This window comes from Polypterus senegalus, chromosome 1 (genome assembly GCF_016835505.1).
Source record: "Polypterus senegalus isolate Bchr_013 chromosome 1, ASM1683550v1, whole genome shotgun sequence".
In the NCBI taxonomy this organism is placed as follows: domain Eukaryota; kingdom Metazoa; phylum Chordata; class Cladistia; order Polypteriformes; family Polypteridae; genus Polypterus; species Polypterus senegalus.
In genome coordinates, this window is record NC_053154.1 from 327,348,541 (window position 1) to 327,492,719 (window position 144,179).

The window sequence follows — 144,179 nt, forward strand, 5'->3', positions numbered from 1 at the left end:
TGTTCAGCTGCCCGTTACGGGGCGTGGCTTCGGAGGTTGTGACCCTGTCAGTCATTACTCATCAGGGTTAAAAGGGCCATTCTGTGTTCACTTCCTTATCCGATTACTCAGACCAAAGAACCTTAATGCTTCAATTTTGACAATCCATTTTGTTTTTGTTGCTTCGTTTCTACTCTTTTCTTTTTTTCTCTGCGTCTTTAGTTGTCCTCATTTTGTCACAAGTTTTTCAGTTCTGAAAGTTTTTTTTTCCCTTCTGTGACGCCTTCTTGGTCCCATGGATCCCTTTATTGATGATGTGTTTTTTCCTGCTCGCCCGTTGCCCAGTCTCGGGGGCAGACGCTTTAAAATGTGAATGTGTGCTTCAAGAATCAGGGGTCATCTCGAATGAAGGTGCATCCGAGTCTCCTAATGACTAACATCGAGCTAACTCACTAAATTCTATATTTTCATTCTAACCTGTCCACTAATTAGAATCCCTCTGCAGTTTTTTGTTGACATTCATCTTCACTCCTGGTGACAGGTCTCCCTTTGAAGAAGAGCGATTAGCCACTTGGCAGCTCATTAGAACAACGACTGTGAGACAAACTAGGGAGCAACGCCTGATTGGATGACGGGTAACTGGTTGGGGGAAGAAATTACTTTGTGACACCACACTGGACCATAAGCATACAGCTCTGGGAGGACATTTGTGAGCAGCACCTCATTGGACGATGAGCATATGGTTGGGAGAAGAAATTACTCAGGGACATCTCATTGAACCATGTGTATAAAGATGTACGAAAAGATGAGTGTGTGACACTGCACTGGACGAAGAGCACATGGCTAGTGAGTAGCTCTGTCATGAGGAAAATGTAATAATATTACGATAAAAAATAATAATAAAAAAAAAAATTGTTACACTTACTACAGGTTAGAACTAAAATAGATAAAATCTCAGAAACTGATTGGTCCGCTAGCCTGGGGGAATACAGGTGTCATGATCAGGGCTGAAATTTGGCATCTTTTAGCCTTTTCCTATAATGGATGCTAGTTTGTGTACTGTTGTTAGGGTCACGCCCAGTGTTTCTAGGCGTGTGGTCTCTGGGGCCGTCACCTCGAGTTCATCAGCAGATGGAATTAATGGTCAGGGGGTGCACTGAGCTTGATCCGATCTGCAGATAAATCCTCCAAAACCTTCATGGTATTCTCTTTGTGATTCATTTTTTTGTGCCTTTCCTTGTTTTTGACATCTTGCCTGAATTTTGACTGTAATTTTTGCCTCTCGTCTGGGTTCCGGTCACTTTGTTTTAATTTATTTTTGTTGGTTTTGTATTTTGCACGCAAACTCAAGAAATTAGTTTCCCGCTGAATCAGGAAAACAGTTAGGCTGCGAAGATACAATATTAACAAGCCGGCATAACTTGAAATGGAAGGGACGAACGATAGACTTTATGACTCCTTCTTCCAGGAAGAAATCCCGGACTGGAACTCAGGTTTGAGAAGGCAGTTTACGACTTAATTACTTGTGTGTTATTCTTTCCTGTTTGTCTAAAATTACCTTGGTGTATCCTTTGAAATGGGGGGGAAATGCTGAGAGGAATAAGCATGGGGTGGACTGGGGATGGGGTTGAGTCTTCTTGAGCTGTTTCATTGGGAGCGACCCACCCACACAACAATAGTGTTGGATTGGCACTCAAACTTTGAATTTGGTCTCGATACCAGTGTTCAGAACTCAGTACCGATGCCAAAATGGCTCCAAATACTTCCATAAACCCCTGTTTTACTCCCTTGTTCCTGGTGTGCTGCCAACTTGCTCGCCTCCATGATGCGCCACACAATCCAACCACACTACGCACCACTTCCCTCTTGATTCTTGATAGCCGTGAAGCCCTGATCACATAGGTGCAATAAGAGAGGAGTTGTCCCCTGTGAAGTTCTGATCTCAATGAAGTAATAAAGGGGGAGACCTCTGAGCAGTCCCGATTGCATCAAAGCTATAAGAGGGGTCGAGTTTGTCCCCCGTGTAGTCCTGATCACATCAAAGTCATAATGAGGGGCTTGTGTCCCATGAAACTCTGAACATGCCGAATCGTGTAGTTTCATTTTGTGAAGTCTACAAAATGGACATCTTTATGCAACTGCGATAGCAAGTATCGAAGGAATTGGACTGACGAGCATTGAAAGCGAATATTTCATTCATGAAATGCTAGTACTCTACTATATGACACTTTGTGTTTTTCGGTATATTCCCAGTACCGCTGCACCGCACAACTCTGGTCAAGAAGCCACAGGCTTATACCGAGGCTTATTCTCTCTTTCGCAACGCCATTTTCCATCCTGAGAAGATGAGGACAGACCATGCTGCCTGTTTCTGCCACTCCATTCAAACGACATGCTGGAACAAAGACCACACTGGACCAGCTTGGTAGAAAACATATGGAGGCAAAACAACTTTGTCACACTCACATTTTTGATTTGTATTTTATTTTGGTCATTATTAGAATTCTTAAGTTACTTTATTTATGAATAAACATGTAACTTTCTCTCCTCTGTCTAATTGCCTGGGATAACTGACATAAAAGAAAAGAGAGATGCTGAAATACAACAGCAGTCACCCTGGCAGTGTGGTAAGAGCATGGGATCGGGGAATTCTGTTATGGTCTACATAATAAACGGTATAAATCTTAGGACCCAACAACAATGACGATTATGAGCCGTAGGGATAATACGGAAATTGAACGATCAGCATTTACAGTAGTTGTATGAAGAAATTAGTGAGCAATGAGTGTGAGAATAAACTTGTAAGTAGATGAGAAACGTGTAGCTTAATGAGACACCTGCTGTACGCCGCCTCATTGGACGTGAAGCGTACAGCTTGGTGAAAACATCACTGAGCAGCATCTGATTGGGCTATGAGCGTCATCACATGTGACCTTTTGTGCTGTCACACATGAAGACCCACATTAAATAGTCGACGAGGAGGCACTCACTAGGATGGTAAGTTTGAAACTTAAAGGGATGCTCGGGGAGGGGCTGATGCTTATGACGGTGGACTTGGAGCTGCACAAGTTTCTTATCTTTGGATTACGAGCTTCTTGTGAAGTTGTTGCTAAAAGCAATGGGTTGTGTTAACCTCATATCTGTTCACTAAGTAAAAATAGGGGAAGTGTAGTTCAAAAAAATTTAAATGATATGTTTTAGAATTTCTGAAATGTATTATTTGCTTCTTCTGCTATAATTTTGCACAATATAAGAATGTTCTCTCAGGTGATTGATACCCATCTACAGTATATTATAGTAACAACTGAGTATTTTTAATGGAGGAATATTTTCGACAAAATTAATTGATAAATAATTGTGAAACGTGACAATAAATAAATAACACATAAGCATAAATAATTTAAATGTGCAATTTGTTGCTTACGCCTTTATACGTTCATTGAATTATTTCCTCCTTGCATTTATTTAAGAAACACCACACACACAAGGACTTGAAATGAAAACTGTCACTTTCACCTGTCAAAGCTGGGAAGGCGGGCTCTCGAGTGTGCTGCGTTTTCATTGGTGGATCCTCGGGAGCACAGATGTAAACCTTCAGCCATCAAGTGCCGCGTTTCCAAGAGGCACTTCCCGATGATGAACTGAGAGCTTCTTGAATTAAAGTGGTCACTTTGCGCAACTTCTGGGCCTCGTTTTCTTGCAGTCGTGTCCACAAAGGACAGTTACAAGTTTAAGTATGTGCTTTGCTTGACTTGGTGGGAAAAAAATGTTGGGCCAGGATTACAGCCTGAAGCGGACACTTTAATTCAAGAATCTCCTAATTCATCACCGGGAACTTGCTTCTGAAGTGTTGGCTATAGAATGTTTGGTGTAGTTCGCAGTCGCAGACTTCCACAGCTCCACTCCGTCAGGTGGTTGCACATGTCCAATAACGCTTAGCCTCCTGTGCATTACACATCAGTCGTGTTGCATAATGTGCCCGGTTATTTGTGTCTTTCTCAGCACGCCCAATTCAAGGTGTAAGTGCCATCGTGGATGGACTGATAGCCTGACTGGGATGAAGGGTGGAGCCTTGCCCGGCTCGGAGGTCATAACAGAAGGACAACATGGAAGGAGACATAACTCGGCAGAGATGAGATTTGATTATTGTCCCGGTTAGGGTGAAGGATTAATGGAGGGACTCGGGGAGGTTGTGTCTCAAGAGCAGTAACTCCCCCCGGTGCAGTGGATGGCAGTGCTTCTCTGGTGTGGATGCTGGCAGGGGTCCATGGGGGTTGTAGTCCTGAAGGACAGCCCTGTTGAGGTCATTGGGTTTGTCCTTGTTGATGTGTTGTAGAAAGCGACCAGAAGGAGATGCATTGCCCCATTTGCCTGAACGATGCCAAAAAAAGGTTAAAAAGCCCCCTCACCATTACTTTGTGAGCACAGATGTTTTCACGTTTTTGGCTAAAGAATTTTGAGAGAATTGAACCCTTGAAGAGTCAGCGTGTCTCCTAGTTCTAGGGAGTGCTTTAATATCCATGCGGTGCCCATTTTCTTCGCTGTTGCTTAGCCCCTTGATTTAGTCTTTGGATTTTCTTTTTTCCTCTTTGGCAGCACAGGACCACTTGCTTTGGTATTGTCCTTGCCAGTAACCGTTGTCACACACACACATCTGGGGGACCACCTCAGGGCTCATTTAATTAAGTGTTACACTCCGAGCCAGGGGGTGGCGCTATTGTCTAATGCTTTTTCTCTTTTCCCCACTCTGCTGAAAGGATGATCGACAGCTCTTCCATCTCTGATGTCACTTCCAGTTTCCACCCTCTGAGCCCGCCCCTTCCAGCTTACAGACGTCATAATTGGCTCTAACGCCATCTTGTGGCTGTCTGATGAAAACAACTTTGATTTCCGCAAACTTTTTCTTTTTCTGTTTCAGCCATTACAATGTAGGGGGATCACTGTGGCGCACCCAACTGTTTTTGCCGTTTCTTGTGTCTCCTTATGCTGTAAATAATAAATGTATTTTTGCCCCTTTGTTTCTGGTGTTTTAAGTTTGTTTTTGCCTGTTTGGATTAATTTTGTCATTCAATAACACGTCACTCTAGTGCACCCGTTTTGCCTTTTTCGTCAACACGAACAGGACTCTGACAGCCCCTCTGTCTTTGTTCTACTACTGCACATCTTTGCACGTTGAGTGTCATCCTGTTACAAACCACTAGTGGGCACCGACTCTCACAAGTGTCCTGTGACATTAGCATGCCAAATAAACAAGCATGAATGGCACACAAATTGTACTTCTTTATCGACTAAATGAAAGTGAAAATGCAGCAACCAAGTGAACAAAACTGTGTTATAGCTCAGCCAGGGGCTCAAAGTCTTGTTTTATGTCCTTTCATTCTTTGTTGAGCCTCATATTTACAGAATGTTAATGTTCCTTTTCTGAATTATCTACTGTCTTTCCATTGCCTTTGTTATGTCCCATGTGGGCGGTCCCATGAGAGGCGGAGTCACTTGCCAATCATGACCAGGCACCGCCCTCTGCCCTATAAATCTAGAGGGCCTCCCACAGCTTGCTGGCTCTTTGTGAATGCACTCTGGAGTTGGGGAGTTCTTGTGCCTTTCTCTGTGCTTTTTGTAAGTTTTTGGATTTGTTTGCTTGTTTATTTTTGACATGGCCTTGGATTTCTGTATTTGGATTTTCATTTGAATTTAAGTGCCTTTGCTTCAGGCAGTTCCTTTTGCTTGCTTCCACTGTGTTAAGAGTACATCTTTATTCTTATAAAGATCCTGCCTTTGCCCTCTCTATCTACCTATTTATGTATTTATCTATTTAAAGAGCTTCTGTAAAATGACAGATTTCTGACCAGGAACAAATAAAGTTCTGTCTGTCTGTAGCACTGCCACATCAATGTTAATGGATTTGCCATTTGTCTCTGTGCTGTCCTCAATGTAAACCCTGTTGCTGCACAAACACATATAATATAGAGGTGGGGGGGTCAGGCACATTGGGCAGATGGTCATAAGGAAGACCTTTGGGGGGATTTCTGTTGCTGAGAAAGGATGCCAAGATACCATTAAAAAAGGCAAGAGGAGAGAAAATAGCAGAGAAAAGACCGTCTCCCCCAGATCGGGGTCCATTTCCACTTATGGAGGTGGCCACCTTAAAGGCTTTGCTGCCGGACCCACTCTGGAATAGAAATAGACGGGAAAATCAGGAGAAATGAATGCGGGTGAGCTAAAAGTGATCCTGGCTTGTCTGGGATGGTGGCTTTGGAGACCCTTGGACAAAGAGAACCAGAAGAGGACTAATAAATAACACCATAAGTGTCAGAACTGCTTGGACTCTGTGGGTCATCTGTGTCAAAGGGTTTTCTTTCTCTCCAGTTATTCAAGATGTGAATTTGTTGGAGTATGGGGTGTGGGGAGGTGCGTTCACGGATTTGGTTTTGGAGGGGGAGTCGAGCTAAAGTTAGAAAATGGGATATAAGCGAAAATGGAATGAAACTTAACAAAACTGCTCATGTCATTTCTCAATGTGGTCTTCACCCTTCTCAATGCACTTGTGCCACCCACCCGGAAGTGCCAGCAGAATAAAAGATTTTGTCTCGTCCTCATTCGTGCACCCGAGTTATTGTCAAACACTCCGTGCCAAGGGGTACTGCAGTCGCTAGTCCAAGTTACTGTAACTTGCTGGAGACCAATGTGAAGCTTGCTATTTCGATCCAAGCGTCACGGACTGCTTTCTTAAGGAGTCCTTTTTGCAGCAAGACAATGCCACACACGCTTCTAAGAACACCAAGGCTTGTCTGGAGAAACTGAAGTTTGAGGTATTACCACATCCTCCTTATTTACCAGATTTCCACCTTTTTTGGAGAGATAAAAAAACATCTAGGTGGTCATCCATTCAAGAAAAATGACCATGTGAAGAAAGTGGTGCACGAGTGGTTGAGAGGACGAGACAAAACCTTTTATTCTGCTGGCACTTCAAGGCGGGTGGCACAAGTGCATTGAGAAGTGTGGAGACCACATTGAGAAATGACATGATCAGTTTTGTTAAGGTTCATTCCATTTTCGCATAAATCCCATTTTCTAACTTTAGCTTGACTGTCCCTTCGTATATTTGCATGGTTTTATAAGATTAATTTAATTTTATTTTCACCCTGTCTGTTTTCCACTGTCACTCTGTTGATATGGTGTAAACCAGTCGTCTCAATAATAACAATATAGTCCTGGAGGGCCGCAGTGGCTGCAGGTTTTCATTCTAACCCTTTTCTTAATCAGTGACCAGTTTTTGCTGCTAATTAACTCCTTTTCCTTTCATTTTATTGACTTGTTTTTTAGGATATGTTGCTCTGAATTGCTTCATTTCTTTACTTAAATGGCACCCAAACTGAAATGAAATATGAAGTGAGTGAGCCAACAGAAGACCAGCTATGTCACGGCCTCAAACTCCAACCAGTTGCTTAATGAGGCGCTGTCTTGTCGTTAATTAAACTCGTTCTTTAATTCCGTGGCTTGTTGCTGCTCTCATTGTGCAATGGCACAATACTGAATTTGTTGATATTCTCTTTTCTAATACCAGTGGTAAAATGTTTTGTGGACCTGAGCAGATCAGCATTCCTAAGGCCTCCACCTTTCTTTATTTTCAGATATTGTATGATGGACGCAGGTTGCTGGTCATGTGTTGGCTCATTTTGTACCTCGTTATTGTTTGGCTGCTAATTAAGGAAAAATGAACAATTGAGGGGTCTGAGTCTTCAAGAGCAAATCAAATAAAATGAATTCAAAAGAAGTTAATTAGCAGCAAAAACAAACAGGTCACTAATTAAGAAAAGGGTTGGAATGAAAACCTGCAGCCACTGTGGCCCTCCAGGACCGGAGTTTGAAACCAGCGGTGTAATCTTTATTATTTAATCTATTAGTATCGCACAAAGGAGTCTGTGAGTGATTTTGGGTTGACCTGCTGTCCGTCTCACATACACCACCGAAAGTGGTGACGTAAAGCAAAATCGTCTGGGAAGGGTGAAGTGTTATATGTCTGTCCGGCTATCTATCAAACAAGTAATCTCAGTCGTTCAAAATGGTCGTTCAAAATGGCCGGCCTACTCGTCTTAAGGGCTATCATGTAACTGGGAAGTTAGGATCATATTGATGATGCACAGCTTGTATCTGTGGCGGGGTCAGCAATGCCATAATGATGAATATGCTTGAGGGAGTGTGGCCACCCAGTTTGGTTGGGGATTTTCTGGGGGTCCCTGGCTCTTGTGTAAAGAATAAATCCTGATGCTAAGACATGGGGGGGTGGCGGAAGTGGGGGAGACCTGAATGTGAGTGTGGGGCTCACGCTGGCTGAGCTTGCCCAGCTGCCACTGGGATGTTATCCTAAATCATACCCTGGGTTGGCGCACAAGCAGCATGAGGCTGGAGGCAACTGTCTTGTAAAAAAATGTCCAGCAATTTGCACTCTCCTTCCTCTGCTTACTTGCGGCCACTGTGGTTAGAGTCCACCTCGGCTTCAGAAAATAAAATACAAAAGAAAAAATAACACAAAGTACAAGAGGCTAAGCCCGTCTTACACCCCAGCACTACAGAAGAAGATACAAATTCACCTCAGAGGAGGCAAAGGTGTGCACCATTTATGAGAAAGACGTCCATCTGCGGCCCCTGAGCCACACCAGGCCTGACTGGGTGTCTCCATCCACTCAACGGCAAGCAAACCCTCACATGACTTTAATAAGTTTGGCCGTGGTTTCTTTATCTTCTTGGTCAATCGAGTTCTGGTGGACTACAGTGGTGGTGGTCTCAGTCCGGTAGCTGCGGGTCATCCGGAAAGTCCTGGAGTGCTGCAGCTGTACCTCATCGTCCTCAGTCACCATCACGAAAGGCAGCCAACGGAAAGCCCGTCGGAATCCGGCACGGAATCTGCACACACACAAAAAAAAAATATCAAACACTCAGCGGTGGGCTGCTTCAGTCTTCTTTTCGTGTGCTTCTGTTTGTTTCAGGATGCTGGCCACGGGCCCCTGACACCCACCCTTATGGGCTGTCATGGCCGTTATATTTGACTCAGCACTCACATTAAACCTGCTGGATTGGGTCATTTCACAACCCATTAGGCTTCTTGTGAACCAAGGTTATTATAGTTTACGAAAACTAAAATCAAAACTTAATCTAATATTAAAAAACATTTTCGTAAGCTGAAATAAAATAATTTAAAAAACCAAAAAGAAAAACTAAGATTAAACAAAACTGTTAAGGTAGCTGGAAAGAAAACTGAAATAAAAGAGTAATTTACTAAAAATATTTGTAGTTTTCATTTTTGAAAGAATATTCTTGCTGTTAGTCTTTAACCCTTGTAACTTTTAACTCTAAAACAGAAAGTCATCGACCACGAGCTGCACGCATATATACTGTACATCCAGTGGATGGCGGCTGGTGAAGGAGGGTGGGTGTTCACACAGCAATTGCGGTGACAGAGAGAGCTGAATACGTGCATAAAGCGTGTTCAACAGAAAGCGATTTACTGTGCTGCCTTTCTTTGCGCTTATTGCATATTAAGATGTAATTCAAACACCAGGAGCCTCATGTATAAACAGTGTCTACGCACAAAAATGTTGCGTAAGAACTTTTCCACGTTCAAATCGCGATGTATAAAACCTACACTTGGCGTAAAGCCACACACTTTTCCACGGTACCTCATGTCTTGTCGTACGCAAGTTCTCCGCTCGGTTTTGCAGACTGGCGGCACCCAGCGTCAAAGCAGTGCTACTGTTCTTGTGTGATTACTCCTTATTTTCATGACGCGGCTTTATAAATACACAGAAACTAACCGCATATTGTTTATTAGTGTAATGCATCTGATTGTAATTAACTCGTAACAATATAATGGTCCAGAGAACAGCCATAGTATTCCAAATACCATAACTGCTTTAGCGTTGTTACTCTCACTTCTCCTTCTTCTTCTTCTTTTTCTTCTTCTTCTTCTTCTTCTTCTTCTTCTTTCAGCTCCTCGCGTTAGGAGTTGCCACAGCGGATCATCTTTTTCCATATTACTCTCACTGCATGACTCGGAGTATTAATATCACTGTATCTGAGTGTGAATCACAGCAGCAACTGATCGGAAAGAGAATTATCGGTATACAGCTTTAAGGACACGCTGTCTCAGCCACTGCAAAACGTTTTAAAGCCTTTCCTGTACGGACCTCGCGGTTCAGAAACAGTTTCATCCCAAGAACTTTAAACGCACTCAATCAATTGCTCCTTGTAGAACTGTTTGGACTTATAAGTACAATCACCTCACTGTAAACTTGCACTACAGTTATAATATCTCACAACCTGAGCCACTTTATAAAGCGCGTATTTACATATGATGACGATATCTTTTTAAGGTGAAATGCAGCAAAATATGTTTGTTAAATTATACAGATAAAACTTTAACTTCATTTAAATAATCTATATTCTTCACTGGGAGTGTCTTTAAGGATAGAGTAATTAAATATGTACTACGAAGATATTTCAATGTTCTTTAAACGTTTTGAAGAATCGGCGCTAAGCTTACAGATGGCTTAACGTCTATTACAGAGCTGATTGTGTGGCGATCGGTTACTTGGGGAAAGAAAAGCAAGGACTGCAGTGACGGCTACGCCAATATACAGTATATTGAATGTAAAACAGAAAGAGAAAATAACAACACAGCTAAAAACGCAGCGACAAATTTCGGCAAAAGTTAAATGCTTGTGTCATGAGCACGAGGCGGCTAGTGTCTGCAACATACGTGGCCATCCACCGTGCATAAGCTGCCTTACTGACATTGGCGGGCGAAGGAGCAACCGATTCTTCCTCTGCCCAGTGTCACCACAAGCTTAGAGCCGCCCCTGAGTACTGCTGCAATAAATTATTTCATCGAAGTGAAACACGTGTTTAATAATGTGCTTTAACTCCTATCATCATGAAAATGATATCACGTATACATCTCAGTATTTTAGTTATTCAGAGAGCTGTAATATCACAAATGTAATGGACGCTGTGTCCAGTTGGAGGAAGAGAGCCGGTTTAAGAAGCAAGTAGTGATTCACACACATAGATCACGTAGAAGATCAAATACAAAACAAAGCATTTAATGTGCTACTTTAATTATGATGTGATTTTAGAAACTAGTTAATTCATAAATTTTAAGATGAATTTTATGATGTTCTACTTTAATGACAAAATAAACTACGTGATTAAAGTGGAAATGTCGAGATTGAAGTGGACATTTCGTGCTTTTTCCCCACCGTGTGGCTTTTTTCTCTGTACCCTAATAAGCTTTCATGTGACACTCAGACAGTGGGCTACAACTCGCCTCTTCACGGTGACTTTGATATGTGACTTCTTTTTTATTTCCGGCACTGTGCGATTTTGTGGATGTGAGCTTTCAAGTTTCTCCAACACGCTATGTCACTCGATCAACTTCATTTTGTTGATTATACCACGGCTTATTTGAACAAATAGTATGTTTTTCCTTTGCCTCCACTTGGTATTCGCTGAAATTCTTATATTTTCCCCCCGTGCTTTTTCCATTGTCTTTTCACAGAAGGCTGCACTTAAGGGCGATTTATATTGATTTGCATATTCAAATAGGCGTAATTCTGGGAGGATTTGGGGCGTTACATAATGCGCGTGCACAAGCGTTAGTTTTCACGCTGATCGGGATTTATGTAGCGGAAGAACATGGAAGTTGGAGTACGCACAGATTCCTGCATCTGGATTTTTCTGTGCGTCAGCACATTTCGGCTTTTGTGCTTACGCCATGTTATAGGAGCCTCATGTATAAATGGTGTCTGCGCTCAAAAATGTTGCGTACTCCCATTTCCACACTCAAATCGCGATGTATAAAACCTAAACATGGCGTAAAGCCATTCACATTTCCACGGTAGCTCAAACCCTGGCGTACACAAGTTCTGCACTTGGTTTTGCAAACTGGCAGCACCCAGCGTCAAAGCAGTGCTACTGTTCCAGTGTGGTTTCCCTTTCTTATTTTACATTCACTTCCCTGACGCGGCTTTATAAATACACTGAAATTAACCGTTTATTAGTTTAACGCATCTGATTATAATTAACCTGTAACAATATAATGCTCCACAGAATGGTGAAACTATTCTAAATACCATAGCTGCTTTAGTGTTGTTACTTTCACTGCACCTTCTTCTTCTTTCAGCTGCTCCTGTTAGGGGTTGCCACAGCGGATCATCTTTTTCCATATTACTCTCACTGCACCACTCAGAGTATTTATATCACTGTATCTGAGTGTGAATCACAGTGATACAGCAGCTGATCGGAAAGTGAATTATCGGTATACAGCATCAAGCACACACTGCCTCAGCCATGCTGTCCATTGAACTGCTCCTCACACAGCAAACACTTCAGAGCCTTTCCTGTACAGACCTCACAGTTCAGAAACACTTTCATCACAAGAACTCTAAACGCACTCAATCAGTCCATCAACTGCTCCTTGTAGAACTGTCTGTACTGATTAGAACAATCACCTCACTGTGAACTTGTGATACAGTTATAATATTACACAACCTGAGCCACTTTACAAAGCGCGTATTTACATATGATGACGATATCATTTTTAAGATGAAATGCAGTAAAATATGTTTATTACATTACAGATAAAATGTTAACATTGCTGAAATAATCTATATTGTTAATAATTAAACATGCGAGGACACGGTTAAGAGATTGTTCCTGCCTCGCGCTGTATTTTTGCTGGATTTTTTGCGACGCTGGATGGATAGATGGGTAGAATAATTAAACATGTACTATGAAGATATTTCAATGTCCCTTAAACGTTTTGAATAATTGGTGTTTTAAGCTTACAGATGGCTTAATGTCTATTAAAGAGCTGATTGTGTGGCGATTAATTACTCAGAAAAAGAAAAGTAAGGACAGGAATTGGAGGTTAGTAAGTTTGAAAGAGACAGTACTGCTACAATAAAGTATTTCATCGAAGGTCACGCACGGCGCAGCAAGCATCTTGCAAGGCAGGAACAATCTCTGGATGGGGCGCCAGCTAGTCACAATCACTGCGCCACCATGTTCCCATGTTTAATAACCTGCTTTAACTCCTATCATCATGAAAATTATATCAAGTTACATCTCAGTATTTAAATTATTCAGAGAGCTGTAATATCACGAATGTAATGGATTCTGTGTTCTGTCGGAGGAAGAGAAAGCCCGGAAGCATGTAGTGATTCACACACATAAAGCACATAGCAGAACATATACAAAACAAAGCATTTAATGTGCTACTTTAATTACGATGGGATAAGAGAAACTAGTAAATTAAACGATTTAAAGATGACGTTTATGATGTTCTACTTTAATTTCAAAATAAACTACGTGATTAAAGTGGAAATTTCAAGATTAAAGTTGGCATTTTGTGCTTTTTCCCCCCTGTGTGCCTATTTGTTTTTCTCTGTACCCTAATAAGCTTTCATATGACACTCAGACAGTGGGCTACAATTTGCCTTTTCACGGCGACTTTGATATCTGACAACTTCTTTTTTATTTCGGGCACTGTGTGACTTTGTCAACTTGAGCTTTCGAGTTTCTCCGACACGCTATGTCACTCGAGCAGTTTCCTTTTGTTGTTTATACCACTGTTTAAACCAAAAAATAGTATGTTTTTCTTTGCCTCCACTTGGTATTCGCTGAAATTCTTCTATTTTCCTCCGTGCTTTTGCCATTGCCTTTTCACAGAATGCTGAGCTTAAGGGCTATTTATATTGATTTACATATTCAAAGAGGTGTAATTCTTGGAGGTTTGGGGAGTGTCAGAAGGAGCGTGCACATGCGTTACTTTTCATGCTGACTGGGATTTATGGAGTGGAAGAACATGGAAGTTGGTGAATGCACAGATTTATGCATCTGGGTTTTTTTGTGCGTACGCACATTTCTGCTTTGTCCTTACGCCATGCTATAGTGTGAATATGTGCGTTATGCATGAGGCCCCTGAAGTTGTAATGTGCTGGTCAACAAAAACCTTTACTGTATGGACAGAAAAATTACGAATGACTAACATTTCAGTTTATTTCTCTGGTGCCAGCTTTTTGTTGACAATAATTCATCTGCCACTTTGCACAGGACAAATCATTTTTGAAAATAAAATGACATGGCTCGAGAGACTGACGATCATCATACAAGATCAACATATTGTTGCTGACCAATCACTTTTACTTTAAAAATGTTGTTTAACAACGAAGCGATACAAACTTTGCAAAATTCCCGACCTGGCAATGTCTCTGCTGATCTACAGGTAGGTAGGCGAAGAGACTGTGCCATCTGGTGAAAAACTAAACATACTAATGTGTTTTTGTATTTATTATACTGTATATTTATTCATTTATCTTTTTTTAAATTTATGTTTACAGTTCAAAATATCTCATATTGTGAAAATAATGCAGTAGCAGAATTATGTTTTAATGCAGAGGCAGGCAGATCAGTCAGGCGTCTCAGTGATGTTACTGAGGGCGTAGTTTATAAAAAGAGGACCTGCATGGGCAGAGGGGGGGATCGGATAGAAGAAGACAGAAAGAGCAGGAGAGAACAAGGAGACCAAAGAAAGAGCAGAGATGGCGTGAGAACAGCAGTGGGATGAAGGGCAGGACGAGCTACCCAGCCGGTGTGTGAGGGGCAGCATGGCCAACAGCCCCACGAAGAAGCGAAGGACTGACACTGTAGGGGCAGATTGACCCCACTGACTGTTTCTTGAGGAGTAGGTGCAATTGAGGTGGCATCCTATCCCAGGGATCCGTGGTACAACTGGGGAACAAGAAGGAAGACGGGAGGACAACTGACAGGTTCATCCCAAGTGGGATGTCAGTTCATTCTTCACACCACACACACTGACAGGCCCAACAAAAGCAGGGTAGACAATACTGCAAGGCTCCCATGTCGTAAACTTCTGAACTCACCTCTGGTTGAGGCAGCAGTAGATGATGGGGTTGTACATGGTGGAGCTCATGGCCAGCCAGAAGACAGCCAGGTAGACTTGCTGGATGTATGTCTGCTTGTAGATCTCTTCAGTGAAGCTTCCCAGGATGAAGTAGAGGTTGTAGGGCAGCCAGCACATGGCAAACGTCACAACGACAATGATCATCATCTTAACAACCTGAACAAGAAGAAAATCAGGAGAGGATGTCACTTGAGGAGCATGCACACACACCCCTGCTGGGATGAATCAACACATCTCAAGAGCAGAGCAGATCAGGAGGCTTGAGTGGTCGGGAGCAGCGAGCACCAGGTGAAGGCCAACAGGGCTTCATTCTCGGTCTGCTGCTTTCACAAAGGAGTGACGACACAAAGAGGGGGTCTCCACCTAGACCTGCAGATAGAGGACATTCCCTGTGATCCTCCCTTTAGCAGATCTGAAATCTGCTTTGTCTGCTGATTTTTTTCCAAGACTACTTGATTTGTAGTTAGGCATAGGGTTAGGGTTAGGAGTGATGGAACCTTGAAAATAATGACAACTTGCGAGACTGTGAGCCTCATGGAGACACGGGTAATGAGCCCCCCCGGTGCCATGGATATGGTGGTAATAGAAGCCAGCGTATGCTTTGGGGACGTGCATTCATCTGTTTTGCTAGAAGAGGGTTATAAGAAAAGGAAGGAAAAAAAAGAAAAGAAAAAGGGAATGAAGAGTTTTATTAAACGTACCATCATGGAGGGCTTTGTCCACATTGTGCTTGTTCTGTTTTTTTTGTTCCGTTGTGTTTGCTGGGATTTTACTCTGAGATTTGGACAGGCGCGTGCAGAGCCATCGTCAGTTTTAAATGTGGCGCACTGTCCGTACTGTAACGTGAGACCATGTGGGTAGGTAGAAGATCGAGTATTAGGGGGATGCCGTGAGTGTCAGGTTTGTTTTAATGGGAAAGTTTGGGTTTATAGTTGATGTCTTGTGATTTGAGGGTTGTTAAAGTAATAAACGTACCTGTTAAGGGTGCTAACGTCAGTTTTGATTTCGTTTTCGTCACTGTTGGGATTTGGATAAAGTGATTGTATCCCCAAAGGATAAGAATGGAGATACTTTGATGAAGTGTATCATTAGATGGGCTGGTTTTAGGTTATTTAAGGCTGAATAGACAGGAGGAAGGGGGTGGAAGCCAAACTGCAGAGAAGTGGTAGACGAGAGTGTTGAAAAACTGAGAGCACAGTTCAGAGAGATTGTGTGGCTCAGCGGTTAGCAAGTTCTGGGTATATTTTTTTTTTGAGGGAGTCTTATTGGTTTGTTTAGCAGTTGGGCTGCAACAGAGCCTAAATGTATTTTTTGGCCTTTATATTTTATTTATTTATTTCTTTCTTCTTTTTTCACTGTATATACGATTGAACCCTGGTCCAGGTCAGCAGCACACCTGCAATAAATCTTTGGAATGACAGACATATTGACACCCGTAGGCATCCAATTTCAGAACTCATTTGTTCCCATTACCTGATGGAACGAATCTGGAGCCGATCCTGGCAACACTTGTCACAACTGAACGTGGCCAGGACACTTAGGCTGGGTTTATACTTCACATGACGCATGCTCCAGAGGACACTCCTTCTACGCAAGTGTTTTACTGTTCATACTTGCGTGCCTACTTTACGTAAATCTGGAAGAATCCACCAGGTGGCAGTGCGAGATATTCTGACGGTGAGAACAGGTTTGGCTTCGCTGTGTTGTGAATTGCCTGGGACACCCATCAAATTCTGATGGCACCTTACCGCAACATCTCTGAAAAGGATGTTTAATGATTAAATCCATCAATCCAGGGATGCGCCCATTCCAGCAAGCATTGGGCACGAGGCAGAAACAATCCCTAGACAGGGCATCAACTCATCGCAAGGTGAATACACACATACATATACACATTAGCATCATTTTAGTGTCACCAAATCTACATATCTTTGGAAGGAAACCAGAGCATACTGTGGAAACCTAGCAGGAAAACAAGTAAACTCCAGGCAGGGAGGACCCAGGAAGCGAACCCAGTTCTCCTTACTGCGAGGCAGCAGCGCTACAACTGCGCCAGTGTGCTGCCCCATCATAAATACACACAGATGTAAATGGTAACAAGCTAAATGGAGAAATACTGGTTTCTTTTATCATTTGCATCTTATTGGTAATAAGGAGCAATTAAAAAAAGCTGTTTAAGACTAAAATAAGCAACACCAGCAACGTGACTCCCTGCGAGACAGCAGTGCTACCAATCCACCACCGTGTCACCCCCATGTTTGGAATTATTAACAGTATTTATTATTTAAATAAAAAAAATTAACGATTTTTTTGTAAAATGTAACTTACATATTTTAATGCATTTCATCATGAAAGTGTTATCAAGTATAAATCTAAGGATTCTAAATGTGCAGAGAGTTGGAATATCATACATTGAATGTGTTCTGTGTGGTGATCTATTGCTGTTTGCCATTGCTGTCAGGTCAGGAAGAAGCCCCAGAAAAAAAGACGGGACAGAAGATGGCATGTGAGACTTTTAAAATGTATCATGTCATCACGATTGGGAATATGTGACTCTTGAATCATAAAAGCACCACAAACGCATCTGTATGTAAGCATTTTGCTTCACCACATCGAACCATTCATTAAACATCGAAGTGTGCACATCAATCCTACTAGGATCTGCATAGCGGCTTTCTGTCACATGTAGATAGTAACCAGAGACTCTGATGTCACATTCCAACATTAAGCACACTGCGCCCCCCCCAACTTTTTGTTGGTACTGCAGCTTGCGCATGCGTCACGTTCATTTCTGAGGACCTGCTCAGAGGATGCGTCAAATGAACGCTAGGAATGCATGGCAACCATGATGCATGCACGTACGTGTTCTGAGCGTGAAGTATAAATGAGCCCTTAGACTTATACACCCATACTGGGTCACCTTAAAGATGCCAGCTATCCTAACAGGAACTTTTTTGGCATTTGGGAGGAAAATGGGACACCTGGAGGAAACCTACATGGACAAGGTAAGATCATGCAAACTCTGCAGGGACAGCAACGGGGAAAATAATTGAACGTGGGACAACGCTGTGCGACCGTGTGGTGCCAGTAGTGTATAATTTTTAATAAATAACTAAAATGATATTTGAGAATAATGCAGGAACAACCCTCCATGTGTCATTGTGTATGAACCTTCACACCAGGTTGGACTAGGAATACTTGCTGAGGATGGGCCTCCATTGGATGATCAAAGATCAGGGCTCACCATTTGAGAACTAAGGTGGGACGTTATTCTAAAAACTAAGGGGCATTTCTATGAGCCCAGGTGATGGTGGTGGACACCTGAACATCAGGGAAGACATGGAAAACTAGTAGGTTTCCCAAGAATTTCAAGAGATGTGCAGTTTAAAGGAGGGGATGCACACACAGGACACTTCTAGACCGCTTTCCCCTCATGCTATACCACCTCAAAATTCCTTCCCTTCCCAGGCTGACAAAGTGGTGTAAGTAACAAAAATGTAGGAAGCCACTGTGGACTCAAGGAGCCATATCGATGACTTGGACCCCTAAGTGTTGAAGTGACACTCCAAAGCTGCAACAGCATCTTCACTCTCTGAGGGGCTGAAGGAAACACATGGTGAGCAGGGGGATACTCATGTAACGCTTTTTACTGCATTACTGTGGTGAAACCAAGAATTCCCTAAAATCAGAACCTGAACCCATCTTGATTTCATCTCATTCTCTGAATCTATCACTTTAAGGCTCCTCTGTTTTAGTAAGCCATTGTCATGTGATTCACAACTAGCAGCTTAAATCTTCTAGGGTGGATATCGACTTTTGTCGACACAAGGGGCTGAGGGTGATAATCAGCTGTAAACGTCGATAAAACTCACTGTTATGTCATAGGTAGGCAGTTGACCCTCTCTACTAGGTGGACTGTTAGATTTGTTGACTTGACGTGCGAGTACACAACATCTAAGATGACAGCGACATGGGATGAGAGAGCGAAGCGAATGTGCCAAACAAAATACTCCGTGCGTATTATTTATTTAATTATTTTTTGGGTATTATTGCTGACTTATCGAACTCTGATTTTGATGCAAGTCATCTGGAAATTGAAAATGATAGTCAGGTACCTGCACCAGCTGATCGGTGTGCTGAATTTGCTTGTGTAGCTGATGCGCTTACCGCAACGTTCACCTGGGAGGACTACACAGACACTTATCCAACTCTGATTTTGTTGCGAATTATCAGGAAATTGAAAACAATCAGCTGATCAGTCCCTAGTTGATTGTCCAGCTGACGCACCTACAGCAACAGTCACTCTCGGAGGTCTACACTGACATTTATCAAATTCTGATTTTAATGGAAACGATCTGAAAATCAAAAACGAAAGTTCTTAGTGCTGAACTCGATTGTGTTGCTAACACACCTACGGCAACATTCACCCTGGCAGGTCTACACAGACATACCCCCGTGGGAGGCAAGCTGGCAAATGGACCTCATTAAATGACACGGCGTGCTGCTGGACTCTACGGATTATCAGACACTCGACTACGTCAAGCTGTGCTTTTCCAGAAAGTGCCTTTCAGCTTATGAGTGATGAGACAAACAGGTACGTAATAAGGATGTGTCCGCACTAACCCCTACTCTCTCTTCTGTTTCCTTTTCTGGTATCCTTTTGGTGGTGGCCTGCGCCACCACCATCTACTCAACAATGATGGATGGATTAAAAGCCAGAAGTCTGTATGACCATCAACATCAAGTGACTCTGTGAGAGCCTTAACTACAAAGAGGAATGTTTCATTTATGTTAGGTAGAATGCCCAGAGGGGACTGGGCGGTCCTGTGGCCTGGAACCCCTGCAGCCGTCTGGAGTTTTTTTTTTTCTGTTTTTTCTGTCCACCCTGGCCATCGGACCTTACTCCTATTCTATGTTAACTATCCATCCATTTTCCAACCCGCTGAATCCGAACACAGGGTCACAGGGGTCTGCTGGAGCCAATCCCAGCTAACACAGGAACCAATCCTGGGCAGGGTGCCACCGCAGGACACACACAAACACACCAAGCACACACTAGGGCCAAGTTAGAATTGCCAATCCACCTATCCTGCATGTCTTTGGACTGTGGGAGGAACCCGAAGCGCCCGGAGGAAACCCACGCAGACACGGGGAGAACATGCAAACTCCACGCAGGGAGGACCCAGGAAGCGAACCGCGGTCTCCTAACTGTGAGGCAGCAGTGCTACCCACTGCGCCACCATGCCGCGTCTATGTTAACTAATGTTGTCTTATTTTAATTTCTTATTGTGTCTTTTATTTTTCTTTTCTTCATTATGTAAAGCACTTTGAGCTACCTTTTGTATGAAAATGTGCTATAGAAATAAATGTTGTTGTTGTTGTTGAATTTCTATACTGTTGAGGCTCATGTGTGACATTTGTCATAAATAAGTATTTTATGTTGATTTATATGTGAACCCATTGCTTTGTGGGCTTTTCAGAAAAATATTCAGCCCTGGGACAAAAGGAAAACAAAAAAATGATAATTAGCCCTAAAAGAGTTCATTTGGCCTGACATTAGGTTGTACCCTTCAATATAATCTGTCATAAGATGGACATTTAATAATGCAAAGCGTTGATTTTTAGGGCACAAATCTTTTGCAGTTTTGCCTGGCTCGGGGATGACAGGTTGCAGATTCTCCTCTGATAATGGCTGGCACCTCTGCCCCCTTGAGACACAGTTACAGCACCAGGTGCCTGCCTGTCTATCTTTACCAGCAGAGCTCCAATAATTCAATCCTGTAATTCCCTGCCGCCAACTAACAGCTTATAAGCCTCAGTCAGGCACGGCAGGGTGGTCAGCCGGCTAAGGTGATGGACTTTGTAAAGCACAACCTTCCTGATGCAGTCAATGTGGCGTTTATATGCACACAGGTAGTCGAGTTAAGGTGGATATCCCAGTTAAGCACAGGCAGGTGAAGTGACCTTGCCAATGGCCACTGTGTTAGTAACTGGATTTGGCTTAGTGGTTAAGAGATGGGTGTGTAGGGCACCCTGCCAATTCAATATCCCACCACTGTGTAACCCCACCGCCTATTCAGATGTACAGTAGACCTTAGGTACAGTACAGTATGTGCTCACTACAGAAAGGCGCTATACAGAATAAAGACTGCACGCATCTTCACTCACCTTCCGCTTGGCTTGCATCTGGTTTTGGTAGTGTTCAGACGAGTCCCCAGGGATTTCGCTGCCCCATAGCGTCACTCCCACAATGCTGTATGTCACCAGCATGACCATCAGGGGCAGCAGGTAATTTAAGACAATCAGAGTGATGTGATATCTGCAATGACACAGAAAAAGAGCTCACTTGATGAAAACGATGAAAACCTCAGCCAGCGTGCGTAGAAACTCATGTTTTAAAAAAGCAGTTATACAATGTAAGCATGGCTATCCTGGACTGGTAAATCCTCAATTCTTTAAATTACAGGCTTCTTATATTAAGTTTTACTTTTTGCTCAAATGAAACAGGATGAACTGTAGTTACAAGACTCATAGAGGCAATTTGGCTATAAAGGCAATTCACGTTGGACGTGTTTTTCTCCGTAACGCAATACTAGTTTATAACTTTAAGGCAGCCGTTTCAATTAGTTTATAACCTGAGAACAGAAAATAAGGATGGATCAAAAGCTGTTTCAATTAGTTTATAGCTGGGGAAAGGAAAGCTTCATAAGGACAGGCGGCCAATCAGATCAGTGCAAAGTCACATGTCACAGACCCCCAAATGTGCACTTTAGCATAAATATGGCTTATCTGAGGGACCAGAGAGACAACGATAGTATGTGAGAGAATAATTTAAGAATAATTTTGGTGTAACAAAATATAATTCAAATGTAACAGCATTTTTGTTTGCAGTGTGTATATTAAAATACAGTATAAGAATGGGTTTAGGAAAAATACTGAGATGGTCAAGTAAAGAATTTACCAGAAGAAAAGCTGATATAATATACAAAATGTACTGAAGGATGACTAAGAAGTCAGCAGATGTCCTACACAATCAAAATGGACAGTTGTTATATGCGCAGAAATTTCAAGGGTGGTAGCTCAACTTGAAGATACAAGAAGAACCAGAAAAATAGGATTGACTTTTATTTTATATGTCATTTGGGTATAAGCTGATAAACCAACCAGAGTAAATGTATGTATTGATTGACACTGTTATGTAAATTAATTTGCTTATAAAGCAGACCTCTACCCTTTAATATTTTGACCATTCTGACCATGCAGCTGGATGATAAATTGGACTGGACTGCCAATGCTGATGCTCTGTGTAAGAGAGAACAGAGCCGACTATACTTCCTTAGAAGGCTGGCGTCCTTCAACATCTGCAATATAATACTGCAGATGTTCTACCAGACGGTTGTGGTGAGTGTCCTCTTCTACATGGTGGAGTGCTGGGGAGGCAGCATAAAGAAGAGGGACGCCTCACGCCTGGACAAACTGGTAAGGAAGGCAGACTCTATTGTAGGCACGGAGCTGGAGAGTTTGACATCCTTGGCAGAGCGACGGGCACTGAGCAGGCTCCTGTCAATCATGGAGAATCCACTGCATCCACTGAACAGGATCATCTCCAGACATCTCCTCCCCCACACTATGAGACTCTTCAATTCCACCCAGGGGTGGGTAAACATTAATATTATACAAAATTATTGCCTGTTTGTTATACCTTCATTGTTATCACTATTTAATTTAATATTGTTCTTTATCAGTATGCTGCTGCTGGAGTATGTGAATTTCCCGTTGGGATTAATAAAGTATCTATCTATCTATCTAGGGATTAATAAAGTATCTATCTATCTATCTATCTATCTTATAGTGCCTTCTCTATCTATCTATCTATTATATAGTGCCTTTCATATCTATCTATCTGTCTATCCATCTATCTGTCTATCTATCTAATCTAATCTCATGCTGTAATAGACTGCTTGTAGGAATGGTCCCTCTTCCTGAAGTGACATTAAAAGACATATAGAACAGTTCTTCTCCTGCCTGGTTTCTAATAGTAAGAGGTTCTAAATTTAAGATAAGATTCTATTAATTTATCTTATTAACAAGCAGCAGAGGTCATAAGAAGTGATGTCAGAGATCAAGACCCATGTGACCATTTCGTAAGTACTTGTCACACATGCATGCCTGGGGACCACCTTAAAGGTTCTGAAAGGAGGCGCTGACGCTAACCACTGTTTCTCTCTCCACCACACTTCCAGGAGGATGTTGGTTAGCTCCGCCCACAGTACTCAGCGAAGGCTCCACCCTTTCAACCCGGGACAGGCGATTCCTGGGAAGGGAGGCATTCATTTATAACCAGGATACCAATGGAGACAGAACTCCTGCAGGATTACCTTTATATAGGCTGGGAAAAGCCTCCCTCGCTACGTTTGATTTTTGTCTACCACACTACATGGCAGCTTATTTCATGTGCCTGAGGTAGAAAATGTTCCTATTGCATGTTCACCAATTACCCTTAACAAGTTTCCAATTGATGTCCCCGTGTTCTTGATGAACTCATTTTAAAGTCACAGTCTTGATCCACTGGCCTGAGTAACATATCTGTTATGCTACGCTACTGTTGCCTAACTCTGTTCATCTCTCTAAATTTTGCAGTCTGCTGCTATTAAGGCATATTCTCAAAAGGCCGCTACACCCCTCTGCCATCTAGTGATATGCTAAATGATCCTTTTTAAGTTATTCGATTCATTTCGTTCAGTTCACCAAAATAATAGGAATCTATGAGTTACTGATCCATTTACTTCAAAAACAACAACGAGCTACTGTATATTCTAATTTAAAAGCTAGAATAGCATTATAACAGTTTAACAACTTCAATCACCAAATAATGTAGACAAAAAAAAGTAAGCAACAAATTTACACATAATAATAATAATAATAATAATAATAATAATAATAATAATAATAATAATAATAACCCTCTTTATTGAATTCTGACAATAAATAAAATTTCAACATTTCAAAAAAAAAATCAGACAATTAGAACCTTCGAATAGTGCGCACATCACAATAATACTTTCTAATGCAATCTCCCATACATAAATTATCAATGAACTGAACTGAGATTCAATGCACTGTGAGTCTCCAGTCTGCAGTCGTGTTCTTGATGAACTCATTTTAAAGTCACCTTCTCAATCCACTGTATTAATTCCCTTCAGAATTTTAAACACGTCAATCATGTCTCCTCTTAATCTCCTTATTCTTAAACTGTAAAGGCTCAGCTTTTTTCATCTTTCCTCCTAACTCATCCCATGTAGCCCTGGAATCAGCCTAGTCGCTCTTCTCTGGACCTTTTCTTGTGCTGCTGTGTCCTTTTTGTAGCCTGGAGACCAAAACTGCACCCAGTACTCCAAATGAGGCCTCACCAGTGAGTTATAAAGATTGAGCAGAACCTCCTTGGACTTATACTCCACACATCAAGGCGCTATATAACCTGACATTCTGTGATGATTTCTTAATGGCTTCTAAACACTGACTAGCAGTTGTTAGTGATGACTCCACTATGACTCCTAAGTCCTTCTCATAGGGGGTACTTTTAATTTTCAGACGTCCCACTGTGTATTCAAACAATTTATACACTCTCTCTATACCCAAAACTATCCCAATGTGCTTCATCTTATTTCTATATTTTCACAGCTGAGCTGTAGCAAATTATGTTTTCATTCACGTGGATTATCCGTAATAAAAGATGACACACCAGCCTTGGGTTTATAGCACCTTTTTGTACTGCACACATACACATATATTTACAGCAGAAGCACCAATAGGTTGAAAGATTCATTTTAAACTGGTTTTGGAAACCAAACTGCCAACTGTGTGTTTTATATATCACCTTTAAAGGAGTGCTGGCTCTGAGGGTGAGGGATCTGCACCTGCAATCGGAATGGTTGCCGGTTCGAATCCTGTAAATGGCAGAAATGACTCTACTCCGTTGGGCCCTTGAGCAAGGCCCTTATCCTACAATTACTTCATCCTGGGTATGACATTAATCTTCAAGCAGCTCCTCCAACTTGCAGGGAAAACTTGGGGGTTTATGGCATGATTGGTACTCTAGCTACTGTAAATAAAGTGAGGTGTTACGCGGCTGCATTCAGGCCCCAATCCGAGTGGTTTATCATGTGATGGGTACAGCAACACACTATAGTCAGCGTATGCCCCCAACCACTCTTTCTCTTTAAAAGTTGACCCCAATCCAAGGAGCCTAAAATGACTTGATGTAACTCTTTGAGGGTGATATAAATAGCCAGTTGTGAGAAGTGAGCTCTCTATTTTATATAGTGCCGCTATAAAAGATTTGCAGGTTGCGTGCCAAACTTTTCAAAGGTGCACTGCTGGTGTGCGGGCAATTTGAGTGAGCTGTTAATGGACACATAGTGGTGTGGGAATTGCTCCTCCATGGGGTGAAGGAGATCGCTGTGCTTTTTCCAATATAGTGTAATTGCAGACCACAGTAGCTACAAAGTGAGTCACGTAACACCCCAACATCATGAAATGCCCACCGTGACAGTCATGAAACGCCCATCGCGTGCCCCGTTACTCTGTGAATAAGATTAGAGATCGTGTGAGGGTTATTGGACTCTTAAGGGCGTTTCATGACAAACATTGTGGACATTACCTGGCCCACGTTATAGGCATTGCAGGCTACTGTTACACCTATCTCACTTTTTCCCTTTTCTTCCAAAGCCCCCAATATTTCATCATCGCAAACAAAACTTTTCTGAGGAGCTGCCAGTGATGTCTGTGCAGAAGCAGATGTGGGGGGTTGTAGTAGGAAAACGGAAGTATTTGTTGTTGGTGTGGATGTTAATATAAAGTAGTTAAGCATTATATATGTGTGAACCGCTATTTCTGATACAACAGTTTGGCGGTGAGGATGGGATAGTTTGGCTTACCTCCTCCAGCTTCTTTCTTGTCAGTACCTGGTCAACCGCTACCTTCCTGGAGCCGCTGGTATAGTTTGTTTGAGACATACCTGTTGGCGGCCGGGTTGGATAACATTGAGATAGCAAGGAAAAGGGCACTTCTTTTACACTGTTTGGGACGCATTTTTTCTACCTTGCAACCGACTGATGAGTCTTTTGTAGCTGCGGTGGCAGAACTTGGTGGCCATATCGGCCCAACCCAGAACGTCCTCCTCAGCCGTATCCAGTTTCATCAGCGTGCTCAGCAGTCGGGTGAGTCAATTACAGTTTGTTTCAGCGTTGCATGAGCTTGAGCAACACTGTAAGTTCGGGACACTACAAGACAAGTTAATAAAGGAACAAGACTGGGTGTGCGTGTGGCTTGCTTTGCCGTATCAACAAGATGAGGCCTCATTCGTCAAATCCATTGCAAATTACTCGGCAGTTTGGACCAGCTACTTTTCTTCTGCAAGATGGTTCTAGGTGTCACACAAATAGCCTGAAAAAAGTCACACCACTTAGTCAGCTTCATCAAACATGCATAGCCTGATGGCACTGGAGCCCCTAACAATGGCTGGAAATGGAATGGCTGCTCCTTAAATGGCTGCTCAGCAGGTTTCCGCTGAAGTTTCACATTCATTTAGGCACAGAACACCTCCCTCCTGGCTTAAGGACTATGTTACCAAATAGGCCTTCATTTAAAAAAAATGGGGATGGGAAATGTGATGTCTGTGCAAAAGCAAATGTGGGGGGCTTGTAGGAGGAAAACGGAAGTATTTGTTGTTGGTGTGGATGTTAATAAAAAGTAGTTAAGCATTATACATGTGTGAACTGTTATTTCTGATACAACACTCCCTAAACCCAATAGACTCCAGCTGCGCACCTCCAGAGCTCGACTCAATTGAGGAGGTTGTCGCTTTATATTATATGTCAGTGAGAACAGCTGGCTACACTATGGTTAAGATTAGGGTTGGGGGAGGGTTATCTGACTCAAGTCGAGTCAACCAGGTGACAAAAACCTGCAGTCTGATTGGCTGTCCAGCAGACCTACTGAATCACAGAGGTCTGCAGCTGGACCCGTCTCATCTAAACCAGTGCTTAAACTCACTATTGTTTATAATGGTAGTGAGTTACGCAGTATTTCACAGGGGATAACCTCTCCAATGAAACACCTAGAAACACTGGCCTAAACGCGATGAGCAAATGTACTGCGGACTACCTCTTAAATGCGAAAGGACAATCAAGCACTTAGGTGGGCACCCTTACACTCTTAATCATACTGCTTCTTTAATGGCACTTACGTTACTGGGTTGTGAGGTTCCTTGCAGACTCATTGTTCGACAACAACAAAAAAAAATCATTTTGGGAAGGGTTCTTCACACATGAAGTCAGTTCTTTGAGCTTTGAAAAGCTCCCTAATATATGGACAAAATAGAAATTCTAATAATTCGTAGACTATCTAGCAGGATAAAACATATCCAGAAAACCTGATCTTAATCCATGTTATTGTATGCCACAAGAATCCTTTTAAAGCCCACTGCTATTTCACAAATCTGTTAATCATCCGTAATGATCTCACTTCTAACTTGTTAAAACTTTCTTTTATCTATTCTTAAAATGCAAGAACAGGGAGCAACATACAAGGAATGTTCAATAATTTATCTACCTGAGTATGAAAGAAAGTAGCGAGCATGTTGAAAAAAATGTCTCATTGTGGCTCAGTGCGAGTCTACCATTCCAAGAGACAGGAGTTCAGGAGAGTCCTCGTGCAAATCAAGTAAGAAAAGATGTGGATGCAGCGATAAAATTTCTCACAAAATAAGGGAAAAAGCCAAAGGAGATCCACAAACATATGACTGCAGTTTATGGTGAGTCATTCCCATTATTCTACAAAGTAAAAGCAGCTTTAAGTGGGTGCAGAGTCTGTTAAAGATGACCCTCACACTGGATGGCTGAAGTGTGCCAGGAAGTTGAGTATTTAATTTTGTCAGACAGATGAATTAAGGTTTCCCAAATAGCTGAATAAACAGGCATCTCGGCAGGTACAGTTTGGAAAATAATTGATGAAACGCTGGGCATGTCAAAGGTCAGTGCAAGATGGACACCTAGAATGCTGACACCATAGTCAGAAAGTCATGAGGCTCCAGTGCTGTCAGGAGACCTTTGGAGATGCACCATGAAGACTAAGTGAAGATTTTTTTCATCGTTTGGTGACTGGAGATAAGACTAATGTCTGTCACAAAGATTTCCAAGACCAAAATGGAGTCAATGCAGTGGAAGCTCAAGTCATCCTCTACCTCAAAAAAGTTCAAAACAGAAAAATCTGCAGGTAAAGTCATGGCAACTGTTTTCTGGGATATCAAAGGACTTTTGCATGAGGAGTCCATGCCACTCAAGGAAACCATCACCGGGGAGAGTTATGCTAACACAATCAAGTCAATCAAGGTGAAAAGATGAGGAAAAGTCACAGTAGGTGTGCTGCTTCTTCACAACAATGCGCCGGTGCACATGTCACATCAATCACAGGCTAACATTGAAGAATGGGGGTCCCAGCAGCTGAACCAACCACTCTGCTGTCCTAACCAGGTTCCCCCAGGTGATTCCCTGTTCTGAATTTTGTAGAAATCTCTCCGTGGACGGCGGGTTTCAAGCAGTGACGACATCAAGGCAGCTGTGACGTCCTGGTATGAAGGTCAAAGAGAAGATTTTTTTTTTAAATGGGATAAAGTGATTGCAGGAAAAGTGGATGAAGTGTATGGAGCTATCAGGGGACTACATTGAAAAATAAAACACACTTTTTTTGTAAACTTTTTTCTTTCCTACTTAAGTAGATAAATTATTGAACACCCCTCATATTTGGTACTCGCTCCTTGTGCACCTCAGACTCCCCTCAATATCTCCTTATACAGCCCGACTTACTTATATCGTATTCAGTCCCACCTGCTTACAAAACTCCTAACCCGTCCCTCATTCTAGCACCTTCCATGACATCAACTGTTCTTATTTTTGGAACCCATTACAGACTGAGCTGAGCAAACGGCTTGGTGTGCCCCCCTAGATTCATATTGAATAAAAAACACCCATATGGACCTTCAACGAAAATAACTAAAATGAATTTGGAAAGTGTACTTTAGGTCTTCATATAAAACAGGCGTTCTCAACCTCGGTCCTGGGGGACCCCCTGTGGCTGCAGGTTTTTGTTCCAACCAGACTCCAAATCAGTGACAACACCTGATAGCACTGATCTCATTTCATTAGCTCCTATTATTTATCTTTTATTCTGCATTCAGAAAAGCACAGCAGCATCATTTTTACATTTATAAGAAACTTAGAAATATTTCTGTTTTTGCTATAGATTTAAATGCTTAACTCTCTTATATTTCGCCCTTTCTCTGTGCAGTTTGCTCCCTTCATTGAATCTTAATAATGACAATTTAAAATGAGCAGAGCAGAAACCCAAGCAAACAACACTCAATTGTGAAAGGCTGCAAAGTACTTTAGCGTCAGCCCCACAAAGTAGTAAATAACGGATTTATTAAACATTTAGAACACCTAGAAAAGTAGAATGACAATCAAGATGAAAATACTGTTAAAAAGAAAAAAATACATATAACTGCTTAGTGCATTTTAATACTTTTTTTTTTTTTTTTTACCAAACTCAGTTTTCTAATTTGTATATTGTTCCCAAAACAAGAAATCTGGGAAACAACAGTTCACTTAATTAGCCCAGGAGTCAAATTAAAAACAGAGGCTGGTTGGAACAAAAACCTGCAGCCACAGGAGTCCCCCAGGACCGAGTCTGAGAACCCCTGATTTAAAACAACTTGGACAAAAAAAAGTGCCCAGCAGAGGGCGCCAACAGTTCATTTCACAGCAGTCGTTCTCAAATCAACCCTGAGGGTCCCATTTTGGCTTCAGATTTTTGTTCCAGCTGGTGTGTCTCAGTCAGCGAGTCATTTTTATCCCGAATTAACCAGCCGATCTGTTTGTTTAATTAGATTTTCTTTTTTTTTTTCTTCTCGTTTTCTACATTTTAAAACACAGTAGTGTGAAATTTGCAATAAGAAATGTAGAAATGTTGTAGCTTTTAATGCTTAACTCTCTTTTGTCATCCACCTTACTGAATCAAGTTTGCTCCTTTAAGTGTGTCCTAATAATAAGGAAGACGAACCGGGTAAACACCAGGGCAAACAATCCAGAGTACTGAAAGTGTGCCCATCAGTGATATATGTGACTTTTAAGAGTTTTTATTTAGTCATGTTTACACAAGAAAACATGAAATTTGCCTTCTCAGTTGCATCTAATAACAAGACAGAATGAAATAAAACAGACAAATAGAAACAAGAAGGGTTAAGGTAAGGCAGTTAAGATAATAAATATTTACACACAAAAAAAAGGTTACAGGATATATATCAAAACCTTAATCATTATCTCAGATATTTCTTATTGAAAAGTCGTATGGCACTAGGAAGAAAGGAGTTCCTGGAGTAATTTGTGTGGGTTTTCAAAGAGACTATCCTTCCTGATTTACTGAACTTTAGTTCTACGTGTAATGGATGACTGTCATCAGTTGAGATGTTTTCCAGTTTGTTTAACATTGCCCTCTGACACACACTAGTCAAATCATCTACTTTACATCAGGCCCAATAACTTTAGCTGCATACTTCGCAATCTGAAAAAAAACAAACTTTAGCAGAAGTGCCCGTCGTGACCCGGGTATAGTCATAGAATGGGTTAATATAAGAAGGCAAAGTTTTGTGTGTTTTTTAAAGGGTGACCCTCTTGTTATTGCTGGCTGTCCTATCTGTCACTGCCTCTCTATCAATGCCACTGCTCTACCCAGTCGAGATTTTGCTCTTTTTAAGTCCAATTGGATTCCAGAATTGTGGCAAGTCCTGGTTGGGTTGTATCCATGAATGCTGTCACGTCTGACATGTCCTCTTAGCTCACTATTGATCAAACCTCACCCAACACCCCCCTGCGAAAGTGCACGATACTCCATTTTATGTTACAGTTGATAGAAGCAGCAATTGGCATTGCCCGAGTAAGAAATGTTAAGTTCTGCTCCTTTTGTCTGCTAGTCAGGCTTCAGTCTGTTCAGATGTTTCATTTGCTCGGGTGTTCAAGCACAGAGGAGAAAAAAAACCCCACTGAGACCCCCAGGGTCAAAATTTTGGGTTCCAAAGTAGTCTATCTTGTCCATGTGGTCATAGTGAGCAATTATGCAAAATTTGGTCCAGATCAGTTAAAGGGTGTAGGACTGTATAGGAGAGAGACAGACATTCTATTATATATATATATATATATATATACAGTATATAATTCACTAAGGCAAGACAAACATGGAAAGCACGCCGGAAGGGGCGTGGATTCACTAAGCCGCCGACAAGTTAGACACCTATGGCGCACGCAGGAAGGAGCCACACCCACCAACTCCAAGACCATTGGATACGACGACAACTCACAGAGCCACACCCACCAACTCGGACCCGACGACACAGAAAAACCGGCGTCATTTATATTCGTCTGTCGTAGAGGTCACATGCAGCTCCGACCCACGTTGACTGTTAATAGAGGCATGTTTCTCGAGAGGTGAATCGCCATATGCGGCGTGTAAAACTGTTTGAGGGTATCCCATGGGATCCTTAAAACGTTCCTTTACAACTGAGGTTAAAACACAATGAAGTGAGCAGTCTTTAAAAAAACGAGTTTTTGGTTACGAGGCACGACCGCGTGACCATAGCAAACTGTTTTACACGCTACATACAGCAATTCGCATCCGCGACAAACATGCGTCTTCTTAGATACTCCTGCACTTTGTACACACCCTCCTCTCACTGCGGTCGGGTGTCTTGGTGGATTATATATAGAAAGGCAGCCAAAACCGCGCAGAGCAATGAAAAGTCTACGTGAGTCACAGGTGCATCTGGACTGTACAAAGACGACAACGACTCGAGTGACGAGGTGGGCACATGAGCAGGCAGTGTATACTGAATGAGAAACCAGCAGACTAGCATGACGGAGGGAGCGGAGTGGATGTCCTTCTCCTCTCCTCCCGTTCCACCCTGAGCGCCGCACGGATGATTGTGTGTTGGTTCGTTCCGTGCATTGGTTAAAACCCAATGAAGGAAGCAGTCTTTAAAAACCAATAAGCCCTGTGCCTCTGTTTCATTACCGTCTCACCTGCTTCACCAATGCAGGCCCCGCAACAGGCGATCCGGCGGCGTCATTCCCATGACCTGCCGGGCAGCCAACCGGGTAACCAAAGTCTTTGGGTTCAGGGGGGAGTATGGTTACAAAGCTGAAACTTAAAGGAACTGATGGAAGGGCACCACCAGGTGTGGAGCCTTTCGCTTCATTTGACTCAACACAGGAAACCTCACCCGGCCTGGACACGGAGAGGATTGACAGTTTGATAGCTCTTTCTCGATTCTGTGGGTGGTGGTGCAAGGCAGTTCTTAGTTGGTGGAGCGATTTGTCTGGTTAATTCTGAAAACGAACGAGACTCCCGCCTGCTAAATAAACTCAGCAAAAAAGAAACGTCCTCTGACTTTCAACTGTTTTTACTTTCAGTAAACTTAATGTGTAAATATTTGTATGAACACTAAAAGAGTCAACACCATAAGACATAAACTAAAATGTTTCACAATGTGTCCCTGAATGAAGGGAGGCTCAAAATCAAAAGTACCAGTCAGTGTCTGGTGTGGCCACCAGCTGCTTGAAGTACTGCAGTGCATCTCCTCCTCATGGACTGGACCAGATTTGTCAGTTCTTGCTGTGAGATGTTACCCCACTCTTCCACCAAGGCACCTGCAAGTTCCTGGACATTTCTGGGGGGAATGGCCCTAGCCATCGATCCAAATCGATCCCGCTCCAGGGTACAGGCCTTGGTGTAACGCTCATTCCTTTGACGATAAACACGAATCCGTCCATCACCCCTGGTGAGACAAAACCGTGACTCATCAGTGAAGAGCACTTTTCGCCACTCCTGTCTGGTCCAGCGAAGGTGGGTTTGTGCCCATAGGCGGCGTTGTTGCTGGTGATGTCTGGTAAGGACCTGCCTTACAACAGGCCATCAAGCCCTCAGTCCAGCCTCTCTCAGCCTATTGTGGACAGTCTGAGCACTGATGGAGGGATTGTGTGTTCCTGGTGTGACTCGGGCAGTTGTTGTGGCCATCCTGTACCTGTCACGCAGGTGTGATATTCGAATGTACCGATCCTGTGCAGGTGTTGTTCACGTGGTCTTCCACTGCGAGGATGATCAGCTGTCCTTCCTGTCTCCCTGTAGCGCTGTCTTAGGCGTCTCACAGTGCGGACATGGCAATTTATTGCCCTAGCCACATCAGCAGTCCTCATGCCTCCCTGCAGCATGCCTAATGCACGTTCACGCAGATGAGCAGGGACCCTGGGCATCTTTCTTTGGGTGTTTTTCACAGTCGGTAGACAAGTCTCTTTAGTGTCCTGCGTTTTTAGAACTGTGACCTTAAATGCCTACTTTCTGTAAGCTGTTAAGGTCTTAATGACCATTCCACAGGTGCATGTTAATTAATTGATTATGGTTAATTGAACATGCATGGAAAACATTGTTTAAACCCTTTACAATGAAGATCTGGAAAGTTATTTGGATTTTTAAAACATTATTGTTGAAATACACAGTCCTGAAAAAGGGACGTTTCTTTTTTTGCGGAGTATAGTTACACGACCCAACAGCGGTCGGTGTCCAAATTCTTAGAGGGACAAGTGGCTTTCAGCCACGTGAGATCGAGCATTAACAGGTCTGTGATGCACTTGTATGTCCGGTACTGCACGCGCGCTACACTGAATGGATCAACGTGTGTCTACCCGGCGTGGGGAGGCGTGGGTAAGCCGTTGAACCCCATTCGTGATGGAGACCGTGGCTTCCAATTGTTTCCCCACGAACGAGAAATTCCCAGTACGTGCGGGTCATATGCTCGCACTGATTACGTCCCTGCCCTTTGTAAAGCCCCCCATGGTCGGGTGACTTGGTGGATTATATATAAAAAAAAGCAGCCGGAACCGCAAAGAACAATGAAAAATCAACGAGGAAACCGACTGAGGCGGTGTTTGCAAAATTAACAGTCAACGTGACTCACAGGTGCGTGTGGACTGTACACAGACGAAAGCGACTCAGGTAGGGAGTTGGGGGCGGGCACATAAGCGGGCAGTGCGTACCGTACCCCGTCGCGCTTTCTCCTTCCAAAGCGAAGTACAGGGTTGAACGGTGCTCCTCCGGTTTTCAGTCACGGACAATTGTATGTTGGTTCCTAGCGTGCATTGTTGCAATGTTACTTTACTTGGTGGTTTATTAAATTACGGATTTTTCAAATGTTTATTTTTTCCTCTGTGCTTAAAAATCATTTAAAAAGCGGCCTGATTATGCGGCGTATGCTACGCCGCGGGTTGGCTAGTATATATATATATATATATATATATATATATATATATTGTCATAGATAGATAGAGTGATTGATTAAAGGCACTATATGATAGATAGATTTAGGACAGCCCTAAGGACCCACAACTCCCATGCTACCCTATTAGGTATCCAAACAAAGACTTATAAGAGGGGATGCGGCCCCCAAGTGTATGGGGAAGTGACATCACCACCGGAGACGGCCTCCTAGTGGACGTCACTCTTCCTAACCTCACAACTGATGCAGGGAATGTTAACCATTCTGACTGCGATGCCTCCCAGAGCATTCATTTGCTACACGCCTACTGGCCAGGGTTGGGACGTCCGGCCATTATTGTTGGCATGCCAGTCCTACTAGGTCTTCTGTCTCACAGACTAAGATCATTCATTATATGCACAACAGAGCAAAGAATACACAGGGAGAAAGGATGTGGGCAGAGCCTTTGCAGCGGCAGATTTCTCCACTGTTCACTACAGACTTTTTAACAAGCTGCTCACAGTTTGCCATCTCAATCCCTACCATCTCTCTAGGCAAATCCAAATGTGTCTATTCCGTGGCACACTAAGGTCCACAATGTGCACATATTCACAAAATCTAATATCTTATGTGTAAGTAGTGTGGCCACCTAGTGGCTGAAATGTGAAGCGGCAGAGCACTGGGTCTCCAGCTTAATCCTCACCATCTCCTAAACTGGCCACATTATGTAACGAGCGTTCTTTCAAATGTCTTACTTGTCTGCTGCAGGTACTGTGGGCCTCTTCTAGCTGAAATGTGAAATATAAAGCACTGAGTCACCAGTTCAATTCCCACCCACTTCTTCTGTGACCCTAAACTTGCCACTTGTCACTTCCCACAGGAGGCCCAATCAGAGCACACACTCTGTTCATCTAGCGCCTTGTCTACAGGCAGTGTGGCCCCATAGTAGTGAAGCTGTGCCTGATTCTCCAGTGCTGATTCCTGGTGTGCTGGTGTGGGGGTCCCATCCAGCCCTGGAGCTGATGCTGCCAGGATATGCTCACGGCCTCTGTGTCTCCCTGAGATCATACAGACAGCTCAATGTGTGAAGGGGACATCCATGAGAGCTTAGCAAGTACCTTATCAGCAGCATACTTAGACTGCAAGTCACACACATAAACATGGACAAGACAGGGACAGGCAGCCAATATGGACACTGAGGGGACACTGGAGTGACCACATCCACTCTCCTGTCCAGTACTCACATCAATCTGTGTTTGCCACCATCGGCCTCCGGCCAGTCCACCATACAGATTGTCCTCGGGTGGAAATAAACAGTTTTGGAGTAGAAGAACTGAGGGAAGGCCAGACTGAAAGCCACAAGCCAGATTGTCCCGATGACGACTTTTGTGGAAAATGAAGACAGTCTTGGTTTTAACGGATGAATAATTGCCATGTATCTGGTGAAAGAAAGAAGGAAAGAAAAACAGAAAAGAGAAGTCATAAGAAAAACACAAAAGACTGGGGAGAGCTTTGACTCATTCCAACAATTGAGCATCTCACAGTTAATATGACAAACCTAATATTGTGCTCTCCTAATCTCTTACCTTTATCTCATTCTGGATACATAATTTCACATTCTTTTCATATAATACGTTGTTGTTTTGTCTTTATGACTCACTAATCTCATTTCGTATTTCCACAACTTGCTGTCCTGTTCACAAAATGCTCTCTGGTTTCTCATAACTACCTAAGTCCTCCGATCTTTACCACTGTGTTCCCACTACCTGCTGTTTCTGTTACTTACCTTCATATTTACATACAGAGGCTTACTATTTCATTTTTCTATTGGCTTCCTATTTTGGGTGGCACCGTGGCACAGCGACTAGCACTGAGACCTCACAACTCATGGGTTCTGATGCCAGTCCTGTTTGCTTCTTCTCCCTGGGTCAGTCTTTGGCTTTTCTTAAGATCCTTCCCAGATAGCAAGTTGGGTAGACTGATGATTTTAAAATCAGTGTGGTGGACTGCCACCCCAAAGAGAGTTGATTCAGGCTTTACTTTACTCAAATGAAATTGAGTGGACCTGACGAGCGGTAGACTTACAATTGTGCTCTCACTTCCTGTCACTGTGACTCTCATTATTCAACATTGTTAATCTTTGAGCTCAGCATGCCGGTTTTCGAGCCAGCACATAGCGGTATAAACCCAAAAGACTGGTTTAACGACCCGCCCATCTATCATCATTACCTCGGGTCTCATGCATAACGTTGTGCGTAGAATTCACACTAAAACATGGCGTACGGCCAAAAGAGGCAATGTGTATATGCACGAAGAAATTCAGATGCAGAAAACCATGCATAATACATTATCCACGCACTTCCGCTCTATAAATCCCGGTCAGCATGAAATGTAACACATGTGCACGCGTCTGCCGCCCCACCTTGACTCCTCCCAGAATTTTGCATGTTTGAATAAGTAAATAAATATAAATAGCCCTTTCAGTTGAGTAGAAGAAAATGGTAAAAATGCATATTAATAAAACCGGGAGTGGTCTCCCCTTGACTTTCTCCTACACTCAGATATAAAGGAGTAAACCACAAGACAATGATTATATTTTTATATTACTAGGGGGCTTTGCCCCCTGCTCGCTTCATTTGCCCACCCCCTACATCAAAGGGTGCGCAACACGCCAGCCACTTTGTGTCTGTGCTGCTCGCGTTATGAAGCGGGGGGCTGAACACACGCTAAGAAGATGCGGTCCCCTTCTTAAACGGAGATACAATGGGAAACAAATACGTTTTTTTTTTTACCTCCTCTTTGCTCGATCAGCTGTAGGCTTGCTGCTGCTGCGATGCTGCGAACATTTAAAAGCCTGCACAGCAACTGTCCTTTTGTCTCACTGCCTTGTCTCGCGGGGCGTTAAAGTGTCTCTGAGAAAATCACGTCTCGTCTCATTCCAAGCCTTCCAAGATTTTTTTTTATAATAGAGAGATGTACATTAAAGAAGCCTGAACAACAAATCACATCAAATTAACAATATATTGAACAATTATTATAAAAGTAAAGTTGAATAAATGAGACTCTGCAGCTACATGAATAAAAAAGTACCACTTCTGGTTACCGGAAATAGCTGAAAAGTTGATAGAAATCTATGTTTTTTACCTAATACTTGTATGCAAAATTTTGTTGACTAAAGTAAAAGCGTACTCAAGTTATCATGTCTACATACACACAAACAGATCTAATTCCAAAAATGGTATTTTCTGACTCAGGGAGGTCTAAAACGTCGAGAGTCATCAAAATCTCGAAATTGAATTTTTGGAGGATTCCAATACTTTCCCTAAACTTTATATACGAGAAAGTCAGGGAGGTCTAAAACATCGAGATTCATCAAAATCTCAAAATCAGATTTTTGGACGACTACAATACTTTCCCTATACTTTGTATATGAGGAAGTAAAAAGAAGAATTTCACCAAATGCTAAGCGTAGGTCCTACTCATTGAGGTGGAGGCAAGGAAAAATGTACTTTTTGGTGGCTCAGGCAGTGGTAAGACTAACAGAAGGAACTCAAAAGTTCAAGTTCAGAAAGTCGTACAGTGGTCAGATGTTAAAGCCAACATGAAAAGGCATGTCATAGCCCACTGTCTGAGTGTAATATGGAAGTGTACTAAAGTAGAATGTCATACAAATCACCTTAAAATCAGCGTTTAATTTACTAGAGTTTCTCAGATGCCATCATAACTAAAATAGCATGTTAAATGTTTTGTATTGTATGTGTTCCCCGATCCAGTCGTTAATCGCAATGTACTTCTTAAATGGGCTTTCTCTTACGGCGACAGGAGCATGCAGGCACTGATCACCACACAGAATATATTCATGATATTGCAGCTCTAAGATGTATACTTGATATCATTTTCATGATGAAATGCATTAATGCACGTATTAAACATGGGAGTAAGGTGGCGCAGCAGTAGCAGTGAGCTGCTGCCCATACCAGGGGTTGTTCCTGCCTCCCGCCAGATGCTTGCTGAGACGCTCTGCTCTCAAAATCTTGCAATTCATTGCCGCAGTGGCATATTCTCTAAAGGCTGCTAAACCTCTCTGCTGTTTTAACCAACGTGAAGGCTGGTCCGGACACAGACAGGCAGACACATTCATTACACCCAACACACGTTTATTTACACTATTATATACAAGTCCAATAAGTGCCACACAAACCCCACAAGTCCCCAAAGTCCTGGCCACACAATGCCTTCACTCTCCTCTTCAGGCCGCCTCCTTTCCTCCTTCTGCAAGCTCAGTCCACTTCCACCCGACTCTCGCATCAAATGAAGGAGGCGGCCCCTTTTATCCACACCCGGATGTGCTCCAGGTGCTTCCCGGCAATCTCCCGCCGACACGCCCCAGTGTGGCGGAAGTGCCGGCTGTATCCCCGGAAGTACTCCGGGTGTCCCTGTTCCTCTTTCCCCAGCACTTCCTGGTGTGGCGGAAGTGCTGAGGTCCAGGGCTCTGAAGGTATAGGGGCGCCCTCTGGCGGTGACCACGGGCCCCTACAGGGTCGTCCCCAGATGGTCTGGGGAAGGCGTAAGCCCTCCTCCGGTCCTCCTGGGCGTCCCGGCCGGGTCGCCACCCCAGCCACCTGCGACACCAGGAATACCAGCGTTTGCTCTGTTCAACCACATGCATAACGTACAGTTGTCTAGTTACGCTGATACACTACTTACTCAAGTCATGCTATTTTTTATTTTATGCGTTAGGTCAATTTTTTTTTTTTTTTCTCTTGTAGGTTTCGTGAATAAAACAGAAAGGATTAAAGTTGTACTTTATCATGGGGTCAACTTAAAACAGAAGTATAGTGTGCGCAGTAAAGTACATACAACGAGGCAAAGAGAGCTTTTGCCCTTCAGCTTCACAGGAGGTTTCTTTCCTCCCTGAGCTCACCTTAGGACATCTGCGTTCTGGTGTGACAGGCCTACCACCCAAGTCAAACTCCGCACCTGTCACTGTCCCCAGAGCGGGTTGTGTTCCACCCGAGGGAATTTGGGCGCTTGACATCACAAGTGAGAGCCAAGCTGGGAAAAGAAGGTGTGGGGCAATTCATCAGAAGACGGCAAAAATCATGTGAAGTGTTCTTGTGCGTTGCTGCTGGGACTGAAAACTGTCATAGAGCATGAAGGTGCAGTTTGGGCGTTAAGTCCTTATAATGGACGGTAGAAAACAATGAAAACTACAAAACTGTAAGTGATACACCTTGTTCTATATTATCAATCTGTTGTTATAACATTGTGTTTTATTATAATATTATTATCATACATTAATATTTTACTTTTAGAAATCAAACTTTTTGGTTTAAAATATTAGTCGAAAATTGCTGGAGAAGCTAGAGTTATAGTGCCGAAACGCTGCGGAGTGCAGAGTTCAAAGTTTTAATGTCTTATTTTCTTTCCTTTCTGACTTAACTATTTCACTTTGATCACTTCATATACCATTTCTGCCTCAAAAGAAGCTAAATTAATTTATTAAATTGCTGAGAATTGTTAAGGGACACAAGCTGCAACCGAATTACCTATGGAGTGCGTGCATACATGCGCATGCGTGTGTGCCGGTTCATGTGGCGATCGTACTTTAATGTTGTTGATGTTGATTCTCTGCCTTGTGCCAAGTGGGCGGTACAATATTCATCTTGGAATCAACGTCAAAACTTAGAAATAATCTTGTAGTTTGTCACACTCTGCGGCTGACACAAGCATGCAGATCAAATCCCGTTATAGCGAATACCTAAGTTTTGTAAGTAACGAAAATGTCAGAATAACTCATTTTTTTTGTTGGCTTGACAAACAGTCATACAACATCATGTTTAATGAATTTCGTTTTAACGAGATGTAAATTTAATTATAATGAACGTTTTCTCGACCAAAAATAGCCACCGAGGATAATCACGCAATTCAAAAAATACTTTATGTTGCACCTACACATTTCACCCAACCCTGCAACAGGCTGCCTCGATCATAGACATAAAATTACTTGACGCCGCATGACCAGCAGCATCGTACGTCAACATCGCCCACCTTATTGCGAGTGGCACTGCTGTGGAGTGAAGTAATGGATAAAGATGCCTCACGCATGTGCTGATAGGGATTGTACAAACCGCTGTACGCTCCAAACCAGATCCCAAGGATTACATTCCACAGGTAAGGCTGAACAATTATTTTGGTTATACAGGGTGGCCCACGAAAAAGTAGCCCGCCTAACTGGCGAAAAAAGGCGCCCTTCCATAAAGAACTTGAAATGCAAAAATCTTTACTCACTCTTTACAGAAAGTGCTGAAAATGATCTCCTTGTGCGTCGATACATGTCGCTCAGCTCGTACTCACACGTTTGCACTACGTCTACACAGCTTTCGTGATGAGGGTAGTCAATCGGCGCGCCACTCTGGCAGGAAGGCGGGCTACTTTTTCGTGGGCCACCCTGTATTTGGCTGTTAGAAAATCCCGTTTTATAATCTTAACTTTAGCTACGCCAGGCTATGCTAGCAAAGCTATGCATGTATGTGCTCAAGTGAGCCTCCAAACAACGTTTTGGTTAAACATATTTAGTCACTAACTATGTGGATTGTTGTTAGCTGTTAACATTTCTCAAACTTTGAAGGTTTCCCAAAGAAATCCACCTCAGGAAGCAGTCATTTCAATCATTTCACTGTTAAAAGAAAGACCAGACTGCCAGTTGCAGTCCTATTTTGACTTTCAGACATTGGTCAAGTTTTTGTCTCAATAATTAATAATAATAATAATAATAATAATACATTTTATTTAATAGGTGCCTTTCTTAGCACTCAAGGTCACCTCACAAAAAATTAAACAACATTACTAAAATTAAAACAAAAGAATGATAAATCAAAAAGCAATAATTAGCAAACAAACAAAGATAACTGGCAGTAACAGTGCAAAATTCCCAATTGGTATGCCAGATTGAAAAGATAAGTTTTGAGGGCAGTTTTAAAATGTGTTATTGAATCGAGCAGACGAATATGAGAGGGAAGAGAATTCCTGAGTTGAGGAGCACTAGGAGAGACGCTCGAGCTCCCATAGCACAGAGTTTGATGTGTGGTACAGAAAGTCGAGCTGCAGATGAGGATCTGAGTGAGCGAGAGGAGTGCAAGTCTGGAGGAGATCAGTGAGGTGTGGAGAGCTTTAAATGTTAAGAGCGGTATTTAGTATTGTATTCAGTAGTTAACAGGGAGCCAGTAAGGTTAGGAGAGAATCGGTGTAATATGTTCAGTGGATTTAGAACAGCAGGTTATTATCCTGGCAGCAGAATTTTGAATAAATTGTAAGCGATGGATACGTTTTTGTGGCATGCCAGAAAGAATAGCATTACAGTAATACGTGAGGTGACTCGGGCATTAACCAATACTTTAGTACTGTGTTGTGTAAGGAAAGGACAAAGTCTAGAAATGTTTCGGAGATGGATGAAGGCAGTCCGAGAAATGTTACTTATATGGGAGGAATTATTTATGAAGAAGAAGAAGAAGAAGAAGAATTATTTTTATTATTATTATTATTTAATAATTGCCATTATTAGTGTATAAATGGATATAAATAATTGCATTTAAACAATTCGCCAAAAAATGTTGTATGTAAACAATACTGTTTTAAACGTTATTGTTTTTTCATCAGAACCCCGGTTTCTACGCCTACCTGTATTAGTTTAAATGGCACTTTTGCCACTCGCAATATGGCAGACACACTGACGTATCGTGTCGACTGGGCAACACAGTGAATGCGGCGTCTACCTATATATGTCAATGGTCTCGATCTACTGTAGTTAGCAGTGTTACCACCCTTATGTTTTTTCACCTAGATTGATGTTTTTCTGTTCCTGTCTATTATGTTTCTATGTTTTTTTCTCCCTAGTCTATGTTTTTTCATCATAATCACGTATTTCTTTCAGCACCGTTCTTGAGCCACAGTTTGTGTACATAAATGTATTGCTTTGTAAACTTAACAAAAACGCATCAACTCTGTGATTCTCTAAAATGTAATTACTAGACTGTGCATAGCCAAATTAACTTGGTGATTGTGATTGGTGACATGTGCATTGACGTCACATCCTGCATAGTACACACGCCTTAATGTCAGTCAGTCAGTCGTGCTGATAGCAAATGAAGTTATAAATATTGTAGCGACCTGGGGTCGAGTCTTGAAGTTTTTAAAGCCGCTTTCTGCCGTGCACCTCTCCCAAGCTGTCGGCTAGCGGATTGCCAGCGTTATGCACGCAGCTTTACCCAGCTCTTCAAGTAGCGAGCACTCATGTCCCATACACCGCACGACTACGAGTGTCTCGGCAGCACGCAGCTGTACCCAGCTTCTCAAGTAACGAACACTCGTGTCCCATACACCGCACGACTCCGAGTGTCTCGGCATTAATTGCTTAGATAAAATCTTAGCAATGAATAACAGCTCTGTCCTGTTGTATCTCTTTATTCACAGATAGCCAGTAAACAAAGCTCGACATTATTGCACTGCCATGGTCAAGGTCATGCACGAAGACACAACATTTCATATAACCGGTACTTTTTACAAAATAAATAACCCCGGACGGCGATGACCCAAACCTACCCAACTAATTGAACACAACACAACAATTATTTACAAGTTAAGACATTAATAAATACAACAGGAAAAACATTATAAAAAGCAGTGAACGTACAACCTTCCCACAATGCATCACTCCGGCAGTGCTGACTGCCGGGTCGCTACAATATCAACTGCTACACTTGGAAACCAGGAAAATCTGCCATTGAGGACGTTAAAGAAGGACGTTGCCGTAAACAATGTGGGAAACTGAAAATGTACAAATATTAACGTTTACAGTTAAAGTTGTTGATTTGAGTGAGGATGAGTCCTGTTCAGTGTTCTGCTCCCAAGAATTTGACATTTGCTGCTTATCAGGAATATGATGCAGTTTTTTGACACTTAGATTTCTTTGGCAGACATGTGCCACTGTTGTGTTTAATTAGAAAATCCTGTAGGCGCAACATCATACCGTATAGCCGAATGTGGAGTCAGTCTTGTCCTGTGAGGATACTGTGCTGTTCGAGTTTCACGCCTGTATTTCTGATTTTAAAAAAGTTACATCTAACGCCTCCTTTTCAAGTAAAATATTTTTGCAGCTTAAGAAGCGCAGTTTTTGTATACAGTAATTGTCAAGTTTGGGTCACAGCACGAGAGACAGGAAGATGAGTCCAGGATTCCAAGGAAAATACGAGTACTTTATTAGTGTTGTGATGTGGGGGTTACGATCTTGCATAAGAGACAAGGAGACGAGTCCAGGTTTCCAAAACAAATCAGCTTTATTATCTCTAAGACGAGAACATTCGCAAAGTATTCATTCAAATGGGCACTGTCATTTAAACACGCGCAGCATGCAAGTAGTGGCAATGACGTTGTCATGCATGGGCTCCCTTCTCAGATCAAAAGAACAAACACGAGAGAGGAGACCGAAAGTGAGCACAAGGCCAAGTCGGTGGTTGGTTTTAAATGTTCTCCGCATCAACCAACGGGAGACAGGTGCGTTACGCGGTAAGCCTGCGAACTTGCAGTTTGCACCGGAGGCTGACAAGCAAACCCGGCCTGCGTTAACAGAGCGTCGGCACATAGCACAGTTGAAGGGTAGTCGGGGGTCTCAAAAATCTCACACTGTATAGAGAAGGCAGGTGCAGTATCATTCATTCAAAATGTGATATGTTACTTCAGCACTAAAGGTAGGAACCGCGACACGGGGCCAATCTTCCTGTTTTACCTGCCACCTTCAGATACAAAGGTGGCTCGAAATCACCGCTAAGATAGGCCAGGGGCCTCACGTATAAACGGTTATATTTCCATGTTCAAATCGCAATGTATAAAGCCTAAACTTGGCGTAAAGCCACGCACATTTCCACGGTACCTCATACACTGTTGTACGCAAGTTCTACGCTCGGTTTTGCAGACTGGCGGCACCCAGCGTCAAAGCAGTGCTACTGTTCTTGTGTGGTTTATCTTTCTTTTTCAGATCCACATTCCTGACGTGGCTTTATAAATAAACTGAAATTAACCGCATATTGTTTATGAGTTTAATGCATCTGATTGTAATTAACCTGTAACAATATAATGGTCCACGCAATGGTCAAACTCTTCTAAATACCATAACTGCTTTAGCGTTGTTACTCTCACTGCACCTTCTTTTTCTTCTTTCAGCTGCTCCCGTTACGAGTTGCCACAGTGGATCATCTTTTTCCATATTACTCTCACTGCACTACTCGGAGTATTTATATCACTGTATCTGAGTGGGAAATCACAGCAGCAGCTGATCGGAAAGAGAACTATCGGTATACAACATCAAGCACACGCTGCCTCAGCCACGGCAAAACGCTTCAGTCTTTCCTGTACGGACCTCGCGGTTCAGAAACAGTTTCATCCTAAGAACTCTAAACGCACTCAATCAGTCATCAAGTGCTCCTTGTAGAACTGCTTGTATTTATAAGTACAATCATCTCACTGTGAACTTGTGATACAGTTATAATATTGCACAACCTGAGCCACTTTATAAAGTGCATATTTACATATGATGACGACATCATTTTTAGGATGAAATGCAGCAAAATATGATGATTATATTATACAGATAATTCTTGAACTTCATTTAAATAATCTGTATAGTTAATAATTAAACATGTGAGGACACGGTGCCGCAGGGATAGCTAGTTCACGCATTGTTCCTGCCTCGTGTTGTATTCTTGCTGGGCTGGCACGACACTGGAATTATAGATGGATAGAATAATTAAACACATACTACGAAGATATTTCAATGTTCCTTAAAACTTTTGAAGAATCGTCACTGTAAGCTTACAGATGGCTTAACGTCTATTACAGAGCTGATTGTGTGGCGATTGGGTATTTGAAGAAATAAAAGTAAGGAAAGGAATTGGAGGTTAGTACGTGTGAAAGAGGCAGTACTGCTGCAATAAATTCATCATAGGTCACACACAATCACTGCGCCACCGTGTTCCCAAGTTTAATAACATGCTTTAACTCCTGTCATCATGAAAAAGATATCACGTATACATCTCAGTATTTCAACTATTCAGAGAGCTTTAATATTACGAATGAAATGGATTCTGTGTCCTGTCAGAGGAAGAGAAAGCCCGGAAGCACGTAGTGATTCACACACATTGAGCACATAGAAGATCAAATACAAAACAAAGCATTTAATGTGCTACTTTAGTTAAAATGGGATTTGAGAAACCAGTAAATTAAACGATTTTAAGATGAAGTTTATGATGTTCTACTTTAATGACAAAATAAACTACGTGATTAAAGTGGAAATGTCGAGATTGAAGTTGACATTTCGTGCTTTTTCCCCACTGTGTGCCTTTTTTCTCTGTACCCTAATAAGCTTTCATATGACACTCAGACAGTATACAACTCTTCACGGCTGACTTTGATATGTGACTTCTTTTTTATTTCTGGCACTGTGCGATTTTGTGAACGTTAGCTTTCAAGTTTCTCTGACACTCTATGTCACTCGATCAACTTCCTTTTCTTGTTTATACCACTGTTTAAACCAACAAATAGTACGTTTTTCTTTGCCTCCACTTGGTATTCACTGAAATTCTTCTATTTTCCCCCGTGCTTTTGCCATTGCCTTTTCACAGAATGCTGAGCTTAGGGGCTATTTATATTGATTTGCATATTCAAAGAGGTGTAATTCTGGGAGGAGTTGGGGCGTTACATAAGGCGTGTGCATGTGCGTTACTTTTCACGCTGATTGGGATTTATGTAGCGGAAGTACGTGGAAGTTTGCGTACGCACGGATTCCTGCATCTGGATTTTTCTGTGCGTACGCACATTCCCGCTTTTGTGCTTACGCCATGTTATAGTGCGAGTTCTATGCACGGCGTTATACATGAGGCCCCAGGAGAGGGCGAGAAAGAGCAGGTCAAAGACCGGTGGTAAATATTCGAAACATCGCGAGACAAGCACGTTACACGGTAAACTTGATCCTGCAGAGGACAACCAATTACTTTGCCCACGAATTACGGATTGCCAGACACAGAAGAGCAGCTGTGGAGCCGTCCTTGTGCCGCTGCCGTTAGAGATGACGATTCGCCGGCGAACGTGGTTACAATAGTGTACATATATTTCCCCCTATTCGTTGTAATGAAATATTTTTTATCGTTACAACAATAAAAATGTCACCTGTATAAGGTTATAGCGTGAGTGGCTGATTATGGAGGAATATTTCGGACAAAATGAAATAAATAAATAAATGCGTAAATAAATAAAAGTACTGTGAAATGTGAGCATAAATAAATAAATGTGTCATGAAATGAGAGCCTTAATAAATAAATATGTCATGAAATGAGAGCATAAATAAATAAATTTGTCACGAAATATGTTTTTCGTTGCTTATTTATTTATTTCATTTTGTCCGTAACATTCCTGCAAACCGTCATGAAATACGGCTTGAAATAAAACTGTCACTTTCACTCGTCAAAGTTGAGAGGGTGGGCTCTAACACGCCCTCTAGTTACTGATTGGTGAATCGATAGCACAAGAATTAATTAGAAAAATGCTTACTACTGCCGATGAAATGGATTCTGCCGAAGATATTACGTATTTCAGAGAGAGAATTGAAGATTTATCGGAAGAAATTACAATGTTGGCGGCCCTTTTAGATTCCGATATAGATGAAACTGTTTTTGAAATTATCGAAGAACAGGTGGAACGGACTCGACTGCGCTCCAGTTCAGGTGACGCAGTACGCTGCTCTGGACGTCCAACCTTTGACATTCCAGCTGAGTCAATAGAACTCCTTCTGTTATGCGGTTTAAAAGTACGACAGATTGCAGATCTACAGTATATGGTGTATCGGAGAAGACGATCACAAGGCGAATGAGCCAGTTTGATATACGGTAAGCTGCAGCGGCTGTATTAGTTTAGGTACTTTGACATGGAATGCCCAAAGCAGCTCCGACTAATATTTTGAACTGAACAACTTTACCACTGATCAGAGCTGTACAGTTGTTTGAAAAAGTAGCTGCGAATATGCAACTGACTTTATACTCGTAAAACAAGGGTCAAATACTCAGTTCTAAAAGGGCCGCCAACATTGTAATTTCTTCCGATAAATCTTCAATTCTCTCTCTGAAATAATGTAATATCTTCGGCAGAATCCATTTAATCGGCAGTAGTAAGCATTTTTCTAATTAATTCTTGTGCTATCGATTCACCAATCAGTAACTAGAGGGCGTGTTAGAGCCCACCCTCTCAACTTTGACGAGTGAAACTGACAGTTTTATTTCAAGCCGTATTTCATGACGGTTTGCAGGAATGTTACGGACAAAATGAAATAAATAAATAAGCAACGAAAAACCTATTTTGTGACACATTTATTTATTTATGCTCTCATTTCATGACATATTTATTTATTAAGGCTCTCATTTCATGACACATTTATTTATTTATGCTCACATTTCACAGTACTTTTATTTATTTACGCATTTATTTATTTATTTCATTTTGTCCGAAATATTCCTCCATAGCCGATATTAGCAACTGCTATTCTTAAATGTGACACACCTTCCATTTAAAACTCATTGCAAACTGTTTGGAAGTGTAAATCTAACATTGCAGACAAAGCAAATGTATTCCTGCAGTTCTCACCCCCTTTAAAATGGCAGAACTTATTCTTATTTTTGCTTTTGGGCAACGAATTATTCAGCAGACGTGTTTCAATAAACGCTATGGCAGCTCCTTTATACAACCAGCAATAGGCCAGTATAGCACCTCACTTGGACTGGGACTGCCAGGTCAGACGTTTCTTTTTACTCACTCCGGTGTGAGTTTGAGTGGGGCTGTCATTTTTTTTTGGATATATTTCTTGTACTTTTGCAAAAAAGCAAAATTACCACCTTGATACAAATAAAGTACAATCGATTATAACTATCTGTAAGAGCCTGTCATGCCATCTGTGCGAAAAAGACTGAAAAGGATGAGAAAATGGAGAAACAGTTTGTAAGATTACTTGTGTCTATGTGTACATGTAATCTGCATGCTTATGCACGTCCGAGGATCTCCTCACGGACTCAATTCAGGTATTTAATGACACAATTTACTTTCTCTACTCCTTTTCTCCCCGCTGCACAGAGAACCCGCCCAGTGAGGGCACGTAGCCCCGTCCAATTAGGTCACATAGCCCTGCCCCTTGTGGTTCCTCAGCTATAAGAACCCCGGCTACCTGGAAGGAGGCGTCACTTTGTTCAGAGCGACCTGCTGGACAAAGTGGCTGAACAAACACACCCTGAATCTGCACCTAAAGCCGAACCTTTTGTTTATTTGAGAGCCTGAGGGATAGAAGCCTAGGCACCAAGACGTGTTGATTAAATTATTGTTCTGCTTTTCAGTTAAATTAATTGGGACGACCTAGACAAAACTTTCCTTTTCGAGAGATGTCATTCTTATATCCAGTATATCATTTCATTCATTCAGCCGACGCTTTTATCCAAAGCAGATAATAACATTTGAGAGGCATTTGGTTCCATTTCTTTTGTTTCTCCAGTTGGAGAACAGGCAGGTCAAGTGACTTGCTCAGGGTCACACAGTGTCAGTGGTGGGATTTGAAGTCCAAAGCCTTAACCAGTGCACCACACTGCCTGTATGTAGATCTAGATAGATAAATACATAGTCCCAGAGATGCTAGAGCGAAATGAGTTCCATTATGAACAATGCTGCACTTCCTCTCTGTGACACACTAACACTGAGGACTTTCAGCCAACGAATCATTCAGTAGAAGTGTGTCAGGAAACTCTACTGGGACTCCTTTATACCAACAGTAATAGGCCTGTATAGTACCTCACTGGGACTGGGATTGCTTTTTTTTTATCTTTAACCAAGTCAGAAGTTTTCTTTCTTTTTAGTCATTAGGAACAAGAGTAGGGATTTGTTGCTTGTCATTATGTGATGATATTTATTTATTTATTTATTTATTGAGACAAATTGCCACCAGAGATGAAGAAGTGCCATCTATCTAAGCCAGCATCCAGCATCCAGCAGTTACACTCCTCTGGGTATATTAAGTGTTAATGTTTGCAATGATGCATCTGTTAGAATGTAATTTATAATGATGATCATCAGAGGCGACTGTGCAGAGGGTACAGACCTATAAATACCTGGGAGTGCAGCTGGATGATAAATTGGACTGGACTGCCAACACTGATGATCTGTGTAAGAAAGGTCAGAGCCGACTATACTTCCTTAGAAGGCTGGCGTCCTTCAACATCTGCAATAAGATGCTGCAGATGTTCTACCAGATAGTTGTGGCGAGTGTCCTCTTCTACGCAGTGGTGTGCTGGGGAGGCAGCATAAAGAAGAAGGACACCTCACACCTGGACAAACTTATTAGGAAGGCAGGCTCTATTGTAGGAATGAAGCTGGACAGTTTGACATCCATGGCAGAGCGACGGGCGCTGAGCAGGCTACTGTCAATAATGGAGAATCCACTGCATCCACTGAACAGGATCATCTCCAGACACAGGAGCAGCTTCAGAGACAGACTGAGGAGATCGTTCCTCCCTCACACTATGCGACTCTTCAGTTCCACCCGAGGGGGTAAACGTTAACATTATACAAAGTTATTGTCTGCTTTTTACATGCATTTTAATTACTCTTTAATTTAATATTGTTTTTTGTATGAGTATGCTGCTGCTGGATTATGTGAATTTCCCCTTGGGATTAACAAAGTATCTATCTATCTATCTATCTATCTATCTATCTATCTATCTATCTATCTATCTATCTAATGCACTTGTTAATCCAATGCATTTTTTGTTCCAATAGATGGCGCATCACAAACATTAGCACTACTGTTAAGGTTTTTGATGCAATGGACATATAGTGTGTTTTGTCATACATGTTGTATAAAATGCAACTCTTTTTTCTTTGCAATAAACGACACATTGCAAACATTAGCACTGTGGCTAAGAATCCTGTCACAAACGCTATATAATTGCAGCAACAGACAAAGTGAAACTATAACTTAATAAAAGATAAATGAAATAGAAACAAATCAATATATTTATCTACCTTAATAAAACAATAAGTGTCTGTGTATATGTCTGGAATGCTATGTCTCTGTCCTTTCGACAGATGGTGCATCACAAACATTTGTGGTAATAAAATGCATTGTATTTATCTTTCCCACAGATGATGCATCACAAGCATTAACACTGCTTTTACAAATCCCATTAAAAATAGCATATAGCAGAGACATATGCATCACATTTGTCATTCCAACAGATGGTGCACCACAAACATTAACCCTGCAAATCCCTGAAGTAATGCATTTTATTACTACAAATACTTGTGATTCACCATCTGCTAGAATGACAAATGCAGTACATTTTATTAGTAGATACTGTACATTACAGAATACATTCTGATAGATGGTTCACTGCAAACATTAATGCTGAAGTGTACACTGATCACTTAGACTTCAACCCCTCTTTGACGGGTACCGCAGCTAGTATGATATAAGCCAATTTCTATCTGTTGGTAGTTACACGCAGTTGGGCATATTCAGTGTTAACATCTGCAACGTGCCTTCTATTAAAATATATTCTGTAACGATTGTAATAATAAAGGACAGTGCGGTTTTAATTCAAATTCAGATTCAAATTTGTGTAATATAAAATGTCCTCCATCAGCCAAAGATAGATATAAGGACAAGTTAGAAAATGTCAGTGTTGTGTAACTTTTAGGTGCATTCAAGGATTTTGCTAATTATTGAAAGCTGAAGCATTTTACCTTTTTGTTTGCATAACTGAATAGAATGCATTCACATGTAGAGCACATAAAATGAGTGTTTGCAGATGACATTCTATTAAATTATTGAATTGAAAACTGAGCCCAAAATAGAATATCAGCCTGATGCTGTTTGAAGCTTTGAATGTGGCATATTCTGTATTTCTATACAGTACGTATCTGTCAAGAGCAAGTCAATGAAGTGATGGCGATTTAATTAAAAATTCGTACACTTTTGCGTTTGTATTAAAAACATTTGTTCAGACTAATTTAAAATAGAATGTGGTACCAGACAAGGATGCCCCTATCACCACTACTATTTGCAATCGCCATTGAACCACTGGCAGTTCACTGTCAAAATGCTGATCAGATAAAGGGAATTATCAGAGAAGGATTTGAACAGAAAATTTCTCAATATGCAGATGATATGGTACTGTATATATCAGACCCACAAAACACTGTGCCTGCAGTCTTAACAGCACTTACAGAATTTCAAAAGATCTCTGGTCTCAGAATTAATCTGAATAAAAGTGTACTCTTCCAGTGAATCCTTAAGCATATAATATTAGATTAGACACCCTACCTTTTATCATTGCAGAGCAGTTTAAATACTTAGGGGTTGTGAAGGACAACCGGGTCCCATGCCCGGCAGGGACGCCCCTGCTGCTTATGTTCCGGGGGAGCCACCATGGGCAGTCCAATATCTCCCCCGGTATGCTTGGTGGCAGCCTCCCTGGCCGATGTTCGTTCCCCAGTCTCCCGCATGGCTCCATGGGAGATGGAGTCCTCCACAGCTTGGTTGGGGCCCGGGGTGGCCGCTAGGAGGGGCTGTCTGCTTCCAACAGCCCGGCTGGACGAGTCTTCAGCCCCACCCGGAAGTGCAATTAGGACCAGGTGGTCAATCACCTGGAACGCTTCCGGGTGGGCTATAAAAGGGCCCAGCCACCACCACTCGGGGAGCCAGAGTCGGGAGGAAGAGGACTAAGTTTGAGGAGGAGTGGTGGTCAAGGAGAAATGATTGTTGGTTGTGTTTGTTGTGCTTTGGGACTGTGTTTGGGCTGGGTGGCACGGGGAAGACGTGTCCCACAGCTGAAGAAAATTAAATTCTTTGTGCTTTTTATACGTGCCTCCGTGCCTATCTGTGTCGGGTCAGGCACCTATATAGCGCCTTTGTTACAGGGTAAATATCACAAGTAACCATAAAGACTTGCATAGATGGTCAACCCTTCATCTCACTCTAGCTGGAAGAATTAACGTTGTTAAGATGAATATCCTTCCTAAGCTTCTCTTTTATTTCAAAACATTCAAATATGCATCAATAAATCATTTTTTAAGCAATTAGATTCAAACATAACCTCATTAATTTGTAACTCAAAACATTCACGTATCCAAAGAGCGACCCTACAAAGACCTAAGGCAGAAGGTGGCATGGCTCTACCTAACTTTCAGTTTTATTACTGGGCATCAAACATACAAGCTATAAAAACCTGGACACAAATAGATGAACATACACAGGCCTGGTCCGCAATAGAAGTAAAATCCTGCAGTACTTCTTTATATTCCCTGCTTTGCGCCCCAATAAATGCAAGTAATCGCCAATAAACTAATAACCCAATTGTGCTTCACTCACTCAGAATATGGAACCAATGTACAGTAGAAAGCATTTCAAGATGGAGAATCTTTTATCTGTGGCACCTCTGCATGAGAACCACCTTTTTCAACCCTCACAAACATATGCAGTTTTTAATATCTGGAAAACAAGAGACTCCTCCTTGAACCGTCACCTTATCGTGGTGGAGGGGTTTGCGTGTCCCAATGATCCTAGGAGCTATGTTGTCCGGGGCTTTATGCCCCTGGTAGGGCCACCCAAGGCAAACTGGTCCTAGGTGAGGGATGAGACAAAGAGCGGTTCAATAAACCTCTAATAAAGAATAAAACTTGGACGCGTTTTCCCTTGCCGGACGCTGGTCACCGGGCCCCCTCTGGAGCCAGGCCTGGAGGTGGGGCTCGATGGCGAGCGCCTGGTGGCCGGGCCTGCACCCATGGGGCTCGGCGGGCACAGCCCGAAGAGGTAACGTGGGTCCTCCTCCCCATGGGCTCACCACCTATGGGAGGGGCCAAGGAGGTTGGGTGCAGTGTGAGTTGGGTGGTGGCCGAAGGCGGGGACCTTGGCGGTCTGATCCTCGGCTACAGAAACTGGCTCTTGGGACGTGGAATGTCACCTCTCTGAAGGGGAAGGAGCCTGAGCTAGTGCGCGAGGTCGAGAGGTTCGGCTAGATATAGTCGGACTCACCTCGGTGCGCACAGCTTGGACTCTGGAACCAATCTTCTTGAGAGGGGCTGGACTCTCTACCACTCTGGAGTTGCCCGGTGAGAGGCCGAGCAGGTGTGGGCATACTTATTGCCCCCACTGGAGCCTGTGCATTGGGGTTTACCCGGTGGGCGAGAGGGTGGCCTCCCTCCGCCGGGTGGGGAAGGGTCCTGACTGTTGTTTGTGCGTATCGCCAACAGCAGTTTGGAGTATCCACCCTTTTTGGAGTCTCTGGAGGGGTTGCTAGAGGGCATACCTTCTGGGGATTCCCTCGTTTTGCTGGGAGACTTCAATGCTCACGTGGGCAATGACAGTGAGACCTGGAAGGGCGTGATTGGGAGGAATGGCCCCGATCTGAACCCGGCGGTGTTTTGTTATTGGACTTCTGTGCTCGTCATGGATTGTCCATAACGAACACCATGTTCAAGCATAAGGGTGTTCATATGTGCACTTGGCACCAGGACACCCTAGGCCTCAGGTCGATGATCGACTTTGTGGTCGTGTCGTGGACTTGCGCCATATGTCTTGGACACTCGGGTGAAGAGAGGGGCGGAGCTGTCAACTGATCACCACCTGGTGGTGAGTTGGCTTCGATGGTGGGGAAGATGCGGTCAGACCTGGTAGGCCCAAGCGTGTTGTGAGGGTCTGCTGGGAGCGGCTGGCAGAGTCCCCTGTCAGAAGTAGCTTCAACTCCCACCTCCGGCAGAACTTCAACCCGTCCCGAGGGAGGTGGGGACATTGAGTCGAATGGGCCATGTTCCGTGCCTCTATTGTTGAGGCGGCTGACGGAGCTGTGGCCGCAAGGTGGTCGGTGCCTGTCGTGGCGGCAATCCCGAACCCGTTGGTGGACACCGCGTGAGGGATGCCGTCAAGCTGAAGAAGGAGTCCTATAGGACTTTTTGTCCTGTGGGTCTCTGGAGGCAGCTGATAGGTACCGCAGGCCAAGCGAACGCGGCTTCGGTTGTTGCTGAGGCAAAACTTCGGGCATGGGAGGAGTTTGGAGAGGCCATGGAGAGCGACTTTGGACGGCTTCGAGGAGATTCTGGTCCACCGTCCGGCGTCTCAGGAGGGGAAGCAGTGCAGTGTCAACACCGTATATGGTGGGGATGGTGCGCTGCTGACCTCTTCGGGGCGTTATGGGTCGGTGGGAGGAGTACTTGAAGACCTCCTCAATCCCACTAACATGCCTTCCAATGAGGAAGCAGAGCCTGGGGACTCTGAGGTGGGCTCTCCCATCTCTGGGACTGAAGTCACCGAGGTGGTCAAAAAACTCCTTGGTGGCAGGGCCCGGGGTGGATGAGATACGCCCGGAGTTCCTTAAGGCTCTGGATGTTGTAGGACTGTCTTGGTTGACACGTCTCTGCAACATCGCATGGACATCGGGACAGTGCCTCTGGATTGGCAGACGGGGTGGTGGTCCCCTCTTTAAAAGGGGACCGGAGGGTGTGTTCCAACTATAGAGGGATCACACTCCTCAGCCTCCCTGGAAAAGTCTATTCGGGGTTCTGGAGAGGAGGGTCCGTCGGATAGTGAACCTCGGATTCAGGAGGAACAGTGTGGTTTTCGTCCTGGTCGCGGAACAGTGGACCAGCTCTTCACCCTTAGCAGAGTCCTGGAGGGTGCATGGGAGTTTGCCCGACCGGTCTACATGTGTTTTGTGGACTTGGAAAAGGCATTCGACCGTGTCCCTCGGGAATCCTGTGGGGGTGCTCGGGAGTATGGGGTACGGACCCCTGATAAGAGCTGTTCGGTCTCTGTACAACCGGTGTCAGAGCTTGGTCCGCATTGCGGCAGTAAGTCGAGCCCGTTTCCAGTGAGAGTTGGACTCCGCCAGGGCTGCCCTTTGTCACCGATTCTGTTCATAACTTTTATGGACAGAATTTCTAGCGCAGCCAGGGTGTTGAAGGGGTCCGGTTTGGTGGACTCAGGATTGGGTCACTGCTTTTTGCAGATGATGTTGTCCTGTTTGCTTCATCAGGCCGTGATCTTCAGCTCTCTGGATCGGTTCGCAGCTGAGTGTGAAGCGGCTGGGATGAGAATCAGCACCTCCAAATCCGAGCATGGTCCTCAGCCGGAAAAGGGTGGAGTGCCCTCTCAGGGTTGGGGGAGAGATCCTGCCCCAAGTGGAGGAGTTCAAGTATCTCGGGGTCTTGTTCACGAGTGAGGGAAGAATGGAGCGTGAGATCGACAGGCGGATCGGTGCGGCATCCGCAGTGATGCGGGCTCTGCATAGGTCTGTCGTGGTGAAAAGGAGCTGAGCCGTAAGGCAAAGCTCTCAATTTACCAGTCGATCTACGCTCCTACCCTCACCTATGGTCATGAGCTATGGGTAGTGACGAAAGAACAGATCCGAATACAAGCGGCTGAAATGAGTTTCCTCCGCAGGGTGTCTGGGCTTTCCCTTAAAGATAGGGTGAGAAGCTCAGTCATCCGGGAGGGGCTCAGAGTAGAGCCGCTGCTCCTCCGCATCGAGAGGAGTCAGATGAGGTGGCTCGGGCATCTGATCAGGATGCCTCCTGGACGCCTCCCTGGTGAGGTGTTCCGGGCACGTCCAACCGGGAGGAGGCCCCGGGGAAGACCCAGGACACGCTGGAGGGACTATGTCTCCCGGCTGGCCTGGGAACGCCTTGGGATTCTCCCGGAAGAGCTGGAAGAAGTGGCCGGGAGAGGGAAGTCTGGGCCTCTCTGCTTAAGCTGCTGCCCCGCCCGACCTCGGATAAGCGGAAGAGAATGGATGGATGGATGGATGGATGGAAAACAAGAGATATTTATATTGACAATATCTTTGCATCCTATGAACAATTACACTCCAAATTTAATTTTCCAGCAACATATTTCTTCCACTATCTTTAAATTAGCAACTTTGTTAAACTGAACCTGCCCAATTTTCCTCACCTCCCACCTACCTCTATGCTGGAAAAAATATTGCTCAGTTTCGAGGACTCAGACAGCATTTCTGTAATTTATAAAACCATTTTACAGTCCCTCCCTTTCAAAGAGGACAATGGGGAAAAAGATCTCTCACTCAACATCTAAGAAAAGGAGTGGAAAGTAGCAATGCAGACAATTCACTCGAGCATACAATTATTTAACTTAAAATTATATATCGAGCACATCTGTCTCACTTAAAACTCTCCAAAATGTTTCCAGGACAACATCCAACCTGCGAACGCTACAATTGAGCTCCAGCCTCACTGGGTCACATGTTTTGGGCCTGCACCAAATTAACATCATTCTGGACCAAAATTTATAATTGCCTCTCAGACAACCTTGGTGTCCCAATCCCTCCTAACCCATTAACAGCTGTGCTTGATGGGCTCCCAGATGGGCTTAAAGTAGAGAAGGACAAACAAACTGTGATTGCCTTTACTACACTACTGGCACACAGACTTATCTTGCTCAATTGGAAGAATCCTAACTCTCCTCTTTTAAGTCAGTGGGTCACTAATGTTTTATACTATTTGAAATTGTAAAAAATCAAGTTCTCCGTTAGAGGATCTGTACAGAACTTTTTCAGAACCTGGCAGGATCTAATCAATAATATTTTAGAATAAGCTCTTAAAGCACAGAGGAAGTAACTCTCTTCCCTTTTCTTTTTCTTCTCCATTCATCTTTATCCGCCTATTAAACTCATCAATTTCTGTATTTTTACAAGCTTTAAGTTTTACTCCGTTGGCCATGCTCTCTTTCTCAAGGGTGGGTGTTGATTTGTTTTCAATCCTATTTTTTGCAAAAATTGATCTATTTGTATGGAATGATTACAATAAAATCAATACAAATTAAAAAAAAAAATTTGTACACTTTTATTTTTTATAAGCGTAAATTATTTTAAAATGTGTATCTCTTTTTCCTGGTGTCACACATGTGTGCCAGAGGGGTTACGTTCTGAGTGCATCAGAGGTAAGCACTCCCCAACTGGGACACAAGGGGGCGCTGTTGCTTATAGTATTTTTCACCCACGGCTCCTAGAGGGCACCCAGTGAGGACAAGTGACTCCGCCCCATCCAATTAAGTGACAATACAGCTGAGGCAGAAGGAGGTGTCTTATTTTGGGAATGAGCGGGCCACCCGGACAGAGCTCTGACCTAAAGCCGTGACTGCTCTAAAGCGCCCCACTCCACCTATTTTGGAGGAACCTCAGCCCGCTAGCTGTGTTGTTCTTGTTTTGTGCCACTCTGTGACGGTTTATTTTGTCAGACCACCCATTATTGAAGGAGGTAGCCCACTTGGCACCCTAACAATTCCTTTTTGGAGTTGTGTGTTCCCTTGATCAGCAAAACACTTGCTATCATTTATATGAAATTCAATAAGAAAAATATGTAAGCCTTTCTTGTTGTAAAAAGACGTCCATTTCATTACTTGATTATCATTGGCACTCATCTACGAGGGTGGCACTGTAGATCAGTGGTAGGGTTTGTGTCCAGAGTCCCTCCTGCGTGGAGTTTGCATGTTCTCCCTGTGCCTGTGTGGTTTCCTCTGACAATCAAAAGACATGCAAGTTTGTTGAATTGGCAATTCTAAATTGGCCCTATTGTGTGATTGGTGTGTTCGTCCTGTGATGGACCGGCACCCTGTCCAGGGTTTGTTCCTGCCTTGTGCACTACGATCGCTGGGATAGGCTCCATCAGACCCCTGTGATGCTCTTCAGGATGAAGCGGGTTAGAAAATGACTGACTGACCTGTCTAAGAGGACGTTTTTGCCGCTGCCTGCTAATCAAACTGTCCAGGGGATACTGTGCACCTTTGACACTTGTCTTGGCACCTTACTTCGCTCTCATTGCAATGACTTAGCCTCTTGGTCTCATGTCCTCGCTCCTCATTGCCTCCATTTTTCAACAATAGTGTGCCAGTCATTGCCACAGTCCTGGGTATCAAGCCTAGCAACAGCATAGCAACCATAAACAAACCTATCCCAGGATGGTGGCACCCATAAGAAATACCAAATAGTGCCACAGGAGAAAGTGAGTCATATTTAATACTCTTAAAAACACAAACACAAAATTCAGATATGAGTGTCAGTAGGATTTACACCTTAGGAACCAAGTTACACAATCTATTCTATAACATTTCAGTAATTAGTTACCGCTCTGATGCTGATATTCATGATCATAAAACAGGTCCTTATGATAGCAATTGACAAAAAGAATTATTGCAGAATTACGGTACTTGAGGGTCCTCTAGAAGGTGCCTCTTCCTCTTGCACGATTTGGCTCCAAAACTAATCGGCACATCGTCATCTCATAACAGACTTTAGTTTCGAGTTTGGTATTTTTCCGTTCAGCTGTTTTAGCTCTGGACCGTCCTCAAGAAACTGTGACAGACAGATAGACAGATGCATGCTCATCATCAAGATATCAATGGGGTTTAGGGTACACTAAAACGTCGAAAACCGGAGATCAACATTTTTTGACAAATTTAAAGCTTTTGTTCCTCCCCCATGGACAACAGGTTATGGTTGAGGGAGGGTGCAAAGCAAAAAAAGAAATAATACAAATAGAACCCGTAACCTTCAAAACCACAGGAACTACACATTGTGGTAAAAAATAAGGCAGCAGATAAGAAATAAAGTTTGGGGATGGCCACCCCGTATACTGAAAAAAATCAGCCAAATAAAAGAAACACATCTTTACAGAACTGAACTGAACTAACAGGGTGAGTCTGGTCTGCATGTATGGTGGATAGGAGGAAGAGGTGGAGTCAGGGCGGCCAGAACAGGAACTGATGTGGCGGGAAGGTGAATTCTGGGTACCGGAAGTGATGTCATCAGGGTTAGTGGATGGGCCGGCGGTGATGTCACTGAGAGGCAGGGCCTTGGGCTGAATTGCAGAGGAACAAGAGGAGAGGGGATCAGGCGAGAGCACCAACCCCCCGTTTGGCTGATGAATAGTACTATTTGAGCCTGTAAACTGTCCCCCATGCACATGTGTGTGACAACATAAATATCTTTTAAAGGCCAAGAAACAAAAAATTGAAATCATAAGCCTGATTAAAACAACAACAGGAAGTGTGGTGTAGTGGCTAAGGCTTTGGACTTTAAACTAAAAAGTCAATTCCTTCTGCTGAGCCACTGTGTGACCCTGAGCAAGTCACATAACCAACCGCCTGTGCTCGATGTCTGGTGAATTGCATCATGTGTCGAGTCCTGCTTTGTGCCTATTAATTTATCCCTGAGCTGGTAAGATATGTTGGAAAATTGATGTGTTTTTGTGTTGCCAGATGAGTGTTTTCATGTCCTAAGTAACGGATATGAAAAGTCCAGTATTAAAAGTGGCTTCTTGAAGAAGGTGTGGCCATCCACACATCGTTGTTAGTCTTTTGTTGGGCTGGCACCTCAGGTATCTCTATTGGAGGCAGTGGAAGCTGACTACATCTTTCATTTAAATGTCCTCCATTAACTACGACCACAGTCTCTTTTATTCATTTCGACCGGAAGCAGAGCCGTCTCAACCACTGACAGCACAGCGTAATGCAAGATTCAGTGAGCCATCCAGACAGCCTGCCATGATGAATTATTAGCAGGATATGCATATGGAGGATGCATTTATTTTTTTTTATGAAGGTCTTGTATTATGCAAGTGAATGCCCTCTCAGACGGGATACAGCAGCAGATATGACTGCAGGATACACATCCCACACACACAGGGTTTTCTTTTGGCCTTCAAATCGGAGAAAATCCCACACTCTGATATGACCTCACAAGCAATTTATCCATTTGCTAAATCTGTAGGATACGTCTGCTCACAGGAGTTTTAATACGTTTCAGGAAGCGATATAAATCGGTTTAAGACGTACAAGAAAGAGGCTTCTGAAATATAAGAACGGCTCATCCTCTAATTTTAAAGAGATTAAAGGAGTGACTTACAGGAATGTCCTCGCATCAAGAGAATATCGGTGAGTCAGTGAGAAGCTTACCAGCTAATATGGGAGATAAGATGAAGAATTTTTAAATGTAAAAAGGAACTCTTTTCCAGAAAAAATCCTTACTAGTACATGGAGTGCGGCACCATACGCAAAAGACGGTCTCTGCCTGCATCCCATAGTCATCCAGTGGCCTTCAAAACAGTTTTCATTCCCTTCCCTTTATGTTGGCTCAAGGGTTACACTTTAGTTAGGTAATGCATCACTTACCCATTTACTCTCGTGTAACAAGACCTTAACAAACACTTCTCTGGGTCTTCACGACACTTATAAAGCATCATTAACTCTGTGAGGGCTGAATATTTTTTACGAAAACAGTTTTCTGAAAAGCAATGGTTTAACATAGAAATCAACATTAAACGTCTGTTGCTGCATGCTGTGGCTGCCAGTTTGCCAAGAATGTGCGACAGGCTTGCTGCCAGGCTTTGTTTGCATGGCTGGGGCAGCAGCAGCGGTCACTGTCGCAGTTTATTGCAATCTGGTTTCTACCTCTTATCACTGTTATGTGGCAGTCCTCCTAGGCGAACAAGTGCCGTAGGCGTGTCAGCTACTTGAACCTGTTCAGCACCACGATTAGCTGGGGACCAGTCAGCTGAAGCTGGAACCCCACATTGGTTTTCGATCGCTTGTATCAAAATCGGAGTCCGACAAGTCATAGTCCAGTTCAGAGAGAATAGGCAAAATCGTCGTCCATGGAGTATTTTACTTTACACGTCTGCTTTGATCTCTCGACAGGTGTCAGGGCCATTTTTTGCCGTTGTTTGTGCCTTGCTACTCACGGGGGCGCAGGAAATCTCGGTCAAAACCAATGAAGCTAACTTTCCTGCTAGCAACAAGAGTCCAAATAAAACATAACTGATGGTTTTATCATCATTTACAGTTCATTACCATCGTCAACTCGTCCTTTTGACAAAAGTTAACTGAAAGATTTAAAGTGACCTGCTAACAGAACGTCACTCTGGAGTGGTCTGAGGTCGCTCAGCTGAGACACAGCTCTCTTGATATGACATATCCTCTTTAATAAAACCCCTGTGTGCGTCCAGGTGTCCGTGTGTGTGTGTCTTCTGGTGAAGTGCGCATGCGCGGGGCCACACGGCACGTGTTCAGTCTCTTCCTGTGCATTCCCTGTGTGTGTAGAGAGAGAGAGAGAGAGAGAGAGACACACACAGGTGCGCACACACACACACACACGCAGGCAGGCCCACGCGAGAGACAGACAGACACACACACGCACACACACACACACGCAGGCTGGCCCGCCAGAGACAGACAAGCACGCACATACGCACGCACACACACACACACGCAGGCAGGCAGGCCCGCCAGAGACAGACACGCATGCACGCACATACGCAGGCCCGGGACAGAGTCAGACACACACACACACACAGGCGCACGCGTGCATTGTTCCAATGTTACTTTTCTTGGTTGTTTATTAAATTACGGATTTTTCAAATGTTCTTTTTTTTTCCTGTGCTTAAAACTCATTAAAAAAAAGTGTTTTTAGCGAGTGGGTCATAAGGCTATAGCGCAAACTCTTGCAGTGTTAGTCTTCTCTGTTGTTCAAGGTTTTCTTAGTGTTATTCAATGTTTTTACATTTAGTTTACTATTACACTGTGCATTCAATGGTATAATTAACTATATTTGTTCTTAAAATCTTAAAAAAACATATTTACATACAGTTCATACAGTCTGGGATGGATTAATTGTATTTACATACAATCCTATGGGGGAAATTACTTTGGTTCCAACGAGGTTCCACTGTATTACTGTCTGACAAAATTACAGGCATTTTACAGAAATACAAACCAGTATTACTGAGAGAGAAAATGAAAGGCACACAATACAGTGACACATATTACAGCCACATACAAGGTCCCTTGCCATTTAATATAGACTGTTCCTACTAATGTTTATGCACTACTGTTCTAGCGCCCGTTATTGTAACTGGCTTAATGTCTAGTTTAGTATAAAACCGGAGAATCCTCAAGACATTTTACCATCGCATCACTACGCCACACGACACAGACATGAATAACCGACCTCCTGATGTTTTATTAGTGTCATGAAGACCCAACGGAGTGTTTGTCAAGGTCTTGATATGTAAGAGTAAAGGAGTAAGAGATGCAGTATCTGAACTAAAGTGTTACCACTCCAGTATGAGACCCTTTGTTTGACCTTTTCACGCTGATGACGACTAATGTGATTTTGAGGTGACCCACCTGTGCTGGTCTGTCAGAAGCGGTTAGACTTTCAGTCGTGTTCTGCCTTTATTAACATTTTCTTTATTTTTGTCATGTTTTCCACTGTTCCCTCGTGTTTGGTTCCTCTTTCTTTTCTAATCATCCTCAGACCCCGCACACATTTTTATCAGTTACTGTTCTCAAGTGCTGTTGTCATTAGGCCCGCAGTTTTCTGAGGCGTCTATTGAAGACTCAGCCTGTACTCTGCACCTTTCTGCGTCACCAGTTAGTTGGCTGCTTTTGTTCATCTAAACCTTTTGTGTTTTATTCCTTCTGTTCTTTGTTTTGTTTTTTTTTTTAGTTGAGGTGTTTGTTTTATGTAAGAAAATCTTGTTTTGCTCCTGTCTGTTATTAAAATTCATGAAAATATTATTGAGTTCTTTCAAGGAGGAAATGAATAAAGTTATGATGCTCAGTTAAAAAAGAGTTTTCTGGACTTTTTAGGTGTTTGGCTTATTGAGTTTATTTATTACTAGCAAAATACCCACACTTTGCAGCGGCGAAGTACTGTCTTAAAATTTTTATTAGGAAGAAAATTAAACCTTTTTAAACTGAGGGAAAATATACCAATAATTATTTGTTAAGGATCTCTTTGTATACCACGTTGTCATTTCGGCCCTCCAGTTGTAATATGACCAAGCTGTGCGCTGAGCTTACTCTTGAGCATGTAACGTACGGTTGGCCATGTGAACAGTAATCTTGTTTCAAATCTCACAGCTTGGATTGCTGCTGTTATAATCGGTTTGAGTTTCATGGTTTGTTTCAATTACGACAGTATCTGTAGGATTTGTTGTGTTGAAGTGACATTCGGCATCTGTCAAGCGTTGTAAGCACACAACCGGTTTCATCGATAAAATCACATCCAGCTTTTGAGAGTTTAAACATTCATAAACATCAAAGTGTCCACTACTGAAATCGTCACCTGTGAATCTAAGATGTTTAAGAGGCATTGGCGGTTGTCCAAAGGTGTAAAATATTTGGCCATTACGGTACACTTGAAAGTGACAACCAAACAATTCAGCGGCAGCCATCAACTCACATGCAGAACCATAGGTGAAGGGCTTAAGCATTTCACTCTTCTAGTGCTCCTGTGTAGTATAATTATCTCCTGTACTGTCATCAGTCCACACCTTGAACCTTTCCCAGTCATTCAATACATAAGACACAATGTTCCTCTGGATATCAAGAGTGAGCCTGATACGGCCATGCAATATGTAACAAAGAGAATGGAAAAGGTAGGTGCCATCTCCGGGCATGGAAACCACTCTGTAAGTGACAGTTCTTTGATCGATGGTGATCACTTCGATAGACATGTTAATGGGGGTATGGTTGGACCGATAAAGGAAATGGGTACCTGAACAATGTAAAGTAATTCTAAAATACCTACACAATAACTATAATCATAATAAACGAACAATAAAACATTGGAGAAGACGTGGATTAAATAAAAAGGCTGTAGTTATCAACAGGGAGACGAGAATCCCGTGGTGAAGCAAGGAAGGGAATGTAGAGACCAGAGCGACGGACGGCCTTATATAGGCAGGCAGCCAACAACGTGGGAGGCATTGGGATGGGGGACCCAACGCCACCTCACACGGTGACCGAGCTGCAGGTTATGGACGTATATATGTACGTAAGTAGGATTCAGTTAGCGTGGGGAACCCACATACCAAATTTCTTGATGATGGGCCCATATGTAACAAAGACCGTTGAAAAGTTCAATATGGCGGCCAACAGTGGCATCATACCACCGAAATAAGTGCGTACATTGGTTTCGGTTAGCGCAGGGAAGCCGCCTACTAAATTTCGTGAAGATGGGGCCATAAATAAGAAAGTTCAACATGGCAGATGTTGTCGACCGTTATGACCATTACGCGTAGAATTATGAAATGAAACCTGCTTAGCTTTTGTAAGTAAGCTGTAAGGAACGAGCCTGCCAAATTTCAGCCTTCTACCTACATGGAAAGTTGGAGAATTGGTGATGAGTCAGTCGATGAGTCAGTCAAGGAGTCAGTGAGTCAGTCAGTCAGTGAGGGCTTTGCCTTTTATTAGTATAGATTTATTTTTCCCTAAAATGTTTTGCCTCCGTTTATTCTGATATTAATTTATATTCTTTTTTTCTTGCCTTGCACCCAGTCCTGCCTACACCCTGATTTGGATTAAGTAGGTATAAGAAAGTCATGTTCCATTCCATTCCATTATCCAACCCGCTGAATCCGAACACATGTTAATAATAATAATAATCATGTTATGATTATTTATGTTAGTGTTTTTGTCGTTACATTTCATTTTGGCTCAATCACCAGAAAAGAAAAATACTTCAGGATTTCAACATTACGCTTTAATATAACACATCAGGATATTGAAATTGCCCCCCTGTTATGTCTGGATCGCAGAATCATTTACTTTTTTATTCAAGTATTACCATAATGTAATATGAACATAAACAGATAACATATCAATATTTTATGCCACCTTTTATTAGGTCTTGGTCACTTTTCTCAGGATTTAGATATTATGCTTTATTACATTTGTTATATTACATTTCTGATTTTTCTAATTAGAGTCCTAGCTCTCATCTTCTTTTCTGTTCTAAAGTTTTCAAACAAATGCCTTGTAAACCAATTACAACATCATTCGTCAACCGACAATCTTTTTGAGCAACTCCAGTCTGAATTTCAAAAGGCTCAGAGCATCACGAGGGCGCCAGTCTCCAAGGGGATACTCATTGATTTTAATGTGATTGTCTACTCGCCCATCTCTGAGGGGGACAATCCTCCTCCTTCACCAACTTCAGTTATATAAACTGCATGGATCTAAATGATCTTTTACTGGGCTCTTGCAACCGAGACAGTCTAGGGGCACAATGTAAACTGGCCCGGTATGTAGATGATTTATTTAACAAAAGTAGAAAAATACAAGGCAAAACTAAACCAAGCAAAAAGAGAAACAAAAGCAGTTGCCTAAAAGCCAATCCTAAATAAACCATTCCCAAAACACAGACCAGAAATCAGAATCTTGTAAATGATAGCAAGAAGTGTGCTAAGAATCGCAATACTCACAAAGAAAACTCCAGTCAAAGATAAATAACTGCCCAAAATTTCCTTGCACTTTGAAGACCTGTCATTCCCACACCAGCCATAAGTCGCTGCTGCCTGTTTAAAATCCTTGTTTTGTCTGATGTATAATTGAATTTCTTAATTGTTGTTATATTTTTCTTAACTGGCAATGAAACAATAAAGAGATGCAACACAATCCAGCAGATGACCACCTAACTTGGGGGTGTCAAACTCAGTTTTCACCCGAGTTAATCTCCTATTAAGCTGCTGATGAAACCCCATTATTTAATTCTGATTAACGTTCTCTTTCTGCCAGGCCAGTCTTCTCCAGAACTGATTTTCTTTTTTCTGAGATCGCCATCAAAATGCTTTGTGGACCACAGCAGATAAATACTTTTTAAACCTTAAGTTTAAATAATTTATTAATGGCAGATGTGAAAAACATAGGTGCAAACTGGACCTGCGTTAGCCTTGCCATCTGTTGGCTTGCTTTTAATCTGCTTGTTAACGAAGAAATTAAACAAATAAAATTCAAGGCAACATAGTATGTGCCATTAACACAAGTAATTGGTTACGAAAGCAGACAGCGGCTGCAATGAAAACCTGCAGAGACTGCAGCCCTTGAGGAGCTGAGTTTGAAACCCCTGCCCCAACCCCTCATACCAGTTCATCTGGAAGTTGATCCATCTGGTATTGGAGTAGGAGCCATTCTGTTACAGACATACAGACATATTCAGATAAAGATCACGTGTATTTACTGTATGTGTTTTTTTCTAGGAAGTTGCCTTCTGCAGAGCAAAATTATGATGTGGGAAACTGTGAGTTCTGACGATTACATTAGCTTTAGAAGAATGGAGACATTGGCTAGTAGGGGCCTAATATTCATTTGTCAATTGCACAAATCACACAAAGGGAGCTGGCATTGGATCAAGCAAAGTGTCAAGCTATTTTAAATTGGAACACTCCAAAGAGTGTCAAGCAGGCCCAGCGTTTTGTGGGGTTTTCCAGTTACAGAAGGTTTATAAGGAATTTTCACTTTCTTAATTTTTCTGTCACTTACTTAACAAAGAAGTCTTTTTCTCCACATTCAGATGTATAAAGGTAATGATAGGAAAACTGTCTGCAGCTCTATCCATTTTAGATGATCCTGCAGATCTAAATGAGGACTAAAATTTCTAGGATATTGATGATGAGGTTTGAAAGAATTGAGCAAACATTCAGTACTTTCTGGACCGAAACTGCAACTTACTTCTGTGTATTACTGGTTATTTGAAACAAAGCTCTAGTTTTTGATTTGAATTTTTGGTTTATGATTTGGTTCTCAACGTTTTATCATTTCACCTTTGGTTTTCGTCTTGCTTTGCCCTTGACCCCATTCTTTCTCTTGTTCTCTCTTTTTACTTTTGAACTGACTGATTATTTTCTGAGTTAGTACATCTTCAAAGAACCATTGGTGTAAGGATATAGAAGCACTCTTTGATGATCTTTTCGATTAACGTCATGCAATTCTCTCTCATTGTCTTGCATGCCTAGGAGTCATCAGCCTGCTCTGTTTCTCTGTTCTGTGATTTGCTTCATTGTCAGCAGATCTTTCTGCTCTTTTTTATGACATGTCATTTGGTGGTGTGATCACTTCGCTGTAATAAACACACAACCACAGGTCACTTTCCCGAGACTGCCGCTACCTAATATTTTTTGCTTTTCCAGAATGTTATCAGGTCATAAGTTTTCGATTAAGACCAAGATTAAGGTTCTAGCCACATTGTTTCAGAAGAGGTCATCCACCTGAAGCTAAGCAGGCTCAGACCTGGCCAGTACTTGGATGGGAGATCATCTAGGAAAGGCTTGGCTTCCTGCTGGAAGAGATGTTGGTAAAGCCAGCAGGGGGTGCTTAACCTGTGGTCTGAATGTGGATCCCAATGCCCCAGTGCAGTGATGGGAATACTGTGCTATAAAAACGGTGCTGTCCTTCAGATGAAATGTAAAACTGAGCTCCTGACTCTCTGTGGTCATAAAAGATCCTTAGGCATCCTTCATAAAGAGCAGGGGCATCCCAATATCCTGGCTAAATTTTCCATCATGGCCTAGTCATTTTGGCCCCCCTAATCATTCCCTGTATCTAATTGGCTATCTCACCACTTCCCCACCTAACAGTTAATGGGTGGTGAGTGTACTGGCGCAAAAATGGCTGCCATCACATCATCCAGGAGGTTGAAGTGACTCCCCACTCACTGAAGCACTTTGAGTTGTGAGAAAAGCACTGTACACATGTAAAGAATTACTGTTATTATTATTATTATTATTATGGTTATTATTTCATTAGAAATGAGTTGAAATCCTAAAACTCATGTCCTACATGTTACACATTAGGACATTAGAACAAGCTGGATGAGAACAGGCCATCCAGCCCAACAAAGCTCACTAGTTCTGTCCACTTAATTCTTCTAAAATAACATCAAGTTGAGTTTAGAAAGCCCCTCAAGTCCGACTGTCTACCACACTACTTATTAGCTAATTCCATGTGTCTGTAATTCATTGTGCAAAGAAAAACTTCCTAATGTTTGTGCAGAAGTTACCTTTAACAAGTTTCCAACTGTGTCCCCATGTTCTTGATGAACTCATATTAAAGTCACCGCCTCGATCAAGTCAAGTCCAATTGGGGAGCATGCACTAAAACAGTACATTGCCGCACCCACCACACGACAAAACAACTCGGGATCCCTGTTGGCAAACCCCCAGGCAGACATGTGGTCCAGTCACACCCTCCGGAAATGACCCTCTATCTGTCACAACGAGGTGTTACATGGGCAACCCCTTGGCCTGATCCAGCCACTTGGGTCCCCAACAATGAGGATCTTATGAGCTGGATCACCCTCGGGTAATCGCGCCACACGGCCGTAGTGCCATAACTGACGCTCCCTCACAATGCAGGTAACGTGCCTCATTTGGGACTCCGTGAGCAACCACTCATTCGACACAAAGTCAAACCAACGGTACTCAAGGATTTTCCGGAGAGACACAGTACCAAAGGAGTCCAGTCTTCGTCTCAGGTCAGTGGATAGCGTCCATAGATATCAGGAGTGCCACACACCCCTTTCCAGTGACCTCATGACCCCCCCATGCTCTCCCAATCCGTCTACTGACTTCACAGGAAAAGTCACTAGAGACATGAATGTCACTGCCAAGGTAAGTAAACCTCTCAACAAGGTCAACACTCTGTCTGCAAACAGACACACTGCTGATGGCTGTGCCCAAGAGGTCATTAAAAGCCTAGATGTTGTTTTTTATCAGGACGCTCACAAGCCCAGACACTCAGACTCCTCACTCAGTCTCTCGAGCATCCTGACCAGAGCCTCCATTGACTCCGCAGAAATCACAGCATCGTCAGCAAAGTCAAAATTCGTGAATCTTTCTTCACCAACAGATGTTCCACAGCCGCTGGACCACACGACCTTGCCCAACACCCAGTCCTGACAAACCCCAGAATTAACTTGGAAAAACACAGAGGTCCTGCCTCCACTCTGCACAGCACTCACAGTACCAGTGTACAGGCCAGCCATGATATCCAACAAGCTCGAGTATCCCACGAACCCTCAGGATGTCCCACAGGGCAGCTCGATCAACCGAGTCGAACACTTTGAGAGAATCAACAAAGACTGCAAAGAAACTCTGCTGATATTCACGTTTGCGTTTCACGAGAAGCCGTAGTGCCAGGATGCGGTCGATGGTAGACTTCTTAGGCATAAAACCAGACTGTTACGGGTGCTGGTAGGTGAGCAAGTGATCATGGATCCTATTGAGGACGACCCTATCAAGGACCTTACCCAGCACCGAGAGCAGTGTTATCCCCCTGTAGTTCCTGCAATCCAGGCGATCACCCTTCCCTTTCCAGATAGGGACAATTTCCATTTTCTAGTCAGTTGGGAAGATGCCAGTATCCCAAATGGAAGCAAAGATTGCCTGCAATGCCAGGAGGACAGCCTTACCACCAGCCTGGAGAAGTTTACTCTGGACTCCACAGATCCCTGCAGCCTTTCGCCCCCCTCAGCTGGTTCACCACCTCCATTGTTTATTCAAACCTCACATTTTTACTTTCTATATGTAATAATTTACATTTACTGACATTAAATTTCATCTGCCACAAATCTGCCCAAGCCTGTATGCTATCCGAGTCCATCTGCAATGATTCAGTGGATTCTGGGTTATCTGCAGATCCACCTAGCTTAGTATTTATAAACTTAACCAGCTTGTTACTTATATTCCTATCTAAATCATTTATATACAGTATATTAAAAATAGCAGCAGCCCCAGCACTTCGCCCTGCTGGTCACCACTCTTAACATCAGCCAGTCCTGATCAGGTTCCTCACACCCTCACCCTCTGCTTCCTGTGTCTGAGCCAATTCTGCACCTACCTACACACCACACCCTGAACATCCACTTATTTTAGTTTGATGCCCGACCTCTCATGTGGCACCTTCTCAAATGTTTTCTGAATCAAATGCTATTTTATTAGTGTGACTCTATTTTTTTTTTTTTGCTTTATTCTGGTTGATTAGATTGACAGTCAGTTGATGTTTAGTAAGTTCCTGATGCCATTTGTCGTGGACATTGCGGATTCCCATTAAATCAAATCTCCTAACCACAAGCATACATTTCTTCTGACCAGCAGAGTCTTGTTGTGCCGCCTCATTACAATTTTGTTCGAGAACTCCCTGATGCCATGGTTACCGTACTAATTCATGTATAATATGTACTTATGGAAAAACAAGCTCGAATAGAAGCAAAAAAAAAAAAGATCTGGATGACAAAGGCTACCAAGGACATCAATGAGGCCAAATCTCTTACAGGCACGTCCTGCAGCTTCTGTCTAATAATTTATTCTTCTTCCGCCCCTGGTTTCTGGAGGATTCTGCCAGTCAGTACAATAATCATCAAGTTGGAACATGCTTATCATAATGTTCCAACTTTAACTTCAAAAGAAGTTAATTTGCAGCAAAAACAGGTCACTAATTAAGAAAAGTGTTAGAATGAAAACCTGCAACCACTGTGGCTCTCCAGGACCGGAGTTTAAGACCACTGGTTCAGATGATGTACCAGAACAATAATCTAAACATCAAAGTAAATCTTCTACAAAATGGCTTCAAAATAAGAAATCCACCTTTTATAGTGTCCCAGTCAGACTTAATGGGAGGACCTCCATTGACACCAAACGTCCTAAGAATATGGCTGAGCTAAAGCAGTTCTGTAATGGAGAATGGTCCAGAGCTCCGCCTGAGTGTTGTGCATTCTGATCCACAGCTACTGAAAGAATTTGTTAAATGTAACTTCTAAAGCAGCAATTCAATCCAAGGGCTCACTTCATTTTTCCCCAGCACTGTTTGGATGTTGATTGGTGTGCTCAGTAAAGACATGTGAGGGATGGCCTGTGTCCTTACCCAGCTGGGACGCCCTCAAGATGGAAGGGCTGGTAGAGAGGAGAGCATGCAGAGGGCATTATCTCCCACAAATACTAGATGGCAGCTGCCCCCTGGGTTGTAGCGGTGCCTCAGATTTCCACAGAGCAGCATGGGACATGGAGTTCTTCAACTCAGCCCTGTTGGGTTTCATGGGTGCCACCAGGGGGTGCTGCAGGGAATGGGGAGCCCTACTTCATGTGGTTTCTGTGGAGCACCTGAAGTACTCCCTGGTGGGAGATAAAAGGAGCTGCCTGCCTGACACGGTCAAGCCAAAGAGTCGGGAGGAAGGTGGACAATGCTTGCGAGGAGGAGTGGAGGAGAATAAGAAAGACACAGATTTGCTGTACTGTGCTGTGCTTATTTCATAGACTTGTGATTGTTGCAAGAAACACTTGTTGTGGAAGAGTTTCCCACAATAAAGACTCTTTGGGCTTTTGTACTTGTGTCTGTACCTGCTTGTGTTGGGTGTTTGGGGAGCAGGAGTGCCCCCAGTTGGACAAAGACATGAAAGAGGATAAGTATTTGTCTGTGATTAATGAAACCTTGTTTGTCTATACTTGTGACTTCGATGACAATCAGATCACATTTTATGACCAATTAATCCAGAAAACTGGGACATTCCAAAGGGTTTACACACATTTCCATGCCAGTCCATTTCTTGAATCTCATCAGAAAACAGGCAGCCTTTAATATTCCAGGTCACATATTTGGGGTGAATTTGGGGCATTCAGCTGAAATCCAGAATGGCTAGAGGTCACACTGCCCCTGCAGATCTACCATCGAAATCAGTTAATTGTCCTCAGGTTTTGCTTCCATCAACCACATGTCACACTAGTTCAGCCAGATAATGCAGGGCTGTGAGCAGCTCTCTGCATTTTTAGAAAGCGCTTGTCTGTTACCAGTGTGACAGAGAAAGAGAAAGCGAAAGCAAAAGAGAGAAAAGCCAAATTAGGGAGCTCGCTGCCAAGGCCAAGTGGGCCGCTGTCTCTCAGACGCACCCTATCTGTCATCTTCCATCTGCTGCTTGCGATGAAAATCAGGAAAGTGTGGGAGAAGGATTTCTGCTTCCTAATTATTGAAATGACTTGGGGGGGGTGGACTGTGTCCGATAGATAAGCAAAAGCCTCGTCTCACTGAAAAGAAGATGACAAGGCAACAAAAAGAAATGGGTCAGCCACTTTGGATGTGCAGAGCGACTCACATGGACAGCAAAAGTCCTTCCATACCATGTTTGAACTTCTTCCTTCCATGTGGGGCGATTCCAGTATCAGACAGGGGCCAACCCTGGATGGGATGTATGTTTAGCTCAAGTTCACCACATCACATGACCCCACATCCCATGACATGACTCCAGCTTGTCTATCGCCCAAACCGTTCCACTGAAGATGTCAAACCATCTATTCTCTATCTGATCCTGTCCAACCCAGACAAAAAATAAATAAATACTTATACTAGAATGATATTCAGACTTCAGTTCAGCATTCAACACCATCATCCCCCAGAAGCTCATATGGACGCTGAGCTTGCTAGGCTTAAACACCTCTCTTTGCAACTGGATTCTGGACTTTTTGACAGAAAAACCTCAGGCAGTCCAAATCGGAAACACCATCTCCAGCACCATAAACCTGAGCACTGGAGCCCCCCAGGGCTGCATACTCAGCCCACTCCTGCTCACTCTGCTGACTGTAAAATTTCAACAAAGCTCTTGTAGTGAATGTGACAATAAAGACCTCTAATTTCCAAAATAATCTAATCTTATATAGTATAGTCAGTGCCTGTGTTAGGTTATTTTGCGCCCGAGGCCAAGCTTATTTGTGCAGCAGCCAACTGTTAGGTACCTAACCAGTGCGGATGGGTCCCGCCCTACTTATGATCTGCGCCCCCAGGCGAATGCTTAATTCACTTTAATGTTGACTATAGTATAGTATAGTATAGTATAGTATAGTATAGTATAGTATGGTATGGTATGGTATGGTATGGTATGGTACGGTGTAGTATAGCGTGGCTTATTACAGTATAGTGTAGAATAGTGTACTGTAGAGTAGTATAGTATAGCATAGTACAGTGTAGTACAGCGTGGCTTATTACAGTATAGCATAGAATAGTGTACTGTAGAGTAGTATAGTATAATATAGCATAGTATAGTACAGCACAGTACAGTATAGTATAGTACAGTATACTATAGTATGGTATAGTATAGGATGGTATAGTACAGTGTAGTATAGCGTGGCTTTGTATAGTATAGTGTAGAATAGTGTACTGTAGAGTAGTATAGTATAATATAGCATAGTGTAGTACAGTATACTATAGTATGGTATAGTATAGTATGGTATGGTAGAGTACAGTGTAGTATAGCGTGGCTTTGTATAGTATAGTGTAGAATAGTGTACTGTAAAGTAGTATAGTATAGTACAATACAGTATTGCAGAGTAGAGTGGAGTAGAGCCCATCCTTCTGCTTTCAAACCTGCTTATTATGAGCAGGGATGCTGGGAAGTTGTAGTCTGTCTGTCATCATCTGGGGAGTCCTGACAGCACAGGTACCAAAAACACTTTGCAAAGTTGCCCACTAGAGGGGATAAACACCGTCATAAAACCCAACTAGAAAACAATAAAGGACAAAGAGGTTTATTTTCCAAAGTTTGTGCAGGCAATAAGGTCTGAAGAGCATAAAAGAATTGTCTGAAAGGCCAGACAAAACACAGTAAACAAAGTCCCAATACGGAATCCAAAAATTGTACACTAAATACGGAGCAGAGGTTTAAAAATCATAAATTTAAAAAATTGTCAAAAAACAGAGCACAGCGTCAAAAATCCGGGAAATCAATAAGCAATAGCACAAGGCACAGAAAACACAGTAACTCCCCACTCCCTCGAAATGCACTGCCAGGAACTATGGGTGGCCCTTCCTTAAATAGGGTGGAGGCCCATTCCTGGTGGCGATTGGCAGGTGGCCCGCCCCTTGAGGAGCCACCCACAAAACACAAGGCTTATAACCTCGGCCATGCCCCTTTTCCATCACACACAGAAAAATGTTCATTATACTGTAAATAAAATAAACTTCACTAGAAATAAAAGGCACAAAAGTAAAGAAAACAAACAAGAAACACAGCTTAGAACACCAGCCAGGTGGAAAATGCTGCCTATAACACGACTGTATGGATGGTAAGCTATTCAGACAATAAAGTAGTCTCCCCCGGGCTAAAAGTTATCTAATAGTCTGTGCAGTTGCCTCCAACTGTGAGTAAGAAAAAAAGCTGCAGTTCTGCCTGGCATGGATGCTGCCATTTTGTGGATGATGGTGACATTAATATTCATCCGCTCTTCCAGCACCAAATCCTGTAGTTTGGCCTGATTGGTCAGATGGCTCCACTGGCATTTCACTTATTGCTCCAAACAATCCCACATCCCAATCTTCTATGGGATTTAAATTTGGAGATTTTGCAGATGGAAGAACGCTGCTGAATGTTCTTTGTGCCAGCCACACAGGGGTAGCCATTCGGTTTTGTCTCTGGAGATGAAGCACAAAGGGCAACACATGATTGTCCAGAAGCCCAGTGTAGTCCTTCCGGTTCAAGTGCTTCATCACCTCAACCAAAGGACCCTTTCCCTCATAACTGAAACACCCCCAGAACATCAGCACCTTGACACACAAGTCCTCATGCAAGGCTTCATGCTGTTTATGATGTATTTCTCATCTTGCATCATTCGAGTACAAGCAGAAATGCATCTCATCATATCCAGATAACACGCGTTTGTGGCTTTGTGCCCACTGTAACTCGCACCTTTGGGAATAGCAGGTAGCAGGGACCTCTTTCATGGTGTTCTGCTCCAGGTTATCCATGGCATGCAGTTCCCTTTCGAGTGTTCATTTAGAAATGGCTTGTTGTGAGCCTGCACTGACTGTCTGCAGCAATGCTTGCCTGGTGGCAAAGCAGTTTGCTGTCACAATGGGTGACATATGGCAATGGTTCCCATTTATGAGCACTGCCGGTCCTGTTGGACTTTACGCTAAGACACACCCGCTGTGTCCACAGCTTCCGAGATACTTGGGGTCACCCGAACACAATGTCCCTTTTTGCCAATCAGCCACATCCCTCTTGTGATCCATTCTTCATGGAGAACACCCAACACATGTGGCCCACCACTAGTCCTCGTCACTCTATGAACCCCACAGCCCACGACAGAGCTCTTTGTAGGACGGTAGTCATACTGGGGTGCCCTCTGTTGGTGTCTCAGGGACGTATCACCTCTTATACAGGCGGTGACACTTTTTTTTGTCCAGTGATCTTATGACAATAAAGTCACCTGACCTGACTTGACCTGAAAGGGATCCATAAACATATTTAACTGAGGAAATTGCGACATAATATCGAGGGGGAGCGAATTGACAAATTGACGGAAGCATCATCATCATTCATCTGTGATGAATCAGGCACAGACCTGACCACTGTGTCTGCAGCTCGGACGTTACTCCATCATCTGGACCATCATTAGTTATCACTGGAAAGATGCTAACATCAAGAATGACAAAGTGACAGAAGCATCCCTGACAAGTTGTGATCATTAAATCAGAAACCCGATGGTTACTCCTCCACGGCCCTGGCGTCACTTGAGCCAATAGCACTCATTGATTATCAGCTGACAAATGAGCCGCCCTGGAGGCCCACCTTCAGCTCTTCATGTGCAGTCCCAGTGGTTTCACAAGACAAGATGAGAACGTCTGGTATTCTTTTTTTTTTTTTTTTTTTAATATGGCCTTTCTGCTGCCTAAATTTACCACAGAGTCACAACTCAAGATGTTCTTGTCAGTTTATATACTTTGGAGCTCAATATAACATGAACGCTTCATTAAAAAAAGCTAAAAGTCATCTTTATTGTTCATCAATAAGCTGTGTTCACCTAACAATGGGAATTAAAGAAATACGAATCAGAAGGGTTCCCGGGTACGTGCCTCGCAGCTGCAGATGTGGGCTTGACTCCCAGTTCACTCCCAGTTGTCTCTCTGTGGCGAGTATGTGGCATTCCAACAGTTGGTGACCCTAAAGCTGACCCAGTTTTAGTGCTCTGTAGTGCCACTGGTTTGTAAAAATTATGACAGGATTGGCAACAGTAAAGTAAAACCCAGCAATTCAAAAATCCTAATTAATAAAGTGAAGAGACAGACAAATATTAGACTCCATATGGAGATTGGATATTCTCCCAGTATCTGAGTGGGTGTTTCTCTAGGCATTCGGGTTGCCCTCCTACATCCCCAAAGACATGCTAAACTGGTGCAGTGTGAGTGTTAGTATGGTGGCTTTCTGACTTGCACCCAGAGCCAACCCTTCTTATACGCACATCATGCACTACGCGATTGCTGGACCAACATGAAGAGGGGCTCACCTAAAAATAAGTTGTCAAACTTCCAGTAAGCCCAGCTAACGTTACATCAGTTGCCACTACACTAAACCTAGCACTTTAATGGACTAATGGAGAAGCATTATGAGTAATAGTTTTAAAATGGAGTGTCTAACAGATAATATCTGATGTTACAGTACCAGCTGACACTTGGCTCAGGATTATTTATTACTGCTATCAAGACCTGAGGACTGCTACACGTTGTTAAAAGCTGCTAACGGCAGTTGACCTATGAAGTCCTCTGATTGCCGTTACATGGAGGACACGTTTCTAACGTTCACAAACACACTGGCGGCTCTCATACTTACTAGTCAGTTACTGGCTGAAGTGTGGAGAAACAGCACACAAGCAACTTGGACATCCAAAAGAGCAATCAGCTCAGACGAACTTCATTTTATTGGTTGCTAACATTACTGATGAAATGACTGCCTTAATGGTAAAGTTCTACCTTTATCTTATCTGCGGACATTGGAAAAATAAAACAAAATTAGATAAATTCATAAGTATAGGTCATGTGCTCACATAGTTCATTTGACCCCTGCATTTACTGCATTAAGCAAGTTTATTAAGCATGTTCAGTGGCAGCAGTAGTCATTTTTATATTATTGTTATTAGCAGTTGTAGTAGGTAAGTATTATTTGTTAATATTATTAATAATGTTATTAGTAGTAGTAATTGTAGTTAAAGTATTATTATTATTATTAGTTGTAGATTGTAATAGTAGCAACAGTATTATTGTTTTTATTATTAATAGTACTAGTAGCAGTAGTAGTAGTAGTATTTATTATTATTATTATTATTATTTTTATCATTATTGTTAGTTGTAGCAGTATTAGTAGTAGTAGTTATAGTAGAAGAAGTCATAGGAGTAGTATTTTTATTATAATAATTATTATTATTCTAAGGGCGGCACAGTGGTGCGTGGAGTTTGCATGTTCTCCCCGTGTCTGTGTGAGTTTCCTCTGGGTGCTCTGGTTTCCTCCCACAGTCCATAGACATGCAGATTAGGTGCATTGGTGATCCTAAATTGTCCCTAGTGTGTGTGTGTGTGTCTGTGCCCTGCGGTGGGCTGGCACCCTGCCCGGGGTTTGTTTCCTGCCTTGTGCCCGGTGTTGGTTGGGGTTGGCACCAGCAAACCCCCGTGACACTTTAGTTAGGATATAGCGGGTTGGATAATGGATGGATTATTATTCTAAGTAGTAGTGTTACTATTGTTATTATTATTATTAGTAGTAGCAGTAGTAGTAGTAGAATTTATTATTATTACTATTATTATTATTAGTAGTAGTAGTAGTAGTAGTAGTAGTAGAATTTATTATTATTATTAATAGTAATAGTAGCAGTAGTAGTATTAGTAGTAGTAGTAGTAATTGTAGTTAAAGTACAAGTATTAGTTGTAGTAGTAGTAGTAGCAGTGTTAGTGTTTTTATTAGTAGTACTAGTAGTAGTAGTAGCATTTTTAATTATTTAAATTATTATTAGTACTAGTAGTAGTAGTAATAGTAGTAGTAGTAGTGTTAGTAGTGTTAGTTGTGCTAGTAGTGCTAGTGTTTTCATTATTGTTATTATTATTAGCAGTTGTATTAGTAGAAATAGTAGCAGTAGTGTTAAAAGTGTTGATTTTTTGTTGTGGTATCACATATCACAGGTAATCAAGTAACAAAGAGTAACTGCACACTGATGTCCTGGCCCATTGTTATTATTATTAATATTATTATTATTATAAGTTTGTGATGTATTTTTCTTTGTTTATTTTTTATTTATTTCATTAAATATAGTGGCAGTTGGGGGGTATTGGGGGGTATTGGGGGCCCAAGAATAACATCCCTCTTGGGGTCCCAGTTTAGCCGGGTGTGGCACTGCTTTCACATGACCCTGAATTGCATTGTATTTGCAAAAGAGAAGATTTAATAAATAATGTTAATTTCTTGCTCTGCCTCTGCTTTATTTGTTGCACTGTACTAATTGTTTGTTATTTCTTTGTGAGTGAACTGCACTGATTTATGCTCACATGCTATCGGTTTGCACGTGAACTATACTGGCTTGCGTTCATCTACGACTGGACTGCTTACATAGTGATGGTTGTGTGTATGCACTATACTGGTTTAACACACGTCTTACTCTGGTTTCATGTGGGTATTATATCAATTTTGCATTTGAACTCTATTGATTTTATATATGCACATATTTAAATGATTACATGTGAGCCTCCCAATCCCATTATGTGTGGACCATGCCAGTTTGCCACATTTACTTACTGGTTTTTTGTGTACTATACATGTATTGGTCTCACATACCAAACATTCTGGCTTTACGATGTTATAACGAAGGTTCAAGGGACCAAGTGACTTATTGAACAACCCATGGCCAACACTGCCATCTGTGAACACCCTATGACACTTAAGCACAAAACATCTCACCAGTTAGCATAAGGTTTTGTAAAAGAGATTGCTGTCTTCCTCGGATCATTCAAAGTCTTGTCCCTACCTGACACGGCACCCTGGCATTCACATTCTCAGCCCCAAAGCAGCCCAGATGCACTAGGAGACAGGTCTGATGGACTAGAAAGTGGGGTCCGTCTCACCCGTGGAAGCACCGCCGTTATCCTGGACACTGAAGCAGGTCTGTTGTTTAGCTTTATTCTGACTCTCAGTGTGGTAACGGGTTCAGTGTAGTGTTGCAGTACCGTACAGAATTAAACCTCTTATGTGTTCAAAGAATTCGTGACAAGGGGGGCTGAGAGGTTAACCTGTGCCATCACGCTTTTGACACCAACTGCTTTCCAGTCAATGTAAATGCTTGGAGAGATCTATAAACGGATGAGATGTTCGAGGAGTTCCAGCCTCTCTTGGCTTTAACAAAGCCACCTAAGTAACTGTAGTAAGTGAGAACAGGGAGGTCGGCATTATTGGCATGGGGTTAAAGGTTCACATCATTCACTGATTTGCTGGGCAAGGATAAGTATGCTGACCTGGAAAGGTGCTATACCAATTGATTAATGAGCAATTGTAGTACGCTTGAAGAAAACGTTAATCATCCCACTGTCTAATGTGTTCGATTGTAAAGGTAAGGGTCACAGGTTCACTTGTCACCACTTACTTTTTGACCCTGAGCAAGTCACTTCTAGTAGTTGTGTGTACAATATACAAATAGGATATTATTTTTGAAGTAAAGTTAAGGTGCCAACTGGAAGGACTAGTATCCCAAACAGGAGGTAGGGTGCTTCCTTGCCCGGACAGGAGGCCATATTTGAAGAATGTGGATGGGCAGGCATTCCAGCCAGGTTGGCTTTGCTGGCACCTTTCCTGGCCTGTAAGCCATAATGGATGTACTGTACATGGAGAGTGGTGTATCTAGAACAATTCCTTCCCCAATATGACAGATGGCAGCATCTCCCATAGTTCCTGGGAGGTAATTCTGTTATGAACTAGGAGTCCCAAGGCACATTAAGTCCAAAAGAACTCGCAATAATTGCCCACTAGAAGGGTGATTTTCCACCAAAAACCAGCTAGATAAACAGGCAATATCAAAACCTTAATTAAAAGGTTTTATTCTTCACACAAATGCTCTGTCACAAAGCGAAAATCTGTAGAGCACAATGGCAAGATGGAGTTGTCTAAAAAAACAAGGCAATCCAAGCCGAACACAATCTTAAAGTAGAAATCCCAGGGCAAAGTCAAAAAACAGAGCACAGTGGTCAAAAATTAAGAGAAATCGAAAAGCTCAAACCAGAAAAAAATACAAGAAATCACCAAAAACTCCTGAGAGCCTTCGAAATAAACTGCCAGGAACTGTAAATTTATAGGGCAGAGTGCAGTTCTTGGCAGTGATTGGCAGGTAGCCCCGCTCCATGAGTGGAACCTCCCAGAAAACCCATGGAACACAGCTGAGGCATTGACACTTAAACACATGTAATGGCAAATAAAAACACTTAATGCATACAGAAGAACCACAAATGAACAAAGACGACATAAAACATGAAATTGAACTCCAAGTCAGGGGAGGAACCCTGACTGAGCTATGACAACTCCAGGTCAGTTCAGGCTGGGGAGCATGTACTGGTACAGCGCGTTGTCGCACCCACCACACAATGAAATGGTTGGCAATAAAGGGCAGACACGCAGTCCAGTCCCACCCACTGGAAATGACCATCTATCTGCCCCAGTCAGATGTTACGTGGATGTCCCCTTGGCCTGGTCCAGCGGTTCAACAATGAGTATAGGATCCTGTGACCTGGATCACCCTCGGGGAATCACACCACATGGCCATAGTGCCCTAACTGACACTCCCTCACAATGCAGGTAATGTGCCTCATTCAGGACTCCATCAGCAACCGCTCATACAACACAAAGTCAAACCAACGGTACTCAAGGATTTTCCGGAGAGACACAGTACCAAAGGAGTTCAGTCTTCATCTCAGGTCACTGGATAGCGTCCATGTCTCACAACCATATAGTAAAACAGGAAGCACCAGGACTCTAAGGACTTGGACCTTCGTCCTTTTGCATAGATATCAGGAGCGCCACACACCCCTTTCCAGTGTCCTCATGACCCCCCATGCTCTCCCAATCCATCTATTGACTTCACAGGAAGAGTCACCAGAGACGTTAATGTCACTGCTGAGGTAAGTAAACCTCTCAACAAGGTCAACAGTCTCTCCACAAACAGACACACTGCTGATGGCCGTGCCCAAGAGGTCATTAAAGGCCTGGATGTTGGTTTTTATCAGGACACTCGCATGCCTGGACACTCAGACTCCTCAATCAGTCTCTCGAGCGTCCTGATCAGAGCCTCCATTGACTTTGCGAAGATCACAGCATCATCAGCAAAGTCAAGATCAGTGAATCTTTTTTCACCAACAGATGTCCCACAGCTGCTGGACCCCATGACCTTGTCCACAGTCCATACAAGCATTGAACAGAGTAGGAACAAAACAGACCCGACGAACCCCAGAATCAACTGGGAAAAACACAGAGGGACTGCCTCCACTCTGCACAGCACTCACAGTACCGGTGTACAGGCCAGCTATGATATCCAGCAACCTCGATGGGATCCCGTGAACCCTCATGATGTCCCACAGGGCAGTTCAATCAACTGAGTCAAGCGCTTTATGAAAATCAACAAAGGCTGCAAAGAAACTCTGATGAAACTCACGTTTGCGCTCCATGAGAAATCTCAGTGCTAAGATGTGGTCGATGGTAGACTTCTTAGGCATAAAATCAGACTGAGCCGGTCACTGAAAAGTAAGCAAGCGATCACAGATCCTATTGAGGATGACCCTAGCAAGGATCTTACCCAGCACAGAGAGCAGTGTTATCCCCCTGTAGTTGCGATCACCCTTTCCTTTCTAGATAGGGAGGATAAGTCCCGTTTTCCAGTGAGTTGGGATGACACTGTTTCCCAAATGAAAGCAAAGATTACTTGCAATGCCAGGAGGTCAGCCTTACCACCAGCCTGAAGAAGTTCACCCCAGATACCACAGATCCCTGCAGCCTTCCCTACCTTCAGCTGGTTCACCACCTGTGCAATCTCAGTGAGACTGGGAGGTTCACAGCTAATTGGAGGATCAGCCTCAAGAACTGCGGACACAGAGATATCCAATGTCCTAGCCGGAGGATCAGCTTCGAACAGCTGCTCAAAGTAGCCAGCCCAGCGGGTCACAACTGCAGTGTCATCCGTAAGGACCATTCAATCAGCCGCCCTGACTGAGACTCTCCGAGGAACAGATGCAGATGTAATGCTTCAATTCCTCTGTAAGTAGGACTTGGGTCACCAGACCAGAGATGGTGTGTCACTTGCTCACAGATTCCTCTAACAAACGCCTCCTTATCTGCCCTCAGAGCCCTCACGGCCGTCCTTCTCAGTTCCCGGTACAGACCAGAGTTGCCATCAAGCCATGCACTGCAACTCTTCTCAATGATATCCAGAGTTCCCTGCAAGATGAAACACCTCCTTCTGGGAATACAGGAAACACCAGCACAACCCTCCGCAACCTTTCTTAGTCTTGTCAGGTCTCCCACATCCCACACCCAAGTCTGCAACTTCCTCACACAAACTGCATGCACACTAATCAGAAGCAGCCTGATCTTGGGGTCTGGTCAGGTCCAGCCCCATTCTCTTAGTTGGTGGTAGCCTACTGGACCTAAGCTGGATCTTCAGAGTAGCAACAAGTCTGTGGTGAGAATTCCCAAACTGAGCATTTCTGTAGACCCCACAGTTCTGTAGGAGCCTCCAGCGTCTGCTCATGAGGATGTGATCGATCTCGAACTTTTCCAATTTTGTATCAACTATACAAGATGATTCTCAAAACCTTGAATGAAGCAGGAATATTAAAAGAGTATACACTTGATATTTTCTGAGGTATAGATTTTCTTTTACCGTGAAGAGTGGTGAACAATTTGTTCTCTGCGGTGTGGCGAATAAATGATGACGCCTTCAATATAAAAAAAACATTTGGAAGCAATGCATTCAACTTACAGAAGCAAATTGTTCAAATTTTTAAAATGAAAATCCTGAGGCCTCACAAAAACACTGCAACGTGTTTGTACATCAAGCCAGTAGGCACACGGGATTTCATCTCATTGTATGTCGAATTAACAAACTTAAGAAAGCGCACAGAACAGCAGAACAGCTCGTCCGGCCTCAGGCATTGATGTATGCACTGAAATACTAGACAAGTCCACCACCAGCAAGCTAAACCGCAGTCCTCTGGCCGCTCTCTTCACTTAGGCCTGATCTTGAGAAACTGGAGACAATCAGACCAGTCCAGGTTAGCCATTACCCCTTCACATGCAGCCTCGTTAGATTTAACTGGCCATAACATTCATCATCATCCTTTACTCAATATTCATGTTCTATGCCTGAAAATAAAGGTCAGACATTTCTCTTTTAGAATTTTATACAGTTATGTTACACAGGGTGAGTCAAAATTATGTTAACACTAATGGATTATTTTTCTTCTGCAGGCAGACGTACACCATGGGTGACAGATTAACACTAGAGCAAAGAAAAGTGGGTGCAAGCTTGATGGAAGTGTATCATTCGCCGACGGTAGTTCGTCAAAAGTTTGCGGAATGATTTGCAGGACGAGACCCGCCAAGCTGTTTAATGATTTATCGTGTTTACGCAAAGTTTGTGAAGGCTGGATCGGTAGCAGAGAACTACCAAGGAAATGCGGGATGATGGCCCAGAACAGGTAGAAGTGAATTGAACATTGCTGCTGTGCAGCAAGCCATATTGCAGAGTCCATCAAAATCGACCAAACAGTGCAGTTTTGATAACAGGGATCCCGCAAAAAAACAATGTGGCGAATCTTGACACAAGACCTCGGGATGCACCCGTACCACATCCAAGTCATCAAAGCTTTGAGAGCGGCGCAAAAGTGTGTTCATGTGGAATTCTGTCGGATTTTAATGATGAATATCCAGATCAATTTAACTGTTTCCACCATTCAAATGTTAACATAATTTTGACTCACCCTGTATACATATGCTACAGCATACTTTGGTAATGATTTTTTCTAACCTTATCTGACAGAATATACAGACAATGGCAAAGAAGTTATACAATGTATCCAAATTACAACACCAATAGTTGCAAGATTCAAAAACATCTCTCTATTATAATAAAAAACATCTTGGGAGATGAGACTTTTTATACTGGGACAAGACATGATCTTTATCAGAGAGACAGTTTCAAGTCCCGCGAGACAAGACTTTGTGCTAAGAGATTTAACCACGCCTGGGGCCTGGAAATAAAAGACAAAGAGTAGATGACAAAGTAGAACGTGGTAAAGAATTCAAAAATGTTGGAGTGATACACATGCAGAAGAGGTTAGAGATAATTGAAGATAATTCAAGGAAATGATAGTAAAGATCGCATTAGCGCAAACAAATGGAAAATATTACTCGGTGAAATAACGGAACAGCGAAAAGAGACCGAAAATATTGTTTGGATTTCAACTTTAAGTCAGAGACTTGTAGATCGTCTAATTCATGTTGCCATCAGGGAAAAGTAGTATTTCTTCCCAATGATGAGGCGTATCCACAAGAATTAAAGGATTTGTTGTTTGGTGAAAGTGAAATCCTGCAAAAAAAAATATTCAAGCCCCGCGAGACAAGCTCTTATGCAAAGAGATTTGGAAAAGTCCTCCCCACATCTAAAACATTACCAACCACGCACACAATTCAACCATTTCTCATTTGTGTGAATGCTATTGTCAGACACAGTTTGTGTAGAGAGAAACAAATGATATTCACTCACGGGCAAGTTATACGTTACGTTGTCACGTTGGAATTCCAAACACGGAATCAAAATTCAATGTGATATTAATGAAAAGGTAAACGCAAAAAGAGATGGAATATATGGACATAGGTGACATGACAGAAGTATGTAGATATTGTTTGGCTTTAAAGTTCAAGTCGGAGACTTGTGGATCGTCTAATTTGTGTTGCCAGTAGTGTTTCTTCAATATGGAGAGGCCTACCCACAAGAATTATAAGTTTTGTTTTTTGCGAGCAGAGGAGACACGAAGTTGCTGGTGTGTAGCGCAGGCAGGAGGGTTGGCGAGCGAAGCCTCTCAGTCTTTATAATAAAAATGAAATATAGAAAGTAGAAAATGTAGGAAGTGTAATGTGGTGTCATTGGAAAGTTGAAGCCCCCATCTGATTAGCAGATAGCAGTCGGCCCATCAAGTTGTGCATCAGGACTTTCAAGAAAAATGGGGTGTGTTGGCAGCTTGTGCTGTGATACGGCAATTTGACCGTCTTTGATGGAAGAGAGAAAAACATTACAGTGTGCTATTGGGGTATAAAATATGGCATTTTATAATTTTTAATTATAGCAGTGAGGAAATGAATGATTTTATGCCGTTTGTTTTTTTAAATTTGCATTTTTGTTTGGCCCCGCCGGCAGATCCTAAACATTAGGACAGAGTTTAGATAGATAGATAGATAGATAGATAGATAGATAGATAGATAGATAGATAGATAGATAGATAGATAGATAGATAGATAGATAGATAGATAGATAGATAGATAGATAGATAGATAGATAGATAGATACTTTATTAATCCCAAGGGGAAATTCACATAATCCAGCAGCAGTATACTGATACAAAGAAACAATATTAAATTAAATAGTAATAAAAATGAAAAAATTAAAATAAAATTAATGTTCGCATTTACTCCCCCGGGTGGATTAGATTAGATTTAGAGGGTTAAAAAGACAAATGGACACTAATTTTGATTCAGTATTAAACACCCGTGTGTCGAGTTATTTTTTAATGAGTGCTGTGTGCATTTCATCTGTTATCTGCACTGCATTTAAATGTTAAATACAGTATGTATTAACTGTTATTTGTTAACAAGTGCAACTGGGGGAAAACACACACTAGTTTACAGTAAAATTACTGCTAATAAAGGGTTATCACTGAATATAAACTGATAAAACTGAGTCCCAAGAATGAAATTTAAGGACCACTGAATTAGGATAAATGTACAGTAGAACAGAGCAATTTCAAAATTGTTAATAAAGTCCATTGATGTCATAGTTGAGATATGGCCGATTGTAAATGAAATGGAGATTGTAAAAAGCACTTTAGGGTGATATTCACACCAAAAGATGCAGTTTGCAATTAGATGGCTGATGCCTCAACCTCCAGCGGTGACTCTGGGTGTGACCCTGAGTGAGTCACTTCACCCTTCAGTACACACATAACACAAATATGGAAGTCTTCCCTGTATACGTATCTGAAATCAACCTTAAAATGGAGTTCACTATAGAAAGGCACTCTGTAAAACACAGTATCTTTGCTTTTTGGTTCTCGCTTTGTTTCATAGCTTAAAACATTGGACATGCGCTTTCCTTGTACTGATATTTCAGAGAGGGTGTCTCATTAAGTCCTTAACCTGCAGAAGAAGCTGCCCTGAAATAAATATAACACACAATGCAAAATGACGGCTGACATGCATGGAAAGATCAGCAAGGCTGCAGTTGCAGCAACAGGCACGTACCCAAGGAGGACGCCGGACCCCCAACTCTCTTTAATTACCAGGCCTGGCCTCCAGAGACACGATGATAATGAATACTAATGATGAACTGTCCAGACTCGGACTCTCTGCGGCTGCAGGGAAATGAAAGACGACCCATCAGGACTGCCACTCTTCTCCACAGAATATAATATTTCTGTTTCATGGTGTTGTGTCACATCACATTTGACTCAATTTATTCAAATATAGCTCCTTTCTTTTAGGGTCAGCTCAAAGCACAGCAAGCAAACTCACATTTGAATAGTGGAGCACAGACACTGCGTCCAACCACACTTTGGTATCTGTAAGGGTGATATGTTAGTAATCTAATATATAAAATCAAAAGACACACGAGATAAGGGTATAATCACGAGGATATGGATTTGCAAGAGGAGGAGGGATAGATAGATAGATAGATAGATAGATAGATAGATAGATAGATAGATAGATAGATAGATAGATAGATAGATAGATAGATAGATAGATAGATAGATAGATAGATAGATAGATGGGCACTAAATAATAGATAGATAGATAGATAGATAGATAACAACAACAACAACATTTATTTATATAGCACATTTTCATACAAACAGTAACTCAAAGTGCTTTACATAATAAAGAATAGAAAAATAAAAGACACAATAAGAAAACAAAATAAGTCAACATTAATTAACATAGAATAAGAGTAAGGTCCAATGGCCAGGGGGGGACAGAAAAAACAAAAAAACTCCAGACGGCTGGAGAGAAAAATAAAATCTGTAGGGATTCCAGACCATGAGACCACCCAGTCCCCTCTGGGCATTCTACCTAATATAAATCAAATATGATCAAAATCAAAGATAGATAGATAGATAGATAGATAGATAGATAGATAGATAGATAGATAGATAGATAGATAGATGTTATTTTTCATTCCCGTTACTTTTGTAAAAAGTAATTTATATAACCTAAAACTTTGTAATTGATTTCCAAAGATGTGGTTTCGGCAAAAGATTTCAGAGAAATGTTTTTAGCTTTGATTGTGCAATCAACAGCTGGCAATCACGATGGTAACCCACAGCACCATAGTCAGACATGAACAAACCAGCAATGGGTGGGCTTCCTCTCCCTGCTACTCAGGCCAGTGTTTGTATGCCTTAAAATCCTTCTGTCACCTGTGTGCACAAATTTAAAGGAGAAGATTCTGAAGGATTACAAACAAACAAGCACTTTGGCATGCAAACTGGCTGAGAGATCCACATTGATCCGACGTGTTTTTATAAGTCACAACTGTAGATGTTAATGTGCATTTAGTAAACTAAAAATCGGGAGTGGTCTCCTCTCGACTTTCTCATATACTCAGATATGGGGATGGATATTTGAGGAGTAAACTGCAAGACAATGATTATATTTTTATATAATGTACATTAAAGAACCGTCAACAACAAATCAAACCAAATTAATAATATGTGGAGTAATTATTATAAAAGTAAACTTGAATAAATCAGACTTTGCAGTTGCATGAGTAAAAAATTTGCCATGATAATTTTCTTTTGACGAATAATTCAGGTAAATGACCACTTTCAGAGACTTTAGTAATGTGCGTAATTTAATACTTGTACACAAAATTTCATTCTCAAATATATACGTTTTTCCATTTGTCTGTCAAACAGAAAATTGCAATTATGTCCTGCTATGTCCTTTTGTAGCCTGGAGACCAAAACTGCACACAGTTCTCCAGATGAGGCCTCCTGTGACTTGTACTCCACATGTCAAGGCGCTATATAACCTGACATTCTGTTAGCCTTCTTAATGACTTCTGAACACTGTCTGACAGTTGATAATGTCGAGTCCACTAGATAGATAGATAGATAGACAGATAGATAGATAGATAGATAGATAGATAGATAGATAGATAGATAGATAGATAGATAGATAAGGCACTATACTGTATAATAGATAGATAGATAGATAGATAGATAGATAGATAGATAGATAGATAGATAGATAGATAGATAGATAGATAGATAGATAGATAGATACTTTATTAATCCCAAGGGGAAATTCACATACTCCAGCAGCAGTATACTGATACAAAAAAAATTAAATTAAAGAGTAATAAAAATGCATGTAAAAACAAACAATAACTTTCAATAATGTTAGCATTTACTCTCCCGGGTAAATATGACTCCTAAATTCCTCTCATAAGGGGTACTTTTGATTTTCAGCCCTCCCATTGTATATTCAAACCTCACAGGGGTGGAGTTGATTTGTTTTCAATCCTATTTTTGTAAAAATGTATTTATTTTTATGGAATGTTGTGTGATCTCAATAAAATCATTAAAATAAAAAAAACTCACATTTTACCTTCCTATGAGTAATACTTCACATTTACTGACATTAAATTTAATTTCCCACAAATCTGTCTAAGTCCCTCTGTAATGACTCAACGGATTTCAAATTATCTGCCAATCCACATATCTTGGTATCATCTGCAAATTTAACCAGCTTGTTACTTATATTTCTATCCAAATCATTTATATATACTCAGCAAAAAAATAAACGTCAGTTTTTCAGGACTGTGTATTTCAACAATAATGTTTTAAAAATCCAAATAACTTTCCAGATCTTCATTGTAAAGGGTTTAAACAATGTTTTCCATGCATGTTCAATTAACCATAATCAATTAATTAACATGCACCTGTGGAATGGTCGTTAAGACCTTAACAGCTTACAGAAAGTTGGCATTTAAGGTCACAGTTCTAAAAACGCAGGACACTAAAGAGACTTGTCTACCGACTGTGAAAAACACCCAAAGAAAGATGCCCAGGGTCCCTGCTCATCTGCGTGAACGTGCATTAGGCATGCTGCAGGGAGGCATGAGGACTGCTGATGTGGCTGGGGCAATAAATTGCCATGTCCGCACTGTGAGACGCCTAAGACAGCGCTACAGGGAGACAGGAAGGACAGCTGATCATCCTCGCAGTGGAAGACCACGTGTAACAACACCTGCACAGGATCGGTACATCCGAATATCACACCTGCGTGACAGGTACAGGATGGCCACAACAACTGCCCGAGTCACTCCAGGAACACACAATCCCTCCATCAGTGCTCAGACTGTCCGCAATAGGCTGAGAGAGGCTGGACTGAGGGCTTGATGGCCTGTTGTAAGGCAGGTCCTTACCAGACATCACCAGCAACGACGCCGCCTATGGGCACAAACCCACCTTTGCTGGACCAGACAGGAGTGGCAAAAAGTGCTCTTCACTGATGAGTCACGGTTTTGTCTCACCAGGGGTGATGGACGGATTCGTGTTTATCGTCGAAAGGAATTAAGCACGTCTGGGACCTGTTGGATCGCAGGGTGAGGGCTAGGGCCATTCCCCCCAGAAATGTCCAGGAACTTGCAGGTGCCTTGGTGGAAGAGTGGGGTAACATCTCACAGCAAGAACTGACAAATCTGGTCCAGTCCATGAGGAGGAGATGCACTGCAGGACTTCAAGCAGCTGGTGGCCACACCAGATACTGACTGGTACTTTTGATTTTGAGCCTCCCTTCATTCAGGGACACATTGTGAAACATTTTTAGTTTATGTCTTATGGTGTTGACTTTTAGTGTTCATACAAATATTTACACATTAAGTTTACTGAAAGTAAAAACAGTTGAAAGTCAGAGGACATTTCTTTTTTTGCTGAGTATATATATATTCAGAATAGCAGCAGCCCCAGCACTGACCCCTGCTGGACTTCACTCTTAACATCAGCCAATTTTGATAAGGTCCTCACCCCATAACCCTCTGCTTCCTGTGTTTTGGCCAATTCGGCACCCATCTACATGCTACATCCTGAACTCTCACTTCTTACAGCTGAATGCCCAACCTCTCATGTGGCACCTTATCAAATATTTGCTGAAAGTATTAATATTAGGTTATTAAAACTCAGCAGTCAAGTTCTGTTACCTGTTTTTGCTTAGTTTTATGTTTCTGCTGAGATGTTAACGTTGTAACAACACAAAGGCATATGGTAGATAAACGTGCTCTCCTGGGCCTGGAAACCCCCACTCTGCAAACAGACATTAGTCTTCCCGACAGACAGACCCCTGAGTTGGAAACAATACATTGTGCCTTAAGTCAGACACAAAAAGTATGTGTGACTCATAACTGTTGCCCACAAACCACACGATTAACAGCCAGTGTGTTTGCAGGCATCAAGACAATGCAGTTTATGTAAACTCTTACTCCACTCAGAAAAACTGTGCTATTGGTGTCTGAAAAACCTAATTAATAGACGTAGATTTCTCTTCGAGTATCCTGGTTACGTGGCCATGTAAACCAGTTAAGGATCTCTGCACATGTCGGCTGCACCCTGTTTAGCTTCACATGTGCTTTCAGCAGCCATGGGTAGAAGACAATTGAAGCATTCACCAGATACGGTTCCTAAAGAAAATATTTTGGTGATCACATTATTCCTTCTCCTGGCACACGTACAGTTATGCCACACCTTACTAGGGTTCAGTTGCACAGCCAGGTAGAAGAGTGAGCTGCTTGCAATAAACAGAAATCTATTAATAAAGTTTTACTTGAGACAGCTCTACTGACTGTGGTTGATCAGCTACGACTTTCTAGAGCTACCAACATGTCATTGGTCCTAATCCTGCTAGATCTCTCTTCTTCCTTTGACAAAGTCAACCACAAAATCCCTTCTTGCCACCCTCTCTGACACTCAAATGGTTTGCATTCCCACATCTTGGGCAGATCCTACAGTGTGTCCTGGCGAGGAGAGTTGTCAAAGGCACACCAGTTGTGCACAGGGGTGATTCAAGGATCAGTGCTGGGTCCTCTAATTTTCTCTCTGTACACCACTTTGCTGGCCTCCATCATTCAATTCCATGGGTTCTATTATCAGTACTATGCAATACCTGTTGTTACCCCTGGAGGACAATACAGTACCAGCTAGAGTCTCTGCATGTCTTACTGATATGTCAACTTGGTTGAAGGACCACCATCCACAGCTCAACCTGACAAAAACCAAACTTCTTGTGATCCCAGCCAGCCAGTCTGTTCAACTCCCCATCTCGGTACATCTTGGCTCACTGTTGCTAACACCTGCCAAGTCAGTTCATAACCTTGGGCTGGTGACTGATGAGCAGCTATCTTTTTCTGACCACATTTCTACTGTTTCTCATTCATGCAAGATCAGGCCATATCTGACTGAGTATGGAGCACAACCTCTGGTCCAGGCATTGGTCTTGTCACGTCTGGACTACTGCAACTCACTTCTGACAGGAGTACCCATATGTGCTATCAAGCAAGCTGCAGATGGTCCAGAATGCTGCGGCCCATCTTGTATTTAACCAGCCGGTGCAGGCACATGTCAATCCTCTTTAGCTGTCTGTACTATTGAGCTAATGTGTCATTGAAAAGTAAGAAGCTGATCAAATATGACGCCCAAATTACGGACTGATGATGAGGGTTCAACCAGGAACCCATTGACATCATTTTTTAGCAAACGAAAGGTAGAGAGGACAGATTTGGTACCAACTAATAAGATTTCTGTTTTATCAGGATTAAGTTGTAAAAAATGATCTGTCAACCAATGATTGATTTCCCGAATGCAGTCAGTCAGTGCAACAGGTGAAGATGTTACAGTTGCATCAACACTTATATAAAGTCGCGTGTCTTTGGCATAGCAGTGGAAGCTTAAACCATACCGACTAATAATCTCACCTAATGGGAACATATAGATGTTAAAGAGGATTGAACCGAGAACTGACCCTTCAGGGATACCTTGTTTGAGTGAAGTAGCGGCAGATTTGTGTTCCCTAATGAAGACATAACACTGGCGATCACTGAGGTATGATGTGAACCAAGAAAGAGCAGCACCAGAGATGATAGTCAAGACAGTAAAATGTTATGGTTAATTGTATCAACCGCTACACTTAAGTCAAGGAGAACTAGAATAGCAGCCATCCCACAATCTGCGGTTATAAGTAAGTCATTGGTTACCTTAAGTAAAGCGGTGTCAGTGCTATGTAGGGCTCTGAATCCAGATTGAAAAGGCTCAAGCAGGTTATGCAAGTTTAAATAATCATTGAGTTGAGCAGCAACAACCTTTTCTAAGATCTTAGCCATAAACGGAAGATTCGAGATTGGGCAATAAAATGTTAGCTGTAACAGATCTGAGGCATGTTTTTTTTTTAAAACAGGGGCTACAGCAGCAGTTTTTAAATCACTTGGAACAACACAGGTGCGGAAACTACAGTTGATAAAGTGAGAAATGGGAGCAGAAAGTTTGTCAGTGCAAGCCTTAATAGATTTAGTAGGGGCAGGATCTAGGTGGCAGGTACAACAACAACAACATTTATTTATATAGCACATTTTCATACAAACAGTAGCTCAAAGTGCTTTACATAATGAAAAATAGAAAAATAAAAGACACAATAAGAGAATAAAATAAGTCAACATTAATTAACATCAAATAAGAGTAAGGTTCAATGGCCAGGGGGGACAGAAAAAACAAACAAACTCCAGACAGCTGGAGAAAAAATAAAAAAATAATAATTGGTAGATTAGGTATAGGTAGATTGATTTAATTTAGATATTACTTCAGCAATATCCGTTTGTGTAGTGAGGTTAAATATAGATAAATAAACTAGAGTTAGAAGTATAAGTGGTCGACAGAGATGAGGAATGGTTAGTAGAGAAACCTTGATATATGGTCAGAATTTTTGAATGAAAATAGTCCAAAAATAGATTACAGTGCTCAACAGAGGAATAAGGATTTTTAACAGCGGCTTGACAAAGTCTGTTAACTGTATTAAAAAGAGATCAAGGGCGACAAGTACCAAAGTCAATAAGAGTAGAATAGTACTTTGAACGTGCAGCCGATAAGGCACATCTGTATTCCTTCAGGTGTTCAGTGTAAGCCAGGGCGTTAACAGCCAGACTAGTCTTCTTCCAGAGCCTTTCCAAGCGGTGACCAGTTTGTTTCATGGTACGCAATTCTGCTGTAACCCATGGAGATGTCCTGGTAGTAGGAACAGTCAAGGATTTAATAGGTGCATAATGATCCAAACTTTGTCACAATGTGGAATTATATAATCCTGGTTAATTGCCAACCAGGATCCCGAGCTGTTTCATCGTGTGGTGAGTGCAGCAATGCGTTGTACCAGTGCCTGCTCCCCAACCTGACCTGACCTGACCTGAAGCCATCTGCATTTCCATTCATGAATCAACCATTCTTTTGTGTAACACCTTTAAGAATGGGAAGGTTGTATTAGATGTGCCAGATAAAGCAGGAACACCGAATTCAGCAAATTGCTTCGTCTTTTCATTTTGCTTGCCTGATTTGCAGACAGTTTATCCAAAAGACAATCTACTGTGAAGTAAATGGAGGCCACGGAGAAGATTGATGCCGTGCTCCGAGTCATTATTATTCACACAGATCAATAGCCTCTTTAGTTGACAATAGAGAAAATCAGAATGCGTTGATGGTTCCAGCAGTGTGCATGTATTAGGAAGTGTCACAAGCGCCTGCGGGTGGGCTCGTATGCTGATGGGTTAGCTGCCATGAGGGTTTTACTCACTGTGAAAATCCGTTCAGTAAAAGTGTTACTGATATACGGGTTAGAACAGTCATGGAAGCCAGGGCTGAAGGAGAAATGCTTCTGTGTCCTTAACTGTGGGATCATTCAGCCATCCATGCATTGTAACATGATGATTGGTGGTGGAATGAATTGCAGTATGCTGATTGGCATCTATCTTAGAGCACTGCCAGGCTGATTTTCATTTTGGTGTATTCTAAACAGAAATGGTATTTTGATATTCCTGCAAAGTTCCACTCTTCTTTCTCTAGCTGGAAACCAGTTAGAATGAAATAAAAGAAGTGTAAGTAACGTTCTTTGCATGTGATAATACAGTTAGTAGCTGTAACCAATAAGGGGCATTGCAGCACTTCGAATCCCAAACACAATCTCACTGACACAAGTGTCGGGTTCAAACAAGTGATTTATTGGGCAAATACCTTCACAGGTCATTCATAAGCACAAGCACAGACACAATTCTTCCTTTTCTCTCTTCTTTCCTCCAGGCAAGTGTCGTCCAGCTTCTCTCCCAAAACTCGACTCGTCTGTACTGAAGCAGAGTTGCCGCCTTCATCCAGGACCTGGAATTCCTTTCTGTGTCATGACACTGTCCCTCGGAAGTCCCATAAAGTAAGGAACATTAATCCCTTCAGCACCCATGGAACCCAACAGAGCTGTCCCAATGGGATTACAGCTCCCAGCATGCCCTGTGAATAGTTGTAGAGGTACCGTAACCCAGGGATGCTAACACCTAGCATTTCAGGGGGGTGTAAATAACCCGAGTACGTTGTCTTCCTCTGTTCTTCCATTGTACTGGCATCACGGAGAGTAATGCTGCCAACTGAGTTGTCTTCCTCTTCCTCCAACATACACATTGAGGACTACTGACTCCGCCCCTTCCAGTCCCTGGGCCATAAAAGCTCGTCTACCCAGAAGGAGGCGTCACGTCACAACCGAGCAACCAAGAGGTGGAGCTCCTCTATTACTTGGAGAGCCTTTGAGTATTAATCAGACCCATGTTAACGGGAGGCTGTTCTTCTTTCTTCTGTTTTTGATGCCATCAAGCACTTGTTTGTTTTTTTTCTCCTTTCAACAAAATTGGGGACAGCTGGGTTGGCACCCCAACATTTATTTTGTTGAGACTCTCAGTCCCTCGAGCGACCACAATGTCCGTGCCAACTTCCATGTGGATATTGAGCTGAATATTCATAAGGTAAACTGCACAAGCCTCCTTGAATGGGAGAAATTCTAAATGCTGAATATTCTGACAGCAAGCGGAAATTTTGTGCTTTGAAGTTTGGGTGGGTTACCTTAAAATACCTCCACCAGATATATTCCTTCATCATTGGTGAGTTCTCATTTCTGAATGTATACAGGAGTCTATTTCATTGCAATCACTTTTCAATTTTTATTTTTCTTTGTCAACGTTTCTCTTTAATGTAGACAGTGACATTTTGGCAATGGACTCAGTAGGTAAGCAAACTAATTGAGATGCAGACAGAATCCATTGGAAATGAGAGCAGGAAAGCTCATGGCAGTTTACATCAGCTTGTCTTCATGTTACATTCTGGGTATCTAATTCTAATTGGCTCTTAACACTGATAGAGTTAGAAAAATTGGATGCATTTTTTTATGGGCCTGATTAGGTGAAACAAAAATGAAAATCTAAAATGTTTTTTTTTTTGCTTTTAATTAGGTGGCAAGAAGCAATCAGTAAAAATGTACCTGAGGGTAGGATCCAGTCTGGACTCTGATAAATGTGAGAATAAATTGAACTGTAAAGGCAATTTGGGAATTACTTGGTAACAGTAATGGATAGAAGCTGACGCAATACAACACACCTGTGATGGCTTATGGGTAGTTTGAACATTATGTGGTAATCGCAATGGCCAGAACCTCACGCAATACAACACGTTTGTGATGGCTTATGGGTAGTTTGAACATTATGTGGTAACCATAATGGATAGAAGCTGATACAATACAACACGTTTGTGATGGCTTATGGGTAGTTTGAACATTATGTGGTGTGGTCTATGGCCGGCTTGTCATCCCAACCAATACCCCCAGGCCGCCAGATGGAGCTCTCCCTGCAGCATGGAGGTACCCCGGATACCAGCAGGGAATCGTGGACTATGGAGTTTTCCCCTACAAGCCTGCTGGATACCCCAGGGGCCAAAAGAGGACGCTGCAGGGAGGCCCAGAGAGTCACATGTGCCTTATAACCCGGAAGTGTGTCATAGGCAAAGCGACAGAAGAAGTGACGTACTTCGGGGGTAAAGAAGAGGACTTTTTATCTGACCCGGAAGTGATAAGGAATCATGGACTGAAGGATGGGAAACACTTCCAGGTCAGGGACTATAAAGGACTATGGGAAATCCCCAGACGGCGAGCTGAGGTCGGTGGAAGGGTGGCAATGTGTCTAGGAGTGGTGGAGTGATTATTATTGTGTATTTGTGTGAATTTAATGAGTATTATGGAGAGGAGGGTGCTTGTGCACTGTATTTGTCCAAATAAAGAAGATTATTGGACTTTTACCTGGTGTCTGACGTCTTGGACAAGGGTTCAAGGGAGCGATAGCGCCCCCTATTTGTCACAGTGGTAACTGTAATGGATAGAAGCTGGTGCAATACAACACGTTTGTGATGGCATATGGTTAGTTTGAACATTATGTATTAATCACAATGGATAGAAGCTGATGCAATAGAGCATGTTTGTGATGGCTTATGGGTAGTTTGAACATTATGTATTAATCACAATGGATAGAAGCTGATGCAATAGAGCATGTTTGTGATGGCTTATGGGTAGTTTGAACACACAGCGCTGTGCTGTTAGCCGAGTTGAAGCCAAGTCTTGCCTGACTTTTCATTGCATCTGTTTTATCTTGGTAGAGTTCTCCATTACTCGAATTTCCCCATTTGTGTCATTAATGTGTAGCCTTTGTCAGAATGCCTCAAATCTCACAGACTTTCCACTGTTTAAAAAGTATTGTACTTTAAAACTTCTCCCCACCTTCCCTTCAACATCCATAACCTTAGGCAATTACACAGAGGAAAAGACAAGCAGGAGTTAAGTTACACTTTAAATAATGTATTATTGATAATATTCATAAAATAATAACAATTAGCAAAGTACAAGTTAATATTGGCAACCATACAACCTGATAAATGCTGATGTGTAGTTTCAGGTGGCACACAGAGTTGTTTGTTACTTTAAATGTCTCTAGTTAAGGCATCATTTTTGGTCAGATTTCTTCAGAACAGTCCGCATGCCTGTCTCGATATGGTTGCCGAGCTGTGCTTCTCAGTGTGGTCTTTTTCAGTTCATGATGTGTGAGATGCTCCTTCATGAGATGGTGGAAGAGAGAGAGATGGGGATGGGTAAAGCAACCAAATGTATGCATTCTTTGTCCAAACCCTACAGCCAATAGGGTGTCGTGGTACTTAATGGCTTCTGATTCAAGCCAATCCCAAACAGCCATACTTCTGACCAATGGGGCACACAATACCTTTCACACCCAAAACCATTTGTTCAGCTGATGCTTGTCAGCTGGGTAGTCTGACTTTCCTGTGGGGGTTGACTGACAGAGTCCTGCAGAGAATCACTGGCCAAACTGGTTTCAGGCAGTTCCCCCAATCCTGTCATAAAATTACAAAGAGACTCAGTCCTAAAAGTGTGTGTGTGGGTTGTGGTGGTCTTAACCATCAAACCATTGCTGTTCTTATCAATGATAGACATGATAGAGTTATAAGTTACAAATGAAGACATACAAAACATTTATCAACTAATATGCAAAATTTCACACCACAACACTACACAACACATTATAGCTAACACGGTACAACACCCTACTATTGTAGCACATTTTGTATCAAGATCTATCAAAAGTGCCTTTGCATATCACACAAGAGTATGATATAAAACCATATGAGATATCAAGCTACCTGATGTTTTAATATTTTACAGAGAGAATGAGCAACACCACCATATTGTCTGTCAAAGATTTAAACTGATCAGCTTGTGGCCAGCCTGCCACCTCCTTCATTTCAGCCTCAGTGCTTTGGTGAAAAGGTTACCAAATGAACATGGACACTCCAGCTCAGAGATTGCACCACTGTTGAACAACACGTCATTGCGAGGTCTTTTTGGATAGACAGAGTGAAACCTGCTGAAATTCAACAAGCATATTAGGCCACAATCCTGAAAGAGCACAACAATCAGAAATGGGTTGTCGGTCCAGACAGGACAACAAAAGTTCTGAACTCTTGAAACTCCACTGAAGCCCAGCAAGAGCCATAATCTCCAAAAGGAAAACACTTGGTACAGTACAAAGAATCTTCTCAGGAGCAGCTGACCAGCCATAATTACTCTTTGGATACAGCATGAATTTATCCAGGACCTGAAACCCCCAAAACTTTCCTTGACAGAAGGAAGGAACCAATACAAAATCTACGGAATATTCAAAACTCTGTTTTGAGAGGAAAGAACCCACCTAAGTGAGGTGGCACCAAGCATGTGAGATTCAATACTCCCTTTTATTAATAGAGCAGCCTCAGGTGATGGCCCATGTGGTGGCACACCACCTGAGAACCTGGGAGGTCCCACAACCCTGGGCTCAATGACTATACGTTTCAAGAAGCATATAAGGCCACAATTCTGAAAAATCACAAAGATCAAAAGCAGGTTGTTGATATCTGTCATGTGAACCCTTGAGACTCCACAACACCACAGAGAGAGCAACGACCTCCAAACCGAAAACACTTGGTAAAGTATATCGAATCACACCAGTGTCAGGATCCTCGGGATTTGTTACCTTTTTTGTGGGAATTTGAGTGGCGCCCGTTTCGATTTTCATGTGTATTTTGGGGGTTTTCTGGTGGTCACATCCTTTTTACGCCTGTTGGCTTTGTTTTGCTTTATTTGTACTGTTTCCATCGCCATTTTGTTTATTAATCAGCGGCACTATTTTGAGCTCCTCTTGTTAGTGGGGGGGGGAGCACTACTGGCTGTGAACTGTCAATCACAACGGGACGGGATAAAAGTGCATCTCAAAGTTGTTTCCAGAGCCGAGTACACAGTTGGCCCAAACACCTCTTGTTGTGGCTTTGATTAAAAACTCTTTTCACTTCACCGGTTTAGAACATCTTTTCAACTTTTTTTGACTACGAATTTGATCTCGCGTTTTGGCTTTGATCACTGGTGTTTGTGATCTCCTGGTTTTTGATCTTCGCTTTGTTTTTGACCTTGCCTCTTCTCCTGGTTGTCTGTTCAACAAGAGTGCTTGTGTTCCTTTAACTGTGACCCCCAGCCAGATTGACTCCCAAGGCACAGCGTAAAATCAAACGTTTTTATAAAAACCTGCAGGCTCCTTTAACCTCTGCATTCACAACGGCAGTGGAGTGCACCAAAAATCATTCAGTTTTTTATTTTTTATAGCACCTTGATTACAACTTGCCTGAAGAAGCAGCCTGAACTGCCTTGAAGGCTTGCACATTGTAATCAGTTCATTTAGCCAATAAAAGGCGTCATATTGCCTGACTTCTCATTGCATCCATAATGGCTAACAAGGTACAACACCCTACTACTCTACCACCTTTTGTAACAAAATCTATCAAAGGTGCCTTTGCACATCACACAAAAGTACAATATAAAGCCGTATGAGATATCAAGCTACCTGACATTTTAATATATCACAGAGAGAATGAGCTTTGAAATGAACACGCAAATACTTTTTAACCTTACACTTACAGAATGTAAAACTTCAGTAAAAACAATATTTGGACTTAAATTTTTGTCAATATTGCATTGAATTTTGATTCCATGTTTGGACTTACATCGTGACAACACAACGTATAACTGCCCGCGAGTTAATATCATTTCTTTCTCTCTAATAAATAAGCCAACTTTTTCGAATGTTAACTGTCATAGCAAAAGCTATTCTAACTGGAAACTGTAAACGTTTTAATACGAATGGCATATCAAGATCTCCTTTGGTGTCTAATGTTATCTGCGGAAGATGTACTACATTACCTTTCTTGTCGCCTGTTAAAATTTGACATGTCATTGCCATGTAATCGATCGACGATTTTCACGTTAATTCATTTGACTTCATTGTTTCTCTGTGCTAGGATTGCCCATGTACTCATTTCTTCTGTTGATAACCCTTCGGGATGAAATTCCTCATTAAGATTTGGACATAGTAAGTCTTCATTTATTGGGAACTTAAAGTGAAGAAAATGCTAAAATTTATAAGAGCTGAGAGCGCAGGAAGTGTGTCTGATGTGATATATGGCCGGCAGCTCATCCCGGCCAATACCTTCAAGCCGTCAGATGGAGCCCTCCCTGCGACATGGAGATGCCCCGAATTCCAGCAGGGCATCATGGTATGTGGAGTTTTAATGCACAGCCCTGCTGGATAACATCTGGGCTGCCGGGGGACGCTGCAGGGAGGCCCAGAGACTTATATTTTCAATAAAGCCTGGAAGTACATCACATGTCTCGGGGACAGAAGAAACAACGTACTTCCGGGCTGAAGAAAAGGAATTTCCACCTGACCCGGAAGTGCTGGATAATCACATGGACTGAGGGATCAGAAGCACTTCCGGGTCAAGGACTATAAAAGACTGTGGGAGATCCCAGACGGGCGAGCTGAGTTGGGAGGAAGGGAACAACGCATCTGGGAGTGGAGGATTATTGTGTATTGATTTTAAATTTATGAGTATAGTGGAGTGGAGGGTGATTTGTGCACATTATTGCTTTAATAAAGTCAATTATTGGACTTTTATCTGGTGTCTGGCGTTTGATCTGAGGGTTCAAGGGGACGACAACGTCCCCTATCTGTCACACTGACAAAAGCATTCACACAAATGAGAGGTGAGAGGACCATGGGTGTGACTGAAAATGGTTGAGAGGAGGTCAGGACTTGAAAAAATCTCTTGGCAAAAGTCTTGTCTCATCTCAAGATTTTATTTTATAATAGAGAGATAACAGCCTGGAAAAAAAACAAAATAACCCTCTTTTCTGCTTTCATTTTAGGCTAACCGGCTCAGCAGGTAGCCATTTTACAGACTGAAGAGTCTTCAGGCTACCTCTTTATAGCACAGGGTAGCCTTTCCAATATCAGATGTGTGAAACAGATATGCAAATAAGAAGGAGGCTCAGGGCTGTGAGAACTGGTAATGCAGCATTATGCTGGAAAAATCCTCTGAGAGCAACTTCTCCCAACTATGCAATGGCTTTTCCAGCATGATGGAGCACCAGGTCATAAGGCAAAAGTGATAACTAAGTGGCTTGGGGAACAAAATATCAAAATTTGGTGTCCATGGCCAGGAAACTCCCCAGACCTTAATCCCATTTAGAACTTGTGGTCAATCCTCAAGAGGCAGGTGGGTGGACAAACAAAAACCCACCAATTCTGACAAACTCCAAGCATTGATTCTGCAAGAATGGGCTGCCATCAGTCAGGATTTGGCCCAGAAGTTAAGTGACAGCTTGACAGGGCGAATTGCAAAGATCTTGAAAAAGAAAGAAGGGCTAACACTGCAAATATTGACTCTTGACATGAACTTAATGGAATTATTAATAAAAGCCTTTGAAACTTATGAAATGTTTGTAATTCTACCAAAGTATACCATAGAAACATCTGACAAAAAGATCTAAAAACAGTGAAGCAGCAAACTTAGTAAAAATCAATACTTGTGTCCTTCTCAAAACTATTGGCCACAGCTGTAGGAATTGGTGCTCATATTGGCAAGGGGGCTGTATGGTCTCATGGCCTTGGTACCCCTGCAGATTTTTTTTTTTGTTTGTTTTTTTCTGTCCTCCTTCCTCAGTATGAAGTCAGTAGACAGATTGGGGGAGCATGGGGGGTCATGAGGATGCTGGGAAGGGGTGTGTGATGCTCCTGATATCTATGCAAAAGGATGAAGGTCCAAGTCTTTAGAATCCTGGTGTTTCTTGTCTTGCTCTATGGTTGCGAGACATGGACGCTATCCAGTGATCTTAGATGAAGACTGGACTCCTTCGGTACTGTGTCTCTTCAGAGAATCCTTGGATACCGTTGGTTTGACTTTGTGTTGCTCACAGAGTCCTGAATGAGGCACATTACCTTGCATGGTGAGGGAGCGTCAGTTACGGCACTACAGCCATGTGGCGCAATTCTTTGAGGGTGATCCGGCTCACAGGACCCGAGTGGCTAGGCCAGGCCAAGGGGACACCACGTAACACCTGGCATGCGGCAGATAGAGGGTCATTTCCAGAGGGTGGGACTGGACTGCATGTCAGCCTGGGGGGGTTGCCAACCAGGATCCTGAGCTGTTTCGTCTTGTGGGGGGTGCGGCAACACGCTGTACCAGTGCATGCTCCCCAACCTGACCTGACCTGACCTGTTCTCCCGATCATTAAACCTTACTTTATTCTTTGTTACTTAGCATTGCCTAATTGTATTTTTATTTTTATATTTTCATTTTTACTAAACTTTTCTTTCTTCATCTTGTAAAGCACTTTGAGCTACATTATTTGTATGAAAATGTGCTATATAAATAAATGTTGTTGTTGTGGTTGTATGAAATGTGTTTCCTTGTGTGATGAGTGCATTCTTTCAATCGCAATCATAATGAACACCTTGCGATTTTGCTTGAATTGAAAGGTAAAGACTGAAAGAACGATATGCTGATGTACCGTAAATTAGCAGCAAATAGCATATGGATTTTCAGAAAGAACAAAAAAAATATTTCTTCCAAGTTTTTTCCCTTCAGATTTTTTTTTTTTTTTTGTCTGTTTGTCTGGATGGATTTTCTTTTTTGGGATGTCATCAGAGTATCTCAACAACACCGTAACACCGTTATATTTCAGCCAGAGTTCATCCCCTGACTGAGGGCTCATATTCTTGTTTTATGGGTTTTGCGCTCACTTGTGTGTTATGTTGATGTTACTTTCATGCATTCTGCGCTTTATGTACTATGCCTTGGTTATGTTCCAAGAGGAGGGGCCACCTGTCAATCATTTGTCAAATACCCGCCCTCCACCCTATAAATCCCGGTGGCTCATTTCAAATCTGCTTGGGAGTTTGATGAGAGTATCTTTGCATTGCTCAATGCTGGGAGATTCTTGACCATATTGCTCACTTTTTGACCATTCTTCGAATATCTGCATTAGGAGTTTGTTTGATTTTGGCATTGTATTTACAGGCATTGCATGCACTTGGTATGTGGTATAGCAAGTCCACGGCTTAGAAAAAGGTGCCCAATTTTAATAAATAAATAATTAATTGGGTGTGCATGCTGATGTAGCTGCGGGGGATTGTTGGAATAATTGGGGGTAAGACGCTCCTGCACGTGAGGGTACAATCTGTCTCAATTGCTTCATCGGCTTCCACCAAGGCCTATAAGAAAGAGTCGGCATAAGAAATGGAGGAGAATCGAATAGAGAATCACAGAAAAGAATAACAGAGACGATTGGAGAAAGAGGTTAAAAGATGGAGTGAAAAGGCAGAAGCGAGAGAGCCAAGGTGAGTGAATGAGAGAGAGAGAAGGCAGACAGCCACGAGGAAGCCCCTTAAAGGAAGTATGCGGCCGACACTCAGGGGCTGATGGCCACTCCAGCTAAGCGACCTGGAATGTGCTCGGTTGGAGCGACTCGCTGCATAAGGCCGGAGAGAGGCAGTGTGGCTGCAGGGGAATCAGAGAGGCTCAGTGAGGGGAAGCCATGGACCACGGGGACGGGAACCTGGTAGTGGGAATCGGAGGCCAGGGCCACGAATGGCAGCAGGGTCCGAGCCTAGGAGCAGCGCTGAAGTTGGGCTGAACTGCCAGGTAGGTGTCTCCTGGGCTGCAAGGACTACTTAGGGTTAAGCTAAGGAGACGTCAGCATTGAAGGAGTACACCAGGGTTCACTTTTTTAAGGACAGTTTCCTGCAGTGTTTTAACCTCATTTTGAAGGATTTTTATTTGATTGTTTTAACCTCCACTGCACTCCATTTTATACCTTGTTTATTTATTGAACATTGAACTTGGCACCTTTATGCACCTACGCCTTGCTTTGTGTGCGAGTATCCTCAGCCGCTGGCTCATCCCTCGGGTACATTATCGGCAACAGCAGGTTCAAGAGGCTCCCCAGAAGGACCCCGTAGTGTGGAGCCAACCCACACCGTCACAGAGCTTTACACTATTGTGGCAGAGCATTTTAAAAAATAAATGTTTAATTTTATAAAGACTTATAAAGTACTTGTCCCTTTACTAGCCAGGGTTTGATGGTGATATCCCCCTCTGGTAGGCATTTTCAGAAGTGTTTTTGGGACTCCAAAGTTCTCACAAGGAATTGCACATAAGAATGTGATTTGGTACTCAGTCGTGTACAATAAAGGTGCTACACCATAGCGTACACTCTTAAAAATAAAGGTGCCAGACTTTAGAGCAACAGCACAGGGGGAAACATTTTTGGTTCCCGAAAGACTCATCCACATGGAGGTTCCAGAAAGAACCCTTTATTTATTTGGATCCGTAACTGGCTCCATATAGTAAATAACCAGGAATGGATGATAACAGATTTGTGAAATACCAATGGGTCCTGATTTTAAAAGGATTCTCGCTGCATACAATAACACAGGCTAAGTCCCGGTTTTCTTCATCTGTTCGTGTCCTGCTAGGCAGCCTACCAAACATTAAAGATTTCAGCTTTTTTTCCAATATATTTCTCTATTATATACAAAAAAAAAATCCTGCAATGAGTCAAGGCTTTGGCCATGAGATATTTCCAAGTCCCGCCCTCCTATCAACCATTTTCAATCGCGCACACAGCCCTCTCACCTCTCATTCGTGTGAATGCTTTTGACAGACACAGTTCTTGCTCTCTCAGCTCTAATAAATTTTAACGTTTTCCTCACTTTAAGTTCCCAAATAAAGAAGACGTATTATGTTCAAATCGTATTGAAGAATTTCATCACGAAGGGTTATCAACAGAAGAAATGAGTACATGGGGAATCCTAGAACTGAGAAACGATGAAGCCAAACGAATTAATGGCAAAAATGTCGATTGGTTACACAGCAAATTGGTTAAATGCTGTGAGAGATGGCAATTTATCCCAGCCAACACCCCCACGCCACTAGATGGAGTCCACCCTGCAGCATGAATGTGCCCCGATTTCCCACAAGGCATCATGAACAATCGAGTTCAGCTTCACAGCCCTGCTGGATACCGTGGGGGCTGCCAGGGGATGCTGCAGGGAGGCACGAGTGTTTCTATTATATCCCGGAAGTACTCCCTACTCACAGGGACAGAAGAAACTAAGTACTTCCGGGCTGAAGGAAAAGTTTTTGTCTGACCCGGAAGTGTTGAGGAATCATGGACTGAAGGACAGAAGCACTTCCGGGTCACTAACTATATAAAGGACTGTGGGAAACCCAGCAGACGGAGCTGGTGTTGGGAGGGAGTGTGAGGGAGCTGCTGGGAGGAGAGGAGGATTTTTTGGATTATAATTGTGGTTTATTGGTTATTATAGTGTATTGTGGAGGTGGAGGTGCTTGGTGCACATTAAGAAAATGAATACATTTATTTCTTATAATTTTCTCTGGTGTCTGAATGTGTTGTCTGTGGGTTTGGAGGAGCAACAGCGACCCCTACTGTCACAATGCGTATCAATAGAATATGCTGAAACAGTTGGTGGTGATCATGCGGAAGATGAAAACAAAAACTTATAATATCACGAAGAATATCTACAACTGTTAACACTGTCCGGTCCTCGACCGCACGAATTACTGTTGAAAGAAGGACGTATCCAAGAAAGGTAATGTAGTACATCTTCAGGGGATAACGTTAGACACCAAAGGAGATCTTGATATGCCATTTGTATTAAAACGTTACCAGTTTCCAGTTAGAATAGCTTTTGCAAAGACACAAAATCACAGGGACAAACATTTGAAAACATCATTTTATTTAATATAGAGAAAGAAACGAAATTCTATCATGGGCAGTTATATGTTGTGTTGTCACGATGAAAGTCCAAACACAGAATCAAAATTCAATGTGATATTGATCACAATTTTATTCAAAAAATTGTTTTTAATGACGTTTTGCAGTAAAAGTGTAAGTTTAAAAAGTATTTGCGTGCTATTTTCAATGCCAAACAGAAGGAAATCAAATAACGCAACGAATAACTTTAACACAACATGAAGCATAATTTACTTTCAAATTATGTTTTACTCTTTTTTAATATGGTTGATTACTCACTGTAATGTAAAATATTTAATTCAATTATGCATGTGTAGCAATTCTAATGAAAATAAAAATCTGTTTAAATTGTACAATCGCATCCCCATATGCGAGCAGCAGAACTGCAAAGAGGCTGGCAACAGCACAAAGCCCCCTAGTGTATATATAAGGATGTTTTTCAAAGCACAAAGAACCAGCTTCATATGAAAAAAATTCCCAGAATGAAATGGTGCTGGTCAAGAAAAAATTAGTAGGAACCACACAACCCAATAAAGAATCATAAAGTGCCATTAAAGGCCGTTATTTTTAAGAGTGTACTGTAGGAGTCAGTGCCATACCGCTGAGGTAGGTTAGCATGTCAGATTAGGAGAGCTCGAGTAATGATGTGATTCAACTCCCTAAATGCTTGCTTTATTCAACATTATTATTATTATTATTATTATTATTATTACAGTAATCTCTCTCTATATCGTGCTTCGACTTTCTCGGCTTCACTCCATCGCGAATTTTACATGTAAGCATATCTAAATATATATCACGGATTTTCCACTGGTTCGCGGATTTCTGCAGACAATGGGTCTTTCAATTTATGGTAGATGCTTCCTCAGTTTGTCTGCCCAGTTGATTTCATACAAGGGACGCTATTGGCAGATGGCTTAGAAGCTACCCAATCAGAGCACGTATTACGTATTAACTAAAACTCCTCAATGATATAAGAAATGCTTCCCGAGTGGTGCTTGATTGTTTGCTTGTCTCTGTCTCTCTCACTCTCTCTCTGACATTCTCTGCACCTGACGGAGGGGCTGTTTGCAGAGGGGCTGTTTGCACAGAGGATGTTTGCACAGAGGATACGAACGCTCCTCTAAAAAATGCCGCTTTATCGCGGTGCTTCGGCATACTTAAAAGCACGTATTGATTTTTTGATTGTTTGCTTTTATCTCGCTCTCTCTGACATTCTCTGCTCCTGACGGCGCTCCTTTGAAGAGGAGATATGTTTTCATTTTTTTAATTGTGAGAAAGAACTGTCATCTCTGTCTTGTCATGGAGCACAGTTTAAACTTTTAACTAAAGGGTGTTATTTCATGTCTAGAGGGCTCTAATAATGTTAACAGTGTGGGAGAGTTTATAAGGGCTTAAAATATATAAAAATAACCATAGAAACATATGGTTTCTACTATTTTCATCTATCGCGGGGGCTTCTGGAACGCAACCCCCTTGATCGAGGAGGGATTACTGTCTTATTATTATTATTATTTATTATTATTATTTGGCTGACGCCTTTATCCAGGGCGATGTACAACACTTGTAAGGGACAGCAGGCACCCCAACCTGACCAGGATGCCCAAGCAATGAAAGGATGGTGAAAAGCAGCTTCTCTAGCACATTGACTCCCCCAGAAATGTAGATGGCAGCCCCCCTGGCTTACAGCAGTGCCTCGGATTCCCACAGGGCTCCATGGAAGTCGGAGTTTGGCACAGCCCTGTTGGGTTCCGTAGGGGCCACCAGGGGGCGCTGAAGAGCCTTACATTGGGCTTCCACCACACTAGGGAGAGATTCACGAGCCGCCTCACTGCACTCGGGGAGCCGGAGTCGGAAGGAAGATGGATGAAACCTGCCAGTGGAGGTGGAAAGAGAAAAAGGGAGAGAAGAGAAGAATGGACTGTATTGTCGAGAAGAAAAAGCGTTTCCCCACAGAAATAAACGTGCGCTGTGCAACACTTGTGCCCGTGCCTGGTGTGTTCGGTGCGGCAGGAGCATCCTGGTGGTCACACACTTGAGATACAATTAGCTCCATTTGGGGGTGCCTGGCAAATCATCCAAAATAATCGCGTTTTTTAGAGTCGCAATACTACTACATATTTACATCATACTCCGTGTCAAATTGGTTGTTTTATAAAGTTGTAATATAAACACTCACGCATGAACGCGTTTAAAACTAAAACCTACACAAGTACCGTTAACGATATTTAAATGACGGAAAACGTGCCTTATTTAACTCTGTTCATCAACCTGTTATAATTGTGACAAAATGTGGACTTTCTTGTTTTTTAGCAAATTAGAAAATGTACACCTGGAGGAACATTCCATGCATTGGGGGCTTTCAGACCATTTACTGTAACTGATTTGAAAGTTGCCGCGTTTTCTGTTATTTATGCGCTTTATCATTCCTGTGACAGATGTCACATTTTTTGTTTTTTAAATATTTTGTCACAGTGGCATACATGGCGTGTGATGGAGATTTGCTCAGACCGCCGTGCTATACCGTTTGCATAGGTGGGCGTATGCGCCATGTCTGGCGCCCTACCGTTTCAGTCTAGAAGCTCGTTTTACCAACTCAGACGGCTATCGGGCGTGTAGAAAATGAAAATACTGAAAAATCTACAAATGGTCATAAGCTCTCATGCTAAATCTGAAACAGTAAACTAATCTGTAACTGAAATCAGAGTACAGATGTTGATCCATCCATCCTCTATCCAGGGTGGGGGGCAGCTGGAGCTTATACTAGCAAGCAACGAGCTCAGGTAAGAACAACCCGAGAACAGGGCAGGGTCAACACACACACATACACATCACTAATTCACCAAACCTGGACTCTATAGACAACTGGTGCAAACGTATGCGGACCCACACGTGAACTCCAAGCAGTCGCACCCGACACATGACGCCCGACTCCTTATTACGAGGCAGCCATGTATTCTTTAACGTATTTACATTAGTTGTTGTCTTAAACTGAGAAGAAATAACAGTGTATTGAAGGTTACTTTAGTAATATACTGCATCCGTTGCCCATAGAGAAGACCACAAAAACCTGCATGTAATCTGCTTGCCAGGCTGCGATGACCGTCCGTACCCAACTGAGGCGTCTCATTGATATTCCTTTGAAGACACGCCCATTTTTGTGTCAGCTCGCATTCTGTAATATTTTGAACAGCGAACGTTCAGTGCCTTGATCGTACACTTCGCTGCAGTAGATCTCTGAACTGGATTCACCGGGTTTAACAATTTTACGATGTCTCTTTGTGCTTTAACTGAAAGAGTGCTGCAGTGGCTGGGTGGCGTTTACACGTTCTTTTCTGAATCGCAATGCAAATCCTTTAAAACTTGCGGCTTACGTTAATTGAGATTCCAAATGGCCTTCTATGTGTGAGTGTGTGTGTGTGCGTGTGTGTGCAGACCCCTAGCCGACTAGCACCGTGGTCTTAGTTGCCTTCTGTCTTGTGCCAGAAATTACCAGCATTGGCTCCAGCCCTCCCCATGTCCCTGAAAGCTATGTTACTTTACACCTTGGGAGAAGTGCTTTGTGAAGTGACCAAAATCTGGAACTCTCGTCGTGGCGGCACACTTGACACCCCGATATTATCGTCTCCTCGTGAAAGTCGTCGCCTGGCAACAAAGGAAGCAAACCTGGAATGAATGTTAACCTCGTGTAGCGCCTTTGTTAAACACCCCCACTTACTTAAACGATTTTGGGGGGTTGAATAAAGCATGTACATGAAAACCATAACCGAGTAAAAGCGCTTGGAGTTTATTATCCGACATTGTCGCTGTTGTTCGTTGGAATTGGAAGGAATACAACAAAACCTAAATAAATTAAATCCATCTTTGGAAACACTTATAAAGAGTCGAAAAAATATGAATGGCTTAGAAATAAGGGAGAACAGCAAAGCACATACAGAATAAAGGGGAGGACTCCTCGCTAAGTGCTAACCACTGCGCCACTCCGATTAAATGTGTACTTTATCTAGGGCTTTTCTCGCCATCATAAAGCGCAGCACATATCAATACAAAACAAAGGAACACAACACGAGAAAAACAGGCATAAACTGATACGGCTGTATTTTATAATTCATTTTCCGGCAAATCGAGTCTTGGAAAATGATTGTGCGTCTAAAATCTTCAGGCTGTGTGGTATTTTGCTTTTTTGATATAATTATCGATATAATTTGTGATACATGAAAGTACTGGCTGCGCCGTAAGATGACTGCACCGACAAGAGCTCCGATTCATCTCAGTAAAAAGTTATTATTTATTTTCTTATTACTCACTCTCTTTGTGCGTACTACTTTATCACATTTTCAGTATGACCGGCAAACACTTTTGGAATTAACTTCTTTTAAAATGTATACATTTTATTTTATATAGCTAGTCTGTTTTTAACTTGTAATTTTTAATTATTTTTTAGCGTTATTGGATCTATGCTGAGTGACTTGTTTTTCTCGTCATACACATTTCATTGTACGTTGACCCTGTGTTAACCTATATATGACAAATAAACCTAAACCTAAGCTAAAATATTGATAATGTTTACATCATGCATGTGGAGCCGCGCGGTGCCGTAACGCAGACAAACGTATTGAACTGGAAAGTTAATCCATAGATTTTTAATGGCAAGGTGTCACTTGTACACTATGCGCAGGCAAGCTTGAAATGCGTCCGACAAAATGCCGTTTCTAACAGCACGGTGTATTAATTGTGAAAGGTGTACTACAAACAATGGTAAATTAATGACGGATTCGCCGTGAAACTCACTTTATTTAAGCTGGCTATAAATTATTGGCGAATTTATCCTGATTGAGTTATACAAACAAGAACTGTGATTAGTGCTTTATAATTTAAAAGCATGACGAACTCGTATAAAACGCGCCATATAAATTAATGTATTTAGAAGCCGATATATTTCATTAATGATTCATAATGAAAAGTTTATGGCTGCAATTCATAGAAATACTGTATATTTAATGGTTATGCAGTTGTGCTTGAAAGTTTGTGAACCCGTTAGAAATTTCTATATTTCTGCATAAATATGACCTAAAACATCATCGGATTTTCACTCAAGTCCTAAAAGTAGATAAAGAGAAACCAGTTAAACAAATGAGACAAAAATATTATACTTGGTCATTTATTTATTGAGGAAAATGATCGAATATTACATATTTGTGAGTGGCAAAAGTATGTGAACCTCTAGGATGATCAGTTAGTTTGAAGGAGAAATTCGAGTCCGGTGTTTTCAATCAGTGGGATAACAATGAGGTGTGAGTGGGCACCCTGTGTTATTTAAAGAACAGGATCTATCAAAGTCTGCTCTTCACAACACATGTTTGTGGAAGTCTACCACGGCACGAACAAAGGAGATTTCTGAGGACCTCACAAAAAGAGTTGTTGATGCTCATCAGGCTGGAAAAAGGTTACAAAACCATCTCTAAAGAGTTTGGACTCCACCACTCCACAGTCAGACAGATTGTGTACAAATGGAGGAAATTCAAGACCATTGTTATCCTTCCCAGGAGTGGTCGACCAACAAAAATCACTCCAATAGCAAGGCGTGTAATAGTCGGCAAGGTCACAAAGGACCCTAGGGTAACTTCTAAGCAATTGAAGGCCTCTCTCACATTGGCTAATGTTCATGTTCATGAGTCCACCATCAGGAGAACACTGAACAACAATGGTGTGCATGGCAGGGTAGCAAGGAGAAAGCCACTGCTCTCCAAAAAAAACATTGCTGCTCATCTGCAGTTTGTTAAAGATCATGTGGACAAAACAGAAGGCTATTGGAAGAATGTTTTGTGGACTGATGAGACCAAAATAGAACTTTTTGGTTTAAATGAAAAGCGTTATGTTTGGAGAAGGGAAAACACTACATTCTAGCATAAGAACCTTATCCCATCTGTGAAAAATGGTGGTGGTAGAATCATGGTTTGGGCCTGTTTTGCTGCATCTGGGCCAGGACGGCTTGCCTTCATTGATGGAACAATGAATTCTGAATTATATCAGAGAATTCTAAAGGAAAATGTCAGGACATCTGTCCATGAACTGAATCTCAAGAGAAGGTGGGTCATGCAGCAGGACAATGACCCTAAGCACACAAGTCGTTCTATCAAAGAATGGTTAAAGATGAATAAAGTTGATGTTTTGGAATGGCCAAGTCAAAGTCCTGACCTTAATCCAATCGAAATGTTGTGGAAGGACCTGAAGCGAGCAGTTAATGTGAGGAAACCTACCAACATCCCAGAGTTGAAGCTGTTCTGTATGGAGGAATGGGCTAAAAGTCCTCCAAGCCGGTGTGTAAGAATGACCAAAAGTTACCGGAAATGTTTAGTTGCAGTTATCGCTGCAAAGGGGGGGTTTGGTCACACCAGATACTGAAAGCAAAGGTTCACATACTGCCACTCACAAATATGTAATATTCAATCATTTTCCTTAATAAATAAATGATCAAGTATAATATTTTTGTCTCATTTGTTTAACTGGTTTCTCTTTATCTACTTTTAGGACCTGAGTGAAAATCTGATGATGCTTTAGGTCATATTTATGCAGAAATATAGGGAATTCTAAAGCGTTCACAAACTTTCAAGCACAACTGTACATTTCCCCCCTTTGGGTGCAATAAAAGTTGTCGTCGAAGGCCCTGTAAAAAATAACCGCCTACAATAGAAAAATAGTGTGGTGTTGTGGTTAAGGCTTTGGACTTCAAACCCTGATGTTTTGGGCTTTAAATCCCGTTACTGACACTGTGTGACCCCGAGCAACTCAATTCACCTGCCATGGGCTCCAATTGGAGAAGCAAAAGGTTTGTACATGAAGTACTTTAAGGCGACCTACAGTATGTGATCTTCTCCTTGCTCCTTTCTTCTTTCCTCGTCAGGTAATAAAAGACCACACGCCCGTTCCTTTAAAGAATCCCAGCCACTTTATTTACTCCCGCAATCCAAATACGCGCGTGCTGAAACTCTTCACACAGAATAAATTGGCAAACGGACGTTACAAATGTGCTGCAAAAATATTGCAAGGAAGAAAAGTTATAATGTTTTACATACCGGGCTAACTACAACCAGTATACGCTATCAAACATATAAGAACAAACAGCAATACATGCGGTGAGCAGAAAAAAGAAAGAAATTGAAACCTTTTATGAGGCTCTTGTACAGTTTCCTGATGCTTCTATTCACACCTTTCTTAAAACAGAAGAGAAACAATACGAACAAAGAATCACTTCAGGGCTAAATAAAAAATAATAATAATATTTAGACAAAAAATAAACGGAGCTCCACAAAATCCATCCTACCTCAGTAAGCCAAATACGCGCCTGCCTGCTGAAATAAGGAAGCTAAATGCACCCCGACCGAGAGTCGGCAGCGCACGCTCTCCCAATAATTGGTTCCTACATAACATTATGTGCACATTACATAAAAGTGGTGTAATAATTTTAGGGAAAATACAAAAAAAAAGTTATAATATAAACAATACATGCAAATTATGTCTGGACTGATCATTCATTGTTCTACTAAAACCGCATTGCCACCCAACTGTAAGAGCAGGTCTGCCTTTCATCGGGTATCACAATGTTAATCAAGAAAAATAAACTGACGGGCCTGCACCAAGTTGAACGACTGGCTCTCAATGTTTGTATTTCTTCCATGACTGTTTACTTCTACCCTTATTAAGTAGCCAACAATCAGAAAGATGCCATAAACTGCATAGCTCAGGTTTTGCCTCTTCACAATTATTTGACAAGTTGCGCATTTGTATGCTGCAAAAGATGAACGTTGCCAAAAGCCTTTAAAACTAAAGGTGCCAAAGTGGTTCTTCAGAGTGATGCTATTGGGGGACCATTTTTAGTTTCCAAAAGAACCAGCCACATGAAGGTTTTAGAAGGAACCTTTGTTTATTTTAATTCATTAACAGGCTCCATAAATATCCATGAATATGAGAACAGACCTGTGAAATACCATTGGGCGGCTGATTTTTAAAGGACTATCACTGCCTTTAATAACTTGGGCTAAGCTCTGCTTTTCTTGATCTTTTCATATCCTGGTAGGTAGCCTATAGTAGACATTAAAGATTTCTGTTTTTTCTACAACTTAGGAACCTTATTTAAAAAAAAAAAAAAAAAACCCAAAGAACCAATTTCATTTTCAAAGAACCTTTCCAAGAATGAAGATGTGCTTTGTAAAGGAAGGTGTCTATGAGGAGCCACATAACACTCTTAGGCATGGCTGGTTCTTTTCATTGTTCTTTACTGGGTTGGTTCCTCGTAGAACTATTGATTGACAAAGCACCACTTCACTCTAGGAAGGGTTTTTACATATGAAGTTGGATCCTTGTGCTTTGATAAACTTGTAGAAGAAACCTAAAATCTTTAATGTATGGTATAGCCTGCCTAGCAGGACACTAACAGATTAAGCCTGTGAGCTGTTTGTGTGCAGTGAGAGTCCTTTTAAAAGGAGGACCCATTGGTATTTTGCAGATTTGTTGCCATCTCTGCATTGGAGTTTACTAGTCTGTTATAATAAACATTCTTACTGGAACCTTCAAGCAGATGAGTCTTTTGGGAAGCAAAAATGGTTACCCCTACGGCATCGGTCTAAAGAACTACTCTGGCACCTTTATTTTTAAGGGTGAATGCAATACAGTGCCACGACAGAACAGTTATATTTAATAGTGTATATAGATGAAGGATTTTCTCTAAATTACGAAACCTCACAGGGAATGTTGGTTTGCCTATAGATAAGCAGGTTTATAAGATGGATGTGTGAGTGGGTGGTGATGCTTATTTGTCTTTAGAGCCTTTAGGGGACAGCTTAGCTATTAGCTAAACAAACGGACACGATGGACTGAATGGTCTCCTCTCGTTTGTACAGTTTCTTATGTCCTGATGAAAGGAGCTGTAAAAGTCTCAGGTTTTAGCTATCTACCTATCCATTGTCCTGAGACGGGTTGCGGGTAAGCTGGAGCCTCTCCCAGTAACCATAGGGGACAAAGCAGGAGCAAACCGTGTACTGGGTGCCAGTCCATCGTAAGATGAACACAAACACACGCGCGCGCGCGCACGTCAGGGGGCAATTTAGCATCGCAAATCCACCTAACGCACATATCTTTGGACCGACAGGAAGCCAGAGCACACGGAGGAAATCTAGACATATCAATTAATTATATCTGAATCCGTTCATTCCAGCTAAGTGTCGTGGCCAGAAACCATGATGTCAGACTGGTCTCCAGTCCACCGCAGGGCACATCCACGCACACTTTCGCCGAGCCATTTCGGAATTGAAAATTTACTTTAAAACGCACAGCCAGTCAATCCTATCCTTTCACTAAATAAAATTAAGCGGACCAAATGCCCAGCAAACCCACGTCATCCGATCGTCGATACAGAGTGGGTGCGGCTATGCCCCGGTGCCTTTGATGAAAGTAATAGTGCGCATGCTCCCTAACATTAGTGGCGCGCGCTCATTTTATAGTCCGCGGTAGGTACATAAAGGGGCCGTTTCTGCTATTAAGGGGGCACGCGCTGCGGACACCGAGGCAGGGCAACAGGTAGTCGAAGTCTAATAATGCAGTCAACCAGAGGCGACGTCCGTCCTTCTCGCCCATAGGGCCCCAAATGGGCTTCGACTAGCTCTTCTAAAACGTGAGGCGTTTAAGTTTTATGCGCTCATATTTTTTGCTCCATTCTCATTTTGCTTTAAACGTGGGTTTTGTGTTCACATAGTGTAGCTCAATTCTCCCGATTGGATAAGGAAGAGTTCTTAAGATTTATTTGATATGAAACATATGTCTTGACTTTATTTTCATTAAACGGGGTCTCATTTACTGTAATTCGATTTACAAAATCAATAACATTGAAAAAAGAAATTCAACAGGTCGCCGCTAAACCAGCGGATTAAGCCTCTGGGCATGAGCACCTCTGCTGCCTCCCAAAGTCCATCACACAAACGCGATAAATAACGACAAATAATGCTATACTTTTTTTTAAAGAAAAATGTAGCCACTTCGGGCTCATTTTGTAATATAATCGCATTTACAAATAAATTTCGTTACTTTGTTTTCTGTGTGTTCTAACAAATTTGTGTCTTTACTAATTGTGTATTTAATATAATCTATACTTGCATTTCACCTGATAATTTGCTCATACTGTTCTACGTCTGCACGCAGTGAAAAACGCTATACAGATATATAAGCTGCGTTGTATTTTCTATTGCCTCGTATTTCCAGTCTCTTCTTTTAGCGCACACTACACGATACTAGCTCGACTAGTGGCCTATCAGTTGCGCACAAAATTACTACAAAATAAATCCGTTCCTCGCATGGTATGAGACATGTTGCGATATGATCGGAGTGGTTGACGGGGAGCCGATGGCGTTTTGACTTATCTGATTGCACGAGTTGGTCAGGTGTGAGGGGGATCCCACGAGCGGATTCTATGCTTCAATTCACGTTGACCAATCAGAACGCGACTCTGTGTTTTGCATGAATGGTTACGAAGTATTTGAGAACGCACGGCAAGGACAAGGACTGGTCACGTTGAGGCAAGAAAACCATCCGTTATATGATATTTCTTACGAGCATCATCAAAGAAGAACCTCTACGGGGTACGACAGCTACAAATTCTTGTTAGCTTTGCATGTTTGTGCGTTTAATTCAATTAGTATAATACGGCAGACCGTCGGTCATAAAAATAACAGCTCGTAAAGATAATGCTGATAACCAGCGTTGCTACTGTACGTTTATCCACCTGGCAATTGAGATACCACCTCATTGTTCACCTTGTTGTAAAATCGCGTCTAACGAACTCGCCACGCAATCACGTAAGATTGTTTGAAAGCGATACTCATAAAATTGCAAAGTGTATGCTTGAGTCCGATCAGCATACCAATACAAATACTGTAAGTCATTAAGTGTGTGATGGGGGCACGCGAACTCCTGAAAAGCGAGAAAACGGCATCGTTTACGTGAGCCATCCATACAAGAAAGCACACTCTTAAAAATAATGGTTTCTTAAATGGCACCTTATTGGGTGGCGCAGTGGTAATAATAAAAATATATTTCATTTATATAGCGCCTTTGCCTGCTGCCTCGCACCAACGAGACATGGGTTCGCTCCCCGGGTCCTCCCAGCCTGGAATTTTCACGTTCTCCCCGTATTTGCGTCTTCCTACAGTCCAAAGACACGCAGATTAGGTGGATTTGCGTGTGCGTGTGTGTGTTCGCCATGCGATGAAATACCACCCTGTTCAGGGTTTGTTCCTGCCTTGCGCCCCGTGCCAGCTGTGACTGGCTCCAGCAGACCACTGCGACCCTGTTCAGGACTAAGCCTGGTTTGACAACAACTGACGACTTTAATGGTCCGTGTGGTTCCTCGCCGAGTCACAAAGAACCGTTTCATTCTGGGATGGGTTCTCTGCATATTAAATTGCTTCTCTGGACTTTAAAAGATTTCTAATATGGAAAAAAAATCTTTAATGTGCAGTAGGCGACCAAGCAGGATACGAACAGATCAAGAAATAAATACCCACTGGTATTTCACAAACCTGGGTTCGCTTCCCGGGTCCTCCCAGTGTGGAGTTTGCATGTTCTCCCCGTGTGTGCGTGGGTTTCCTCCCACAGTCCAAAGACATGCAGGTTAGTTGCATTGGCGATTCTAAATTGGCCCTGGTGTGTGTGTGTGTGTGTGTGCGCCCTGCGGTGGGCTGACGCCCTGCCCGGGGTTTGTTTCCTGCTTTGCGCCCTGTGTTATCTGGGATTGGCTCCAGCAAACCCCGTGACCCTGCAGTTAGGATATAGCGGGTTGGGTAATGGATGAATGGATGGATGGATGTTATCATCTAGTCAGGCGTATGTATGGAATCGGGTATACACCTAAGTAAATAAAACATTCTTTCTTGGAAACCTTCACATGTTTGGTTCCCCTGTGGAATCGCGACTGAATTTGTCTAGCAAGCTTTTTTAAGGTGTGTATATAAAGTTATTGTAATAATCACAACCTGCATATATTTTTCCATATGAAAAACTGTACAACTACTTTTGCTCACCCCTGTATAAATAAATAAATAAATAATTTGCAGTTTTATTTTATACTTTAACCTTCGAAAGGCGGTTGAAGAAAGTGCACGGTTTTCATAGGTTTTTGGTGGCCGTAACGCTCCAGTTCCTACCTGAGCTAGACTTAAACATCGATAAAATTAACATTATTAATTTTATTTTTCTTTGTTTGTTTTCCTTCTACAGTCCAAAGACAAGCAGGTTACATAAGTTAGAATTCCTATATTGGCCCTACATTATACCCTACAGAGCGGTTCTTCAGAGCAGTGCTATGGGGGAACCATTTTTGGTTCGTAAAAGATCCATCCACATGGAGGTTCCAGAAAGAACTTTAGTTTATTTAGATTGGTAAAAGGATCCGTACAGCAAATAACACGACTAGATGATAACAGATTTGTGAAATCACTACGTGTTCTCGATTTTTGAAGAACTCTCACTATACATACAATCACTCGGGCTAAGGTTGTCTTAATTTGTTAGCGCCCTGCTATACCATACGTTAAAATTTCAAGCTTAGAACCCGCAATAGAACCAACTATATATGCGAAGAATCCTTCCCAGAACGAAATGGTCAAGCAATAATTGTACGAGGAACCAAACTACCCAGTAACGAACCATAAAATGCCATAAAGAACCAGGATTTTTAACACCTAAAATAATAGTTTTAAAATGGCATTTCACTACTGTTTCGTTTTGGGAAGGGTCCTTATGAAATCGGTGCTTTTAGGTTTTGAAAAGGTTCCTAATATGTGGGCAAAACAGAAATCTTGAATATATAGTATAGGCTACCTAGCCTGCGTTATTGTGTGCAGCAGCGGTCCTTTTTCATAAATCTGTTATCATTTATTCCTGGTTATTCATGGAGCCTGCAACAGATCGAAATAAATATAGCGTTCTTTCTAGACCCTTCGTGTGGACGGTTCTGTCGGGAACCATTTTGGGCATTGCTCTGATTGCTCTGAAGAGCGCTAGTGCGTTTTTGTGTGTGTTCACCCTGAGGTGGACTGGCGTCCTGTCGTTGCTGCCTTGCACACGATGCCTACTGGGATAGACTCCATGTTCCCTGTGATCCTGCACGGAATAAGCGGGTTAGAAAAGTGGATGGATGCTTTTTTGTCGTGTTCACATTTCTGGTTGAGTCCTCCAGTCTAAGGAGGTGGTTAAACTTTACTGGCGACTCTAAATTGTCCTGGTGTGAGTGTGCAGTAGGTTGGACTGATATCCCGTAGAAGGTGTGACCAACTGACTTCCACGCAGAGGCGAAGCCAAAAATTGCAAGCTGTGGGCTGTAAATAAATGGGTGTGCAAGCCCCAAGACCACAAACGCTCCCCCATTTGGAGATTTTTATGCCACGATCCGTTGCTGATCGATCGAATGTCCATGGAAGCGAGCGGCTCAACTGACTAACGATTCATCAAATTTCCGTGGAGCGGTGGTCTCCCTCGGGCTTAAATAGATCACATTGACACTTTTTTTTCCCTAAATAATTTCGCCTCTGCTTCCATGCGATGCTGCCTGGATTGGCACTGGCACCATGCCATAATCAATAGGAATAAACGGGTACATTTATTTTGCAGGCAATATGAAAATGTCGATTCATTATCCGATTCATTTCGGATACGCCTAATCCAGTTCAGGGTGGTGGAGATGCAGCCCAACCCGGCAGCAGAGGCAGCAAGGTAAGACAAAAAGTACTGATTCATATATTGAGCATTATGATTGTATAAATATTCATAACCAGAAGTTATGCAAAAAAAAAATGCACAGTCGGTCTCATTCAAAGACTTTTTAGATAGCACAGTAATCTCTAGGCTACTGGTCATACACCTGCTGCCGCTGATAATGTGGACGGCGAGTCAGATGAGCGAAGTCGCGAGACAATAAAAGCCCCGCCCTCTACACGTGGGTTCGTTTGTCTGCCTCTGTCTCTGCTCATTTCTTCTGGAGTTAAAACCAAACTAATAGCCCCCTGTTGAAGGACAGACATTAACAATCTATTTTCATTCACTATAATCTAGATCCATTTTTTTTTTCTTAATAGAAAACGGGTTCATTTATGCATTGCAATATACTCAAATGTGTAATAATGGGATAATAGTGTACTATATTTATGCTACACAACATTTCAACAATACTCGACTCGAATTAAATCCGTTCTTCACGTTTAGCACCTTGTACATCGCGGTGCGGCTACTTTCAATAACTGAGGACACCGCCGGCCAGCGTGTCTCTAGCTTACCTGTCCACTGAGATAGCCGTCATGGAGTAAATACTCGCGAAGATGGCAGTGATCGGAAAGAAGTTTTGGAATCTGCAGAAGCCCAGCCCGAAGTACCAGTCATTGTGGATGGCATAGACAAAATTGAAGACAGTATTGAACGCGGACATAGACGCGTCTGAGAATGCCAAATTGACAATGAAGTAATTGGTGACCGTCCTCATCCTCCTGTGAGCCAGAATAATCCAAATCACCGTCAGGTTACCAATCACGGATACAATCACAATAGCGGCATAGGCGATCGCCCACAGGGCAACTTGCCAGTCGGGTTGGACAAACTTATTGGTATCTGTCCCGTTATTATCCTGGTCGGAAAGAGACGAATTGAGGTCTGTCTCGTAGTGATCCATTTCGGAAAGCGAGACATTAATCATAGGCGTTGACATGTGCAGAAAGCTGTCCATCCCGGGATACTCGAAAGATAATGATTCCTCGGAATCCAGCATTGACGGGAAAAAGTTTAAAAGTTTTGCAGAGACAGAATTCATGAGAGAGAAAGACGATTCTCTATCCAAACCCTTCCCGATTGGCTCATCTCCACTTTGTTATTCAAGGTGATAAGAGGCGGGTGAAAAAGCTGGCTTGACAGACGTGCAAACTGCTCTGCGGTCAAGCCGACACTGCGATCCCGCAACTCGACTAAAGTGGCTTCTCTCCTCTCGTGGAATTTAAGCGAGTGAGGCGGCGGGGAGGGGCGGAGAGCTGCGCAGCGATTCGGTGTGACGCGCAAGCGGGCAGAAGAGATGGGCACTCGTGCACGCGCCTTCCCTACGCGTGCACGAATGACTTCGGCAATTGTGGCTGCTGCGCAAAGAAATAGCAGAATGTAAGAATATCTCTCGGACTTTTTTTTCTTATTTAGTACAAATTATATGAATCAAACTACTCTGGATGTAGCATCAGGCATGAGGCGTGGCCACGTCTGGATGAATCGCCTGCCTTTTGCGGGGTTCAGGTAGCTTAGCTAAACTGTGAACACGCAGAATACACAGCAGAGTGGGATAAAGTCGCCAAGGTCAAGTCACTGTCTTACTTCCATGAACTGTGCTTTCCTAACACCTAATATTATTTAGAGGCACAAGTGCGTCTACGCTAAGATCCACCACCCTCCAGTCGACCTGCAGGATGGGTCCCGGTGTTCGATTGGTGCTGCCTTGTCGAAATAAACCACACATGCAAATATTTACTCGTTTAAATGTGAAAACGTTGAAATGAACAAAACATTTTGTATTACTCACCATCAGCCAACTTTTTTTCTATGGGTGCAGGTACCATTCATGCTTACAGTCACAACAATGCTGGACTAAAATGGGAAAGGCATTGGATTGAGGCACTGGATACGTTTGCTTCAAGTGGCTTGGACGACAAATAATATTTTTAGTAGGGTCTGTTTTAAAATTTTATTTATTTAAGAAACGTATTTATTGACTATTGTTTTAGAATACATGTATACTGCGGATGCGCAGAAGCTGCACATTTCCCTAGGTTGTGTGGTTCGACAGACCACCGCTCCCCGCCACCCGGTTCCGTATAAAGCGGGACGTCAGGTCAACGTAACCTTTAACAGAGAGCACCGCCATACTTTACACCGTGAAAGAGTCATTCTATAGCGTCTCTCATAAGAATTAACAACCAGAGGATGTTTCACAATTCAGCAGTGTGGCGTAGTGGTTAAGACTTTAGACTTCAATTCCTGCACTGTAATAATGTCACTGTATTGCTTACAGTAAATTACTGACAGTAAGTACTGTAAATGCTACAGTACTAAAATGTGCATGAAAATATAATTACTGTAAAGTACACTACTGTATAGTAAAATACTGAAAAATATGCACTTAAAATTATTCACAGCGTGAAAAGTTTACCATAAATTTAGCCATTTTCATTACAGGAAAATGAATGTAGTAAAGATTAAAAGCCTGTGCCATTATTAACATTACATTAATTTTTTACAGGGCTCGATTAACCATTAAGCAAAACAAGCATGAAAGGAAAAAGGGGGCACAACAGAAATTTCCCATTGCCAGATTTATGGTGGACCATGTGGTGCACAACTACAAATGGTGTAGCAGAACCAAGTTCCACAAAATATGTCTCCTACATTAAATGAGAACATTACATACTGTCGCATATGGCCAGGACATATTTATAGTGGAAGGAGCTGGGGAGTGAACACACACAGAGCATTATCTCCCCTAGATCACTAGGTGGCTGCCCCATTGGGTTGCTACAGCACCACCGATTCCCACAGGGCTTCATGTGAGCTGGAGTTCGGGACAGCCCTGGTGGGTTCTGGGTGTGTCAGCAGGGGGTGCTGCAGGGGCTACGGAGCCCTTCTTTGTTGGGCTTCCGCCTTACTCTTAATTGCTTACGAACCACTCTGTTAGGACACCGGCAGTACTCCCAGGTGCCTGAATAAAAGAAGCCAGCGGCCACGAGTCTGAGAGCCAGAGTTGGGAGGGAGAAGACAAAGCTTGCAGGAGGAGGTGTGAAGGCGAAGAGGAGTGAGAGAGAAAGAATGAGAAAGAAGGGAAGAAAGTACTGTGCTGTGATTTGTGCATAAGTGGTGTTTTTGTATTGTGCATTGCTGTGGGAAAGATTTGGGAAGCGTTTCCAACAGCTAAATAAAAGTGAGCTGTGCTGGACTTGTGTCTGCTTCTGTTTGTGTTGGGGTCGGGTGGGTTGTGTACCTCCTACAGGCCACACAATACACACACATATATATATATATGCATATATATGTGTGTATATATATATATACTGTATATACTGTATATATATATATATACAGTGGTACCTTGGTGTACGTCCACTTTGGAATAAGTCCAATTTGGCATACGTCCTGTTTGGACAAGAAAAATTTTGCTTGGTATACGACGTTTGTTTGGAATATGACTCATGTGCTAGAACACCATGCGCTAGCCTTGTTTACCTCTCTCGAGACAAAGCCACAACTGTCCACGAGCGTCAGCACGCGCTATAACTCACTATGAATTTTCACGTGATTTTGTGTTTTTTTGCGTAAATTTGAATTGATTGTTGAAAAGTATGAAGGTGGCATGCATATCTGGGACTTGGCTACTGCATACCGTATGCCGAGAACAAACAAAGCCGTTATTAAAAAGTAAATTGAGGTTACATTTTCATTTATTTTATCTAATTGCTTTTGTATTTATGCATTTTAGTATTAAGTAGTGTTTAAATTATTTTATACAACCCCATCAATGTATATGCCAATAACAATAGGATTTTTTTTCATAGGAACGGGTTAATCATTTTCCCATTATTTCTTATGGGAAAAATTAGTTTGGTATACGTCCTGTCTGGTATATGTCCAAGTATCTTAAATGGATTAAGGACGTATACCGAGGTACCACTGTATATATACATATATTGTATATTATTGTTGTTGTTGTATATGTATATATATATATATATATATATATATATATATATATATATATATATATATATATATATATATATATATATATATATATATATATATATATATATATATATTGTGGACGATAGGGGTCGCTGTTGCCACGTTGAACCCACCAGAGATAATACCTGGACCCTACAGAGGTGGCACAGGTAGTCCAACTTCTCCAGGATGGCACATCAATACATACCATTGCCAGAAGGTTTGCTGTGTCTCCCAGAGCAGTCTCAAAGGCATGGAGGAGATTGCAGGAGACAGGCAGTTGCTCTAGGAGAGCTGGACAGGGTGGTAGAAGGTCCTTAACCCATCAGCAGGACTGATATCTGCTCTTTTGGGCAAGGAGGAACAGGATGAGCACTGCCTACAAAATGACCTCCAGCAGGCCACTGATGTGAATATCTCTGACTAAACAATCAGAAACAGACTTCAAGAGGATGGCCTGAGGGCCGACGTCCTCTAGTGGACCCTGTGCTTAGTGCCCTGCACCGTAGAGCTCGATTGGCGTTTTCCACAGAATACAAGAATTGGCAGGTCCACTATTGGTGCCCTGTGCTTTTTACATATAAGAGCAAGTTCACCCTGAGCACATGTGACAGACGTGAAAGGGTCTGGAGAAGCCATGGAGAAGGTTATGTTGCCTGTAACATTGTTCACCATGACCGGTTTGGTGGTATGTCAGTGATGGTCTGGAGAGGCATATACATAGATGGAGGCACAGACCTCTACATGCTAGACAATGGCACCCTGATTGCCATTAGGTATCGTGATGAAATCCTTGGACCTATTGTCAAACCCTATGCTGGTGCAGTGGGTCCTGTAGTTCATCCTGATGCACAATGACCGGACTCATGTGGCGAGAGTACACAGGCAGTTCCTGGAGGATGAAGGAATTGATATCATTGACTGGCCCCCACACTCACTCACCTGACCTCAATCCAATAGAACACCTCTGGGTGGGACATTATGTTTCAGTCCATCTGATGCCACCAGGTTAGGTTGCACCTCAGACTGTCCAGGAACTTAGTGATACCCTGGTCCAGATCTGGGAGGAGATCCCTCAGGACACCATCCGTCATCTCAGGACGTTGTCAGGCATGCATACAAGGATGTGTGGGCCATACAAACTACTGAGTACAATTTGAAGTTGCTGCAATTAAAGTTCGGCAAAATGGACTCGCCTGCCGCATTATTTTTTTACTTTGATTTTTGGGGTGTCCTTTAATTCAGCCCTCTGTAGGTTGATAATTTTCATTTCCATCAAGCAATGTGCCATCCTTTCGTTCCTAACACATTACCCAGTCCATATCAGTAGAGATAGCCAGCAGGATTTTTTTCCCCATTGAGATCTGATGTGTTTTCAAAGTGTTCCTTTAATTTTTTTTTTTTGAGCAGTTTATATATTGTGGTCCGATGCCCAGGAGGACCAGAGGAGGGCTTGTGCCTCCTCCAGACCGCGAGGGGGCGTCCGTCCTGGTTATGTTGGGTGCCTCGGGTACAGGGCTTGGAAGCCCAGCCCTGTAGGGACCCGTGGCCACCGCCAGATGGCGCCCCGATGCCGGAATATCCCGAGGTCCAGAGGATGGCTTGTGCTTCCTCCAGACCGCGAGGGGGCGATCGCCCTGGTTGTATTGGGGGCCACGGGTAGAGGGCTTGGAAGCCCAACCCTGTCGGGGCCCGTGGCCACCGCCAGGCGGCGCCCAGGTGCCTGAGGAACCCTGGAGCCCAGCACTTCCGCCACACCAAGAAGTGCTGGGGGGAAGACGACAGGGGACACCCGGACGGCTTCCGGGTGCGCAGCCGGCACTTCCACCACACTGGGGTGTGGCCAGGACTGATTGCCGGGAAGCAGCTGGAGCCCATCTGGGTTCCCATTTAAGGGGCTGCCTCCCTCCAATCAGCAGTGGATGTCGGGTGGAAGAGGACAGAACTGGAGAGAGGATGGGAGGCGGTTGAGAGAAAGGCAGAAAAACTGTGTGGCCTGGACATTGGGGGAATCGGTGCAAGAGGCACTGGGGTTTGTGTGCACGTTAAATGTGTATATAATAGTTGTAAATAAATAGTGTGTGGTGGAATTATGTTGTCCGTCTGCCTGTGTCCGGGTCCCAGTCCACAATATATATATATATATATATATAGGGGAACCATTATGTTTTAAGTGCTTAGGGTCTCTAAAGGTCATAATCTAGCCCTGATTTATTGCATACAGAAACATTTGCATAAAATTTCTAAACATGAACTTCTTTGCAAGTGTAGAAGTTTATCCATCCAATCCATACTAAGGTCAGCTGCAGGAGCAGCACACTCTTTAAAATAACAGTTCTTTATTGGCATTTTATGATTCTTTATTGGGTTGTGTGGTTCCTCGTAGAACTTTTGCTTGACAAAGCACTATTTCATCCTGGGAAGGGTTCTTTGCATATGAAGTTGGTTCTTTCTGCTTTGAAAAACTTCCTAATATGTGGAAAAAAACAGAAATCTTTAATGCTTATTAGGCTACCTAGCAGGATCACTAACAGATGAAGAAACCTCTGACTTAAACTGTGGGATTGCATGCAGCGAAAGAAATTTTATAATCAGGGACCTATTGGTGTTCCACAAATCTGTTACCATCTTTTCAAGGTAACTTGGTGTATGAAGCCTTCTACGGATCTAACCAAACTAAAGTTCTTTCTGCAGCCTTCATGTGGATGGGTCTTTTGGGTTCCACTATGGCCTCGCTCTGAAGAGCATCTCTGGCACCTTAATTTTTAAGAGTGTAGGGCCAGTAAAGGAATCCTAACTCACTTAACCTGCTTGTCTTTGGACTGTAGGAGGAAACAATGAAAGAAGAATAAAATACACAATGTACATTTTATAGATTTTTACATTTGGCACAGGTAAACTTTAAGAATATAGGGTAACATGTTCCAAGTATGGCCCAACTACTTTATAAAGTAACAAATTACCTAAGGCATAATTTATCAAAGTAAAAATACCTGTGTCATTATTATTCCAGCTGCACTGTTTATAAGGCATGAAGCCCACACACCACCAAGCAGAAAAGAGTGCGCTGCGTGCAGTCTGGTAACAGAAATCTTTAAATAAAGCGTTAATTTGACTAAAACATATTAATGAAACAGAAAAGAATTATCACAGGCATTATGCTTATTTTCAAATTCACAGTTTTGCACCGTTTAATGCTATTGATGATGATAATGATATTAGAGCGTAACTCCACAAGATTACATGTGCATTTAAATGCAGATTATTAAGACACCAGGATTCTGCCTTAAACGCGTTGCCCACCTTAACCCGATTATGTGTGTGCATGTAAACACACCTACTGTAATGAAATAATTAGTTCCAAATTATTCATGATGAGTAATCCTAAGGAGAAGGATACGTTTGTGATATTCGGTGTGCCATGGAGTCAGCAGTTTATCAAAAACAGCCCACTATAAAACCTGCAGCATTCGGGAAAGACGTGAACCTTTAATTCCCACTGACCAAAGCTAAGGAAGTCACCTGAGGGAACACAAGACAGAGCCCCGCCTGCCAACTCTAACCCTCCTACCACATCATGGGATACGCATGACAGAGCCACGCACGCCAACTGTAGCCGTCCTCCCGAGTCCAGCTTTGCTCTCGAGGCACGCAACAACTCACCAAACACAGCCTCAGTCGCTTTCATCTGTGCAAAAGTCCACATGCACCTCTGAGCCACGTTGACTTTACACCGCACACAAGATAGAGAGCCCCGATCGCCAACTCACAGAGCCCCGCCCACCAACACTAACTAAGGGCGAGCAAGACAGAGAGCCCCGCCCACCAACTCCAAGACCATGGGATACGCACGCATTTAGTGTATAAATGGATATAAATAATTGCATGTAAACAATTCACCAAAATCTGTTGTATGTAAACGATACTGTTTAAAACGTTATTGTTTTTTTCCACGTCTACCTGTATTAGTTTAAATGGCACTTTTACCACTCACAATAGGGCGGATGTGCTGACTTATCATGTCGACTGGGCAACACAGTGAATGCGGCGTCTATCTATATATGTCTATGTTTTCCGTAGCCTGCTGCAGGAAGGTACTATCTCGACCATTGGCATTGGTTTCACTCCTTGCTATTTTCGTTATACTGCGACGGTGGTTTCCTAAGCCTTTGTTATACTGAATTCCTTTCTCACCATTTTCCGTTCCTATTCTTACACCGCCATATGCTACAGCGGGCTTCGGCTGGTGTGTAATATTTTACATTTATAACAATGGCACCAACTCTGCAGTGTTTTTTGATTGTTGTGATGCCACCTGGTCTTTTTCACGTCACGTTAAAATACACAATCGTAGAGCTGTCACAATGAAATCACCGCCATATGCAACTAGCAAGGCTTGTGTGTACATTGTCTGCATTTCGGCAGGAGGGTTGCAGTGCAGTTCTTCCAAATAGCAGTAAATTTGCTCAGGGGTTTCAGAACTTTTGGATTTGATTCCTGGATCTCTCATTTTTGCTTGACTTGCTTGTATTGCAGACCTGCCTGGAGGGACAAGCCATGACTCCGTCTGCTGTGTAAATATTTCCACTTTCTTTTCTGAATATTTCTGAAGGTTGTCCGCATGGCTAAATCTTGACAAGGTTAGTTAAACTCCCCTGGGCTGAGTCGACTGAGCTGCTTGCCTTTGCTTGGCAGAGTCCTCTCTGTTTAAATTTGTTTAAGGCGTCTGTTTATTTTTCAGTTTTTATGTCTCCAAATATGCCAAGTGGTACTCTGGCATGAGGGAGGACAGCACTGGTGGCAATGGTACACCCATTTTGCCACCACTTGAAATCATTGGCTGGTAACTTCAGAGGATTAAACAGCTTAAAAGCACATGAACAACTAAATAGTAAAAAATAATAAGGGATTGGGAGACTGCAGCTTTTAATGGAGCATATACAAGTTAGGACTACTAGGGGGCAGTATTAGGCAACCTTTCAATCCTGGCATCAAGCATCTGCCCACCTGGTGGGCTGGTTGTAGCAGCGTCTTGCTGTAGCTGTGGAGTCCAGTATGGGAATGGCAGTCCTTGCTGCACCGTGTACAGCAGAATGCTGAGGGCACTCTTGGTGTCAGGACCTCCTCAGGCCTCTTTTGTCATTAGCTTTTTGGTATTATGTCAGTCTCACCACTCAAGAGACCCTTTGTCACCTCCTGCTTATAGGCACTCCTGTCTGAGGCAACCAACTACCAAGTGCTGGTTTTTAAGCTGAGATCTGCTGTTCTTGTTCAGTTCAAGGCATCCAAGTCTTGCTGGCCTACAGCAATGTGCTCCACATGCCAGCGATACACTCCTGGACTTTGGTGTTCTCCATGAGCTTCTTGTTGGCTTCTTTCCAGATGCCAGTTCTCCAAAGAGGAGATCATTGGGTAAACAACCATCCACCATGTGCGAAACCTGACCCAGCCAGTGCATACAACTGTGCTTGTGGAAGGTGAAGATGGAGGTGGTGCCTGCCCTTTCGAGCACTGTGTTGTTGGTCATCTTGTTTTTCCCGGTGATGCCAAATACAGCGGTGAAAATAAATATTGAACACGTCAACGTTTTTCTCAGTAAATATATTTCTAATAGGGCTATTGACATGAAATTTATACCAGATGTTGGTAACAACCCAAGTAATCCACACATACAAAGAAAGCAAAACAAACAAGTCCATAAATGATGTCTAATAAAGTGGAATGACACAGGGAATAAATATTGAACACATGAAGAAAAGGAGGTGCAAACAGGCCTGGAAAGCAGCAGAAATCATTCAGTATTTAGAAAGCAATCCTGATAGCCCCCTATCAGTGAAAATGAATATCCGCTGGTTTAGTCCTAATTGATGGCCTATAAAAAGGCTTCTCATTATCAAGGTGTCACACAAGAAGCATCTCATGATGGGTAAAAGCAAAGAGCTCTCTCAAGACCTTCACAAACATCCTGATGGCATTGGTGACAGACGTATTTCTAAACTTCTGAATGTTCCAGTGAACACCGTAGGGACCATAATCTGCAAGTGGAAAGAACATCATTTCACCATAAACCAGCCACAACCAGGTGGTCCTCGCAAGATTTCTGACAGAGGAGTCAAAAGAATAATCAGAAGAGTTGTCCAAGAGCCAAAGACCACTGGAGCTTCAGAAGGACCTGGAATTAGCAGGTCCAGTTATTTCAAAGAAAACAATAAGTAATGAACTCCACCACCATGGCCTCTATGCACACTCACCACACAAGACTCCACTGCTGAAGAAAACATATGTTGAAACTCGTTTAAAGTTTGCTGCACAACATTTGGACAAGCCAATGAAATACTGGGAGAACAGAGTCTGGCCAGATGAGAGCAAAATTGAACTCTTTGGATGTCATTGCACACACCATGTTTGGAGGAGAAATGGCACTGCACATCACTCCAAAAACACTCCAGAATACTGGCAGACTTCATATAATTGAAGGAACGATGAATGGAGAAATGTACCGGGACATTCTTGAGAAGAATCTGCTGCCATCTATCAGAATGCTGAAGATGAAACAAGGGCGGACATTTCAGCAAGAGAAGGATCCCAAACACACAGCCAAGGAAACTCTCAATTGGTGTCAGAGAAAGAAAATAAAGCTGCTAGAATGGCCAGGTCAGTCAATTAGCCAACTTGAATACAATTGAAAATCTATGGAAAGAACTGAAGATCAGAGTTCACAGAAAAGGCCTCCGGAACCTTCAAGATCTGAAGACAGTTTGGGTGAAAGAATGAGCCAAAATCACACCTGAGTAATGCATGTGACTCATTCCTCCATGCAGGAGGCATCTTGTAGCTGTCATTACCAACAAAGGCTTTTCTACTAAGTATTAAATTCATTTCAGTAAGTGTGTTCAATACTTATTTCCTGTGTCAATCCACTTTATTACACATAATTTATGGACTTATTTCTTTTGATTTCTTTGTATGTGTGGATTACTTGGGTTGTTACAGACAATCTGGTGTAAATTTCATGTCAACAGCCCCATTTGAAATATATTTCCTGAGAAAAACATTGACGTGTTCAATACTTATTTGCCCCACTGTACATACCTGGGGCAGTGCACGTGGAAGGAGTTGGGCTGCTGTTCTTGTGTTGTGCATGGCCTCCAAGTCTTGCTGGCGTACAGCAATGCACTCCGTATGAGAGCGATATACACCTGGACTTTGGTGCTCCCCATGAGCTTGCTGTTGGACCATATTAATCAAGGCTGCCTTTCCAATGTGCTTGTTGATCTCCTTTTTGAGTGACAAGTTGTCTGAAATAGTTGTACACAAACTCTAGAATAACGTCCAGCTTGTAATTGACAACATTGAAGCAAGGGTTGGCTCTGACATGTTGGTCCATTACCTGTGTCGTCTTCAAGTTGATGGTCAGTTCAAACTCCTTGCAGGCTTCCTCAAAGTGCGCGTAACTCCTGCCCAGTGTGAGTGGCAAGTATTATGTCATCGGCATCAGTGAACTGAAAATATCTGACATGTCGCATATGCACCTTGGTGTTTACTCAAGGACTTGACTGGGTGAAGAGGTTCCCATGTCGGAATGAGGACATATCCCTTGTCATACACATGCACATGAGAGGGATTCAATGGGCTTAACTAAAGTTAAAGCACCGGGTCATGGGATGATGAAGTGCACTAATGTCTTTTCTTCATCCTCTGCAGATCACCCAAAGGAAAGACCAGCTAAACCCCAACCAGGGTCCACTTCTGTCTCCAGACCACGCTTTCCTACTAACACCCTTCCGCCTGTGCCCATCGCCTATAAAGCCAGCCACGTGCCTTTCCCATTTAGTCCTGTCCTGTGTAGGATTACACAGCGTAAAACCACATTTGCCAGCATATTACTCCTCACAATATACGGGGTGGAACCCCAAACCTTTCTCTTGTTTTTCAGTCTCTTTTACAGCCTTCTGAGTATGTTGAAGGACTCTGATGTTGACCCATTAAATACAACAACATTTATTTATATAGCACATTTTCATACAAACAGTAGCTCAAAGTGCTTTACATAATAAAGAATATAAAAATAAAAGACACAGTAAGAAAATAAAATAAGTTAACATTAATTAACATAAAATAATAGTAAGTTCCAATGGCCAGGGTGGACAGAAAAAACAAAAAAAAACTCCAGACGGCTGGAGAAAAAAATCAAATCTGTAGGGATTCCAGACCATGAGACCGCCCAGTCCCCTCTAAGCTTACTACCTAACATAAATGAAACAGTCCTCTTTGGATTTAGGGTTCTCACGGAAGGGCTTGATGAAGATGGTCACGTAGACTTCTGCCTTTTAATCCATCCATCATTGTTGGAGCATCATGAAGCTTTGAGTAGGTGGTGGTGATGCAGGCCACAACCACAAAGAAACCGGAAAAAGAAACAGAAGAGAGAGTAGGGGTCAGTATGGATTTTAGAGCCACCATGAATAGTTACAGTATTATACTGAATTGAACATACAGAGTATCAGGATTAAGTTAAAGTGAAGTTATAAGAAGGCCATGTTAAAGTAATGTGTTTTCAGCAGTGTTTTAAATTGCTCTACTGTATCAGCCTGGCGAATTCCTATAGGCAGGCTATTCCAGATTTTAGGTGCATAACAGCAGAAGGCCTCACCACTTCTTTTAAGTTTAGCTTTTGGAATTCTAAGGAGACCTTCATTTTAGGATCTAAGGTTACGATTTGGAATATAAGGTGTCAGACATTCCAATATATAAGATGGGGCGAGATTATTTAAGGCTTTATAAACCATAAGCAGAATTTTAAAGTCAATCCTGAATGACACAGGCAACCAGTGTAGTGACATCAAAACTGGAGAGATGTGCTCAGATTTTCTTTTCCTAGTTAGGATTCTAGCAGCTGCATTCTGCACTAGTTGCAAACAATTTATGTCTACAACGGTCCCCTTCATGTTCTCATTGTACAATTTAATGATGCTGAGCAGAACTGGGGCCAACCAAACATGGCCAGGATCTTAAAGAGGACTTTTCTCCCCAGAAGGTCAAATGCCTTGTTAAAAGAAATAAAGGTGAGGTGTGGTGGTTTCTGCTGTTCCCTGCAGTGGCCTGACAGACGAGATCATGTCAGTGGCGGACTGTTCTGCTTTATAACCTCACTCAGATTCAAGGCAGACTCTCTCTGCAAGCCCCTGCAGCCCCTTCAGGGCAACACTAGCAAAAAGCCTCCTTACAATGCTGAGAAGGGAGATGCCGTGATAGTTGTGACAATTTCACCTGTCACTATTGTTCTTGAAGAAACTGACAATGTTTACATCCGTCATGTCATGTGGCGCACTGCCTCCTCTACAACACTGGCAGAGGATTCTGTGCAGCTCTGGAATGTGGGTACCTTTGACGGTAGTAGACTTCATAGGGGGCATTGATTTAATAGCCAACAGAGAGGGGTGGATTCTGCGAGGAGCTATTCCGAAAGTTCAGGTTAGTCATTAATGAATGGAACTGCAGGACTTTGAGGTTACAGGTCTTCTATGCAATGCAGATGAAGTCTCTTAAGCCTGGTTTATACTTACTACAAGAAGTAAGGCCACACTGCAAAGCACACGTGTGGTGAGCAACCAAAACACATTTATTATTCTTGTGGTCCATTCGATTGGGTGTGACAGTGTTTGGTCAATGTCACATAGCTAACAACGTCACAGCAAAGGATATGAGACTCTGCTGATGAAAGAAGAGAAAGAACGAGGAGTGTCAGGCATATTGACCTAAAGCAGTGAAAGAAGGACAAGTGGAATATTCTCATGACTGGGGGACCCTACGTGTTGAGCAGATGCATTTTAAATGTTTTTGCATGTCTTCCTTGCATTTTGAGGACCTGTTGCATCATATTCAGCCCTTAATCATTCTGGCACCCATGTAAAATGTTTCTCCTTGAAATTCATTGTTTTGAAAACATGGCCACCATTGTCATGTTTCAGCCAGCATTTCCCCTCCCGGCTTGGTTTCACAGTTGTGTTTTTTGTTTGCTTACTGTATATTGTCTAATTTTATGGCATTTATTTGCATTTATGTTTCTTGTATTTATTATGTACATTTTTCTTTCTGTTCAATTGTAAATGGTAATGACCTAGGTTATGTTTCTTGTGTTTTGTGGGTGGTTCCTCAAGGGGCAGGGTCACCGGCCAGTTACTACAAGGGACGGCCCTCCACCCTGCTTTTGTTTGGGCCTTCTGTAGTTCCTGGCAGTTCATTGGGAATGCACTAGGGAGTGGAGTTTTTCTTGTGTTTTCTGTGCCTTGTGCTATTGCTTTGTTTTTCCTGGATTTTTTTGAACCTGTGGTTTGTTTCTTGACTACGTTTTTGGCCTCTTTATTGGGACTGTGTTTATGGATTTTTGAACCTGTGCTCTGTTTCCAAATTACCATTTTTGGATTCTGGTTTGAGACTTTGTTTCTGTGACTGCCTTGCATTTTCTGGCAATTACTTTGAACTCTTCATCCGTTGCAGAGCTTTTGGTCAAAATAAACCTTTTATTGTATAAAGAGTGTCACAAACCCGAGACAGAGTCATATGAAGGTATGGGGCAGCCACCCGTATAATCTGGCTTCCTGGCTGCAAAAGTAGTTTTCAATAAATACAGCACTGATGTGCACAAAACCGAGTCCAAAACAGAACTGAGGGAATAGGGAAAAGGTGGAGGCTTTTAAAGGGAAAGACAGGAAGTGAAGTCAAAGGGGTCGGGCTCATGTAGGTCTTCTGCCAATGGTGCGAGCCCAGATGTGACATCACAGGTCTCCTTCCATTGACTCGGTCCCGGAAGTGACGTCAAGAGGGCCAGGTGGAATCTCCTGTGAATGGTCTGCAGGCAAGGGAGAAAAAGAGCCAGTGCACTCTGCCACATCCCGGTATGTCTCGGTACTGTCCTTACTCAAGCTCTTTAGCTGCTTCCCATGTGCACGTGTGTGACAAGAGATTCCTGAGCCCTTTCTTTATCTAGTCGAGGTTTGATGGCATTCTTCCCTAAAGGGCAATTATTTATTTTTTGAAACTTATGTGCTTTTGGGACTAACCCAGCCATGTGGGTAATGCACAAACCAGTATGTTTCTTCAAGCTGGGGATAAATCGGGAGGGTTACACCAGGAAGGGTATCCAGTGTAAAATTTTGCCAGACAATACAATAGATTTCCATGGTCCAGGCCCGGGCGTCATGTTTCAGCCAGCATGTCTTCCCTGGCTGTGGTTCAAAATGTCATTCCTTGTTAGTTTTTTCATTATTTTATGCAATTTGTTTATGCATAATAAATGAATTAAACATGAATACATCTTTTTAATTGTATTTTGGAAAAGGGTAAGGACTTTAGTTATGTTCCTTGTGCTTTGTGGGTGGTCCAACAAGGGGCGGGGGCCACTTGCCCATCAATACCAGGAACGGCCCTCCACCCTATTTAAGGGAGGGCCTCCCCATGATTCCAGGTGGTTGGTTTATTGAATGTGCTAAGGAGAGGAGAGTTCTTCTTGTGAGTATCAGTGTCTTTGCTCTTGCTTATTGATTTTCTGGATTTTAAACCTATTCTTTGTGTGTTGTCTATAATTTTTTGGATTCTGTATTGGAACTGTGTTTGCTGTATTTACCCTTTTCTCTCAGGCAATTCTTTGTGCTCTTTGGAGCTTTGTGCCTGCACAGGTTTTGTAAAAGTAAACCTTTTATTTTTACCAAGTTTTTTCTGAGCCCTTTGGGTTTCTAGACAGGGTATTTTGATGGTGTTTCCCAATCCAGTGTACACTTTTGGAAGTGTTTTTGGCAGCCTGGTTTTTGGGACTCAGGCAGTTTACGACACCAGTACTGTTAGCCAATAGGGTGCTGGGCAAAGCTGGGCTACTGTTGGCAGAAGGAGAAGAAAGGGAAGGTGTGTCCAGAGGCAGGAGGAGAGGAGGAAGGGCAGGAGAGTGGAAGTGAGGGTAGGAACTTTGAATGTCGGCAGTATGATTGGTAAATGGAGAGATTTAGATAGATAGATAGATAGATAGATAGATAGATAGATAGATCCTTTATTAATCCCAAGGGGAAATTCACATAATCCAGCAGCAATATACTGATACAAAGAAACAATATTAAATTAAATAGTAATAAAAATGAAAAAAATTAAAATAAAATTAATGTTAGCATTTACTCCCCCGGGTGGAATTGAAGAGTCGCATAGTGTGGGGGAGGAACGATCTCCTCAGTCTGTCAGTGGAGCAGGACTGTGACAAAAGTCTGTCACTGAAGCTACTCCTCTGCCTGGAGATGACACTGTTAAGTGGATGCAGTGGATTCTTCATGATTGACAGGAGTTTGCTTAGTGCCCGTCGCTCTGCCACAGATGTTAAACTGTCTAACTTTAATCCTACAATGGAGCCTGCCTTCTTAACAAGTTTGTCCAGGCGTGAGGCGTCTTTCATCTTTATGCTGCCACCCCAGCACACCACCGCGTAGAAGAGGGCACTCGCCACAACCGTCTGGTAGAACATCTGCAGCATCTTACTGCAGATGTTGAAGGATGCCAACCTTCTCAGAAAGTGTAGTCTGCTCTGACCTCTCTTGCACAGAGCATCAGTATTGGCAGTCCAGTCCAATTTGTCATCTAGCTGCACTCTGAGGTGTTTATTGGTCTGTACCCTCTGCACACAGTCACCTCTGATGATCACAGGGTCCATGAGGGGCCTAGGCCTCCTAAAATCCACCACCAGCTCCTTGGTCTTGCTGGTGTTAAAGTGTAAGTGGTTTGAGTCGCACCATTTAATAAAGTCTTTGATTAACTTTCTGTACTCCTCCTCCTGCCCACTCCTGATGCAGCCCACAATAGCAGTGTCATCAGCGAACTTTTGCACGTGGCAGGACTCCGAGTCATATTGGAAGTCTGATGTATATTGGCTGAACAGGACCGGAGAAGTACAGTCCCCTGCGGCGCCCCTGTATTGCTGAACACAATGTCAGACCTGCAGTTCCCAAGACGCACATACTGAGGTCTGTCTGTAAGATAGTCCACAATCCATGCCACAAGGTGTGAATCTACTCCCATCTCAGTCAGCTTATCCCTAAGGAGCAGAGGTTGGATGGTGTTGAAGGCGCTAGAAGTCAAAAACATAATTCTTACAGCACCACTGCCTCTGTCCAGGTGGTAGATGGATCGATGAAGCATATAGATGATGGCATCCTCCGCTCCCACCTTCTCCTGGTATGCGAACTGCAGAGGGTCGAGGGCGTGGCGGACCTGTGGCCTCAGGTGGTGAAGCAGCAGCCGCTCCATGGTCTTCATCAGATGTGATGTCAGAGCAACAGGCCGGAAGTCATTCAGCTCACTAGGACGTGATACCTTTGGGACAGGAGTGTGTAATAAGTAGAGACTTGAGGCGTGAAAAGGTTTGGGGCAGCCACCCGTTTAATTCGGTTTCCTGGCTGCAAACGTACTTGAGACATCATAGTCAAGTTTACACAACAGAGTCCAAAACAGAACTGCCTGCCTAAGCAAGGCAGTGAGCTTTATAGCTCAGAGGGCGGAAATGATGTCGTCCTCTGGGCGGAACTGGAAGTGACATCACCCTTGGGGCCGGAACCGAAGTGACCTCATTCTTGGGGCGGAACCGGAGGTGGTGTGTCCTTCCTGGAAATGGCGGCTCCTGGTGGGATTTCCGGGTAAGACCTGCAGAGAACTCAGAAAGAGCGTCAGCGTACCCGCCCCTGGGCAGATGTATAAACAGTATTGTCTAAGCCCTTCCGCTGCTTCCCATGCACACGTGTGTGACAAGACTCCCCCCTCAGCCCAGACCCGTGGGTCGGGCGACCTGCACCGAGGTCGTGGGCCGGGAGGGCATCGGCGTTGGCATGAAGGGACCCCTGTCGATGAACGAGCGTATATTTGTACTGCTGCAGGTCAAGAAACCACCTCGTGACCCGCGGATTCACTCCCTGTGAAGGGCCATCCACTTTAAAGGCGCATGATCCGTCACCAGAGTGAACACGCGACCCAAGAGGTAGTACCGCAGCTGCGTCACCGCCCATTTGATCGCCAGAGCCTCCTTCTCCACCGCCCGCGTACCTGGTCTCCCGGTCCAACAGTTTCCGGCTCAGGTACATAACGGGGTGTTCAACACCGTCGGCGCTTTGGCTCAACACGGCTCCCAAGCCTGTGTCCGAAGCGTCCGTCTGGAGGACAAAAGGGAGAGAGAAGTTAGGGGAGATTAAGATAGGTGCTGAAGTCAGAGCCCTTTTTAAGTCACTGAATGCAGCCCCGCTTTATCAGACCATACCACCGTATTAGGAGCTCTTTTCTTTGTCAAGTCGGTCAAGTGCGCCGCTCTCTCGGAGAAGCGAGGCACAAACCGGCGGTAGTACCCGCCAAACCGAGAAAGGATTGGACTTGCCGCTTGGTTTCTGGACGGGCCAGGCCATTATGGCTTGCAACTTGGAACACTGTGGCCTCACAGTACCCCGCCCACTAGGTAGCCCAAATATTTGGCTTCCTCAACCCAAGTAACATTTCTTGGGGTTGATGCGAGCCCGCCTCTCCCAATGTCCGTAATACTGCTGTGACCTGCTGTATGTGCTCCTTCCAGGTGCTGGAATAGATGACAACGTCATCCAGATAGGCAGCACAGAGCGAGTTATGGGGCGGAGCACTTTGTCCACCAGGCGCTGAAAAGTCGCAGGCCCGTGTAACCCGAATGGAAGGACACGATACTGCCAGTGTCCGCTAGGAGTGCTAAGCGCGTTTTTCCTTCGCGGACTCCGTTAAAGGAACCTGCCAGTACCCCTTTGTCATGTCAAGTGTAGTCAAGAATTTGGCTGGTCCCAGTCTCGAGGAGGTCGCCCACGCGAGGCATGGGATAAGCATCAAATCGGAAACTTGGTTGAGCCGGCGGAAGTCATTGCAAAACCTCCAACTGCCGTCAGGCTTAGCAATCAAGGCGATGGGGCTGGACCAGGGACTACTACTTTCCTCGATCACTCCTAGTGCCAGCATTCGCTTGATTTCCAGTTCCACTTCTACTTTCTTTGCCTCCGGAGTCTGTAGGGTCGCCACGGACGATCACCCCCGGGTCAGTCAATATGTCGTGCGCAATCAGAGAGGTCCGACCTGGCTGTTCACTTACCACCTCTGGGACCGAGCGGATAGCTGCTTGAGCTCCTGTCTCTGTCTGGGAGATAGCTGTTCGCGAAATTAAGGGCACTTACTTCGCGAGAGAGAGCAGGGCTGTCCGGAGGAGGGATCGGGATCCCTCTCCTTCCACGGTTTCAGCAGGTTTACATGATATATTCGCTCAGCTGGTCGGCGATTGGGCTGTTTCACCAAATAGTCGACCAATCCCTTCCTCTCCTTAATTTCGTAGGGGCCTAGCCAATGTGCGAGCAGTTTAGAGTGTGAAGTAGGAACCAATACCATGACGCGATCCCCCGGTTGGAACTCCCGGAGAGTCGTCCCACGGTCATACAGGCGGGCCTGTGCTGATTGTGCCTCCTCGATATGACTTTTAGTATAGGTCTTATTACATCAAATCTATCGCGCAATTGGGCGATATACTCCAAAATGTTAGTGGAGGGCTGTGCCTCCCCTTCCCAGCCCTCTTTTAAAATGTCTAATAAGCCCCGGGGCTGTCTTCCGTATAGTAATTCAAAGGGAGAGAACCCGTAGAGGCTTGAGGACTTCCGTAGGCAAAGAGGACAGGGGGAGGAGTTGGTCCCAATTCCTCCCATCCTTGCTGACTACCTTACGTAGCATTTGCTTGAGAGTTTGATTGAATCTCTCCACTAGCCCATCGGTTTGAGGATGATACACCGAGGTTTTTAAATGCTTTATTTTCAGTAACTTGGCAGTCTCCTTGAGCGTTTCCGAGGTGAAAGGCGTTCCTTGGTCCGTCAGGACTTCTCTAGGAATGCCCACCCGTGAAAAGACTCCTACTAGTTCCGTGCAATATTTTTAGTGGTAGCCGCGCAATGGAACGGCTTCAGGGAATCGGGTTGCATAATCCACGAGGACGAGTATATATTTATATCCTCGGGCTGAGGGCTCCAGGGGTCCTACTATATCCACCCCAATCCTGTCAAAGGGAACGTCAATAAGGGGAAGGGGAATCAGAGGAGCCGGTCCTTCCTAGGAATTTGCCGCAGTTGACACTCCGGCAGGAAATGCAAAAGCGAACCTCCTCATTAATCCCGGCCAAAAACGGAGCTTAATGCGCTCTAATGTTTTATCGGGCGAGATGGCCTCCAAGAAGGTGAGAGTGGGCTAACTTCGCAAACCTGCCGCCGGTAGGTCCGCGGGACTAGCAACAACTTCGGACCTTCCCCTCATGTTCAGCAACCCGATACAATAATTCATTATCCATGACAAAGTGAGGTCCCTGTGGCATGGGCAAATGCGTCGTTGGCGTTAACGAGAACCACTGCATTCTTTATGTGCTTCAGAGAGTCGTCATTCCACTGTTCTCTCTTGAAAGAAGCCGGAGTCGCTCTAAACTGAAAGTGCAACTCAGAGAGCGGGTGCGGTCTGACCTCAAGGGGCGGAGAATCCTCCCTCGCTGCGGGCGCTAGTGGATGGCGTAGTAGCCCGCGGCGGTCCGGGAGTATCTTCGTCACTCTCTTGGCCTACCGCCCACTCCCTGTCGGCTGATTACACGGTGTGGAAGCAGCTTGAGATGAGTCTTTATCATCTATAACGAGGCCAAAAGCTTTTCGGGGAATGCTTTCTAAACTACGCGTTACTGTCAGACCAGTCCCGCCCGAGGATTACGGAAGCGGAGGATCCGGGTGTACCGCTTCGTAAGCCGCGAAGGGTTCCTCCGAGACACACGTAACACGGGCGGTATTGTGCGAGCGGATATCTCCGTGTATACATTTTAGACTGGTCTTTTTCTTAATCCATTGTTGCGGTAGAACAAAACGGCGAGCAACGACAGACACGTTACTGCGGAATCAAACAGCGCTGTTACCTATGTCCATTAATAATAAGCTCTCCCGTATGTTTATCCGCCAGGGATTGCTAAGGGCACACAAACAACCCCCATTGTCCCCTACGGTCCGCCTTGTTCCCGACAGGTCGCAAGCCAGGCGGCCCGGCGACTTGGAACAGGCTCTGGATTGCGTGGAAGGGACTGCTTTAGTGGGACATAACTCCCGGGTAGTCCACAAAGCAGCTGTTCTGCCCTCCCAGGTTTCACAGCCGGCCTTGGGTTTTAGGAGCTGTAGTAGCTCGTCCATTGAATGAAATTCGCCCCAGGCCGGCTGGGCAAAGTCCTGGGGTAGGTGTTGTACCAGCAAAAAACAGGCCACTTGCTGTACTATTTGTAAGGGGCTTAATCAAATGGCGTAGCCACTCACCCACCTGCTGCCAGAGAGCCATAGCCTGCTCTGACAGCCCTTTACTGGGTTAAACTCCCAGTTTATATTTCTTTACCTGCTGGCCTGGGGATAACCCATCATTAACAGGGACCTTGGTCCCGATGGGCGGCTCGGCTTTCCTGCCCAGGAAAGCATACTGAGCTACTCGTGTGTGTTCCCCAGAGGCCAGCCCACGCCTGTGGGTCCCCTCTACTTTCTCCACGAGATGGGTTGTTAGCCCCGGGTTATGCTCGTGGAGCAGAGCCTGCACCGCGTCCTTCCTGACCCCCGGCACTCCCTGCCCGAAACTCGGCCCGGTACTCACCCACCTGGTTCCTTGTAAGGTCGTGTCCCGGGTTCTTCAGGGACACCATCCTGCCGGCTACGCCACTGTAATAAGTAGAGACTTGAGGCGTGAAAAGGTTTGGGGCAGCCACCCGTTTAATTCGGTTTCCTGGCTGCAAAGTCTTTGAGACATCATAGTCAAGTTTACACAACAGAGTCCAAAACAGAACTGCCTGCCTAAGCAAGGCAGTGAGCTTTATAGCTCAGAGGGCGGAAATGATGTCGTCCTCTGGGCCGGAACTGGAAGTGACATCACCCTTGGGGCCGGAACCGGAAGTGACCTCATTCTTGGGGCCGGAACCGGAGGTGGTGTGTCCTTCCTGGAAATGGCGGCTCCTGGTGGGATTTCCGGGTAAGACCTGCAGAGAACTCAGAAAGAGCGTCAGCGTACCCCCCTGGGCAGATGTATAAACAGTATTGTCTAAGCCCTTCAGCTGCTTCCCATGCACACGTGTGTGACAAGTGATACAAGATGTTTTCCAAAGCCTTGGGACTCTCCCCTGTTCCAGGCTCAGGTTGAAGATGCGCTGTAGAGGACTCCCCAGTTCCAACGCACAGGCCTTCATCAATCGTGGCGATACACCATCTGGACCCGCTGCTCTTTTTTTAGCCGATATGATGGAGAGAGTGAGAAGGTTGATATATTGTGCATGCAAGAAACCAGATGGAAGGGGAGTAAGGCCAAATGTAATGGAGGTGGGTTTAAATTATTCTACGATGGTGTGGATGGAATGAGAAATGGACTAGGGGTTATCATGAAGGAACAGTATGTCAAGAGTGATACTGGATTTTATGAAAAGGATGGGCATGGATGTGGTGAATACATATTTTATGAAAAGGGAGGAACATAGAGTTACGTACAAGAGTGGAGGAGGGTCAATTAGAAAGAGATTATGGACTGCAAAGTGGTGGCAGGGAAAAGCTTAGTTAGGCAGCATAGGATGGTGGTCTGTAGGATGATGTTGGAGATCAAATAGAGGAGGAGAGGGCAGAGCCAATGATCAAATGGTGGAAGCTGAAAAAGCAAGACTGTAAGGTGGCATTCAGGGAGGAGGTAAGACATTCACTGGGTGGCAGTGAAGAGGTGCCAGATGTCTGGGCAACTACAGCAGAAGTAGTAAGGGTGACAGTAAGAAGGGTGCTTGGCATGACATCTGAACAGAGGATGGAGGACAAGGAACCCTGGTGGTGGAATGGGGAGGTACAGGAGTATATACAGAGGAAGAGGATGACGAAGAAAAAGTGGGATAGTCAGAGAGATGCAGAAAGTACACAAGAGTACAAGGAGATAAAGAGAAGAGAAGAGAAGATGAAGAGAGATATGGCGAAGGCTAAAGAAAAGGCGTATGATGAGTTATACAAGAGGTCGGGTGCTAAGGATTAAGAAAAGGACCAGTGGGCTAGACAAAGGGACCGAGCTGGGAAAGATGTGATAAAGGATAAAAATGGAAACATACTCACAAGCAAGGAGGGTGTGCTGAGCAGATGGAAAGAGTACTTTGAAAGGCTGATGAATGAAGAGAATGAGAGAGAGAGAGAATGTTGGATGATGTGGTGGTAGTGAATCAGGAAGTCCAACGGATTAACAAGGAGGAAGTAAGGACTGCTATGAAGAGGATAAAGAATGGAAAGCCTGTTGGTCCAGATGACATACTCGTGGAAGCATGGAGGTGTTTAGGAGAGATGGCAGTGAAGTTTTTAACCGGCTTGTTTCATGCTATGTTGGAAAGTGAGAGGATGCCTGAGGAGTGGAGAAGGAGTTTACCGGTAATGATTTTTTTAAGAATAAGGGAGATGTGCAGAACTGTAGTAACTACAGGGGGACAGATTTGATGAGCCACAGCATGAAGTTATGGGAAAGATTAGTGAAAGCTCGGTTAAGAAGAGAGGTGAGAGGTGATGATTAGTGAACAGCAGTGTGGTTTCATGCCAGGAAGGAGCACCACAGATGTGATGTTTGCTCTGAGGGTGTTTATGGAGAAGTACAGAGAAGGACAGATGGATGGATTTTTTTATTTTTATCGTCCAAGAGAGGACATAGAGACAGCCAGAGGCCCCATATCCTGAGGTGAAAAACTGAAAGTTGGCCGGTACAACGGATTTCTGGGAGATTTATTGGAGCTGATTTACCATTATCACTGTTGCTAATGGATGGGAGGCTGAGGGAGCAAGCCGTACATCTGGTCACAGCATTAGCACCAGAAGATCAGAAATAGCTGTGTTACAGTTTTGGTACCTATAGAAGGCTAGTACAGCCACAACGAGTCACCACTGGGATTGCAAGGGACAAACATGTGATTACATGAGGCTTCTTTCAAAAAACAGAATTTGAATAATTAGTCATTAAACTTTATTCACGGACAGGTGAATATGTATGTAAGCTTAATAGATAATCACATGAGTCTGTTGGACATCTTACCTTGTATAAAAACGAATGTCTGTGTCTGAGTCAGCAAAATGGTGAATGTCATATCGCTGCTTCATTGTAAGGGTCTCAATTTGTTTCCACAGCTGGAGGATCTCCTCTCTGAGAGACATGTTTTTGTAAAGTGTTAAGTCAACACAGTCATGGTCTTCGAGGATTTTATCATCCTCCTCCTCACCCTGTGTATCATCCTCTGTTGGTCACTTTC

The 144,179-nt window shown here is 42.9% G+C and overlaps 1 protein-coding gene across 1 annotated transcript; it reads right to left on the minus strand.

The window, feature by feature from the left end:
* Positions 1-7,772: 7,772 nt before the first annotated feature.
* tacr2 (tachykinin receptor 2) lies at positions 7,773-121,041 on the minus strand. Its single transcript, XM_039737664.1, has 5 exons — positions 120,385-121,041; positions 35,561-35,755; positions 21,128-21,278; positions 14,919-15,115; positions 7,773-8,883 (listed from the first exon to the last, which is right to left on the minus strand). Exons 1-5 carry the CDS (start codon positions 120,909-120,911, stop codon positions 8,682-8,684), a joined length of 1,272 nt encoding a protein of 423 aa, XP_039593598.1. The 5' UTR covers positions 120,912-121,041; the 3' UTR covers positions 7,773-8,681.
* Positions 121,042-144,179: the final 23,138 nt, after the last annotated feature.

What these genes read in the sequence shown, in the direction of transcription:
- tacr2 (XM_039737664.1), bottom strand. Translation starts at nt 120,911, where the DNA reads ATGAATTCTGTCTCTGCAAAACTTTTAAACTTTTTCCCGTCAATGCTG. An exon ending in ACGGCTATCTCAGTGGACAG is followed by an intron (nt 35,756 to 120,384) that starts GTAAGCTAGAGA and finishes TTCTTTCACCAG; the next exon opens with ATACATGGCAATTATTCATC. An exon ending in TACTGCTGCCTCAACCAGAG is followed by an intron (nt 8,884 to 14,918) that starts GTGAGTTCAGAA and finishes GTGTGTGTGCAG; the next exon opens with ATTCCGTGCCGGATTCCGAC.